We start from the raw sequence: 144,179 nt of genomic DNA on the forward strand, positions 1-144,179 counted from the left end.
GTGTACTATCCAGCAGAATTTATAACTGAATTTGAAGAGAGAAACCATTAAAGTTGTAACCAAAAAATATGTGAGCAAATCCAGGACAAATGTTCTCTGGTTTAATTACCAGAGAATTTCAAATACAGCAATTGGTTAAGTCATGATGAGAGTTACAAAAGAGATGGGAGTTTGATTTGAAATCTCTTAAGCTCTTATGAAAGATGAAGCAAACTTAGAAAAGAGAAAGGGTAAAGATTATACACAGCAGAAATGCTTTATTTTGTACCTCGTTTCTTAGCCTCAACATAAAAAAAAAATCATAAATCTCTCCATTTGAGTTTCCAGATCTAAACAGAAAGTGAACTACAAATGTTTAAATAGCTTATCAGCCTTATTTGGTATGGATTAGTGTAACTCTTGTCCAACTCTACCAATTAGCTCAGTAATCAAATGTGTTTTCATTTCATTTAGTGTCCTAATTAAATGATTCTGGGATCCTTGTCCATAAATTACAGAAAGCTTGTATTTTATATCTAGCAACACCTGCCTGCTCAGCCTACCACACCTCGAAAATCCCAGGTACTCCAAGGAATAACACAGATCAGTCAGGTCAGGTCTTAAGTGCCTTATTGCATTAAGCAAAAACCGGAAAGGCTGAATATTGAGCTAAGTAGCCTCATTAATGGTTATTACTTGCTTTATAGAGTTCACTTGACTACATCAATACCCTGAAAGGTCCTATTTCCCATTTCACTAAATGCTTCCACCACTCAGTGATGCTGTCATCAGGATTATGATATTCAACTGGATAAGGCAAAGACTTTCCCTTGTACCAAGCATTGTGACAGCTGAAGCTTACAGCCTGGCCATGTGGGCCCTGGTCTCTGCAAAGTACTGTAGCCAACGAAGTCTGCCCTTCTCCATCACGGGAAGCCTTCAACAGGATATAACTATTGTTACAGCTAATGTGGAAACTAATGATTGATTACACCTTCAGGTTTACCAGTAATTCTTTATGCTCTTTGTGTGAGAGGGGAGATGAGATAATCTACAAGTCAGTCTTTCCCAAATATCTCCAGAATTATGCCTATATAAGCACGCTGTCTCCCTTGTGTCCATATGTAAGCTAGACCTTCATGTATCAGCGATTTTTGAAGCAAGGTTTTAACATAATTTTGGTTAATGTTTTTCCAAAGCAGCAGGATACAGAACATTCTAGCATCAGAAATGCAGTTAGACACAAGCTCTATCCTGTAACATATACTACTGTTAAATACTATCAGCACATTTTCAGGTTCTGCCATATATTCTTGTCAAATTGTGGTCAGAGCATGATGAGTTTATCAAAGACAACCTTTAAATTTTGGAACAATGGAATGTGAGCCTTACTTCCTTCCCTCTTAGAAAATTTTCTATGTCTGTTCAAATTCATAACTTGCAATTTCAGTTGGCCCATAGGCATGGATATAGGAGGAAGACTACACGATGAGCCTACAGCCAAAGCAAATTGTACTCTTTTCCTACAACAGTGCTTTTCAACCTAGAACAATTCCTCTCTTCCTCCAGGACATATCCAGCAATATCTAGAACCATTTTTGGTTGTCACAACTGAGGAGTGCTATTGGTATTTACTGGGTAAAAGCCAGGGATTCTGCTAAACACAAGACTATATACAATACAGTCTGCTTCAGCAAAGTTTATCCATCCTTAGATACCAATACTGTCTGTGTTAAGAAACCCTGCTTTCTAAGTATGACCTTCTGTAAAATGCAGCTTGCTGTCCTCACTCCTGAACTCCATCCATCTTGCAGTTTCTAATGCTAAGATTTTGTTGCCTTGTTAATATATTATCAAATGCATAAGTGCAGTCACATAAAATTTCCTTGAATTAGAGTTTATAATCAATGTTGCATTATAAATAAAATAAAAAGCTAAGAAGATGATTTATTTAAAAAATGTTTCTTTTCAAATCAAAGTTAGGCTAAAATAAGAAGTTAGAAAAATACAGATGTATTAATGGAAAATATCAAGGTGTGCCAAATTTGGTTTAGAGCTTAGAGATGATTTAGGCATATAGTGCATGTGTGTGTGTGCACTGTTTTACTGACTGGATGAATACTCATTAAAATGTTATAATAGTTAATACTGAGTATTAGGAGTGTGAATAATTATAAATATTATATGCAAGTATATAATATGTACTGTATATATATGCTGTGTATATATATATATGTACAGTATACATACATAGTGTAAATATATATATATATATATATATATATATATATATATATATATATATATATATATATATATATATACTCTGTGTGGGAATATATATATATAGCTTTAATAATCAGGAAAATACTAAATCAATGTCATTTAAAACACATTTTGAACAGAATATAGATTCAAAAAACTGACCCACACATATGTAATAGAATAATTTATGATGATGGGTCTTGAGGCAGACTGCCCCAAAATATGACAAGGTGGCATACTGATTATTTTGAACTAAAGTTACCTGAGAAACAGCCAGTACAAGAAGACTATTCCGACCTTTCTTTGTTCCCCTGAGAGCAGGAAACAAAACCCACATGGGAAGGTTTCCTCATTATGCCTGGAGGATGGAGGGAATCCTTGCTACCACAGATAGGGAATTCCAGGCCAAGGAAGTTGTATAAACACACTTTGTTATTTCTTTTTAAATTTTGTACCCCAAGCAAAAACCCCTCTGTTTTGTCGAATCCTCACAAATAATGGATTTTTTTGTCTAAAAAGTTATAAAAACAGATTGTTTTGGTGATTTCTTCAGTCCTATAATTATGGGACCTCCATACATATGAAATTAAATGTTTGTCTCCTGTTAATCCGTTTTATGTCCATCTGATAATTAGATCAGCCAAAAGAACCTAGAAGTGTAGAGGAAATTTTTTCCTCCCCTACAATGACAAAGATAAGCTTGCAGTTTGGTGGAGAAATAACATTCTTTTCAATAGTAGTGCTGCATTAGTTAAACATTCAAATACAAAAGTAATAATCTTGACCCCTATTTCATATCATAACTAGGAGTAAATTCCAGGTAGAATACAGATATAACTGTGAACAGATAAACAACAAGGGATTTAGAAGAATACATAGAACATGTACATGACCTTACCGTAAGCAAAGATTTATTAAAAATAGGACTAAGAGCAAACCAGGAAGGAAAATAAAAATGTATAAATTAAACAATATAAAAATTAACAGATACTATTTATACCAGGCACTACTAAGAGAGTGGAAAGCCAATGAATAAATTGGGTGAAAATATTTTCAATGCATACATCCAAGATCACATGTAGAATATATAAAAAATTCTTATATGCCAATAAAAAAGCAATACAAATGGGCAACAATAATTTTAAGGGAAAAGAATTATAAAAGTGGATACATAAATAGCCAATAAAATTTTTAAAAGCTGCTCAACTTGATTAGTCATCATTTAAATACATATTTAAACCAATGCAACACTACATACACAATAGAATTGTTAAAATAGTAAATAAATAAATAGCAAGAATGAGGAACAAATGAAATATAAATGGTTATGACCTACAGCAAGGTTGAAAAATTGTTTTCTGCTATTTACTAAAGCTGAACATCATACTCTATGACCTGTCAATTCCTATCATAGATTTTTATCTAAGAGAAATGCTTACGTACATTTGTCAAAAGATGTGTACAAGAATTATCACAGTAGCTTATTTGGAATAACCAGAAATTTGAAATAGTGTAAGTATCTAATAACTGGAATAAACATACTATAAGTGTAGTAATCTTAAATGTAAAAAAATTACAAAAGAGAGTTACAAAACACAGTAAAATATTGATATATCACAGTCATTAGAATGAACAAATCACAACTATATCAACCACATGTATGAATCTCACACATTATTTTGAGTGATAGATGCTAGTAATGAAGGAGTAAATATAGAATGACTTTATTTATATAAAGTCCAAAAATGAACACAATTAATCGATAGTGTTATAATAAAGATAGTGAGCGATTAGCTTATGAGATGGTTTTGTCTGGGAAGAAAATGGGGAGAGTTTCTGAATTACTTGGTTAGGTCCTATATTTTATTGTGGATGCTGCTTAAAGATTGTGTTTGTTTTGTGAAATTCACTGACCTTACAATTTCACACTTTTTATGTATTTATTATTTAATAAAATTCACAAAAATATGCTACAGGAAATAAAACCATTTTTTGATTTTTCCTGAAAAAAATTATACTTTGATGCCCCACTGAATTTGAGTAATAATGCTTTTGTTTTGGTCAACAGAAAATGAACTTTGATTCTCATTCTATATTAGTTTGCAAAAGCTTTCTATTCAAACAGAGGTGGGGTATCTATTACCCTAAGAACTATAAGATAATCTTTCTCAAACTCCAATTCCTCATAAATAAAATAGACAGAATATTCACAATAGAATATTTTAGAATTAAAGTTGAAAATATATGCAAAATTTAGCACAAATCTTAATACAAAAATTCATGTTACTTAATTCTTTCTTATCTCCTATAGAAATTCCAAATGACATCGTTTAAGTAAATTAGGTATAATATTCAGACCAACAATAAATTAGGTTGAGAACTAAATAAAATGAACTGAATTTCATTTTTCATTTAGCTGTTGACCCTCTTGTAATCTTTTGTTTACCACGACACATAGCAAGCTCTCCTGTTGCCACTTCATCTGCTAGATGCTGCTGTTAGATGCTGCTGTTAGATGCTGCTGCTGGTGATCATCATTTATATTTGTCATGAGATACGAACTGTCCAACTCTAAGATGAATATATCTACTAAAGACTCAAAATGCCAAGTAGATATTTATTTTCATAACTGTAGTAGAGTATTAAAGTATATTGCTATTTTTTACTTCGTTTATAGTGAAAAATTGTACTACGCAGTTAAATAACTCAAGCAAACTTAGTTTTAACTTTCTTCTTGGAGTTTACACAATGGACTTAACCATGTACATCCCTCAAGACTGTCCAATACCCAGATAAAACTGATTGAAGGAGTAAGAGAATGAAAGAAAATAGCTATTTCTATTAAATTTTCATGTGTAGCCAAAACAAGACTGGATATGGACCTCCCACAAACTTAGTTGAAGTTTGAATAGACCATCACAGCTTTTAGTTTTGAGAGGTTAATATTGTGTTTATCACTATGTCACATGGGGTGATGACTGTCACCCCATGACAGGGAATGAAGGGCAAGATCACTGAAATATGTATTGAATTGACAATGACTCTACAAAGTGGTCAGATGTAGGTCTTGCAATTATATGGGTGATAATGTGGGATATCGACTCATATTTAAGAGTGTTTGCTAGCAAGCAAGAAACAGAGACAGTTGATAATAACTGGAAATTCAGTAACCTGGAAAAGCTTTACAAATGAAATATATTAATAGGCAAAGATCTAAATCTTAAATATGCAAACTAGGAAAGCAGTGGAAAATTCAAAGAGCCTTTCCAAGTTCTAATTTGAGTAATGTAAGACTAGAAGAAGGGGCCCAAGACAAAGCAATGTCAAGGACACAAAGAAAAATAATTATCAAGAAATGTAAACTGAATGTTAGGAAACAAATAGAATACAAAGAAAATAAGAACATAAGGCAAAATATCAAGAGTTGCTAGACCAGTACAAAACTTTAAATATGGGTATTCACTAAGTTTTGCCAGCAAGAAGGTAGTAAAGGCAATTACAGAAAACAGTACCACTCTCGTAGCAGAGCAAAATTTTCAAACACATGGAGGGCCTACTCTTGCCTGGTATTATACAATCCTACAAAATAATAATCCACCTACTGAAACTGTAAGTTCCTCCAGGAACCTTCTTTCTAATGAAGTTACCCAAATTATTGGAGGTGTTCACATGTTAGTAATAGGCTCCTCTTTTTTTTTTTTTTTTTTTTTTTTTTTTTTTTTTTTTTCCGGTATGCGGGCCTCTCACTGTTGTGGCCTCTCCCGTTGCGGAGCACAGGCTCCGGACGCGCAGGCCTAGCGGCCATGGCTCACGGGCTTAGTTGCTCCGCGGCATGTGGGATCTTCCCGGACCAGGGCACGAACCCGTGTCCCCTGCATCGGCAGGCGGATTCTCAACCACTGCGCCACCAGGGAAGCCCTAGGCTCCTCTTTTATACATGCAAAGGGGAAAGAAATTAAAATTCATTTCTCAACCAGAATTATTTTTATTAACATTTAGAAAAATTATAACATGTATTTGTATATATAGGTAAATGAAAATGAGATAAGCAAATATAGATTTATAGATGAGAGAGGGAGAGAGATAAAACTGTTGCTTGAGGTCAACTATTCTGAAGAAATAATGACCTTATAATAAATATGGCTTGTGGTCAGGTGTACTGGGCAAAATTCTAAAACTGCTTTCCCTCATTGTTTCCCACTCTAATATTGAGGACTGAGAATATTATGTGTTTTCATGCCCATGAATATGTTACTTTACATGGCAAAATGGACTTGCATATGTAATTAAGGTTACTAATCAGCTGTTCTTAAAACAGAAAGATTATCCTGGATTTTCAGGCAGGGAGAAGGTAATATAATTATGTGAGCCATTTAAAAGCAAAATTTTTCCAGCAAGCAGCAGAGCATAAAGTGAGATATTTGAATAAATAGTGCAAGGCACTGGACATGCTATTCCTGACTTCAAGATGGAGGCCACCATGTTACAAGGACATGAGGATGTGGGCAACCCCTATAGGCTAAGGCTGGCCCCAGCTGATGACCAGCAAGGAAAGGGAGACTTCAATATTCCAATTGCAAGAAAACAAATTCTTCTGATAACCAGTGAACTTGAAAGAACCCCAGATTGGGCCAAAGCCCTACCAATATCTTGACTTCAGCCCAGTAAGACACTGACCAGAGAATCTTGTGATGTGCAAGACTTCTGACCTACAGAACTATGTGCTAAAATATAGACATTGTTTTAAGCCACTGTGTCTGTAGTTAATTGCTAGGCAACAATGGAAATCTAATGGATTAAGGTTAATACTTGTATATTTATGCCCTATTTGGTTTATAAATAAATACTAAATAGTATTAATAGAGTGCACATATGGTATATAGGAACAATTGCTTGAAAGAGATAAAAATTTAAGGGAATAATTCATTTTAATAAACTTTTAAGTTTACAGAAGTTTTAGATTTAGAAAAAAGTTAAAATTCCAATCCTGGGTATATATCTGAAAAAAACAAAAACACGTATTTGAAAAGATACATGCATGCCAATGTTCATAGCAGCATTATTTACAATAGCCAGGATATGGAATCAACCTAAGTGTCCATCAACAGATGAATGGATAAAGAAGCTGTGGTATGTATATACAATGGAATACTACTCAGCCATAAAAAGAATGAAATTTTGCCATTTGCAGCAACATGGATGGACTTGGAGGGCATTATGCTAAGTGAAATAAGTCAGAGAAAGACAAATGCTGTACGGTATCACTTATGCGTGGAATCTAAAAAAATACAACAAACTAGTGAATGTAACAAAAAAGAAACATACTCATAGATATAGAGAACAAGCTAGTAGTTACCAGTGGGGGGGCAGGGGCAATATAGGGGTGGGGGAGCGGCAGGTACAAACTACTGGGTGTAAAAGAGGTTCAAGGATGTACTGTACAACATGGGGAATATAGCCAATATTTTGTAATAAATGTAAATGGAAAGTAACTTTTAAAAATTGTATAAAATTTAAAAAAATTTAAATAAATATATATTTTTTTAAAATTTAAATCTAATGAAAACTATTGACTTTGGTTGATAAGGATGAGTCAATATTAGTTCAATGTATTAAATATGTCACACCCATTCAGGATACTGATGGTTAGGGAGACTGTGCACAGGAGAGGGGATATGTAGGAACTCAAAACTATCTGCTCAATATTTCTGTAAATCGTACACTGTTCTAAAAAATAAAGTATGTAAATTAGAAAAATAATACTCCTTTGAATTACCCTGTGACTATATATTTTTGTTTGTTTGTTTTACTACTTTTTTTTTGGATGTAGTTTCCACGTGATCTTGGATTAAGAAGTCTGTCTTTTAAAAGTAGTTTTGAAAGACTTTTGAAAAGATAAGCCAACTTCTGGTTTTAGTTATGACAAGTAAAGAGATTGGAAGTTATCACTTATATTCTCATAAAAACAAAAAGCTGCACAAACTAAAAATCAACAATTATTCTTAGATCAATTAGAAAACTGATGTAACAAGGCAAACTCCCAACCCCAAAACCATAGAGATTGGTGGATACAGAGGATCACAGCTGTGATCAAGCACTGTTAAGAGAATAAATATGCAAGCCAAAGACTGGAAGAAAATATTTTCTAAACATATATCTTATAAAGAACTTTGTGATGGTTAATGTTATATGTCAATGTGACTGGGCTAAAGGATACCCAGATAGCTTCTAAAAGATTATTTCTGGGTGTTTCTGGAAGGGAATCAAAATTTTCTTAATTTTTAAAAAATATTTTTTGATGTGGGCCATTTTTAAAGTCTTTATTGAATTTGTTACAACATTGCTTCTGTTTTATGTTTGGTTTTTTTGGGCCAGGAGGCATGTGGGATCCAGGGATCGAACCTGCACCCCCATGCATTGGAAGGTGAAGTCTTAACCACTGGACTGCCAGGGAAGTCCCAAGAATAGAATTTAAATTGATATACTGGGTAAAGGAGATTGCTCCTCATCAATGAACTGGGTATCATCCAATCCCTTGAGGGCCTGAGTACAACTAAAAGGCAGAAGAAGGGTGAATTCTCTCTCTTTCTGAGTTGGGACCTCCATCTCCTCTTTGCCTTGGACATTGGCCATCCTGGTTCTCAGGTCTTCAGACTTCAAACAGGATTTTTACCATTAGCTCTCCTCATTTTCAGACCTTTGGATTTGAACTGAATTAAACCACTGGCTTTCATGGTTCTCCAGTTTGTAGATGACAGCTCATGGAACTTCTTGGCCTCCAAATTACATGAGACAATTTATATATCTCCTCATATATCCTATTGTCTGTTTTTCTGAAAAACTCGAATACAAACTTGTATGTAACATATACAACATTTCTTTAAACTCAACATTAAGAAAGCAAACAACACAATTAAATAATAGGAAAATAATGTGACTAGACATCTCATTGAGGGGACATAAAGGGGTCAAACAAGCATTTGAAAAAGTACATTAGGGAACTGCAAACTAAACATTAGGGAACTGCAAACTAAAACAACAATATGATATCACTATACATTTTTATAATGCTAAAATCTAAAACACTGACCACACCATATGCTACCTAGAATATGGAGTAGCAGAACTCTCATTCATTGCTGGTAGAATATAAAATGGTATAGTCCCTCGGAGGGCAGTTTAGCAACTTCTTACAAAGCTTCTTATAGTCTTAGCATACAGACCAATAATCACACCTTTAAGTATTTACCTAATTAAATTGAAAACTTATGTCCACACAAAATTCTGCACATAAATATATAAAAGCTTTATCATAATTGACCACAACTGGAGGCAACCAAGATGTCCTTCAATAAGCAAATGTATAAACAAACTGTGGTACATTAATACAATGGACTATTATTCAGCAATTAAAAAATCATGATCAATCAAAGTGCAAAAAGACATGGAGGAATCATGCATGCATTGTTATGTAAAAGAAGCCAGACTGAAAAGCCTCTATATTGTGCTATTCTGACAATACGGCATTCTGGAAAAGGCAAAGCTATTAGAGATAGTAAAAAGATCAGTGTTTTACGAATTTGAGGGAAGGGAAAGGATGGTCAGAATAGTCAATGCACTGGGGACTTTTAGGGCAGTAACTATTCTACATGATACTGTAGTGGTAGATAAAAGATATTATGCATTTGTCAAAACCCATAGAACACTACAACAAAAAGAGTGACACAACATAAACTATAAACTTTCATAAATAATATATCAATATTGGCTCATTAATTGTAACAGATGTTCCACACTAATGCAAAATGTTGATAACAGGGATACTATGGAAGGGGGTTACTGACGGTATATGGGAACTGTCTGTATAATCTGATAAATTTTTCTGCAAATCTAAAACTGTTCTTGAAAAATAAAGTCTATTAATCAAAAAAAAAAAAAAATAGTTAACCCTACTCTTAGAGAACTCCAAGATATTGATATTTCATTTTTCTTTCACAAAGATAAATCAGTAAGAATCTCTTCTCTTAGTTATAAAAAAAATTATAAAAAAATAAATTTGGTTGAGTAGCTTAAGAATCAAAAAAGTAGATTTATTCAATAGAGAATCGAGATTATACCTAATTTATTTCAGGTCCTTGTCCTAAAAATTATGCATAAACATTCATGAGTGTCATGACAAATAGAAATAGAAAAGGGTAAGAAAAATTAGGTAAGGAATAGAAGATGAAAATGGGAAAAGGAAATAAGATAATAAACGCAGATGTATTGTTATTAGGACATAAAAGAAAACATATAATTAAACAACTCTTAGATTTCTACTCTCCCCCAGGGAAAATTCAATATGCCTGACTGATAGGAAGTGTAGGGAATGCTTCAGGCTGCTACAATATCACCAGTCTTAGCCAGTTTAAGTAGAGGACAAATACAATGTTGTTTTGTAGTAATGCCAACAGGTAAAGCAAGTAAAAGAATTTAAACAGGCATAGTCATTTAATTAATACCTACGGTGTCTATTTCTGCTTTCCAAAAATCAGTGGGAGAAACCTCATAACATCACTATCATAAAATAGCCTTGCCAAGACCACTGAGACTGGCAAGTGCTCAATTCCATGTTAGGTGGTCTCTGATCAGTTTGGTCACATCGCACTTGTGTGCCTAGCTTTCTCCTTTCTTGATGGGTTACAAATAAAAGCCACTTGCAGTTCTTTTTTTCCTTATTTTCTATATTCTGTTCTCTGTGACTGGCATATTTCCCCTTAAATTTACAGATTTAATTAATTTTATTTATAGTAATTCATATACTTTTAAATTAGATAATAATTGTTACAGATAATACTTGTACATACTTTAAATATAAATAGTGACATACAGCTTAAAATGTCAAAGAGTATTCTATGGCTCCATCCTTCCTCATCTCTAGTTCTCTTTCTTCAGAAGAATCTTTTTTTCTGATTTCTCTAGTACCTACCCCCATATTTTTAAATACCATATTGTTATCTCCTGTTTCTTTTCTCTTTCAATTTCAGCCATTTTCAGTGGGTAGTTGATTACATAATGTGTTTTTCCTCATGGATAGTTAGATAGATCTAGCAGATCCAGCAGAAAAGAGGTGAAAAATAATGACACATATATAGATACACTAAGCAACCAGTAAAGGAATTATTAACTACTGATAAAACAAAAAGTAGTACATGAAAAAAATACATTGATAGTATGGTACATAGCTTGATTATACTATAATATTTATAATAAAAAATGCAAAAATTGAATATGGATTCAACCACAAGAACTGTGTTCAGTTGTACTAGGTAAGTGGTAATAGGTGGGGGTATACAAGAAACAAATTTTCAATTTAATTAGTAAGAATTAAGTTGAAAGTAGCTAAGCTATTTCCCCACCTTACTCATTTTAGTCTTAGCTATGTGACTTGCTTTCAACAGTGGAATGTGGGTGGTAGTTACAACGTGCTATTTATTTTTTATTTATTTTATTTATTTATTTTTGGCTGCGTTGGATCTTTGTTGCTGCTCACAGGTTTTCTCTATTTGCAGAGTTCAGGGGCTACTCTTTGTTGCGGTGCGCAGGTTTCTCATTGCAGTGGCTTCTCTTGTGGAGCACGGGCACTAGGTGCATGGGCTTCAGTAGTTGTCACTTGAGGGCTCTAGAGTGCAGGCTCAGTAGCTTCATGGCATGTGGGATCTTCCTGGACCAGGATTCGAACCTGTGTCCCCTGCATTGCCAGGCAGATTCTTAACTACTGCCGCACCATGGAAGTCCCCACAATGTGCTGTTTCTAAGCCTAGATCTTAAGAGGTATCAATAATGTGGGCTTCCCTGGTGATACACCACAATGAGAAGCCCATGCACCACAACGAAGAGTAGGCCCCACTCGTTACAACTAGAGAAAGCCCACACGCAGCAACGAAGACCCAACACAGCCAAAAATAAATTAAAGAAAAAAAAAAAAAAAAGAGGCATCATGTGTTTTGTCCCTCTTGTACTATTTCCATGATAAGAACAGGCTTTGGGTAGCCTGTTGAGCCAGAAGAATGGAAGATATTGGAGCAGACCTGTACTTAGCCCTCAATTTGGAGCAAAGCCCAGAAAAGTCCAGCTTAAATCATGTGAACTTCATCCAATCTGCAGATGGGTAAATGAGAAAGACATGCTTCATATTGCTTTCCCTTCAATATTGAGGTAATTTATTACAAAGCCTTATTGTAGCCATAGATAATTAATACAACCTCCCCTTTTTGTTTAGAAATTTCTAAAAATATCTATTGATCCTCAGCTTTTCCTTCCTATTTATGAGTTAGGTGAGGTGACAGATGTTGTTTAGAACTTGTATTTCTGTTTGGGGTAGAAAGGTTGAAGGACCTGACCTTGTGGATTTCACTGTCTGATCATAAAGCCATTAATGATTTTTTCTTTGTCATTCAAATTTCTCCAAATATGAGTACTTTGTCAGACCTTTTCTTTTTGCCAAGTCATTTTAACTAGGGAAATATTTCCCACTTTTCTGCCTAGGAGATATAAAAATATTGCCAGCATCCAGGAAGCCAATACTTGAAATGGTTAAGGACTTCACATTCAGTGTGCAGACTTTTACTCCTAGATTATATTTTCATTAAGTCCTCTCTCCCACACTCAGCTATATATAAAGTTTTCATCAGCCTTTCTAGTTTATGTTCCCTGGAAAGATTATATCCTTTGTATGCCATGTGGTGCAGTTGCCTTGCTGGGACAGGAGTAAAGAATGGAATCTAGCATTTAACTAAATGCTTTTTATGTAAACTTTATTGGTAATAATAATATCAACAAACACTTATATAGGAATAACCACCTGCCACTGTTTTGAGGGCTATGTACTTACTAACTTATTAATTCTCCCAATAACTCCTGTGTTAGGTATTATTATTACTCCTATTTTATAGATGAGGAGACTGAGGAGAAGATAGGTATCACTCTTTTTGGTCTCCTCATGCAGTAACTGATCATCCGTCTTCTTTGTAGCTTCCAAAAATGTGATGCTATCATGTTTATTATATTCTTTGTTTTTTTATGTTTATGTTCTTGCATGAGGGAACAGATACATCTCTTTTTAATTATGATATTGTTAGATAAATATATTTACTAACTAAACTGGATGCATCTCTTTAAGTCAATACAGTATAATATTGCCACTTTATATTCCCACTGAACTTAACAACAAAAATAGTCAATTTGGGTAGCATATAAGTTACGAAGAATGTTGAAAGGCATTCTTGAAATGTTATATACAAGATCCTGAAATGACTAAACAACGAAATGAGTAGTCATTTAAGCACGTGGACCATCATTAACAGTGTTATTCTCTGGATGTGTTTCCAAAATGCGTGGAGCATTCCATGGACTTGAGATTTGCCACATTGTAGATAAAGCACCTCTCCTCTGAATAGTGTTGTCTAGAAATGCAGCACTGATGTCATGATTTGCATTTTAATTTGGTTGTATGTCTATCTCAGTGATAAAGTCAGTTTTAATTGGTTGCATGATACAGCTTGCCCTTCATGGCTGTATGATTCAGGGATTTGTCTTGCTTTAGTGAAACCCGTCTGGCCTGGTGTTTCTAATACACACATCTGCAGGGCAGCAGGTAATTAATGTTATTGATGCTGCTGATTACATTGAATCTTTTTACCATCTTTCTACTTTTTCCTTGTTAAAGTAGAATGGGCCTTCATGTAAGAATTCTTTAGAAAAATCTTATAATCTTCCTTTTCACAACTCATTACTACTTCTTAGAACCTCTAGCAAATGTATTTCTCTCTCTTAAATATACTTTAAGGTCACAACAGACAGTACTTTTATTCATTCTAAGAAAAGGTGATGAATGTTTTCCAGGCAAGCTTTCATGTCCCTGATGGTAACATTTTTTTAATTGCTTGATTTATCAGGGAACATAGTAAAGGTGTTTCAAGAAGTAATCAGATTGATTTAGGATTAAAAAACTATATTGAATGGTATTTGGTTTCAATTAGTTATCGCTGAATAGTATATTTTGAAAGTTTTCAAGGAGATTGTTCTGATTCTAAATTGGAAAACACCTTAAGTAGTTGATAGAGCTTGGTTGAACTAAAACCTCAGTAAAATGCAAATGTAACAGGTGTGCTTATCTGAACCAACTCAACTCACAATCAAGTCTCATATACAAGACAAAATTACTTGCATGCTACATATTAGTAAAGTATTTCTCAAGTACAGATATTTTAATTGCTGAACACTTCTCTAGCACATTAAATTGAAGATCTTAATACCTTGTGCTTTCTTCAGTATTTTTCATTGTTTGTATTCACATCAAAACATAATTTTTCCAAAGAGAAGAAACTATATCAAAGTTTCATACTGCTCATTAAAATACAAGTTTATTTCAAAAAGAAATCTGTAGCACATGCCTCAATTCTGTAGGACAAAGTGACAGTCATTGCAAATTGGTAACTAGTAAGAAAAAATTATGATGTTGTACAATACTTTTAAGGTACAGTATTTCTGTTTTATTTCAAGTTGGCATTCTTACTGGCATTATTTTGTGTGTGCGTATCTAGAGATGTACTAATGAAAACCCCAGCTATTGTTTCCATGTAAGAGAAAAGGAGTAGAATTAAGATATACTGAATTATTCTAGGTGCTATATGTGGCATTTTATGAATTGTGATTAAATTATAATGAGATTATTTTTTAAATTACCAATTTTTCATAGGTTCATAATTGCTCTCGTTCATTTTAAGACTGAATGAACTATACCCATACATTTTATTTATAAAATATATGTTTATTTTACTTACATATATATTTCTTAATTTCTTAAGGCTGGTATGAAATTTATTTTTTTTCCATTTATTCTGACAAAAGGTGTTATCAGGCAAACATTTAGGTACTTAATATTGAGTACATAATCAGTAGGGGCATTTTAGGATTACATAGTAATGCCCACAGACAAGGCATGCCTTGCTCACTTATATGAGGGACAAAATAGGATAGGACATGGATAGGACATGGATATTGAAAGACCCTAAAGACTCTGGCTGAAGTAAAAGCAACCATGTAGTAACCACAATTGTATACTGGACAATGTAAACAGTGGGACAGACTGCATATGATGGAAGGTCCATTTTATATATATAGTAATGGGTGGTTATCCATAACAAAAACAAAAATGTAGGGGAAGGAAATGGAATGGAGAATGTTAGAATATTTGGAAGTGAGGTGTAAGAAATGGAATGGAGCAGGGTTTTCATTGTTGCCACTGTTTTAAAGACATAATTATTTTGTTTTCACTTTATGGTATATAACATATTTTTAAGTTATAGGTAAGAGATGTTACATTATCATTGTTATTCATGCTGATTTTTCATGTGCTGAAGTTTCTGTAAACCAACTCTGATTAGTTTTATACAAATATTATCTACTCTCTTCACCTTACCTGATAATCAAGTGAATTTTAACAGTGATATTTTCACAAAAATATTTACTAAAATGACCATTTACTGAAGGATGCTAAGTCATTGAATACAAATTGAGACATTTCTGGATGAGATAATAAATGCAACGCATGTTTTGGAGAAATATTTTTTTTTGATAACTTAGAGCAAATTGAAGAATCAAGAGTAGAAATTCCAAGCTCAACACCAACTGATGTTTGGGAGTTAACATGAGGATTATTTCTTATAAGAGTATGTTGAAGAGATAGATTGTAATTCTTGGTAAACGATAGTGGTAAGAATGTATATTGAGAGAATCCTCAGTGAAATGTCCACTTCATTTCTACTCTGGTATTTTGTTTGTTTGTTACTTTATTTTACTTTGTCTCAGTTTGGTGTTATTCTATAAACTTTGCAAAACAGGGTAGATTTCTCAATTCTATTTTTTCTTAGCATAATGGCTACCTTTGCTCCACAGGAATTCCTAAGTTTATGACTGGACTTAAAAGAAAGGTGGTTTCCTTTGACTTGTTATTATTTTTTAGAGTCTTTTCCTGTTTTATTGAGAAAGAATTGATATACATCACTGTATAAATTTAAGGCATACAGTATGATGGTTTGATTTACATACATTGTGAAATGATTATCACAATAGGTTCAACTATTACCCATCTTCTCATATAGCTACAATAAAAAGGAAAGAAAGAAGAAAATAATAAAGGAAAAATATTTTTCTCCTTCTAGTAAGAACACTTGGGATTCACTCTCTGAACTTCCCTAAATATCATACAGCAGTGTTAGCTACTGTCATCATGTTGTATTACGTTACATCCCTCATACTTATTTATCTTATAACTGGAATTTTTTACCTTCTGACCACCTTCTTCCAATTCCCCTCCTCCTACTCCCCACCTTTGGGAACCACAAGACAGATCTCTTTTTCTGTGTTTGTTTTTATTTTGACTGTTATTAGTAATAGTGTATATTAAATAATTTATTAATCATCTTTTCTAACATAATATATAGTTGATGTACAATGTTGGCTTTAGGCATACTTCAAGTATACTACACAGTGATTTGACATTGGAATAAATTGTGAAATGATCACAATGATAAGTCTAGTAACAACACATCCCATTACAAAGTCATTACAATATTACTGACCATATCCTTTTTGCTGTATATTACATCTCAATGGCTTATATATTTTATAAATGGAGGTTTGTACCTTGTAATCCCCTTCACCAATTTTCTCCCTCAACACCCTCCCCTCTGGCAAACACTCATTTATTCCCTGTATCTGTGAATCTGTTTTTATTGTGTTTTCTTCATTTTGTTTTTATGATTCAATAAGTGAGGTTAAACAGTATTTGTCTTTCTCTGCCTGACTTATTTCACTTAGCACATTATAAGGATCATACACCATGATCAAGTGGGTTTTATCCCAGGAATGCAAGGATTCTTCAATATATGCAAATCAATCAATGCGATACACCATATTAACAAATTGAAGGAGAAAAACCGTATGATCATCTCAATAGATTCAGAAACAGCTTTCTACAAAATTCAACACCCATTTATGATAAAACCCTCCAGAAAGTCAGCATAGAGAGAACATACCTCAACATAATAAAGGCCATGTATGACAAATCCACAGCCAACATTGTTCTCAAAGATGAAAAAATGAAACCATTTCCACTAAGATCAGGAACAAGACAAAGTTGTCCACTCTCACCACTATTATGCAACATAGTTTTAGAAGTTTTATCCACAGCAATCAGAGAAGAAAAAGAAATAAAAGGGATCCAAATATGAAAAGAGGAAGTAAAGCTGTCACTGTTTGCAGATGACATATTTGCAGATGACATGTTACTACACATAAAGAATTCTGAATATTCCACCAGAAAACTATTAGAGATAATCGATGAATTGTGTAAAGTAGGAGGATACAAAATTAATGCACAGAAATCTCTTGCATTCCTATACACCAATGATGAAAAATCTGAAAGAGAAGTTAAGGAAACACTCCCATTTACCACTGAAACAAAAAGAATAAAATACCTAGGAATAAACCTACCTAAGGAGACAAAAGACCTGTATGCAGAAAAGTATAAGACACTGATGAAAGAAATTAAAGATGATACCAACAGATGGAGAGATATACCATGTTCTCGGTTTGGAAGAATCAATATTGTAAAAATGACTATACTACCCAAAAGGAATCTATAGATTCAATGCAATCCCTATCAAACTAACAGTGGAATTTTTCACAAAACTAGAACAAAAAAATTCAAAATTTGTATGGAAACACAAAAGACCCTGAATAGCCAAAGCGATCTTGAGAAAGAAAAACAGAGCTGGACGAATCAGGCTCCCTGACTTCACACTATATTACAAAGGTACAGTAATCAAGACAATATGGTCCTGGTGCAAAAACAGAAATATAGATCAATGGAACAGGATGGAAAGCCCAGAGATAAACCCACGCACATATGGTCACCTTATTTTTGATAAAAAGAGGCAAGATTATACAATGGAGAGAGGGCAGCCTCTTCAATAAGTGGTGCTTGGAAAACTGGACATGTACATGTAAAAGAATGAAATTAGAACATTCCCTAACACCATACACAAAAATAAACTCAAAATGGATTAAAGACCTAAAAGTAAGGCCAGACACTATCAAACTCTTAGGGGAAAACATAGGCAGAACATTCTATGACGTAAATCACAGCAAGATCCTTTTTGGCCCACCTCCTAGAGAAATGGAAATGAAAACAAAAATAAACAAATGGGACTTAATGAAACTTAAAAGCTTTTGCACAGCAAAGGAAACCATAAACAAGACGAAAAGACAACCCTCAGAATGGGAGAAAATATTTGCAAATGAAACAACTGACAAAGGATTAATCTCCAAAATTTACAAGCAGCTCATGCAGCTCAATATCAAAAAAACCAACAACCCAATACGAAAATGGGCAGAAGACCTAAATAGACATTTCTCCAAAGAAGATATACAGATTGCCAACAAACACATAAAGGAATGCTCAACATCACTAATCACTAGAGAAATGCAAAACAAATCTACAATGAGGTATCACCTCACACCATGGTTAGAATGGCCATCATCAAAAATCTACAAACAATAAATGCTGGAGACGGTGTGGAGAAAAGTGAACCCTCTTGCACTGTTGGTGGGAATGTAAATTGATACAGCCACTGTGGAGAACATTATGGAGGTTCCTTAAAAAACTAAAAATAGAACTACCATATGACCCAGCAATCCCACTACTGGGCACATACCCAGAGAAAACCATAATTCAAAAAGAGTCATGTACCACAATGTTCATTGCAGCTCTATTTACAATAGCCAGGACATGGAAGCAACCTAAGGTCCATCAACAGATGAATGGATAAAAAAGACGTGGCACATATATACAATGGAATATTAGCCATAAAAAGAAACGAAATTGAGTTTTTTGTAGCGAGGTGGATGGACCTAGAGTCTGTCATACAGAATGAAGTAAGTCAGAAAGAGAAAAACAAATAACCGTATGCTAACACATATATATGGACTCTAAAAACAAACAAACAAAAATGTTCTGAAGAACGTAGTGGTAGGACAGGAATAAAGACACAGATGTAGACAATGGACTTGAGGACATGGGGATGGGGAAGGGTAAGCCAGGACGAAGTGAGAGTGTCATGGGGTTACATATACTACCAAATGTTAAATAGATAGCTAGTGGGAAGCAGCCGCATAGCACAAGGAGATCAGCTTGGTGTTTTGTGACCACCTAGGGGGGTCAGATAGGGAGGGTGGGAGGGATACGCAAGAGGGAGGCGATATGGGGATATATGTATATGTATAGCTGATTCGGTTTGTTATAAAGCAGAAACTAACACACCATTGTAAAGTAATTATACTCCAATAAAGATGTTAAAATATAAATAAATAAAAAATACAGTAAAATTATGGAGTTATTAATGAAATAACTTTAAATGGTGATCAGCATATGTCATCATGGTCATTAACAAAAATCAGGTTATCACGTAAATTAAAATCTTTGGTTATGGTTTTCCAGTTCCCACCAAGATGATACATTCCTTTTCCTTAAGTTTTACACTCTCACAGATAAAATTCCTTATACATAACAAAATAAACAAGCATTAGAAATCTCAGAAAGGTGGAAAGAAGATAGACTACCTAGGAACCTCAGGACTTGGGGAATGATATGATGATACTTTTGTGGATTTATTTATCGCTTCCCATATATACCAGACTGATCTTTACAGAGACTTCTAACCCGAAATGCCAACAAGCACAGACAAAAATTTCCAGCAAAGCCAGCTTCCCCAGTCAAAGAATCTGCAAGTGAGTGGCCTAACAGAACATAAATCTTCAGTGAAACATCAGTGGAAGCATTTCCCTCTCCTATGATGTCAAATGGGTCCGTGTTAGTTGCTCATCTTCCACCTCACTCTCAGACCCCATCCCACAGATTCTAGTGGTGCATCCTGATTCTCACACTGGGCAGTGTTGTCAGGACCCAGTGGCAAGATAATCTTCCATCCCCTTTTGATTTAACCAAGCAGTGCTCTGATTAGCCAGCCTGGGTAGTGTCAGAGTCAGCAGGAAACAGTAGCAGAAAGATTCAACAAGGCGATGCCAATTGGGGTTAGCATTCCAATGTACTCCACTACCTCTTGCATTAGCAGAGTGGAGAGCTAGACCTCCACAACCACTCGGCAGGAAAAAGACTGAACCAGGCAGTAGGAGGCAGGGTACTTGGTGCTTGACTCCTCCCCACAGTGTCAGCAGGGTTCGGTAGAGCATTGAGCCTTCACCCTCATTAAGAATCAACAAGATTGAGCAAGTGAGGTGGATATGAGTCTAACTGGTGACTGACTTGCCTTCTTCTGGTTTTGGTGATGCTCAGCAGGGACCTGAGCTTCCACATCTACCTGGAGTCCATAATGAGGAATCATGTGAGCTAGTTGGCAATCAGCTTCCCCTTCCATCTATACCGATGCCTGAGGAACCCAGTGGGCTTCCCCATCTGCTGTCAGCAGTACTCTGGTATTGGCTGACATGCCCCTCCCCGCAACTAAGCATCAGTCCTTCACTTTCTACAGCAAGCTACCAGCAAGGACCAGATAGGGAGACTGAACTTTCACACCACCAAAGGGAAATGTTTAAGAAAGTGAAAACATATAGCATCAATACATTTGTAAAGTAATCTTATCAATTTGAATGTATATTTGTAAAGATTCAACAATTATTGGCTATTATTTTAAGTCTGGCAAGTACAATTTAAAATTCAATCTTAAAAAAGCACAAGTACACTTAAGTTACCACTCTACTAAGCTGATATACAGGATTGGAAAATGAATTTATGTATTTATAAACTTAAATTATTTGCTATAACAAAATTTTTACATGATTGGAATTTCTATTAGTCCAATCACTGAAGTTCTTAAAAACTAAATCAATACTATTACAATGAAAAATGCAGTTCTAAATGCTTGAAGGTATTTATTTACCTAAGTTTGAAATTGGTGCTAATTATGAATCAAAGATCCTTAAAAGTGATTTTTCAAATTTGCCAGTACAGAATAAACAAAGAGCTTAAAAGAATAAGGAGGAATCAAATGTTCATTCTAAGTAAACTATTAACTTTTTAAACTGAATGAAAAGATGATTAGTCTTAATTTAAACCAAGGTCAACATATTCTGACACTGTAGGAAGTGTGTCCAGTGATTCTTCCTAAATTCACTCTCCCTGTTGGCAGACAGTATACATTCTGAGAGGCAGAATTTATTCCCAGATTGCATCTGAGTAGTTTGATATGCCCAGAAATCTTCTCCTTAAGTTCTAATGAATCAAGGAAAAGCACCACAAGTACATGTGCATGTTCTTCAATGTTATCCTTCAAATTCTGTCTAATGTTTGCCAGTCTCCTCCTCCAAAGTATAAAATCTAATCCTGTGTCTCATCTGTGCATAATAACATTTCTGTTGATAAGAAAATATTAGCAGCTACAATCTATTAAGCCAGACATATCCCTTTACATTTATTATATCTTTTTAAAATATTTAAAACAACAATGTATGATACATATTAAGAGACCATTTTATTGACAGAGAAGGAAGTAGGTGTATAGAGTAAATAAATTAAATTCACATTTCTGGTATTGGTGAAGCTAAGTTTCAAACCCAAGTTGCTTTCATTACTAAAAGCTCTGTCCTTATTTACCATATAGCAACTACCCATCCTTTTCAGTCTTGTGATGTACAGGTATGTGTTCTGCAGTTATTGATAATTCCCAGTTATACAGCAAATGTTCAACTTTTTTCATTAAATTCCATTTCAATGAAAGACCTAGCTAGTCTGTTGTAAAATTTCTGAAATCAAGACATATATCCTCCCTTAAACACCAGAAGGATGACAATCTAAGATCTTCTCTAACACAATTACTTTTATCCCAGGGTCAATCTCCACTGGGGCTGGCCTCTCTCCCTCATTTTCCCTTTCACCAGTAAACGATCCATTTAGACTTTGCTCTTAGAGAGTTAAAATGGAAATGAAGTCATTATATCCATATTAGAGCCATCTTCTCTGGGAATTTGGTCTAAGCATTTGTAGACAATGACTCATTTAGGGCATAAAGACTATGCCCAGAGACTTTTAACAGAATTAGACATTGTCTGTAAAGTAGACCATTAAAGGCAAACAATTCAAAAAGCCAGAATTCTGTCTGCTTTGGTATGTAAAGAAATATAGATACAATTAAGCACTTTGGATGATCTTGAATTTCTTTTGTATTAACATGGAAACTTTTAAAGAAACTAATAAAAAATAAGATGTAAAGATAAAGGATTGATGTAAGCCCTGGTTCATAGATGTTTTTTGAAGTAAAAAGGACAAAAAAAGTAACTAAATCTTGTAATTTAAAAAATTCAGTAATGAAGAAATCTAAAAAATTAGATCAGAATTATTACCACACCTCCTTTTCTAATTCTTATATAATTCTACCTTTAAATATTACCTAAAAACAAACAAGGGAACCCAACTCTGTGGTTAGAAACAAATGAGACTCTATAAAGAAAATTTATACTTTTTTATTCATAACCATGATGTTCTTATTCAACTTATATTGTTTTATGTGTCAAAAATCATACTTCCTGGGCTTCCCTGGTGGTGCAGTGGTTGAGAATCCGCCTGCCGATGCAGGAGACACGGGTTTGTGCCCTGGTCCGGGAAGATCCCACATGCCGCGGAGCAACTAAGCCCATGAGCCATGGCCGCTAGGCCTGCGTGTCCGGAGCCTGTGCTCCGCAACGGGAGAGGCCACAACAGTGAGAGGCCCGCATACCGTAAAAAAAAAAAAAAAAATCATACTTCCTCCTAATTCAAAATTTAAGTTATATTTCACTTCATAATCAGAAATAAATTATAAAATAAAATAATTTTACCATAAATTATATTAATAAATAAAAGCAATTTAATTTGTTCTTTATAAAGGAAGTATATATAGCCTACAAAATGAAAGGTCATTCTTACTGCTATTTTTGTACCAAATATGTTTTTTTAAACTTGGAAACCCTCTCCTTTCCAGGGTGTGATTTAAAAAAATCAATACATTTCTTGTCATAATCTTTCCTCAAATTCCACAGAATAAATCAATTGGCACTGCCATATGAACATACTACACCACATTATGCAGCCATAGATATCAGAAGAAATATCCACCTTCAAATTGTTAAAAGCCAGTGTATCTGAGAAGTGGTAATGAAATCCAGACAGGAGACTGCAGTAACTATTATTGCTATTTTTATTATTAATATTATTATTAAATTGCATATATATTTGATATATTTCAATCTATGTGAATATATTAATTTTATAAAGATATTTAAACATTTTAAAAGAAATAAAACAAGGTCCTAATATAAGATATGGCATTTCTAAAGAAATGTGGTATAAGAATAGTTTGGGACTGTTTTTGGAATGAATGATAATATGTGATTATTCTGCATATCCTTAAGCTGATTTCAGTACTCTTAATTAATATTGCTGTTGGCATTATAAATCCTTATTTAAAACTAAAGCAAAAAGAAAAATACATCTATGCATTCTGGGAGGTGAGGATATTATAATAACTATAAGCTCGTCCTTTTTCCCTTTCCAGAAAAATATATTTATTATAAGACTAATTAAACTCACAAGATGAAACAGAAGATATTAATGAGTGAGCAGCAATACTTGTAGATATACTGGCTGACATTTTTACATGACAAAAGACATAAATTCAAATTAATATAAAATAAGTTAACTTAAAAACATTACAGCAAAACTGCAGAAAAAGAAGGAATAGGAGGAGATTTTTAAAGTACTCAGATGTGGATGAAAAGACAGATTACCTTAAAAAGACTGGAAATTATGTGTACAGCTAAATTCTCAACAGTAACAATGACAGAAGAGTATAGAATGACATTAATTTCAAAAAGAAAAATGACCACTATATCCAGATAAAATATTTTCGAAAATAAAGACAAGTTCAGTCCAAATAGAAGAGAAATAAGAATGAGAGTGAGCACAAGAAACAAGAAGGAAAAAGAGGAGGACAGCAGAGGGAGAAGGAAGAAGAGAAAAGGAAAACAAAATTGAGAGAGTTGACCATGAATACACACTTACTAAAGTATTTAAAGTACTTCAGGCAGAATTAAAATTTTCTCAGATGTGTTTGGTCTCAGAAGCAAGATCTTTAAAAAGAAGTAGCAAATATAACTGATTATAAATTAAAATCAATTTATAAAAAATAATGTGCATACTTTAGGAAGAGGAACTAAACTGCACTGAGATGCTTATATTCATATGGAGAGCTAATGTTTTATTAATATTACATTTGGAGAATATAATCAATAATGTAATTCATTAATAGCCACAAAATAGTTAAAAATGGATGTAATTTCCAAAATAGTAATAGGAAAACAAGGACTGGAATAAGAAAATAAATGCAGAATAAGGCAAAAAACAGACAAAATTGAATGATAAATTGAATTCCTAAGATAAGTGTCATTATGTTAACATTATCTAATTACAAACAAGACTTGTCAAACTGAATTGGGGAAGAATGGAATTATAATCCATTATAAAAGATGCATTATAAGAACATTATAAGGATAGATAAATTTAAAAGTATACCTTTCAAATTCAAACTAAAAAAAAATCTGAGAAAGCTAAGTTAATATCAAATAAAATAGATTACTACAAATTGTTGCTTCATCATGAAGAGAGACAGAGACAGAAATAGATGGAGGGACAAAGAGACAGAGAGAGAGATCTTCGATATGTAAGGACAGAAAAGATTTTAAGAATATAATGAAAAAAACTGGCTCAATGGCCGTGTAAATAAAGCTAATCTCACTGGAAGAATAAAGATTCTTTATAAGCAGACAACATAATATTTACCTTATGAATATTTAACTTAAGTTTCTAAACTTTTGAAAGAACTGACCATAAAGAATTCTCTAATCCAGATGTAAATAAGTTAAATATAAATAACAAAATAATAACTAGAAATACCTCATACTTTTGGAAAATAAGAAATGATTTTAATAACATATGGATCAATAAATAGTAATAAAAACTAGGATATTTTAACTAATAATAGCATTGTATATTAAATACATGGTATTAGAGTAAACATATTATAATGTGTTGAACGCAGCTGAAGTACTTAAAAAAAGGAGTAATGATTATTTGAAGAAGATAAAAAAAATCATAAATAAATGGAAAATTGAAAAAATAAAGAATAATTAAAACAAAAATAACTAAAAGTGAACATATATACATTGTACAAGATTAAGAAAACTAGAATCAGATTTTTTAAAGCAAAAAAAATTGAAAGATTAATCCGAATAGAGTGAGAAACACAAATAACTAATACCAGAAATTAGAAAAAAATACTAAAGCTATTACAGACAATGAAAAAATGAGGTGATTAAAATAAAATCAAGCAAATAAATATTTTATGAATAGTTTTTTAATCCTAGAAAATAACATAATTTGTGAGACTGGTCTCAAGAAAAAGTAGAATAGTTAACAGTCTTTTATATAATAATTAAAGGTGGTTCATCAACAGTAAAAATGCCTCTGCAAAAAGAAATTTTCAGAATTTCCAGAGTGTTAGAAACCATTCATACCTCAACTGGGAGAAGGAAGTACATAATGAAATGACAGAAATAAGTCCAACTATTTATAAAGGACTAAAACTTGTAGTTTTAGGACAAAGAATGTCAGAATGGACTATAAATCTCCAGCTACAGGATGCTTATAAAAGACATTCCTGAAATATAAGGACACAGAAAGGCTGGAGGTCAAGGCATTTATTAAAGATACACTTCGTAAATACTAAGCAATATAATGCTGATGTAATTGCAATGATATCAGACAAAATATATCTAAACCTTTAATAGAGATAAGCAGAGTTACTAAGTAACTACAAAATATTCAATTTGACAGGAATACACACACAAAACCCATACTCTAAGCATTTTTAGTCCTAAACACCTAATAAAATTGAGCAGATATGTAATGGCAGGTATACCATTTCTAGTGTAAGAGAGATTAAAAATATTTACCACAAAAATTTAAAGAACTATAAAGAGAAATAGAAAACTCATAATCTTAGTTGAAAATCTTAATATATATTTCTCAGTAAATGATAGATCAGGAAGTGAGCAAATCAAGGATAATTAACACTTTAAGAGAATATTTAACAAACTTGATTTGTTAGACATGTGTAGAAAATTGTTCCCATAATTGGAGAAAACCTTTTTTTAAATTAATTATTTATTTATTTATTACTCTTCCAGTTTTATTGAGATATAATTGACATAGAGCACTGTATAAGTTCAAGGTGTACAGCATAATGATTCACCTTATATATATTATGGAGTAATTATTACCACAATGAATTTAGTAAATATCCATCATGTCATATAGATACAAAATAAAAGAAAAATTTTTTTCCTTGTGATGAAAACCCTTAGAATTTACTCTCTTAACAACTTTCATATGTAACATACAGCAGTGTTCATTATATTTATCATGTTGGACATTACATCCCTAATATTCATATATCTTGTAACTGGATGTTTGTACCTTTGACCACCTTCATCCAATTCTTACTTCCCCCACTCCCCACCTTTGGAAACCACAAATCTTATCTCTTTTTCTATGATATTGTTTGTTTGTTTGTCCTCTGATGTATAATTGACCAATGACACTATGTTAGATCCCGGTCACCAGAATAAGTCTAGTTGCCGTCTGTCATCAAACAAAGATATTACATTATTATCAACTATATTCTCCATGCTGTACATTATATCTCCATGACTTATTTATTTTGTAACTCGAATGTTGTGCTCTTAATTTCTCTCACCTATATTACTAATCCCCTTGACCCCCTCCCCTCTGACAAACCACCTGCTTGTTCTGTGTATCTATGACTCTGTTTCTGTTTTGTTACGTTTGTTTGTTTTAGATTGAACATATAGGTATAATCATATGGTATTTGTCTTTTTCTGTCTGACTTATTTCATTTACCATAATACTCTCTGGGTCCATCCATGTTGTCCTAAATGGCAAAACTTCATTCTATTTTACGGCTGAATGTATATATATGTGTGTGTGTATATATATATATATATATATATATATATATATATATATAGATATATATATATATATATATATATATAGAGAGAGAGAGAGAGAGAATGGAATAGACAACATAGAAATATTAATATTCCTCTAATCATCAATAGAAAATACTCCATATTTTTAAAACCTTAGTTGATATAATTTTGTTTTCTACTTCACTTCAATATTCAACAACCACCAGAATATCAATTTGAACTTTTAAGTGTAAGTAAATAGTGGTCTATGCAGCAAGTTTTAAAAAACATACAATTTGGAAAAAATATGTTCAAATACACATTTTTTCAACTGTATGAGAAAACAGATGTATTTGATGTATTTGATGTTTTAAAAAACACTTTATAATTAGTAACACAAAGCTTTTGCCATATACTTCTGCGTGCGTGTTTGTGTTTTAAGAGTTTATATTTTAAGAGTTTACATTGTTTGCATGGCTTTACATTTTTTCCATTATTTTAAAATGAATTTATAGAATATGTTCCTCTTAAGCATGTACATATAAAAGCTGAAAAGTGAAATAGACTGTTTCACCAAAATTATATATATAAAACCACTCCAAAATAGGTCTTATAAAAGAAACTTTCTGTGAAAGGCTCTGTTTACCTAATTTGTTTTTCCGTTCTTGAATCCATAATCATCAATTTAAATAATACATGCTTTAAGAACCCATGAAGAGATTTTTTTATGAAGGATTAAGACATTCTTTGTGTATGACTGAACTCAGACCATAGAATGAGAATTATGTAGAATTAAATTCGATTAAAACAGGCTGCAAAACTTTTACAAATGTATTTCATTTTATGCACATGGTTACTCCTTACTAAAGAAGTGATGAAAAACTTGATCACAACAATATTAGGCATTAGGTTGGAAATTCTTTCTCCTTGCATTGGCCAAGTTGTAACCATCTTCCACCCTATATACTATGAGGTTTTTAAACTTATGCTTGTGTCTCCCACAACCTCATATACTTGTGTTATGAAAATTACAGAGAAATTTCTCTGTATATTTCTATGACTGCTTATATTTCAGCTTTTAAATAAAAACATTACTATCTATATTTGATTAAAATAGTTTTGCTTTTTTTTCAGTATTCTTTGTAAAATTGCTTCATCTCAGGTATTAGGTTTTGCTCTGTAGATTCATGCAGAATAGATATTTTATACCTGGTTTGTCTTGATGTTCTAAAGTGGATTTAAAGATTTTCTGCTCTATATTGTTTCACCAGTGATAAGTACTATATTTCATATCCTCTCGTAAAAAGAGAAACTTTCTTACTGAGGTTTGAGCAGAAAATATATTAGACAATGGAAAGATATAAACAGTCTATATTTGTTAATAATCCTATTAATTATTCTTTCTAGCTGCATGATCTCAGTATTTGGATATTAGGATTTCTCCTGTTTATATATTGCATTCCCACTGAATTGAAAAACATGTTATTTTCCATAATATGCTTGACTTTTATTTTACCTTAGTTAAATACCAGGTATCTATATGGTGATAAAGGAGAGGGAGTATAGATGCGCAGGAGGTTGGAAAACTCACAAATTTCGGAACTTCATGAAAAATGTTGTCTTTGCTTGCAGTTTATTAATCAATCAATTATGGAAGAGTATAATGCTTAATACAGATGTTGAAGATACTTAATCAGATATATAATTAGAGAAATGACTTTTGATCCTCACAATCTGTGAAAGTATGTTTTACACAGAGACCTGAGCACTCTCTAGTATAATATAGTAAGCACTAAACAACAAACAAAAACACTGCTGTTTTATCTGTTAGTTTTTAAGTCAATGTTTATTTCACAGAAGACTTCCACAGTCCTACAGTGAATGTGTTTTCAAATTTATGTAGATTGTCTTTTCAGAATTTATTTTTGGCGGGGGTGGTTGTGTAAAGAGTGTGATAATCTGTTTGAATTGGTGCCCTCCAAAGAAGACAATGTTGTATTCATATTTGCTATGCTATTAATATTTGACTATGTAGACTCTAAGATATTTATAGCTAAAGGAAATACCAATAAAGCAGTTTCTCTTTTTTATTTCATCAATTTGTTATTCCTGGTATAAATGAAATGTTTTAAGCATCACACAAATCAAGAGATTAGTTTTCAAGCCTTTGTAAATTTTTGGTCAAAAAAGCTAACAGGTTTCTCACATTCAAGTCCTTGACGTTATTTGCTAATAGAATATATCACCTTGCCTCCTTTGCTCATCTAAACTGAGAAAATAAGAACCCCTGAGTAAAGAACATGGTCTTCTTGATAAATACATTCATTAGTTCTTATGAACACTCTTCTTTTTTAACAATGGGAGCAACCATTAAATGAAATATGGACCATCTCTACTATTTGAAAGACCTTAAGAAGCACAATTTGGTTGGTGGATTAGTGAATGGAGAAAGAAACTAAATGACATTCAGCTTATTAGTGTGATATATTGAGGCAGTCAAAAAATGTTTTCTTTTTCTTTTGCAATTTTCTGAAATTCTTCAAAGTTAAGAGAAGAAACTCTCATGTTCATATTCCCATGTGAATAACCTAGCTCACCTAGCCTAACCATGCAGCAAATGAGAAGTGTATTTAGGGATTTCTGGAGGGGTTATACCAAATGATTCTATGTAATGGTCATTGCCATAGCATTTTACAAAGTTTGATATGTGTGAATTACCTAGGGATCTTGTTATGATGTTGACAGTGGTGTTTTATAACTGGCTCTCTGGAAAAACTGTGTGTGTGTATACATATAGGTAAATGTATTAAAACTTGTACTAATAAAAATAAATAATAAAATGAAATAGAAATAATAAAATGTAAATATTGTAAATATTTAAATAATAAAATAATAAAATGTAAATATTGTAAATAGCTAATTGATTCTAACAAGAAGTCTCAGGTTTTTGCTAAGCTCTTGTATTCTTAGTCAACCTATGGTTGCAGTTTATCCATGACAAATGGGATTGCTATCCGATCCATAAATTCCTCCCCCAGTGAAGTTATTGCCATTAAAACTGGTATGTGATCTACTATAAATCTCTCAAGATTGTACAAATTATACTCATTAAGCTCAAACCTCTTTCAGCTTCAGCTCTAAGTATGCAGAAACTTCACTCATCTGTCAGTGATGTGTATGACTTCTTTCTTGAACTAAATAACCCATTCCGTATACTAGAAGATTACTTCCTCAATGGTCTGTGCTTTCCACAATGTAGGCTACCGATATAACACACAGTTAGGTTTCATCTACATTATTAACATATTCCCCATCACTTATCTAAGTCTACACAAAAACAACAAAATAAACCAAGCCTTGTTTTGTAGTTTTTGCCTATTTTTATGGGGCAAATACTGCCACTGTGACTGATCAAGCTATCAATATGATACTACTGAGTGTACAGTGAGTTAGAGAGGCAGAGTAGTTATAGTATTTCCACAACATAGACAATAGAAACAACTTCAAGAGCACAGATAATAGTAAGTGTGGTTAAGTACTCAGGTGTGATGGGATTTGAGTACTTATTTTTGTTATTAATATAATTTAATTTTGTTTCTTAAATTTAATTTTTAATAATGTCTTGCTTATAATAGGCTTGCAAAATTCCTGCAAAACATACATATAACACCATTAGTGTTAATAATATAGTATAAAATATGATAACTTTTGGAGTTAATTTTTGGAATTTTGTTACTAGGAATAGATTCTCTATAGCTTTGCTTTCTATACTTATCCCACATGTGACTGTGCATATAAATTCTTCTGGGCTATCAAGTGTATCATAGTTAAAATAGGACATAATCATTAAAAGTTATGCTCTTGAAGAGGACACAGTAATAATCTAGGGAAAATATCTTTACAGCGACTTGCACTGTATAGAGATACTGGAGTAAGGTCTACAATGTCCTTAGGGGAAAAGAATCAAGATTCAGGATTTCAAAGTCCTGTCAACCTTTTATTCAGATATAAAGGCACAAATAAATATATTACTATATGACAACATTTAGAGAATACTGTTATAATGATCCTCTACAGAAGAAACAGATAGTGAACAAAATTCTTTCACCCAAAGATACATGGAGAAAGTACAGTAAAAGAATGAGTAAGAAATATTGAAAAAAACAACTGAAATCAGAAGTTGCATTCCACGCTCACCTCCTCTTTTAAAAAAATATTACCCCAAAGCAGCAGGCAACAAGAAAAAAAAAATTTCATGTTTGGCAAAAAAATGGGAGAAAAACAGAGAAACTGACAGATAAATCTCAAAACTATAAAAAAGACAGAAAGAATTCCAAAAGCAATAAATACAAAGTAAATTCACGAAGAAGAAAAGAGAAAGACCCATGGCTACAGATGGCAAAATCTAAGGCAGATATCTCAAAATTAACTAGCATTCACAGGAGTACAAAGCAAAATCCTTTGTTTGTCTCTGAGGAAAATTAATATTTTAGCTCAAAAGACTATAGGATTCAGAGTTCAATAAAGAATATCTTAACCAAGTAATATTTTCAGAAAGTGATCTGAGTGTTAGTTGTTGATTAAGACAATAAGAGGTACTTTTTATTTAATGTTCCTTATCTCTCTGAATTCTTGGCTGAGGAGTTTAAAAGGTAAAATTGGACACACACTCAAACCTTCTCCTCCTTGGAAAATGTCCTACATGATTCTGAGTATCTTGTACAGCTACCAACTACTGCTATAGGCACCTAACATAAATATTTCATAAGTAACTCTCCTGGGGGAAAAAAGCAGCACAAAATTGATAAATAGATAATAACCCCAAAAAAGCAGAAATATATGCAAATATTTGGGAACAAAGAAAATCACTAGAAAAATAATTCCATGGAGCCTGAGAAAATCACAGCCAAGTAATTCTCCATAAATATAAAGATAAACATACCTACACATCTTGCCCGTCATATGCACACACACAGTTGCTTTTATGAGGCAAGAATACAAAGCAGAGTTACAACAGCTCATGTAACAAAAGCCTGGGCCAAAGCAAAGGAAATGAAATGTAAACTAGAAGAGCTCCAAGAAGAGGTAAACAATATAGTCGTTACACAAATGAAAGTAAAATTATAAATTGCACCAGACTAATAAATACTTCTCTAAACAGAAGCAGGGATACTGAAAAACAGAATGAGTAAATTAAACAAAACATAAATAAAACAATAAAATTTTAAAAATTAAACATTTTAATTACCCAAATTTAAATAAAATATACATTATTATGTTTTAAAATAGTACATTGTATTCTGTAATTTTTTTAAAAGTCCATGGATTTCACAAGTAAAAAAAAAAAAATTCTCAGGGAAATGAGTCAAAATAAACTTTCACTGAAATGTGGGGGAGAAAAATGAGACTATCATCAAACTTTTCCACTGAAAAAATCCACAGTAGAATACAATAGAAGAACATCTGCAGATATCCTTTAAAAAGTGTGACCAAATAATTTTATACCCAGACACATATTGGTTCAATAAAATTATCAAGGCAAAGACAGTTTTGACCACTTGATTCAGTCCCTCACTTCTTCCAATACCCTTTAATATCAACTTTCCAAAGATGGGTGGAACCATCTAATCAGCTACTCTGTTTTAAATTGCACACTGTAACTCCATCATCATTATTCTTTATCCTATCAACCATCTATATTTTTCCATAGTATTTATTACCTTTTAACTTATGTATTTTCTTTTTTATTTTATTCATTGTGTCTCACCTCCTCACTAGAATGGAAGATCTCTGAAAGGAGGAATTTTTTCTTTCACCTTTTTTATTCATGAAATTTTTCAACTCATAGAATAGTATTTGGACATAGAAAAACACAATAATATTCCTTGAACTAAGAGATGCCTAAAAACTTTAGGGTAAAAATACTAGTGAACATTAAATATATTACACAAAGAGATTACTGGGAAAACTATGCTGAAAGGACTATCATTGAGGATCAGTTTTGTTATGAATAACATGTTATGAATAACAGAATGTAAATGATATCGTCATTATAGACTGAATTCCCCCACCCAAATTCTTATGTTGAAACCCCAACCCCCAATGTGACTGCCTTTGGAGATGGGGCCTTTATCAAGGTAATTAAGGACAAATGAGGCCCTAAGACGCTAAGGAAGCGTCACCAGACATTTCTCCTCATGCACAGAGGAAAGGCTGTGTGAGGAGACAGAAGGAAGGCAGCTTCCTGCAAGACAGGAAGAGAAACCTCACTGAAAACTGAATTTGATGGCACCTTGGTTATGGACTTCTAGCCTCCAGAACTTTGAGAAAATAAATTTCTGTTGTTTAAGCCACCTAGTCTGTGTCATTTTGTTATGGAACCCCTAGCAGAGGAATACAATTGTCTATATAGTCTATGACATTACAAATCAAATGCTTGGAGGTAGGGAGGCAATATAAATGAGTACAAGGAAATATTGGGCTAATCAAAATAAGTACTGATGCACTGAGTGAGGGCCATAATGGACTAGAGACCAAAACTACAACTTAGGGAAAACATACACAATTCAGGTTAGACAAATTTTGAATTGTGTCAATGTCGGTTCAGATATTTTATAAAAAAAACAAACAAATCCAGGAATTTATGTGAAATCCCTTGTTTTTTAAATTTGAGGAACTGAGATTTTGTTTTTTTAAATACTGAAAACTAAAAACAACTTAACGTGGTAAAATTCAGTTCACAAATGTTTCTGATGTTTTTAAAATTATGTGCACCAAGTTCAATGCATTCAATGAAACTAAATATCTAGACCTTGAAAGTGACAATAATGAAAAAGACCAATAAAATAATACATTTTACAATCAAAGATAAAATGCTCAAGTTTAAGCTTCAGCCTCACTGTTTTATATGTTACATCATAAGACAATTTTTTAAAAGTAATTCTATTTTTTCTCTTTATACTCTGCTCCTTTATATCCTATTTTTCAGAGTTTAGATCAAGACCATAAAAGGAAAACCAATTAAAGCAAAGGAAAATATTAATGAATCTGCTTTTAATTAATAATTAGGAGCTAATGTTTTAAATAATGCACTTTACAAATAAATAAAGTTTTTCTTTAGTTTTATATTATTATTGATTACTCTAGGGGAGACTGAGTGAAAAAAAGTAAATTGAAAAAAATGAGAGAGCCATACATATATCATGCTGCAGAGATTTAAGGGAAAGACTTGATAAATGTATTAGTTCTTTTCCTGTTAGTTATTTCAAGCTTTTAAAAATGGGTACATATGTGAATGCTATGAAAATATTTTAAATTCTACCAAATTTTTATTTACCACATATTATATTGATGTGCAACACATATATGCTCATAGATATTAAATGTGCATACAGCATAAATAATTTTCACAAAGTCAACACAATGAAACTGCACCCAGATCAAGAAATAGATCATTCGCATAACTATAGAAAAACCTCTTGTTTCAGTCAAAACCCCAGAGACTTCTAAGACCACATGGCATTTAAGTGCAGTCACTCAACATCTGTTCTGTTGTGTCTGGTTCCTTGTGCTCAGTACCACCCAAGTTGTGCTGTGTAGGAGAGGCTGTGATTACATCCCACTTTTTTCAAATATCAGAGATGAAAATAATGCACCCATTTTGTGCTTTTAAGGATATCTCCAGTAGAGATATTAAAAAAGAGTGTTATGATTTTACAATTATAGTTTTCTTGGAAGTTACCTAACAGGTTGTACAAAAATGAAAGACAGATGTAACATTTGAGTTAGATTTAATTACTTTTGGAGATTCATGTGTCTTGATTTTCACACAGTTTATAGCACAATTTTCAGTTTATCTTATACTTCTTAATATTATTTATTCAATTTTTAATAAAATATTATTTATAGGATAATTTTGTTTCTGTTATTAGTAGTACAATTTCACTCTTTTATAACTATCTTCAAACATTGTAGTTTATATAATATATACTCTAAGCCTTCTAAAAAACAGTGCACATATTACATGTATGTTTAATGAAAGAGTGCTTGATTCTGGGGATACAATAGTAAGCATAAACCAGTCTCTTCCCTCAAGGAAATTGCAACCAATACGAAAAAAATGACCAGATTTTGTTTGCTTGTTTCTTTGTGGGTTTTTTTTTTTTTTACATTACTCATCTTTCTTAATGCATTTCTTTAATTTTCTAACTATAATGCCAAAAGAAGCAAAGCCTGGCAGATTTTGAACTTTATTATCAGAAGGTCAAGTTTTGGATGTCAATGCCTCAATCTCTTCATCAGTAAAGAAAATAACACCTATCGTATACATTTGCTGAGATGATAAAAGGAGAAGATATACAGACAATTTTTAAAATATTTTCAAAAACAATAAAAAATATGTCATGAACATTAGTTACAATGGGCACAAACTTTCACAAGTGAATGCTGAGAATAAACAAAAATATAAAAGTGTCTCAAATAAGTATTACTGAGAAATCTTACAACAGTGTCATGGAAATAGTAAATATGAAGAAGAGCATGGAAGTAGCTCTGATGAGATGGTATGTATTATTTGTGTAGAAATGAAAGCATTTTTGCAAGTCCCAGTCTTTCCAAAGCTACCAGTTTTGATGCCACAGAGAAAAAATTACCATTTCAGGTGGCAAAACAGTGATCACAGATGAATTCTGGAAAAATAAGGGTTCCTTTTTTATGCAGATATATTCTGCAATAAAGAATGAGGTAAACAACTTACATAAGTTATGTGAAAGCAGATTGGTTTCTAAATAGAATTTTCCAAATTCTTCCATAGATGTCAGCAGCTGCTATTTGAAGATGAGTGACTACTTTCACTATGCAACAGTGGAAATGAGTCTTTCAGATTAAAACTCAAATTACTTTTCTCATCATTAATGAAATATTTGGGCACTGAAATTAATGTTACCTAACACTGGACTAAAGAAGGAAAGGTAAGCCCAAGAGTTCAAATCTTACTCTGAAATCATTTATTCTATTCTGCGTTCTTCCCATAAGATGGGAATATTACTAACTGATTAACATTCAACAGCGAAATAGATTTAGCATTTGCAATCAATTCTGTTTTTCAAAAAGAGATGATGAACCACAATGGGCTAGAGAGTATACAAACTGAGCTTTATGCTTTAAGGTCATTGGGGATTCTTTCAGCCTCAATTTTCAGGAATACAACTTGTGTTTTATTCAAATTTTATCAAAGGTCCAACAACATTACTATTGGAGATGATCTATGTCACTTTCACTTTCTCAAAAAATGTTTACTCTTTTGATTTTGGCTTATATTTAACCCTGAAATTATCTTGTATTATCTATTGTAAAGTCTATGAAGATTTTGTTTTCAGAAAAAAACCAGAGCATATAAAAATTTAAAAAAAGTTGCATAAAATGTTTACATTCTCTATTCTATTCTCACTGTCATATTCAATAAAATGTTTAAGACCTTCTCTTTAAAATAATAATGAGAAGGTATCTATACTACGTTAGTTGTTCAAAGTTCAGACGCTATCCATTATAAATTTAAAGTAGCCAATAAAAACAGATACTCTGAAATCAAATGTCAAAAACCAAAAAATTTCAGGCCTTGAATTTTCATTTCCATCATCAATCTACTTGTTTTCTTGATATTTTTCAGTATTGTGGGCAATTATATAGCTCAGAAATATATCATGCATTAAAACTGCTTTTAATGCATTTTTAACATTAAATAATATATCTGCCTTTTTAACTATTTTATTTTTATTTTTTACATAAGTCTATATTTTATTACTGGCAATTACTAGATTTAAAGTGGTTAGTTCTATTATTTATACATTTACCAAATATATACTGCTCCAAATTTTATTCCAACTTTCTTGTGGGCTGAATTGCATTCTCAACGTTCATATGTTCAAGTCCTAAGTCCAGTATCTCACAATGTGACTATATTTAGAGCTAAGGCTTTTAAATAAGTAATTAAGGTAAAATGAAGTCATATGGGTTTGCCCCAGTCCAATATGACCAATGTCCTTATAATAAGAGAACATGACACAGACAACACAGACCTAGAAGGGGCCATACAAAGACACAGGGAGAAAGCCAGAATCTGCAAGCCAAGGAGAAAGGCCTCAGGAGAAACAAAACTTGACTGACATCAACGATATGGCATAGTAGGAAGGCCCAGACCCTGTTCCTCCACAAATAAACTGACTTCATAACAGTGTAAAAAAGCCTTTATGAGAACTCCAGGAACTAGTTAAGAAGCCTCAGTACCTCAGGCAAACACAAAGCCAACAGCACAAAGCCAAGAAGCCAAAACCATTATTGCATTGAAAAGGATTAAAAAAAAAAGCTCTTGCATCTTATCCAAAAGAGCCCTTACCTGAAGGTGGATCAGCTCATCTCAGTCGGAGAAAGTGTACGGCTTGTGGATTCTCCCTCAGGAGGGAAGGAGAAGAGTAGAATGTATATGCAGTGTTCCAGGTTTTCCAGAGGCTGACTCACCTGATTTAGAGTGCTGATGGGTAACCTTGTACTTTGGCTGCCAGCAGCTAATGAGATCTCAGCGACTGACTTCTTGTAGCAAAAGATACTGCAGTACCGCAGACAGACACAGGAAGAAGAGAATATGAGCTCCTGAAAAAATTTTTTAAAAAAAGGAAAATTTCTCAGACTGGGAAACTACAAGCACAAGCCTAGAGAAAACAAACCCCCAGATCAGAAAATGTTTGAGAACCCCCCAGAATCTCTACCCAGGCTTATTGGTAAAGATCTTATCCTGTAGGAAGACATTCTGTAAAGACTGTTGAGGGGTGGCTGTTTTTTTCAAGTGCCTAAATCCCAGCAAAAAATAACAATGTATGAGAAGAAACAAGGAAATAAAAGGAAAAATAAATCTCCAGAAACTTCCACTAAAGAAATGGAGATCTATGAATTGACTGACAAAGAGTTGAAAATAACCATGCTTAACTCAATGGTAAGCAAAATCAATAGCAAAAGGAAAACTGTAAAATTCACATATATGTGGAAAATAAATAATACACTGTTGAACAATCAATTGGTCAAAATAGAAATTGCAATGGAAATTAGAAAATATCTTGAGATAAATGAAAACAAAAATACAACATATCAAAACTTAGGATGCAGCAGAAGCAGTACTACGAAGAGAGAAGTTTATAGTGGTAAATGTGTACACTAAAAAAAAAGAAGATATTAAAATAACAATCTAACTTTACATTTAAAGAAATTAAAAAATGAAGAACAAACTATAGCCACAGTTAGCAGAAGGAAGAAAATAATAAAGATTAGAACTGAAATAAATGAAATTAAGAATAGAAAAAAAATCAACAGAACAGTTTTTTTAAAGGATCAACAAAGTTGATAAACCCTTAATTATACTAAGGCAAAAAGAGAGGAGATAAATAGCCAAAATCTGAAATGCAAGAAGAGATATTACAACTAATACTACAGAAATAAAAAGGATTATAAGACACAACTGTGAACAATTATATGCCAACAAGTTGAATAACTTAGAAGAAATAAATACATTCCTAGAAACATGCAAACCACCAAGACTAAATCAATAAATAGAAAAAAAAAAAAAAAAAAAAAAAAAAAAAACCCTGAACAGACATATACAAGTAAGAGGATTCAGTTAGTAATCAAAACCTCCCAACAAAGGAAATACCCAGAACCAGACTGCTTCACCAGAGAATTCTACCAAACAGTTAAAGAAAAATTAATATTGACTATTCTCAAACTTGCCCAAAAACTTCAATAGGAGGGAATACTTTTAAACTCATTAGGAGGCCAGCATTACCTTACTACCAAAGCCAGACAAAGATACTATAATAAAAGGAAATTACAGACTAATATCTCTGATGCATATTGATGTAAAACTCAACAAAATACTAGCAAAACAACTCAACAGTACATTAAGTAGATTATACACCATGACCGAGCAGGATTGGATGTTTCAATATATGAAAATCAATGTGACACACCACATTAACAGAATGAGGGACCAAAACTACATGGTCATCTCAATTGATACAAAAAAGGCATGACAAAATTCCAAACTCTTTCTGTAAAAGAACACTCAAACAAGAAACAGAAAGAAATTAATTCAACCTAACAAAAGCCATTTATGAAAAGCCTACAGCCAACATTATACTTAATAGTGAAAAAATGAAAGTGTTTCCTCTAAGTTTACAACAAGGCAAGGGTGCTCACCCTCATGATTTCTATTCGGTGTAGTGCTGTAAGTCCTAGACAGAGAAATTAAGTGGGGAAAAAAGAATAAAAGGCATTCAAATTGGAAAGGAAGAAATAAAATCACCTCTGTTCAAAAACGATGTAGAAAACTTTAAAAATTGCACAACACACACACACAAGCTATTAGAACTGATAAACAAATCCAGCAAAGTTGTAGGATAAGAAATCAACACACAAAAACAGGGTGCATTTCCATACAATAGCAGTGAAAACCCTGAAAAGGAAATTAAGAATATAATCCCATTTACAATAGCATCAAGAAGAATAAAATATTAGGAATAAACTTCACCAAGGCAAAAGACTAGGAAACTACAAAAACATTGCTAAAAATAATTAAAGAAGATGTAAATAAATGGAAAAGACATCCTATATTCAGCAACTAAAAGATTTAATATGGTTAAGATGTCCATACTACCCAGAGCGATATACAAATTCAGTGCAATCCCTATCAACATTCCTATGGCATTCTTTGAAGAAAAAAAAAAAAAATGCTAAAATTTATATGAAAACCCAAATAACCAAAACAATTTTGGAGAAGAACAAATTTCAAAGACTCATATTCCTGATTTCAAAGTTTACCACAAAACTTCAGTAATCAAGATACTCTGTACTGATATAGAGGCAGATATATAGACCAATGGAATAGAACACAAAGCCCAGCTATAAACCCTCACAGACATGGTTAAGTGATTTTAGAGAAGGGTGCACAGATCATTCAATGGAAAAAGGAGAGGCTTTTCAACAAATAATGCTGGAAAAACTGGATATCCACCTGCAAAAGAATGGAGATGGAACCTTATTTTACACTACATATAAAAATTAACTCAAATGAGTCAAAGACCTAAACATCAGAGCTAAAACCACTAAACTCTTAATAAGAAAAATAAGGGAAAATCTCCGTGACGTTGGATATGATGATTTCTTAGATAAAACATTAAAAGCACATGGAACAAAATTTTAAATACATAAATTGGACTACATCAAAATAAAAAGTTTTTGCATACTGAAGGGGAATATCAAGAAAGTGAAAAGATAACTCACAGAATGGGAGAAAATATTTGAAAATATGTATCTGATAAAGAATTAATAATGAGAAGCATCAATGAGGATTTAATAAATAGATGTTCTGTCCTCATGAGTTGGAAGACTGAATATGTTAAGATATCAATTCTTCCTAACTTGATCTACAGATTCAATGCAATATAAATATCTGAACATTCTCTTTTTCAGATATTGAAAAAATGATCCCAAATTTTTCTGGAAAGGCAAATGGGCTATAATAGCCAACACAATACTGAAGAAGGATTAGCTTAGAAGACTCACACTACAAGATGCTATTCTTAAAATAACACTACAAAAATCAAGGCAGTGTGGTATTGGCAAAATTATAGATATATAGATCAACAGAACAGAACAGAGAGCCTAAAAATAAACCCACACATACATAATTAGGTGATGTTTGAGAAAAGTATAAAGGCAATTCAGTGGAGAAAGCATTGTTTTCAACAAATTGCACTGGAATAACTGGATAATGAAAGAGAGAGAGAGAGAGAGAGAGAGAGAGAGAGAGAGAGGAGGGAGGGAGGGTGGAAGTAAGGAAGGAAAGAAAAAGAGAGGGGGGAGGAGGAAGGGAGGAAGGAAGGAAGGAGGGAGGGAAGGAGGAAAGGGAACGGAAGGAAAGGGAAATGAACTTAAACGCAAACCTTACACGTTTCATAAAAATTAACTCAACACTATCAGAGACCTAAATGTATAACAAACCAATAAAAATTCTAAAAGATAACATCAGAAAAATCTATGTGACCTTGGGTTGATGATGAGTTTTTAGATATGACATCAAAAGAACTATTCATGAAAGAAAAAATGTACGCTGGACTTTTTTAAACTAAAACCTTTTGTTCTATGAAAGATGGTATTAAGAGAATTAAAATATAAGACACAGACTGGGATAAAATATTTGCAAAACACTTATCTGATAAAATATTTGTATCCAAGTATACAGAGAACTCTTAAAATCCAACAAAGAGAAAAAAGAAATGACAAAAACTGAAGAAAAAATAATTGACAACACTAATGGCTGGCAAGTTTGGGGAGCAATAGAACACTCATTCATTGCTAGTTATGTTAGAACAAACCAGTAATATGATATAGTCATGTTAGACAGTTTGGACATTTGCTACAAATCTGAACATAGTCTTACAATTAGAACCATCAATTTCACTCTCATGTTTGACATTTTCTACTCCAAAGTATTTACCCCATTTATTTGAAAGCTTATGTCCCCACGAAAATCTGTACATGAATGTTTGTAGAAGCATTATTCACAATTGACAAAACTGGAAGGAAAAATGTCCTTCATTAGGTGAATGGATACACATGCTATAGTACATTTAAACAGTGGGATACTATCCAGCTATAAAAATGAATAATCTCTGAAGCAAAGCAAAAACATAGGGAAATATTAAATATATACTGCTAAGTAAACAAAGTCAGTCAGAAAAGGTTACATACTATATAATTCCAATTATATAACATCCTGGAAAATGCAAAATTCTAAAGGTAGTTATAGGATAAGTGATTTCCATGGGTTTGAAGTAGGTGCGGGCATTGAATAGGTGAAACACAGGAAGGTTTTGAGAGGAGTTTGGGGGCAGTAAACCTATTCTGTGTGATACTGAAATGGTGGATACATAACTCTATGCATTTGTCAAAATTCATGAACTTTACAGACCAAATGGTAAACTTTAATGTATACACATTAAGGATAGATAATCTGAGTTCAGATAATCCCAGGATGGAATGAAGAATATGAAGAAAACAATCAAACTGAGTAATGAATGTATTAAACAACCTCATAGGGAGAAAGTATGATGATCTAAATAACTCTGGAAATGAGTGGATTCATATGACTAAATGCAAAAATAAAGTACATAAGCACTGTGGCCTAATCAGTAAAGTTGTTTGCCATGGGAGTTATGTGTCTGCAATTCTGATACTACTATACATGTATACTAGAATTCAACAATTAATTAAATAGATGGCAGATGATGGGAACCAGGTTTCTCACTGTTGGAATGTGAGGTTATGGAAAATGTAACCAGAGAAAACTAGCTTAATACATGTATTAATGAATTAGAGCTGGAGATATCAGTATGAATTCATATTTATCTGAATATACAGATGGTCACACATAGAAATATTTATAGATCTGTATACATAATCAGGTTAGTATATAAATACATATATATATATATATATATATATCCTGACTTTGTCAGCTGAGAGGGTCCATAAGAAATGACACCTTAGCACCTACAAACTTGTGTAGCTACCTAAAATTGGTTTCTAGTACCATTCTCCAATCTCCTAAGATAAATGGCTGATTTTAGGACTGGGGCAGGTAGTGTACAAGATTAGGTATTCAAAAACAAGCAAAGAAGCTAAAATGAAGATTGATAAGGGAGTTAAAGAGATACAGAAGCCAACTGAAATGCTCAATGGCCAAAGATGTAATAACTTATTTAACAAAGTAAATAAAGTAGAAGAGGATTATAAACCAAGGTATGAAATTAATATCCAAGAGTCCATATTATAATAAATAAATGATTGAATAAGAAGCAAATGGGAAAAAAAGACAAATATCCCTTGACGGGTTCCGCATAATTTTTGTAGATACTTTGCCCTCAAGGAGGTGGGTATAACTCCCCATTCTTTCAAGTGTGAGTACTTATAGTGACTTTTTTTTCAGTGAATACAGTATGTAAAGGAAGAAAAACAGAATCTCTACAGTGGTTACACCTGAAAACCACTATCTCAACCAGGTTATCATGGTTAAGATCAACAGTGATTGACAGCATGTTGACAGCACCACTGATGTAATATAATTAAAATGTCATTTTACCTCTGGAGTCTACCTCCCCAAAACACGTAACTCTAATCTCAACCTGAGAAACATGATTTAAAACTTCAGACAAATTCCAGTTAAGGGACATTCTCCAAAATACTTGACCAGTACTCTCAAAACTGCCAAAGTCATCAAAAACAAGTAAAGTCTGAGAACTGTCACAACCAAGAGGAGCTTAATGAAGCATGACAAGTAAAAGTACTGTGGTATCCTGAATGGGATACAAGTATAGAAAAGATATTAGGTAAAAATAAGAAAATCTGCATTGTGTGGACTTACTTAATAATAATGTAATATTGGCTCATTAATTGTAACAAATATATCATGCTAATGTAAAATATTAATAATAGGGAAATTGGTAATGGTTATATGGGAACTATCTGCATTATATTTGCATTTTTCTATAAATGTAAAACTGTTATAAAACACAAAGTATATTTAAAAACATGAGTTAGTGGTTTTGAAATGGTTAGAATTTGTACAGTCAAAAATAAAGAAGAGGGCTTCCCTGGTGGCGCAGTGGTTGAGAGTCTGCCTGCCGATGCAGGGGACATGGATTCGTGCCCCAGTCTGGGAAGATCCCACATGCTGCGGAGAGGCTAGGCCCATGAGCCATGGCCGCTGAGCCTGCGCATCCAGAGCCTGCGCTCCGCAATGGGAGAGGCCACAACAGTGAGAGGCCACAACAGTGAGAGGCCCGCGTGCCACAAAAATAAATAAATAAATTTTTAAAAATAAAGGATAAAAATTTCAGATGAGGATTAAAACAAGAAAAAGGAGCTGATGTGGTTACACTGATTGCTTTTACAGATAGTACATTGTCAGCTGGGCTGTAAGTTGGCACTTGTGAAGATATATTTAATTTTTATTAACAAAAACTTTTATACAATTGATTTTGATGCTTTTTATAGTTTTTAATTTGTTTAGGAGTAGTAGGTACATTGAATTAATGAAAGTGACAGAAAAATACACATTCATAGTATAAATAAGGCCCTTCAGAATCAGGCACCTGCTCAATTTTCATCTCCTTAGGTATACTCTCTTCCTACACACCAGCAAAATATTTTCCTGAGTTTTCAATGTAGTTTCACAAGTTTATGTCTTTTCAGATGTTAACTTTCCTCTTTCTTTTTTAAAATCAGCTCAGTTATCACCTCCTCCAGGAAAACCTCCATCTCACCATCTAAGAAGCACTTCCTCTGTATTCTCATAGCATTAAGTTGTTTTCTTCTATCACAAATCTAAATACTATATTTACATTTTAATGTATCTCCTCCTCCCTTTTTTGCCATTAGTCTGTACTTTCTTTGAGGACAAAAGCAGTATTTTATTTTATCATCACCTTCACACAATTGTTAGCCTGTATAATAATAGAAAATGTTTTCAGAAGGAAGGAAGGGAACGAAGGATGGTAGAAGGGATGAAAAAAATCATCATATAAAAATTGTATTTTTGTTAATTTGGGCAAAACCTAATTCATTAAAAAAAAAAAAAAAAAAAAAAAAAAAACCTAGCCTGAATAATAAGGTATTTTGTAGAAAATCATTCTTTATTGTGTGCCCATTTCTTAAAGGCCATAAATTTGCCCTATCAATATATAATTTCATATGAAAATGTTAATATAAGAGTTAAGAACTACACTGAATTCTTAACATCACTTCGACTCAGAATTCACTAAATTTGGAGAAGGTGAAACTCATTTGTCAAATAGGCTAAGTGAAACCAAATTTCAAAGATCTATTCATAATTTTCAGTGTACTGGGTTGAACTGTGTCCGTCCACAAGATATGGTATAGTCCTAATCCTCAGTATCTGTGAATATGACCTTATTTGCAAATAGGGTCTTTGCAACTGTAATTAAGTTAAAATGATATTATACCCGATTATCAGGAATCTAAATCCAATGACTGCTATCTTTATAAGATGAGAGAAATTTGTACACAGACACACCCACAGAGGGAAGACAACCACATGAATACTGAGCCAGAAATTGGAGTGATGGAACAATTAGTCAGGGAATGCCAAGAATTGTCAGCAAGACCAGAAGCTAGAAAGAAGCAAAGAATGTCCTAGAGCCTACAGAGAGAGTATGGTACTGCTGACACCTTGATTTTAGACTTCTGCCCTCCAGAATTGTTAAGAGAATAAATGTCCATTGTATTAAGCCACCTATTTTATGAAACTTTGTTAGGGAGCCCTAAGAAACTAAATATTGGGTTAAACATTTTTCTATAGCATGTGACATCCATGTTTGATTCCTACTTTTATTATATCATTAATTTCACCCTTGAAAATTATGCAACTATAAAACTGTGTTGTATAAAAATGTGTGTGTGCCTGTGTTTCTAACATGTTTTATTTTAGATTTAGGCATCAGGAGCCAAAGAGCACTGTGATTTACTTCTCATTTCCTGTTCATTCATATGTAAGAACAATAAATGTTTATAAACTGAGTTGTTATCATTGACTCTATACGGAGCAGATGAAACAGACTTTGCACACTTGAACAACAAAAACAATGAGGAATATTATAGTGAAAATGTTACAGATTGTAAAATATATAATACAGTTCTGATATAACAATAATCAAAACTCTTGAAATTGTAATTACTTATAATTCTTTTACTCAGACTCTGAAACAACGTTCCATCAAAGTTGAAATCAACTCATATACAGTTTTAGTATCAGTGTGACCTTTCTTTTTTTTTTTTTCTTTAAGGGTTGCACGTGAAACCTTTGGGCCTTTCCAACTTTTCTGTCTTTAGATGTTTCCCTTTAAGCTATATCTCTAACCTCAAATAGCTTGTGTACTTTCTCATAAGCCATTTCTTACTCTGTAGGGAACTGATATAGCAGGTCTGACCTTAGTTTCAAAGAAAAATGAAAGAAGAAAAAGGGGTGGAAACTATGTAAAGCAATAGGAAGACTTGTACTATTCAAGGTCAGAGAAAATCAGAACACAAGTGATTCTAGATAGGAAACACGCCTAATTTGCAGTTTTCTTAAAATTATTTGAGAAACAATTAGATTAACTTCCTGTACTGGAAAATAATTATTGGTGCTTGTGTCTGGAAGATTCAAATATGAACTTATAAAAGTAAGAGTATCAAAATGCCACCAGCAATACTATAACTAATTTGCCTCAATTAATAAAATGGTTCAAAAAGTCATTTTATAACACCTAAAACAAGGGAAATATGATATGAACTTAGAGATATGGTTATATTTTGGTGTCTTATACTCACACAATAAATTATGCAACTCAAAAACCTACTATAATCCTGAAAAAACTCAATATTTTAGGCATAATGTTTATTTCATGTGGAATTCTGATAAAACTCTCCAACATAATACTTGAATGGAAATGTCACAGGACACTGACACACTGACAAGAGCAAGCAATAGTTCATCATGCAATGATATTTCTTTCTGAACCAAAAATATACTTAAAGATAAAAAAATATTTTAAATGCAACATTATATTGTGTACGTTAAGTTGCCAAAATTTCATCAAAATGTTCTATACATTATTTTGTAAGTAAAATCACTAAATTTATTTCCACATCATGGAATACAGATAATTAATCCCTAAAAACATTTACGTATGTCTTAATATTACCTTCCCTTTTCAGTCAAAAGTGCTCTAAGGATGGCCACAATAAGAAGATGTAGATGACACTTTTCAGTTTCTAATGTGCTTTCAGATATGTTAACCAATTTCATCTTTGTATTTTAATCAGTCTCCTACAACCTACAATTACAAAATCATCATTTCTTAAGCATTATAATGCCATATAATGTTAATGTTAATAGACACTCGGTACCATACATGAATAAGTTCTTGCCATCAGAAATAGTCAAATTCTGGGAGAATCAGAGAAATCAATTTTACACATGGAAAAGTACATATAAAATGTGGAATGATAGAAAGTTGTAAAAGGCACTTATTCCCACCTGAGGGTCATCTACCTGAAAGAAATGTTCCTAGTGTCATCTATTAAAGGTAGCAAAATGAATAGACAAGGAAGGTTTTTCTAAAAGAAAGGATAGCATGAATAAAGGTTCAAATGTATGCTATAGTGAAGTATGTATAGCAAGCCACAACCAGACCATGGACCTAAAAACTAAAGGACAGAGAGAAGATGGTGGAAGAGTAAGACACGGAGATCACCTTCCTCTCCACAGATACATCAAAAATACATCTACACGTGGAACTGCTCCTATAGAACACCCACTGAATGCTGGCAGAAGACCTCAGACCTTCCAAAAGGTGAGAAACTCTCCCACGTACCTGGGTAGGGCAAAAGAAAAAACAATAAACAGAGATAAAAGAATAGGGACAGGACCTGCATCAGTGGGAGGGAGCTGTGAGGGAGGAAAGGTTTCCACACACTAGAAGCCCCTTTGCGGGCGGAGACTCCTGGTGGCAGAGGGGGAAGCTTTGGAGCCACGGAGGAGAGCACAGTAACAGGGTACAGAGGGCAAAGAGGAGAGATTCCCACAGAGGATTGGTGCCGAACAGCACTCACCAGCCCGAGAGACTTGTCTGCTCACCCGCCGGGATGGGTAGGGGCTGGGAGCTGAGGCTTGGGCTTCGGTCGGAAGCCGGGAGAGGACTGGGGTTGGCTGCATGAACACAGCCTGAAAGGGTTAGCGTGCCACGGCTAGCCGGGAGGAAGTCCAGGTGAAGTCTGGAACTGCCGAAGAGGCAAGAGACTTTTTCTTCCCTCTTTGCTTCCTGGTGCGCGAGGAGAGGAGATTAAGCGCGCCACTCAAAGGAGCTCCAGAGATGGGTGCAGAGCTGCCAGAGAGACAAGATACTTTTTCTTGCCTCTTTGTTACCTGTTGCACGAGGAGAGGGGATTAACCACGCCACTTAAAGGAGCTCCAGAAACAGGCAAGAGCCGCGGCTATCAGCGCGGACACCAGAGACGGGCATGAGACGCTAAGGCTGCTGCTGCCGCCACCAAGAAGCATGTGTGCGAGCACAGGTCACTCTCCACACCTCCCCTCCCAGGAGCCTGTGCAGCCCGCCACTGCCAGAGTCCCGAGATCCAGGCTCAAATTCCCCAGGAGAATGCATGATGCGCCTCAGGCTAGTGCAACGTCACACCGCTCTCTGCCACCGCAGGCTCACTGCGCATCCGTACCCCTCCCTCCCACCGTCCTGAGTGAGCCAGAGCCCCAGAATCACCTGTTCCTTTAACCTCTTCCTGTCTAAGGGAAGAGCAGACGCCCTTGAGCGACCTCCACGCAGAGGCGGGGCCAAGTCCAAAGCTGAACCACAGGAGCTGTGTGAACAAAGAGGAGAGGGGGAGGTCTCTCCCAGCAGCCTCAGAAGCAGCGGATTAAAGCTCCACAATCAACATGAAGTGCCCTGCATCTGTGGAATACCTGAATAGACCGCAAATCATCCCAAGTTGAGAAGGTGGACTTTGGGAGCAAGATATATTATTTTTTTCCCCTTTTTCTCTTTTTGTGAGTGTGTATGTGTGTGCTGCTGTGTAAGATTTTGTCTGTATAGCTTTGCTTTCACCATTTGTCCTAGGGTTCTGACTGTCCCTTTTTTTTTTCTTTTTAAAATATTTCTCCTTAATAATTATTTTGTATTTTAATACAAAATACGTAATACGTAAAAACGTTAGGTCAAGGTGTAACTCATGGGGTGGGGAGAAATGGGCTACATTTTCTATATCAAGAACACCCTCTATATTTACACGAAAGTTTTTATGAAATCTAAAAACTAAAGGAGGATTTAGTAGTAAATTAAGAATAGAGTGCTTAATTGAATAAGGCCATGAAGCACTCACACACCGCCCGTCACCCTCCTCAAGTACCACAGCAAAGCCTCAATTAGTCAACTCACGCTAAGCAATCCCACAAGAGGAGATAAGTCGTAACAAGGTAAGCTTACTGGAAGGTGTGCTTGGATAAAACAAGATATAGCTTAAATAAAGCATCTAGTTTACACCTAGAAGATTCCACAATTCGTGTATATCTTGAACTAGATCTAGCTCACGCCTCTCAACCTTTACCATCACAAGCCAACCAAGTAAAACATTCACCACACATTCAAAGTATAGGAGATAGAAATCTAAATATCAGTGATGCTATAGAGAAAGTACAGTAAGGGAAAGATGAAAGATACACTAAAAGTAAAAAAAAAAGCAAAGCTTACCCCTTGTACCTTTTGCATAATGACTTAACTAGCAACAACTTAACAAAGAGACCTTAAGCTAAGCCACCTGAAACCAGACGAGCTACTTACAAGCAGTACCTAGATCTATGTGGCAAAATAGTGAGAAGACTTATAAGTAGAGGTAAAAAGCCTAACGAGCCTGGTGATAGCTGGTTGTGCAAGAAAAGAATTTCAGTTCAACATTAAACAATACCAAAAACCACACTAAGTTCCAATGTATGTTTAATCGTTAGTCTTAAAAGGTACAGCTTTTTAGAAATGGATATAACCTTAACTAGAGAGTAAAACAAGCACACACATACCATAATTGGCCTAAAAGCAGCCATCAATTAAGAAAGCGTTCAAGCTCAACAAAAAGACCGTGCTATAATCCCAACAATAAATAAACCAATTCCTAGCCTGACTATTGGACCAATCTATACAACCATAGAAGCAATACTGTTAATATGAGTAACAAGAAATTTTTCTCCTCGCATGAGCTTACATCAGTAACTGATATTACACTGATAATTAACAGCCAATAAATAGAACCCACCACTAAATTATTTATTAAACACACTGTTAACCCAACACAGGTGTGCATTAAGGAAAGATTTTTAAAAAGTAAAAGGAACTCGGCAAACACAAACCTCACCTGTTTACCAAAAACATCACCTCTAGCATAACCAGTATTAGAGGCACTGCCTGCCCAGTGACTAACCATTAAACGGCCGCGGTATCCTGACCGTGCAAAGGTAGCATAATCACTTGTTCTCTAAATAAGGACTTGTATGAATGGCCACACGAGGGTTTTACTGTCTCTTACTTTTAATCAGTGAAATTGATCTTCCTGTGAAGAGGCGGGAATAACGAAACAAGACGAGAAGACCCTATGGAGCTTCAATTAATCAACCCAAAAATCACAATTTCAAACCATCAAGGGATAAAAAAGATTTGTATGGGTTGACAATTTCGGTTGGGGTGACCTCGGCATATAAAAACCCCTCCGAGTGATTAAAGCCTAGGCCTACTAGCCAAAGCGTAACATCACTTATTGATCCAAAATATTGATCAACGGAACAAGTAACCCTAGGGATAACAGCGCAATTCTATTCTAGAGTCCATATCGACAATAGGGTTTACGACCTCGATGTTGGATCAGGACAACCTAATGGTGCAGCTGCTATTAAGAGTTCGTTTGTTCAACGATTAAAGTCCTACGTGATCTGAGTTCAGACCAGAGTAATCCAGGTCGGTTTCTATCTATTACGCATTTCTCCTAGTACAAAAGGACAAGAGAAATAAGGCCAACTTAAAATAAGCGCCTTCAAATAATTAATGATCTAATCTTAATTTAATAAATAGCGCAAATCACATCTGCCCAAGACCAGGGCTTTGTTGAGGTGGCAGAGTCAGGCAATTGCATAAAACTTAAGCTTTTATACCCAGAGGTTCAAATCCCCTCCCCAACAAAATGTTTATAATTAACATCCTAATACTCATCCTCCCTGTCCTTCTGGACGTAGCATTCCTGACATTAGTAGAACGCAAGGTCCTGGGTTACATACAACTTCGAAAAGGGCCAAATATTGTAGGCCCATACGGACTACTCCAACCCTTTGCCAATGCAATTAAACTATTCACTAAAGAACCCCTACGACCAGACACATCTTCCACCACTATGTTCATTATTGCACCTGCACTAGCCCTAACCCTAGCTCTCACAATATGAAGCACCCTACCTACACCATACCCCCTTATCAACATAAACCTAGGAGTACTATTCATACTAGCAATATCTAGCCTAGCTGTTTACTCTATCCTATGATCCGGCTGAGCCTCCAACTCAAAATACGCGCTAATCGGAGCCCTCCGAGCAGTAGCACAGACAATCTCATACGAGGTAACACTAGCCATCATCCTCCTATCAATCCTACTAATAAACGGCTCCTTCACCCTATCAACACTAATCACAACCCAAGAACAACTTTGATTACTTTTCCCCTCATGACCACTAGCCATAATATGATTCATCTCCACCCTAGCAGAAACCAATCGAGCCCCCTTTGACCTAACAGAAGGAGAATCAGAACTCGTCTCTGGCTTCAACGTAGAGTACGCAGCCGGCCCCTTTGCCCTCTTCTTTCTAGCAGAATATGCCAATATTATCATAATAAACATACTTACAACTATTCAATTTCTAGGACCATCCCACAATCCCCACATACCAGAAATATACACAACTAACCTCATCCTCAAAACACTACTACTTACAATGTCCTTCCTGTGAATCCGAGCCTCCTACCCTCGATTCCGATATGACCAGTTAATACACTTACTCTGAAAAAACTTCCTCCCTCTAACATTAGCCTTTGCATGTGACATATCTCACTACCCATCATAACAGCAGGCATTCCCCCTCAAACATAAGAAATATGTCTGATAAAAGAGTTACTTTGATAGAGTAAATAATAGAGGTTTAAACCCCCTTATTTCTAGAATAGTAGGAATCGAACCTACCCTTAAGAATTCAAAGTTCTTCGTGCTACCACATTACTACACCACAATCTACAGTAAGGTCAGCTAAACAAGCTATCGGGCCCATACCCCGAAAATGTTCGTTTATATCCTTCCCATACTAATAAATCCATTCGTCTTTATTATCACACTAGCAACACTCATCCTAGGCACAATAATCGTAATCACCAGCTCCCACTATCTGCCTGAATTGGATTTGAGATAAATACAATAGCTATTATCCCCATCATAATAAAAATCTTCAACCCCCAGGCCATAGAAGCCTCCACTAAATACTTCCTAACCCAAGCTACTGCATCCATACTACTCATAATAGCAATTATAATTAACCTATTATATGCCGGCCAATGGACCATCACTAAACTATTCAATCCAATGGCATCCGTACTGATAACAATAGCCCTAGCTATCAAACTAGGACTATCACCATTCCACTTCTGAGTACCCAAAGTCACACAGGGCATTCCCCTAACTACGGGCCTAATCCTCCTCACATGACAAAAACTAGCTCCCCTATCCATCCTCTACCAAATCTCACCATCAATCAACATAAACCTAATACTAACCATATCCCTACTCTCCATTCTGGTCGGAGGCTGAGGAGGCCTAAATCAGACACAACTCCGAAAGATTATGGCCTACTCATCAATCGCTCACATAGGATGAATAACAACCATTCTACTCTATAGCCCCACCATAACTTTACTAAACCTACTAATCTACATCACAATGACCTTCACAATTTTTATACTACTTATTCAAAACTCAACTACCACTACACTATCCCTATCTCAAACATGAAACAAGATACCAGTCACCACAACCTTTACTATACTCACTCTACTTTCCATAGGGGGACTCCCACCACTATCAGGATTCATGCCCAAATGAATAATCATCCAAGAACTAACAAAAAATGAAATACTTATCATGCCAACCTTTATAGCTATTACGACCCTACTCAACCTATACTTTTACATATGCCTCACCTACTCAACAGCATTAACCCTATTCCCCTCCACAAACAACATAAAAATAAAATGACAATTTCACCCTACAAAGCAAATAACCCTCCTACCAACAGCAATTGTGATATCCACAATACTCCTGCCCCTCACTCCAATACTCTCCATCCTACTATAGGAGTTTAGGTTAAATCCAGACCAAGGGCCTTCAAAGCCCTAAGCAAGTACAATTCACTTAACTCCTGCTCAATAAGGACTGCAAGACTATATCTTACATCAACTGAGTGCAAATCAGACACTTTAATTAAGCTAAATCCTCACTAGATTGGAGGGATACACTTCCCTCGAATTTTTAGTTAACAGCTAAATACCCTAATCAACTGGCTTCAATCTACTTCTCCCGCCGTGAGAAAAAAAAGGCGGGAGAAGTCCTGGCAGGATTGAAGCTGCTTCTTTGAATTTGCAATTCAATATGATCATTCACTACAGGACTTGGCAAAAAGAGGGCTCAACCTCTGTCTTTAGATTTACAGTCTAATGCCTACTCGGCCATTTTACCTATGTTCATAAATCGCTGACTATTTTCAACTAACCACAAAGACATCGGCACGCTATACTTACTATTCGATGCCTGGGCAGGGATGGTAGGCACTGGTCTAAGCCTACTAATTCACGCTGAACTAGGCCAGCCAGGCACACTAATTGGAGATGACCGAGTCTACAATGTGTTAGTAACAGCCCACGCCTTCGTGATAATCTTTTTCATAGTCATGTCTATCATAATTGGCGGCTTCGGAAACTGACTAGTTCCCTTGATAACTGGAGCACCTGACATAGCATTCCCTCATATAAACAAAATAAGTTTCTGATTACTCCCCCCTTCATTTCTGCTACTAATAGTGTCTTCAATAGTCGAGGCTGGTGCAGGCACAGGTTGGACAGTTTACCCTCCCCTAGCCAGAAACCTGGCACACGCAGGGGCTTCAGTCGACCTTACTATCTTTTCCCTGCACTTAGCTGGTGTCTCCTCAATCCTTGGGACTATAAACTTTATTACAACAATTATCAACATAAAACCTCCTGCTATAACCCAATACCAAATACCTCTCTTCGTATGGTCCGTTCTAGTCACAGCAGTCTTGCTCCTCCTATCCCTACCCGTCTTAGCAGCCAGGATCACCATATTACTAACCGACCAAAATCTAAACACAACCTTCTTTGATCCAGCGGGAGGAGGAGACCCTATTTTGTATCAACACCTATTCTGATTCTTCGGTCATCCTGAAGTATATATTCTAATTCTGCCTGGTTTTGGAATAATCTCACATATTGTCACCTACTATTCCGGAAAAAAAGAACCTTTCGGGTATATAGGAATAGTTTGAGCTATGATCTCCATTGGGTTCCTAGGCTTTATCGTATGGGCTCACCATATATTCACAGTAGGTATGGACGTAGATACACGAGCATACTTTACATCCTCAACCATAATCATTGTTATTCCCACAGGAGTAAAAGTTTTCAGCTGACTAGCTACACTTCATGGAGGTAACATCAAATGGTCCCCTGCTCTAATATGAGCCCTAGGCTTCATTTTTCTCTTCACAGTGGGTGGCTTGACTGGTATTGTCCTAGCCAACTCATCCCTAGACATTGTCCTCCATGATACATACTATGTAGTAGCCCATTTTCACTACGTACTTTCAATAGGAGCTGTCTTTGCCATCATAGGAGGGTTTGTCCACTGATGCCCGTTATTCTCAGGATATACACTTAACTCAACGTGAGCAAAAATCCACTTCCTCATCATATTCATAGGTGTAAACTTAACATTCTTTCCACAATATTTCCTAGGCCTATCCGGTATACCCCAACGATACTCCGACTACCCGGACGCCTACACAACATGAAATAGCATCTCATCAATAGGCTCATTCATCTCACTAACAGCAGTCATGTTGACAGTCTTCATCATTTGAGAGGCATTCGCATCTAAGCGAGAAGTATCTACAGTAGATCTCACCTCCACAAATCTTGAATGACTAAACGGGTGTCCTCCGCCATACCATACATTTGAGGAACCGACATACGTCAACCCAAAATGATCAAGAAAGGAAGGAATCGAACCTTCTCTGGTTGGTTTCAAGCCAACACCATAACCACTATGACTTTCTTTATAAGCGAGATATTAGTAAAACCTTACATAACTTTGTCAAAGTTAAATTACAAGTGAAAACCCTGTATATATCCATGGCATATCCTCTCCAATTAGGCTTCCAAGATGCAACATCACCTATCATAGAAGAACTCCTGCACTTCCATGATCACACACTGATAATTGTCTTTCTAATCAGCTCTCTGGTTCTCTACATCATTACCTTAATACTCACGACCAAACTAACTCACACGAGTACAATAGACACCCAAGAGGTAGAAACCATTTGAACCATCCTTCCCGCCATTATTCTAATCCTAATTGCCCTACCATCCCTACTAATTCTTTACATAATAGACGAAATCAACAACCCCTCCCTTACCGTAAAGACAATAGGCCACCAGGGATACTGAAGCTATGAATATACCGACTACAAAGATTTGGGCTTCGACTCCTACGTGATCCCAACATCAGACCTAAAACCAGGGGAACTACGACTACTAGAAGTAGATAACCAAATAGTCTTACCCATAGAAATGACAATCCGTATGTTAGTTTCCTCCAAAGACGTACTACACTCATGAGCCGTACCCTCCTTAGGCCTGAAGATGGACGCAATCCCTGGGCGCCTAAACCAAACAACCTTAATATCAACACGACCGGGCTTATTCCATGGACAATGTTCAGAAATCTGTGGCTCAAATCACAGTTTTATACCAATCATCCTCGAGCTAGTACCCCTGGAGAGCTTTGAAAAATGATCTGCCTCCATGCTGTAATTTCATTAAGAAGCTAAACTAGCATTAACCTTTTAAGTTAAAGATTGAGAACCAAAATTCCCCTTAATGATATGCCACAACTAGATACATCAACATGATTTCTTACTATCTTATCAATATTCATAGCTCTTTTTACCCTACTCCAACTGAAAATCTCAAATCACCTTTACTCCCCCAACCCCAAACTAATGCCCACTAAAACACAAGAGCAACAGACCCCTTGAAACACCACATGAACCAAAATCTATTTGCCTCTTTCACAACCCCGGTAGTACTGGGTATTCCCATCATCACCCTAGTCATTATGTTCCCAGTTATTCTATTCCCAACACCAACCCGACTAATTAACAACCGTACAATCTCTATTCAACAGTGACTGACCAAACTTACATCAAAACAACTAATAGGTACACATAACTCCAAAGGACAAGCATGATCTTTAATAATTATCTCACTTATCCTATTTATCGCCTCCACTAACCTCCTTAGAATACTACCTCACTCATTTACACACACTACACAACTCTCAACAAACATGGGAATAGCTATCCCCCTATGAGCCAGCAGTCATCACAGGCTTTCGTAATAAGACAAAAGCATCCCTAGCCCATTTCTTACCACAAGGCACACCTACCTTTCTTATCCCTATGCTAGTAATTATCGAAACTATCAGCCTACTTATTCAACCAGTGGCTCTGGCTGTACGGCTAACTGCCAACATTACAGCAGGCCATTTACTAATACATCTAATCGGCATAGCAACCCTTGCATTAATAAGCACAAGCCTACTCACAGCTCTTGTCACATTTGTAATTCTTACCCTCCTAACTATTCTTGAATTTGCTGTCGCCCTAATCCAAGCCTATGTGTTCACCCTTTTAGTAAGTCTATACCTACATGACAACACATAATGACCCACCAGACACACTCATACCACATAGTAAACCCAAGTCCTTGACCCCTCACAGGGGCTCTCTCAGCACTTCTTATAACATCAGGCCTAATCATGTTATTTCACTTTAACTCAACCATCCTACTAGCCCTAAGCTTCTTAACAAATGCTCTGACAATATATCAATGATGATGAGACATCATCCGAGAAAGTACCTTCCAAGGCCATCACACACCAACCGTTCAAAAGGGGCTTCGGTATGGAATGGTCCTATTCATTCTATCAGAAGTCCTATTTTTCACGGCTTTTTCTGAGCCTTTTACCATTCAAGCCTCGCTCCCACTCCTGAGCTAGGAGGATGTTGACCACCAACAGGTATTCACCCTCTAAACCCCTTTGAAGTCCCACTTCTCAATACCTCCGTATTACTAGCCTCTGGCGTATCCATCACTTGAGCCCACCACAGCCTTATGCAAGGAAACCGCAAGCACATGCTTCAGGCCCTCTTCATCACAATCATACTCGGCCTTTATTTTATCTTGCTACAATCATCAGAATACTATGAAGCTCCATTTACAATCTCAGACAGAATCTACGGATCTACCTTCTTGGTAGCCACAGGCTTCCACGGACTACATGTTATCATTGGATCTACTTTCCTTATCATCTGCTTCCTACGCCAAGTAAAATTCCACTTCACATCAAGCCACCACTTCGGCTTTGAAGCAGCACCCTGATATTGACACTTTGTGGACGTCGGATGACTATTTCTTTACATATCAATCTATTAATGAGGCTCATAGTCCTTTTACTATTAATAAGTATGACTGACTTCCAATCAGTTAGCTTCGGTAAATTCCGAAAAAGAACAATAAACCTCCTATTGACACTACTAACAAACACAGCACTAGCCCTGCTACTAGTACTTATTGCCTTCTGACTTCCTCAACTAAACACGTATGCAGAAAAAACAAGCCCTTATGAATGCGGCTTCGACCCCTTAGGATCGGCCCGCCTACCTTTCTCCATAAAATTCTTCCTAGTAGCTATTACCTTCTTTCTCTTCGACCTAGAAATTGCCCTCTTACTTCCTCTTCCCTGAGCAATCCAGACAGACACCTAAAAACAATACTTACCACAGCCCTACTCTTGATCTCCCTACTAGCAACTAGCCTAGCCTACGGCTTAGAATGAGCTGAATATGGTACTTAGTTTAAAATAAAATAAGTGATTTCGACTCACTAGACTGTGATCAAACTCACAAATACCAAGTGTCCCTAATCCACATAAACATCATAATAGCCTTCACCATATCCCTCGTAGGCCTACTGATATACCGATCCCATCTAATAGCCACAATACTCTGCCTAGAGGGCATAATACTATCACTATTCATCTTAACAGCCCTTATGGCCCTAAACTCACACTTTACCCTAGCCAGCATAATCCCAATCATCCTCCTAGTATTCGCAGCCTGCGAAGCAGCCATCGGACTAGCTCTACTAGTTATAATCTCCAACACATATGGCACTGATTATGTACAAAACCTTAACCTCCTCCGATGCTAAAATTTATTATTCCTACTATCATACTAGTACCCCTGACCTGATTATCAAAAAGCAACTTGATCTGAATCAACTCCACAACCCATAGCTTACTGATTAGTTTTACAAGCCTACTCCTCCTCAATCAATTCAACGACAATAGCCTTAACTACTCCCTAACATTCTTCTCCGTCCCCCTTTCCATGCCACTTCTAATACTAACAATATGGCTCCTTCCATTAATACTAATACCAAGCCAATCGCACCTTCTTAAAGAACCACTCACCCAGAAAAAACTCTACATTACAATGTTAATTATACTACAAACATTCCTCATCATAACATTTACCGCTACAGAACTAATCTTATTCTATATTATATTTGAGGTTACACTAGTCCTAACCCTCATCATCATCACCTGCTGAGGTAATCAAACAGCTCAATGCAAGGCTCTACTTCCTATTCTACACACTGATAGGATCCCTCCCGCTACTAGTAGCATTGACATATCTACAAAACACAACAGGGACTCTAAACTTCCTCCTGTTACAATACTGAGCCGAACCCCTATCCACCTCCTGATCCAACACCTTCATGTGATTAGCCTGCATGATAGCCTTCATAGTAAAAATACCCCTTTACGGACTACATCTTTGACTACCCAAAGCACATGTAGAAGCCCCTATCTTAGGCTCCATAGTCCTTGCAGCCGTACTATTAAAACTTGGCGGCTATGGTATGCTATGAATCACACTCCTGCTCAACCCACTGACAGAACACATAGCCTACCCCTTCCTCATACTTTCCCTATGAGGAATAATTATAACCAGCTCCATCTGCTTACGCCAAACAGACCTAAAATCACTCATCGCATACTCCTCAGCCACATAGCACTCGTCATCACAGCCATCCTCATCCAAACCCCTCGAAGCTACATAGGAGCCACTGCCTTGATAATCGCCCATGGCCTCACATCTTCTATACTATTCTGTCTAGCAAACTCAAACTATGAACGAATCCACAGCCGAACTATAATCCTGGCCCGAGGCTTACAAATCTTTCTCCCACTAATAGCAACCTGATGACTACTAGCAAGCCTAACAAACCTCGCCCTACCCCCCACCATCAACCTGATTGGAGAGCTATTTGTGGTTATATCAACATTCTCGTGATCAAACCTCACCATTATCCTAATGGGAACAAATATTCTGATCAGTGCCTTATACTCTCTATACATACTAATTACCACACAACGCGGCAAACACACTCACAACGTCAATAACCTCACCCCATCCTTCACACGAGAACACGCCTTAATAACCCTACACATCATCCCCCTTCTACTCCTATCAGTTAACCCTAAAATCATTCTGGGCCCCCTCTATTGTAAGCATAGTTTAAAAAAAACCACTAGCTTGTGAAGCCAGTAGTAGAAGATAAAAACTTCTTACTTACTGAGAAAGTACCGCAAGAGCTGCTAACTCATGCTCCCATGCCTAATAGTATGGCTTTTTCAAGCTTTTAAAGGATAGTAGTTATCCATTGGCCTTAGGAGCCAAAAAATTGGTGCAACTCCAAATAAAAGTAATAAACCTATTCACCTCCTTTGCCCTACTCACACTACTAATCCTAACCGCTCCAATCATAATGTCCAACACAGACTTCTACAAAAGCAACAAGTACCAACTTTATGTAAAAAAAATCATCCTCTGTGCCTTCACCATCAGCTTAATCCCAATAACAATATACCTCCATACAAGCCAAGAAGCACTCATTTCAAACTGACACTGAGTCACTATCCAAACCTTCAAACTAACACTCAGCTTTAAAATGGACTACTTCTCACTCATGTTCATGCCTGTAGCACTGTTCATAACATGATCTATCATAGAATTCTCAATATGATACATGCACTCCGATCCCAACACCAACCAATTCTTCAAATACTTACTCCTTTTCCTCATCACCATATTAATCCTTGTCACAGCTAACAATCTCTTCCAACTCTTCATCGGATGAGAAGGAGTGGGAATCATGTCCTTTCTACTCATTGGATGATGGTTCGGACGAACAGATGCAAACACAGCCGCCCTCCAAGCAATCTTATACAACCACATTGGAGATATCGGCTTCCTCGCATCAATAGCATGATTCCTCTCCAACATAAATACATGAGACTTGCAACAGATCTTCGCACTCAGTCAAGACACCCCAAACTTCCCCCTCATAGGACTAGTACTGGCTGCAGCTGGAAAATCAGCTCAATTCGGACTTCACCCTTGACTCCCTTCAGCAATAGAGGGCCCCACTCCAGTTTCAGCCCTTCTCCACTCAAGCACAATAGTCGTAGCAGGTATTTTCCTACCTGTCCGCTTCTACCCTCTAATAGAAAACAACAAACCCACTCAAACGTTAGCCCTTTCCCTGGGCGCTCTTACCACCCTATTTATAGCCATGTGCGCCCTCACCCAAAACGATATTAAAAAAATTATCGCCTTCTCCACCTCCAGCCAACTCGGCTTAATAATAATAACAATTGGCCTTAATCAACCCTATTCAGCATTCCTGCACATTTGCACACATGCCTTTTTCAAGGCTATGTTATTTCTGTGCTCTGGCTCCATCATCCACAACCTAAATAACGAACAAGACATGCAAAAAATAGGAGGACTGTTCAAAGCTCTCCCCTTCACCACAACTGCCCTCATTATTGGCTGTCTCGTGCTAATAGGAACACCATTCCTCACCGGATTTTACTCCAAAGACCCCATCATTGAAGCTGCCACTTCGTCTTATACCAACGCCTGAGCCCTACTACTAACACTAATTGCCACCTCCCTCACAGCCGTCTACAGCACCGGCATTATCTCCTTCACACTACTAGGACAACCTGCTTCCTCCCTTGCATTACCATCAATGAAAACAACCCCCTGCTAATTAACCCTATCAAACGCTTACTACTTGGAAGCCTTTTCGCTGGCTTCCTCCTATCTAACAACATCCCCCCTATAACCACCCCTCTGACAACTATACCCCTACATCTAAAATTGACCGCCCTTGCAGTAACAATCCTAAGCTTTATTCTCGCATTTGAAATCAACCTCAACGCACAAAACTTAAAACACACCTATCCCTCAAATTACACCAAATTCTCCACTCTACTAGGATATTTCCCCACAACCTTACCTCGCCTGCTCCCCACCCTAAACCTAACAATAGCCCCAAAACTAGCAACCTCCTCATTAGACATGACTTGACTAGAGACCATCCTACCAAAAACCACAGCCCTTATCCAACTAAAACCCTCCACACTAACCTCGAATCAACAAGGTCTTATCAAAACATACTTTCTATCCTTCCTTTCCACCATTACCCTCTCCATATTCTTACTTAATTACCCTGAGTAACTTCCATAACAACCACACCAATAAACAATGACCAACCCGTAATAACCACTAACCAAACTCCATAACTATACAACGCAGCAACCCCCATGGTCTCCCCACTAAAAACCCCAGAATCCCCCATATCATAACCCACCCAATCCCCCAACACATCAAACCCGAACACGACCTCCACCTCTTCACCCTCCAATACATAAAATATTACCAAAAATTCTACCACTAGCCCTAAAAGAAACGCCCCTAGCACAACCTTACTAGAAACCCAAACTTCAGGGTACTGATCAGCAGCCATAGCTGTAGTACAGCTAAATACAACTAACATTCCTCCCAAATAAATCAAGAATACTATCAAACCTAAAAACGAACCACCAAAACTTAAAACAATCCCACCCCCCACAATTAACCCTAAATCCCCATAAGTAGGCGAAGGCTTTGAAGAAATCCCTACAAAGCTAATTACAAATATAATGCTTAAAACAAAAACAATGTACGCTATCATCATTCTCACATGGACTTAAACCACGACCAATGACATGAAAAATCATCGCTGTTATTCAACTACAAGAACACTAATGACCAACATTCGAAAAACGCACCCATTAATAAAAATCATCAACAACGCATTTGTCGACCTCCCCACTCCATCAAACATCTCCTCATGATGAAACTTTGGCTCTCTGCTCGGCCTATGCCTAATCACACAAATCCTAACAGGCCTATTCCTAGCAATACACTACATGCCAGACACAGCAACTGCTTTCTCATCAATCACACACATCTGGCTAGATGTTAACTACGGCTGAGTGATCCGATATCTACATGCAAATGGAGCCTCCATGTTCTTCATCTGCCTTTATGCCCACGTAGGACGTGGCCTGTACTATGGCTCTTATGCCTTCCAAGAGACATGAAACATCGGAGTAATCCTACTATTTACAGTAATAGCCACCACATTCGTAGGCTACGTTCTGCCCTGAGGCCAAATATCATTCTGAGGGGCAACCGTCATCACCAACCTTATATCCGCAATCCCCTACATCGGCACCACCCTAGTAGAATGAGTTTAAGGTGGCTTTTCTGTAGACAAAGCAACACTAACATGCTTTTTTGCTTTACACTTTATTCTCCCCTTCATCATCCTGGCACTAGCAATAGTCCACCTTCTATTTCTTCACAAAACAGGATCCAACAACCACACAGGAATCCCCTCTGACATAGACAAGATCCCATTCCACCCCTACTATACAATCAAAGACATCCTGGGCGCTCTATTGCTAATCTTAGTCTTATTCACACTGACCCTATTCGCACCAGACCTACTAGGAGACCCTGAAAACTATACTCCGGCAAATCCACTAAGTACCCCAACGCACATCAAGCCAGAGTGATACTTCCTGTTCGCATACGCTATCCTACGATCCATTCCCAACAAACTAGGAGGTGTCCTAGCCTTACTCCTCTCCATCCTAGTCCTAATACTTATCCCGAAACTTCACACATCTAAACAATGAAGCATGATATTTTGACCATTCAGCCAATTCCTGTTCTGGATACTAGTCGCAGATCTACTAAGTCTAACATGAATTGGAGGACAACCCATAGAACATCCATACGTAACCTGCACGTGATGGCAAAAATCTCCCAGAGATCTCCATCTCAACACCAAGACCCAGCTTCACTCAACGAACATCAAACTACAGTGCTGGACACCCTATGCACAACAACTATCAAGACAGGACCACAGCCCCATCCATTAGCAGAGAGGCTGACTAAAATAATAATAAGGCTACAGACACCCCAAAACACAACACCAGACGTGGACCTGCCCACCAGAAAGACAATATCCAGCCTCATCCACCAGAACACAGGCACTATTCCCCTCAACCAGGAAACCTACTCAACCCACTGAACCAACATTAGCCACTGGGGACACACACCAAAAACAACGGGAACTACGAACCTGCAGCCTGCAAAAAGGAGAGCCCAAACACAGTAAGATAAGCAAAATGAAAAGACAGAAAAACACACAGCAGATGAAGGAGCAAAGTAAAAACCCACCAGACCTAACAAATGAAGAGGAAATAGGCAGTCTACCTGAAAAAGAATTCAGAATAATGATAGTAAAGATGATACAAAATCTTGGAAATATAATAGAAAAATGCAAGAAACATTTAACAAGGACCTAGAAAAAGTAAAGAGGAAGCAAGCAACGATGAACAACACAATAAATGAAATGAAAAATACTCTAGATGGGATCAATATTAGAATAGCTGAGGCAGAAGAACAGATAAGTGACCTGGGAGATAAAATAGTGGAAATAACTACTGCAGAGCAGAATAAAGAAAAAAGAATGAAAAGAACTGAGGACAGTCTCAGAGACCTCTGGGACAACATTAAACACACCAACATTCGAATTATAGGGGTCCCAGAAGGAGAAGAGAAAAAGAAAGGGACTGAGAAAATATTTGAAGAGATTATAGTTGAAAACTTCCCTAATATAGGAAAGGAAATAATCAATCAAGTCCAGGAAGCACAGACAGTCCCATACAGGATAAATCCAAGGAGAAACATGCCAAGATACATATTAATCAAACTAACAAAAATAAAATACAAAGAAAACATATTAAAAGCAGCAAGGGAAAAACAACAAATAACACACAAGGGAATCCCCATAAGGTTAACAGCTGATCTTTCAGCAGAAACTCTGCAAGCCAGAAGGGAGTGGCAGGACATATTTAAAGTGATGAAGGAAAAAAACTTACAACCAAGATTACTCTACCCAGCAAGGATCTCGGTCAGATTTGATGGAGAAATTAAAAACTTTACAGACAAGCAAAAGCTAAGATAATTCAGCACCACCAAGCCAGCTTTACAACAAATGCTAAAGGAACTTCTCTAGGCAAGAAACACAAGAGAAGGTAAAGACCTACAAGAACAAACCTGAAACAATTAAGTAAATGGTAAAAGGAACATACATTATTGACAATTACCTTAAATGTAAATGGATTAAATGCTCTCACCAAAGACACAGACTGGCTGAATGCCTATAAAAACAAGATCCATATATATGCTGTCTACAGGAGACCTACTTCAGACCTAGGGACACATACAGACTGAAAGTGAAGGGATGGAAAAAGATATTCCATGCAAATGGAAATCAGAAGAAAGCTGGAGTAGCAATTCTCATATCAGGCAAAATAGACTTTAAAATAAAAACTATTACAAGAGACAAAGAAGGACACTACATAATGATCAAGGGATTGATCCATGAAGAAGATACAACAATTGTAAATATTTATGTACCCAACATAGGAGCACCTCAATACATAAGGCAAATACTAACAGCCATAAAAGGGGAAATCCACAGTAACACAATCATAGTAGAGGACTTTAACATTCCACTTTCACCAATGGACAGAGCATCCAAAATGAAATTAAATAAGGAAACACAAGTTTTAAATGATACATTAAATAAGATGGAGTTAATTGATATTTATAGGACATTCCATCCAAAACCAGCAGAATACACATTTTTCTCAAGTGCTCATGGAACATTCTCCAGGATAGATCATATCTTTGGTCACAAATCAAGCCTTGGTAATTAAAGAAAATTGAAATTGTATCAAGTTATCTTTTCCAACCACAATGATATGAGAATAGATGTCAATTACAGGAAAAGATCTGTGAAACATACAAACACATGGAGGCTAAATAATACACTACTTAAGAACCAAGAGATCACTGAAGAAATCAAAGAGGAAATCAAAAAATACCTACAGACAAATGACAATGGAGACACAACGACCTAAAGCCTATGGGATGCAGCAAAAGCAGCTGTAAGAGGGAAGTTTATAGGAATACAATCCTACCATAAGAAACAGGAAACATCTCAAATAAACAACCTAACTTTGCACCTAAAGCAATAAGAGAAAGAAGAACCAAAAAACCCCAAATATAGCAGAAGGAAAGAAATCATAAAGATCAGATCAGAAATAAATGAAAAAGAAATGAAGGAAACAATAGCACTGATCAATAAAGCTAAAACCTGGTTCTTTGAGAAGATAAACAAAATTGATAAACCATTAGACACAGTCATCAAGGAAAAAGGGGAGAAGACTCAAATCACTAGAATTAGAAATGAAAAAGGAGAAGTTACAACTGATACTAAAGAAATACAAAAGATTATGAGAGATTACTACAAGCAACTCTATGCCAGTAAAATGGACAACCTGAAAGAAATGGACAAATTCTTAGAAATGCACAACCTGCCGACACTGAACCAGAAAGAAATAGAAAATATGAACAGACCAATAACAAGCACTGATATTGAAACTGTGATTTAAAATCTTCCAACAAACAAAAGCCCAGGACCAGATGGCTTCACAGGCGAATTCTATCGAACATTTAGAGAAGAGCTAACACCTATCCTTCTCAGACTGTTCCAAAAGATAGCAGAGGGAGGAACACTCCCAAACTCATTCAATGAGGCCACCATCACCCTGATACCAAAACCACACAAAGACGTCACAAAGAAAGAAAACTACAGGCCAATATCACTGAGGAACATAGATGCAAAAATCCTCAACAAAATACTAGCAAACAGAATCCAACAGCACATTGAAAGGATCATACATCATGATCAAGTGGGGTTTATTCCAGGAATGCAAGGATTCTTCAGTATAGGCAAATCAATCAATGTGATACACCATATCAACAAACTGAAGGAGAAAAACCATATGATCATCTCAATAGATGCAAAGAAAGCTTTTGACAAAATTCAACACCCATTTATGATAAAATCCCTGCAGAAAGTAGGCATAGAGGGAACTTTCCTCAACATAATAAAGGCCATATATGACAAACCCACAGCCAACATCGTCCTCAATGGTGAAAAACTGAAACCATTTCCACTAAGATGAGGAACGAAACAAGGTTGCCCACCTCATTCTCATTCTCACTCTTATTCAACACAGTTTTGGAAGTTCTAGCCACAGCAATCAGAGAATAAAAAGAAATAAAAGGAATCCAAATCGGAAAAAAAAGAAGTAAATCTGTCACTGTTTGCAGATGATATGACACTATACAGAGAATCCTAAAGATGCTACCAGAAAACTACTACAGCTAATCAATGAATTGGGTAAAGTAGCAGGATACGAAATTAATGCACAGAAATCTCTGGCATTTTTATCCACTAAAAGGGGTGCAAACTATGATGAAAAATCTGAGAGTGAAATTAAGAAAACACTCCCATTTACCACTGCAACAAAAAGAATAAAATAGCTAGGATTAAGCCTACCTAAGGAGACAAAAGACCTGTATGCAGAAAATTATAAGACACTGATGAAAGAAATTCAAGATGATACAAATAGATGGAGAGATATACCATGTTCTTGGATTGGAAGAATCAACATTGTGAAAATGACTCTACTACCCAAAGCAATCTACATATTCAATGCAATCCGTATCAAATTACCACTGGCATTTTTTACAGGACTAGAACAAAAAAATTCACAATTTGTATAGAAACACAAAAGACCCCGAATAGCCAAAGCAATCTTGAGAACGAAAAATGGAGCTGGAGGAATCAGGCTCCCTGACTTCAGATTATACTACAAATCTACAGTAATTAAGACAGTATGGTACTGGCACAACAACAGAAATATAGATCAATAGAACAGGGTAGAAAACCCAGAGATAAACCCATGCACATATGGTCACCTTATCTTTGATAAAGGAGGCAAGAATGTACAGTGGAGAAAAGACAGCCTCTTAAATAAGTGGTGCTGGGAAAGCTGGACAGGTACATTTAAAAGTATGAAATTAGAACACTCTCTAACACCACACACAAAAATAAACTCAAAATGGGTTAAAGACCTAAATGTAAGACCAGACACTATCAAACTCTTATAGGAAAACATGGGCAGAACACTCTATGACATAAATTAAAGGAAGATCCTTTTTGACTCACCTCCTAGAGAAATGGAAATAAAAACAAAAATAAACAAATGGGACCTAATGAAACTTAAAAGCTTTTGCACAGCAAAGGATACCATAAATAAGACCAAAAGACAACCCTCAGAATGGGAGAAAATAATTACAAATGAAGCAGCTGACAAAGGATTAATCTCCAAGATTTACAAGCAGCTCATGCAGCTCAATGACAAAAAAACAAACAACCCAATCCAAAAATGGGCAGAAGACCTAAATAGACAGTTCTCCAAAGAGGATATACAGATTGCCAACAAACATATGAAAGAATGCTCAACATCATTAATCATTAGAGAAATGCTCACACCTGTCAGAATGGCCATCATCAAAATATCTACAAACAATAAATGCTGGAGAGGGTGTGGAGAAAAGGGAACACTCTGCACTGTTGTTGGGAATGTAAATTGATATAGTCACTGTGGAGAACAGTATGGAGTTTCCTTAAAAAACTACAAATAGAACTACCATACGTCCCAGCAATCCCACTCCTGGGCATATACCCTGAGAAAACCATAATTCAAAAAGTGTCATGTACCAAAATGTTCATTGCAGCTCTATTTACAATAGCCAGGCTATGGAAGCAACCTAAGTGTCCATCAAGAGATGAATGGATAAAAAAGATGTGTCAAATATATACAATGGAATATGACTCAGCCATAAAAATAAACGAAACTGAGTTATTTGTAGTGAGGTGGATGGACCTGGAGTTTCTCATACAGAGTGAAGTAAGTCAGAAGGAGAAAAAGAAATACCGTATGCTAACACATATATATGGAATCGAAGAAAAAAAAATGTCATGAAGAGACTAGGGGTAGGATGGGAATAAAACACAGACCTACTAGAGCATGGACTTGAGGATATGGGGAGGGGGAAGGGTAAGCTGTGACAAAATGAGAGAGTGGCATGGACATATATACACTACCAAACGTAGGGTAGATAGCTAGTGGGAAGCAGCCGCATGTCACAGGGAGATCAGCTAGGTGGTTTGTGCCCACCTAGAAGGGTGGGATCGGGATGGTGGGAGGGAGTGAGACACAACAGGGAAGAGATATGGCAACATATGTATATGTATAACTGATTCATTTTGTTGGAAAGCAGAAACTAAGACACCACTGTAAAGCTATTATACTCTAATAAATATGTTTAAAAAAAAAAAAAAACAAAAAACTAAAGGACAGAGCATGGGGTCACGGGAAATAATGTTGAGACTTAGTAGGCCTTTTATACTCTCCTCATCCTGCAGAGAAGAGAGCAAGCTACTGAAGAGATTTCAGAAGAGAGGAGACATTATCAAATCTGCGTTTTCAAGTAATTTAGCCTGTATATATTGTAGGAGATAGATATGAGATATAAAAACCTGATGCAGAAAGATGACATAGAATGTTATTTTAACAGTCTTAGTGAAAGAAAGTGAGAGTTTACCTAGGTAGTGCCATAAGGATACAGAGGGATAAAATGAATACGGGGCAGGTTTGAGAGAGAACGTTTTGAGTTATATTTGTATTTCTTGAGTTTGACATATATGAAGATCAAATCAGATATTTTCAAAACTCAAGGAAGCATGAGAGAATTTCATTTAGAATTTTGTCTCTTTACCATGTATTCAGTCCTGGATTCCACCCCAAAGCTATTTTTCCTTTATTTTTGTGGATATTTTTCAGAGTTCCTAGTTGTAAGTAATAGAAAATGACTCATCATTATGTTGAAAAAATGAAATTATTTTGCATAGGTAATGGAATCAGGGGAGGTGCTGAAGATTAGCTTCAAGGCTAAGCATCCAAAACCATGTCATAAGGTAATGCTTGCACCATCCTTGAGCACTCCCTACAGTTTGCAGGACACTAAATTATCTGCCAACTATTTGGTCTAATTGCAACTGCATCTTAGCTTTCAAGTCTGTGTCCTGCATAATCCTTTTTATTAATTCTCTGACTGTTTCTCTCTTGAACCATTTTAGTAAACAGCTAACTAGTTTCCTGACTTCCAATCTTTGACACCTACAAATCATCGTATACAATTCTTACAGAAATATATTTTTAAATTATTTTCAAAGTTACAAAAATTTTTAGAAGCTAACTTTATCAAGTAATGTGGAAGATCCGTTTATATGAAATGAGTTTTATTACAGTCTCAAGGGACATAAAAATGCTTGAACATTTAGAAAAGAATATCATGTTTGTAGATTTAAAGATTAAGCTTCATAAAAATACCATTCATTTTAACTTCATCTGTATATTTAATAAAACTCCAAAACAAATATAAACAAAACTTGGGAAAGAGTTTTGGCCATCTGAAGGAAAAACTCAAATGGAAAAAATTTAAAAACAGGAAAAGATTGGTAAATCTGACAGGTTACAATGAAAAACTTATGTAGTAATACTAATATAAACAAAGAGAAAGTGAAATATTGGGAAAATTCACAACTTTAACCCAAAGAGAGGTTTTCTCTGAAAAAGGAGGACTCTTGGAATTTCATAAGAAAGTGGTGAACAACTCAGTAGAATAAGCTGTACACAGGCTTTGTGCCAGACATCTTGGCATTCCTCCCACCACTGTTTTCTCCACTGTGATTCTTCTCAATTTGTCCATATCTCTCACCTCAGAATTACAATATTTTATTACAATTATGTAAATAGCTGCAATATATTAAGGGTCTTTAGAGACTCAATGTTTATGCAATATCATGTAGAAGGAAACAACCCTGATAATAATTGAAATGTAAAACCACAATCATTAGACCGAGGAATTGAGAAAGTGAAGAGAATAACTGCAAAGAAAAATATTTTAGGGACTTCCCAGGTGGCGCAGTGGTTGAGAGTCCACCTGCCGATGCAGGGGACACGGGTTCGTGCCTCGGTCCGGGAAGATCCCACATGCCGTGGAGCGGCTGGGCCTGCGCGTCCGGAGCCTGTGCTCCGCAATGGGAGAGGCCACAACAGTGAGAGGCCCGCGTATCACACACACACACACACACACACACACACACACACACACACAAAAAAAAAAAAAAAAAAAAAAAAAAAAAAAGAAAGAAAGAAATTTTAAAATAAATACTAACTTACACTTATTACAAACACACTTTTGTAATCAGTGGTCTCATAGTCTGTGCTTTGCTTAAGCAACTTTGCTTAAGTAAGTTTTCAATGACAAATTAAGTGGGTTAGTTAAGTAAGTTAAGTAAGTTTTCAATTACAAATTAAGTGGATTAGCCTGTGGCAGTTGAAGAAATCAGGAGTCACAAAAGTAGGGTACTTCAGGAAGTAGAACATGAATAAGAAACAGTTTCCTTGGGGAAAATAAAAAAAATAATAACATTTTCTCCTGTTTTCTGTATAGAATATATTCACCCTGATTTGCTTTGCTTTCTAATGGTGTTTTTTAATTGAGTTTTCAAAATATAGTGTGTTAGTTTTTGAAAAAATTTGTAGCTCTATTAGAAATATAAAATATATTGCAAAGCACATTAGTTTCCTCATTGTAAAGCTATGATTATGATAATTTACAGTTCTAAGATGTATTTATTTTTTATTTAAATAACTCTCTGATGCTATTATGTAAATAACACAGTTCAAAGATAAATATTAAGAAAGAACACTTTAAACTCTCTTTTTATCACTTTTGCCCTTGATGTCTAACACTTCTTGCCATTTAGATGAGGGATTTGTGCATCTTAGTAAAATTATGAAACCTTTAATTTAATCTCTCAGGGATAATGCCTTATTAAACACAACTCCCAAATATGAAATCTTTGGATTGACATTTTCTTTCCAGAAAGATATTGTCTAAGACAATTTCTCAGGGTATGCAAGTCACAGCACTAATTTTTTAGTTAAATAAAACAGCAAAGATATGGTAAAAGAAAAGTACAAATGTAATGTTATGTTTTCTGCTGCTGAGTTAGAACATTTTACACCATTGGACAGTGTACATAATTATGTTAAATGTGAAAATTTAATTAACTTTTATTTTTAGAAAGGCAGTTGAATGTGAAGGGTCTTTAATGCTAGACCCAGGTTATTTTAGACAACAAACTATATTCATCCCAATGACTATTTAATTGACAATTATTATTGAGGAAAATGAAAATTGGGGAAAAAAAAGGAAGATTATCTGCTAATAGATGACATCACATGCTATGGAGAAGCTTATTTAATCTCAGAGACAATTTCTCTGAGCATGGAGGTCAAGTCATTTCTACTACAAGATAGGTGCTATAGAGTGATTGACAGCTTGGCAGACAATTAACAAGACAGTTTCTCAGCTACAGTGTTTTGAATAGTGAGAAACTAAGACCTTTGGGGACTCTGCTTTTGGAGATCGTATGTTCATCTAGGAAGGTTCTTAAAATTGCTGGCCCAAGAAATTTCTCTACATCTATCTGAATCTTTGTGTTTGGGCCGTAATGGCATTTCCAGTGATGTATTAAATCTCTTTCAATATTAATGACCATGGATATTTCATGTTACTACTGTTTGTTTACTTATACTTATTCAAATGGCAATGCCTACAATCCTGTATTGTTAACGTATAGTTATATTTTTAAGGAGTATGGTTAGCATGAAAAGTTTATTAATGTCCTTTTTCAGCCAGGACATTTTTTCTTTCTTAAGCACCTAATCACTTGTCTCACTTGTCTCATATACATATATGGAGAGAGAGAGAGAGAGGAGCTGTGTATACAGCAAGGCAGCCAAAAGAGCAACAGTTTTCATGGCTTTATATTTAAAAACCAAATGTCATTATGCATTAGTCAACTAACAGAATTCAAGTGCAACTGTATATCAAATATTACAAACTATTAATTAAATCATATAGGATTCAAATTTTAGAAGTTTAGAAAATCCTGGGAAAATAGCCCAGACAATGTATACTTTATTTTTTTTTACATATTGGATTCATTTATAAGGGAACTGTCTCTCTGTTTACCATTGTAGTTTAATCTTAAAGGCAATGAGACAGCCATGGTAACTTTTAATAGGAAAAAAACTTTAAGTAATTTCATTAACTTCATCCTGGAAACATCTATTATGTTTTGCCTACATTGTTGCATTACTTTTCAATTCCCTGTTAATTTTGAACACATAAACTTAATGACAGGTTAAAGTCTGCAATTTTTTTTTAAAAAAGAAGTTTTTTTTTTTAAATTTGAAATCAAATGATTGACAGTAGATAGCAAATTTTGTAGAACAATATTGAGTTCATGTATTTGTTCTTCTCTCAATAAAAAATATAGTAAATATGGAGCACAAGAAAATATAATTTGTTTCTTTGAATATATTTTAACAAGTCCCATTTTTCCAAAGAAAACATTTAAAATTAAAAAGGCAGGCAATGACTTTTTAGATACAACACCAAAGGCACAATCCATAAAAGAAAGAATGAATAATTTAGACTTCATTAAAATTAAAAAACTTATGCCCTGCGAAAGAGAATGTCAAGAATATGAAAACACAAGCCACAAACTGGGGGAAAATATTTTCAAAAGATATATCTGGTAAAAGGAGTATTATTCAAAATATACAAAAAAACACTTAAAACTCAGTAATAAGAAAATAAATAACAATTAAAAATTGAGCCAAAGATCTGGACACCTCACCAAAGAATATACAGACGGCAAATAAGCTTATGAAAACATGCTCCACATCATATGTCATTAGGAAAATGCAAATTAAAACAAGATAACACTACATGCCTACTAGAGTGGACAAAATCCACAGTAAGGACAACACCAAATGCTGGTGAGGATGTGAAGCAACAAGAACTCTCATTCATTACTGGTGGGAATACAAAATAGTACAGCCACATTGGAAGACAGTTTGGCAATTTCTTACAAAACTAAATATACACTTGTTGTATAATCCAACTACTGTGTTCCTTGTTACCTACCCAAAGGAGTTGAAAACTTATGTCCATACGAAAACCTGCACATGGATGGTTATAGCATCTTTATTCACAATTGCCAAAACTTGAATGCAACCAAGATGTCCTTCAATAGGTAAATTGATAAACTGTGGTGCATCCAGACTGCGGAATATTATTCAACACTAAAACGAAATGAACTATCAAACTGTGAAAAGACACACTGAAAACTTAAATACACATTACTAAGTAAAAGAAGCCAATCTGAAAAGGCTACGTACTGTATGATTCTAACAATATGACATTCTGGAAATTCAATGGAGACAGCAAATAGATCCATGGTTTTTAGGATTTGGGGTGGTAAGGAGAGATAATTAGGTGGAGCATGTAGGAGTTTTAGGGCAGTGAAATTTATGATACCATAATGATGCGTACGTATATGTGATTATACATTTGTCCAAACCTAAACCTATAGAATGTACAACATCAAGAATGAGATGTAATGTAAACTATGGATTTTGGCTTATAATAATGTGGCAATGTAGGTTCATCAATTTTAATAAATGTACCACTCTAGAGGGGATGTTGATAATGGGGGAGGCTATGCAAGTTTGGAGGCAGGGGGCTGTGGGAAATCTCTGTACCTTCTGCTTAATATTGCTGTGGACTTAAAACTTCCCTAAAAAAAGAGTCTAAAAGTATACATATATTGCCAATAGCTCAAGTATTTCTAAAATGTAAGGAGTAAAACTTAAAAGTCTGTCTAACTCCTGTCATCACCTGGTAAGGTTAATACTATCAATATTTTAGAGTGGATTATATCACTATTGTTAGTGACTGTGTTATATTGTTATTTTGATGTAACAATTTAAACGTATCTAAAGTACATTTTGATATTATGGTTGTTTCCTTTCCTTTTTACTGTGAATAATTATTCTATAATTACATATATATTATATAATTATATATATTATTCTATAATTATTCTATAATTATTCTATATTGTGTTTTTTAAAACACAAATGGTGCCTAAATGTTACATATATATTTTTCGATCTCTGATAACCATTTCCTAATTTCCATGTAGAAACAATATATCAATTAATGTTCAAGTAAATCCTGACTTTCACCAACATCAGCAATATAAATATTTTTAAACAGCATATCAAACTGATGATAAAATATAGAGGAAACAAAACCAGAAACATTTATTTAATTCCAATTTATCTCAGAGTAAATATATTATCTTATATCTTCTATAGATATATAGAATTTATTTTATAGAACATGGTATCTCAAACTTGATGACCACACTATTATGTAATGATAAGTCCTGTTTCATAAAAATTTTTATTAATAATATTTATTTTTGATAAAAATATCTTCATTTTATTTGCCTTTTTAAGTGGAGTAAAATAAACTGAATAAACTAAAGTTAACCTGAAGAAATTCAGATATGGTGATTTTCAGGTAAATTTTTTTTCCAACAAGAGGTATTCATTTCCAAAACAACTTTCTAGTATATATTTGAAGGAATTTATGCACATATATACATACACGTGCATTCATGCATTCAGTCACTTAAAATTTTATAATACTGTCTAGGATATCAGAAAACATTGTATAGGAGATGTTTAATGATACACTTGGTTTCAGATCACATTGTTTTGTGACTGCCTTATAGGTAATGAATAAGACACAATTACCCTATGTTCACTTGAAGATAAAAATCAACATAATATGCATAAAAACAAATAAAGGCAATATATATTAGGTTACAAGTTTAATAAAATGAATAATTATGTGAGAAATACATTTCTATTATTTATAAGCCATCCAGTCTCTGATATTTTGTTATAACAGCCAGAATGAACTATACTATATTTTATTCATCCATGCATTTGTGATGGAAATTTGGCTAGTTTCCAATTTTAAGCTATTATAAAGTTGTACTCAATTTCTCTACTGAAATCTTTTTGAGATAAACTTTGAGGTATTATTAGTTTTAGTAGGTTTTAGTAGTTTGTAGTTATTGGGGAGATTTTCTACATGAGTAATCATATAATCTGCAAATGGGAACAGTATTTTATACTTTCCTTTCTTTATACATTTTCATTTTTTTTTCTGTCCTATTGAAACAGAGAGGGCCCTCAGGATAATATTGTATAAAAATAATAAAAGCAATCTTCCTTGATACATTCCAGATTTGGGGGACAAAGCACAGTCCTTCACTATTAATATGTCTTAGCTCATTCTGGCTGTTATAACAAAATATCAGAGACTGGATGGCTTATAAATAATAGAAATATATTTCTCACATTTCTGTAGGCTGGGAAGTCCAAGATCAAGGCACCAGAAGATTTGTGTCTGGTGAAAACTGGATTTTTGGTTCATAGATTGAGCCTTCTAACTGTAACCTTACATGGCAGAAGGAAGGGGCTAGAGTCTAGGGAGCTCTGTGGGGTCTCTTTCATAAGAGCACTAATCAAATTTATGAGAGCTCCACCCTCATGACCTAATCACCCACCAAAATCCCCCACATCTGGATATATCACATTGGGCATTAGGTTTCAACGTATCAATTTGGGGGGGGACACAAACATTCAAACCATAGCAATATATATGTTAGTTTTATCAACGTTATTGTTTTTATTTTTTGGCAGAATGACATTTACCAGACTGAAGTTTCCTACTAGTCCTCTAGTTTGATAAGAATTTTTATCACGAACAGAAGTTGCTTTCTGTTATATGCTTTTTTCTTCAAGTTGAGATGATCATTTTTTTTTCTGTTAAGATGAATTCCACTAGTTAATTTATAAATGATAAACCACTCACATTCCTGATATGAAGCCTACTTCTTCATGATATATATATTTTTCACATATACAGTTGTGTTCAATCTACTTATATCTTATTAAGCATTTTTATCTATGTTCAAGAGAGATACTTTCCCATAATTTTTTTTCTGATATAATTGTAAGATTTAAATATTAAGGTTTAGTTGGCTCCATAAATAAATTGTGCAGTAGTCTCTTCTCTGTTTTCTGAAAAGTTGTATGGAAAATTGTTAATTTTTCTCTCTTGAAAATCTGATAAAATTCACCAGTAAATCTATCTGGGCCTGGAGTTTTATGTGAATTTTGTTTGTTTGTTTCTTTGTTATGAATTCCATTTCCTTGGTAGAACTATTAAGATATTCTGTTTATTTTTTTGTCAATTTTGGTCAATTGTATTTTTAAAAGAATTTTCAATCTAAATTGTCAATTCATTTGTGAAATAAGTTACTCATATATTTCCATAGTTATCATTTTTAATTCTGTAGGATTTGTAGTGAAAAAGTCTCTTTTGTTCCTGATGTCAATAATTTGTGTTCTCATTTTTCTTAATCATCCTATCTAAAAGATTAATTTAATTGACATTTTCAAACACACCAATTATTATTTGTTAATTTTGACAATGTTTATAAAAACCTGTAGAGTTACTACTTCCCTCTAAAGATATTTCACCCTTTCTTCTACAAGCAGATCGAGTGATGGCTAATTACCTGATTTCAGTCTGAATAGGGGCAGTGTAGCATCCTAGAAGAATAAATGTACCTTTCCTCTCTTAAGGGTTTTCACCTGGGAACTTGGTATAATCTTTGATTCTTCACTCTGGCACGACTCAAACTCTAATCTTTGTTCTCCTAAAGCAGAGATCTGCTCTGCTTCTCAGAGTTTGCTGATTAAGTTTATTGCTTCCTGCCTGCCCAGTTCAATCCTAGTATTCAACTAAATTTGAATAGGAGCTGTAATGCTTATAAACTCTGCACCCTGCCTGTAGCTTTTCTTCTAAATTGCCATCATAGGAAAAGCTGCTACAGAGAAACTGCTCCTCTCTCAAAACTCTTACTTTCTTATTTGCCTTAGCTCCTTTAGTTATCATTGCCTCATTAATCTTCTCCAGCTTCCTGCAAATAATGTCTATAACTTTCTGTTTTCTTCCTGTTAGTCTCTGTTTCACACCAGTTGATATCTAGCTACTGCAACAAACCAGGGGGATTAAAAATGTCTACATTTTTAACAAACTTGAATATTTTTTTTCAGTTTTGCATTGGATAAAACAGGAAAATAAACATTTATATTTACATATATATGTAAAATTTTTAGCTAATTTGATCTGTAAATATTTCAGTGTTTGAAATCCTTATATCTGGGCATAAAATAACCACTTTTAAAAGTGATTTTCTGTACTATGTTACTTGAATTGTTTTTACCTTTAATATTATATGAGATGGTAAGTAAATTTAATTTTGACTTAAGTCCTTACTATTTTCTAAATAATTTTTCAATCTATGCTCATAGTTGTCTGATGACTATGTGTCTCATTTCTTCTGATACTTTTTATTTTAGACAAGAAGAGAAATTAGCTTTTGTCCTGTCCTTTTTTACATCATTTAATTTTTCTTTGGAAGTCCAGTATTTTAAAATAACAATAGCAATTTAATCTGTTGCCTGACTCAGACACAACTTTGAGTTCTACCAGAGTTACTCTGATTAACACATAGGAAATCTCAGAGTTCTGGTTTTAATTAATGGTACATTTAAATTAGACAGCACAGCCATAATTGGACATACACTATTATGGATCAATAGACACATTCTTGTTTATCTATTCACACATATATTTTTCTTAACCAAACAAAGTGTTAAGTTAATTTTGAGTAAATATTAGGCCAAAAAAAAGGGAAACTGGTAATTTTATTGTCAGGTATTATTAATTATATAAAAATTATTTTTGCATATAGAGAAATTCTAAATCTAAATATCACTGAGTAAACAGTCTCTATTTAAAAGTATATTAACCAATAGAGGGGAGGAGTTTCAAGATGGCAGAAGAGTAAGACATGATCAGCTTCCTTTTCACAAATACATCAGAAATACATCTACATGTGGAACAGCTCCTACAGAATACCTACTGAACACTGGCAGAAGACCTCAGACCTCCCAAAAGTCAAGAAACTCCCCACGTACCTGGATAGGGCAAGTAAAAACAGAGATAAAAGAATAGGGACTGGACCTGCACCAGTGGGAGAGAGCTGTGAAGGAGGAAAGGTTTCCACCTACTGGAAGACCCTTCGCGGGCAGAGACTGCAGGTGGTAGAGAGGGGTAAGCTTCGGAGCCATGGAGGAGAGTGCAGCCACAGGGGTGAGGAGGGGAAAGTGGAGAGATTCCTGCACAGAGGATCAGAGCCGACCAGCACTCACCAGCCCGAGACACTGTATGTTCATCCGCCGGGACGGGTGGGGGCTGGGAGCTAAGGCTTGGACTTCTGTCGGATCCTAGGGAGAAGACTGGGGTTGGCTGCATGAACACAGCCTGAAGGGGGCTAGTGCACCACTGCTAGCTGGAAGGCAGTCTGGAAAAAGGTCTGGAGCTGCCAAAGAAGCAAGAGACTTTCTCTTGCCTCTTTGTTTCCTGGTGTGTGAGGAGAGGAAATTAACAGTGCCGCATAAAGGAGCTCCTGAGACAGGTGTGAGCCGCGGCTATCAGCACGGACCCCAGCGACAGGCATGCGACGCTAAGGCTGTTGCTGCCACCACCAAGGAGCCTGTATGCAAGCACAGGTCACTGTCCACACCTCCTCTCCCAGGACCCTGTGTGGCCCGTCACTGCCAGGGTCCTGAGATCCAGGGACAACTTCCCTGGGAGAACACATAGCGCACCTCAGGCTGTTGCAACGTCACGCCAGCCTCTGTCGCTGCAGGCTTGCCCCGCATCTGTACTGCTCCCTCCCCCTGGACTGAGTGAGCCAGAGCCCCAGAATCAGCTGCTCCTTTAAGCCTGTCATGTCTGAGCGAAGAACAGACACCCTCAGGCGACCTACACACAGAGGCAGGTCCAAATCCAAAGCTGAACCCCAGGAGCTGTGTGAACAAAGAAGAGAAAGAAATTTCTCCCAGCAGCCTCAGGAGCACCGGATTAAATACCCACAATCAACTTGATGTACCCTGCATCTGTGCAATACCTGAATAGACAACGAATCATCCCAAATTGAGAAGGTGGACTTTGGGAGCAAAGTTATATATCCCTTTTTCTCTTTGTGTGAGTATGTGTGTGTATGCTTCTGTGTGTGATTTTGTCTGTATAGCTTTGCTTTTACCATTTGTCCTAGGGGTCTGTCTGTCTGTTTTTTATGTTTGTTTTTTGGTTTTGTATATTACTTAAAATTTTTTTTCTTCATAATTGTTTTTTTATTTTAATAACTTTATTTTATTTTACTTTGTTTTGTTTTATCTCCTTCCTTTCCCTCTCTCTCTCTCTCCCTCCCTCCCTCCCTTCCTCCCTCTCTCTCTTTCTTTCTTTCTTTCTTTTCTCCCTTTTACTCTGAGCCGTGTGGATGAAAGGCACTTGATGCTCCAGCCAGGCATCAGGGCTGTCCCTCTGAGGTGGGAAAGCCAAGATCAGGACACTGGTCCGCAAGAGACCACACAACTCCACGTAATGTCAAATGGCAAAAATCTCCCACAGATCTCCATCTCAAGGCCAAGACCCAACGACCAGTAAGCTACAGCACTGGACACCCTATGCCAAATAACAAGCAAGACAGGAACACAACCCCATCCATTAGCAGACAGGCTGCCTAAAATCATAATAAGGCACAGATACCCCAAAACACACCACCGGATACTGTCGTGCCCACCAGAGAGACAAGATTCAGCCTCATCCAGCAGAACACAGGCACTACCCCCTCCACCAGGAAGCCTACACAACCCAATGAACCAACCTTAGCCACTGGGGGCAGACACCAAAACCAACGGGAACTACGAACCTGCAGCCTGCAAAAAGGAGTCCCCAGACACAGTAAGTTAAGCAAAATGAGAAGACAGAAAAACACACAGCAGATTAAGCAGCAAGGCAAAAACCCACCAGACCTCACAAATGAAGAGGAAATAGGCACACTACCTGAAAAAAGAATTCAGAATAATGATAGTAAAGATGATACAAAATCTTGGAAATAGAATAGAGAAAATATAAGAAACATATAACAAGGAACTAGAAGAACAAAAGAGAAAACAAACAGTGATGAACAACACAATAAATGAAATTAAAAATTCTCTACAAGGGATCAATAGCACAATAACTGAGGCGGAAGAACGGATAAGTGACATGGAAGATAAAACAGTGGAAATAACTACTGAAGGGCAGAATAAAGAAAAAAGAATGAAAATAATTGGAACAGTCTCAGAGACCGAAGGGACAACATTAAACACACCAACATTCGAATTATAAGGATCCAGAAGAAGAAGAAATAAAGAAAGGGACTGAGAAACTATTTGAAGAGATTATAGTTGAAAACTTCCCTAATATGGGAAAATAGTTAATCAAGTCCAGGAAGCACAGACAGTCCCATACAAGATATATCCAAGGAGAAACATGTTAAAACACATATTAATCAAACTATCAAAAATTAAATACAAAGAAAACATATTAAAAGCAGCAAGGGAAAAACAACAAATAACACAGAAGGGAATCCACATAAGGTTAACAGATAATCTTTCAGCAGAAAATCTGCAAACCAGAAGGGACTGGCAGGACATATTTAAAGTGATAAAGGAGAAAAAGCTACAACCAAGATTACTCTACCCAGCAAGGATCTCATTCAGATTTGATGGAGAAATTAAAATCTTTACAGACAAGCAAAACCTAAGAGAATTCAGCACCACCAAACCAGCTCTACAACAAATGCTAAAGGAACTTCTCTAGGCAGAAAACACAAGAAAAGGAAAAGACCTAAAATAACAAAATGAAAACAATTAAAGAAAATGGGAATAGGAATATACATATCGATAATTATCTTAAATGTAAATGGATTAAATTCTCCAACCAAAAGACACAGACTGGTAGAATGGATACAAAAACAAGACTAGTATGTATGCTGTCTACAAGAGACCCATTTCAGACCCTGGAACACATACAGACTGAAAGTGAGGGGATGGAAAAAGCTATTCCATGCAAATGGAAATCAGAAGAAAGGTAGAGTAGCAATTCTTATATGACACAAAACAGACTTTAAAATAAAGACTATTACAAGATACAAAGAAAGACACTACATAATGAACAAGGAATTGATCAAAGAAAAAGATATAACAATTATAAATATTTATGCACCCAACACAGGAGCACCTCAATACGTAAGGCAAATACTAACAGCCACAAAAGGGGAAATTGACAATAACACAATCATAGCAGGGGACTTTAACATCACACTTTCACCAATGGACAGATCATCCTAAATGAAAATAAAATAGGAAACATAAGCTTTAAATGATACATTAAGCAAGATGGACTTTAATGATATTTATAGGACATTCCATCCAAAAACAACAGAATACACATTCTTCTCAAGTGCTCATAGAACATTCTCCAGGATAGATCATATCTTTTGTCACAAATCAAGCCTTGGTAAATTTAAGAAACTTGAAATTGTATCAACTAACTTTTCTGACCACAAGGCTATCACACTAAATATCAATTACAGGAAAAAAATCTGTAAAAAATACAAACACATGGAGGCTAAACAATACACTACTTAAGAACCAAGAGATCACTGAAGAAATCAAAGAAGAAATGAAAAAATACCTACAAACAAATGACAAAGAAAACAAGATGACCCCAAACCTATGGGATGCAGCAAAAGCAGTTCTAAGAGGGAGGTTTATAGCAATACAATCCTACCTTAGGAAATAAGAAACATCTTAAGTAAACAACCTAAACTTACACCTAAAGCAATTAGAGAAAGATGAACAAAAAATCCCCAAAGTTAGCAGAAGGAAAGAAATCATAAAGATCAGATCAGAAATAAATGAAAAAGAAATGAGGGAAATGATAGCAAAGATCAATAAAACTAAAAGCTAGTTCTTTGAGAAGATAAACAAAATTGATAAACCATTAGCCATAGTAATCAAGGAAAAAGGGGAGAAGACTCAAATCACTAGAATTAGAAATGAAAAAGGAGAAGTTACAACTGATACTAAAGAAATACAAAAGATTATGAGAGATTACTACAAGCAACTCTATGCCAGTAAAATGGACAACCTGAAAGAAATGGACAAATTCTTAGAAATGCACAACCTGCTGACACTGAACCAGGAAGAAATAGAAAATATGAACAGACCAATAACAAGCACTGATATTGAAACTGTGATTTAAAATCTTCCAACAAACAAAAGCCCAGGACCAGATGGCTCCACAGGCGAATTCTAGCAAACATTTAGAGAAGAGCTAACACCTATCCTTCTCAGACTGTTCCAAAAGATAGCAGAGGGAGGAACACTCCCAAACTCATTCAATGAGGCCATCATCACCCTGATACCAAAACCAGATAAAGATGTCACAAAGAAAGAAAACTACAGGACAATGACTCTGATAAACATAGATGCAAAAATCATCAACAAAATACTAGCAAACAGAATCCAACAGCACATTAAAAGCATCATACACCATGATCAAGTGGGGTTTATCCCAGGAATGCAAAGATTCTGAAATATATTCAAATCAATCAATGTGATACACCATATTAACAAATGGAAGGAGAAAAACCATATGATCATCTCAATAGATGCAGAGAAAGCTTCTGACAAAATTCAACACCCATTTATGATAAAAAAACCTCCAGAAAGGAGGCATGGAGGGAACTTTCCTCAACATAATAAAGGCCATATATGACAAACCCACAGCCAACATCGACCTCAATGGTGAAGAACTGAAACAATTTCCACTAAGATGAGGAACAAGACAAGGTTGCCCACTCTCACCACTCTTATTCAACATAGTTTTGGAAGTTTTAGCCACAGCAATCAGAGTAGAAAAAGAAAAAAAAGGAATCCAAATCGGAAAGAAGAAGTAAAGCTGTCACTGCAGATGACATGACACTATACATGGAGAATCCTAAAGATGCTACCAGAAAACTACTAGAGCTAATCAATGAATTTGGTAAAGTAGCAGGATACAAAATTAATGCACAGGAATCTCTAACATTCCTATACACTAATGATGAAAAATCTGAAAGTGAAATGAAGAAAAGACTCCCATTTACCACTGCAACAAAAAGAAAAAAATACCTAAGAATAAACCTACCTAAGGAGACAAAAGACCTGTATGCAGAAAATTATAAGACACTGATGAAAGAAATTCAAGATGATACAAATAGAGAGATATACCATGTTCTTGGATTAGAAGAATCAACTTTATGAAAATGACTCTACTACCCAAAGCAATCTACAGATTCAATGCAATCCGTATCAAATTACCACTGGCATTTTTCACAGAACTAGAACAAAAAATTTCACAGTTTGGATGGAAACACAAAACACTCCAAATAGCCAAAGCAATCTTGAGAAAGAAAAATGGAGCTGGAGGAATCAGGCTCCCTGACTTCAGATTATACTACAAAGGTACAGTAATGAAGACAGTATGGTCCTGGCACAAAAACAGAAATATAGATCAATGGAACAGGATAGAAAGCCCAGAGATAAACTCACACACATATGGTCACCTTATCTTTGATAAAGGAGGCAAGAATATACAGTGGAGAAAAGACAGCCTCTTCACTGAGTGGTGCTGGGAAAACTGGACAGGTACATGTAAAAGAATGAAATTAGAACACTCTCTAACACCATACACAAAAATAAAGTCAAAATGGATTAAACACCTAAATGTAAGGCCAGATATTATCAAACTCTTAGAGGAAAAAATTGGCAGAACACACTATGACATACATCACAGCAAGATCCTTTTGATCCACCTCCTAGAGAAATGGAAATAAAAATAAACAATTGGGATCCAATGAAACTTATAAACGTTTGCACAGCAAACAGTAAACGAGACGAAAAGACAACCCTCAGAATGGGAGAAAATATTTGCAAATGAAGCAGCTGACAAAGGATTAATCTCCAAAATTTACAAGCAGCTCATGCAGTTCAATATCAAGAAAACAAACAACCCAATCCAAAAATGGGCAGAAGACCTAAATAGACATTTCTCCAAAGAAGATATACAGATTGCCAACAAACACATGAAATGATGCCCAGCTTCACTAATCATTAGAGAAATGCAAATCAAAACTACAGTGAGGGGCTTCCCTGGTGGAGCAGCGGTTGCAAGTCCGTCCGCCAATTCAGTGGACACGGGTTCGTGCCGCGGTCCGGGAAGATCCCACATGCCTCGGAGCAGCTAGGCCCGTGAGCCATGTCCGCTGAGCCTGTGCTTCCGGAGCCCGTGCTCCGCAACGGGAGAGGCCACAACAGTGAGAGGCCGGCATACCACAAAAACAAAACAAAACAAAACAAAAAAACTACAGTGAGATATCATCTCACACAGGTGAGAATGGCCCTCATCACAAAATCTAGAACAATAAATGCTAGAGAGGGTGTGGAGAAAATGGAACCCTCTTGCATTGTTGGTGGGAATGTAAATTGACACAGCCACTATGGAGAACAGTATGGAGCTTCCTTTAAAGACTAAAAGTAGAATTACCATACAACCCAGCACTCCCACTACTGGGCATATACCCTGAGAAAACCATAATTCAAAAAGAGTCATGTACCAAAATGTTCATTGCAGCTCTATTTATTATAGCTAGGACATGGAAGCAACCTAAGTGTCCATCAACACATGAATGGATAAAGAAGATATGACACATATATACAATGGAAGATTACTCAGCCATAAAAAGAAACAAAATTGAGTTATTTGGAGTGAGGTGGATGGACCTAGAGTCTGTCACACAGAGTGAAGTCAGAAAGAGAAAAACAAATACCATATGCTAACACATATATATGGAATCTAGAAAGAAAAAAAAAATGGTCATGACGAACCTAGGGGCAAGACGGGAATAAAGACACAGACCTACTAGAGAATGGACTCAAGGATATTGGGAGGGGGGAAGGGTAAGCTGTGAAAAAGTGAGAGAGTGGCATGGACATATATACAGTACTAAACGTAAAACAGATACCTAGTGGGAAGCAGCCGCATAGCACACGGAGATCAGCTCAGGGCTTTGTGACAATATAGAGGGGTGGGAAAGGGATGGTGAGAGGGAGGGAGATGCAAAAGGGAGGAGATATGGGAACATATGTATAACTGATTCACTTTGTTATAAAGCAGAAACTAACACACCATTGTAAAGCAATTATACTCCAATAAAGATGTTGAAAAATAAATAAATAAATAAAAATAGACACCAAAAAAAAGAAGTATATTGTTTGAAGCTGCTTATATTATATCACAAGTATGTACTTGAAAAACATTCCTAATTTAAATAGTTATCTCAGGAAAAATAAAAGTGTGAACAGCTTAAATGTATGGCTAATGTATTCAACCTACCACAATTACATATTTAAAAATTAAGGAAAATAAGACAGTAGAGAAATATCTTCGCAAGTCAATGATTTTATTTTCCTATCTTCCAAAGTAGCTGCATTCTATAATTGGTAACTTGAACTGGTATTTTGTCACACTCAAAGTTATAAAAAAAAAAAAGAATAATGCAAACAAGTGTACAATTTTCCTGGATCAAAATTTCATAACATTTATTTTCAGGTTGCAAATCTAGTACTAAAATAATTTGCAATTACTTCCTTCTTATAATGCATATTTTGTAGCCAATTAACATTGAGTACATAATAAAACACAGCATTTTATTTCAACTTGTGATGTGATATCTGATACCCTCATATCAAAACTCAAAATTGTATCATGGAGTCAATAAAAGTAACAAAAGGAAAATACTTTATCAAGTAACACCTATATGAAGTTGTATAAATTTCAAATATTCTCAGAATATTCAAATATTCTCACCTTCAGGTGAGAGATACCCTCCCTTTTCCTAGAGGAAAGGAGCAAACTCCAAAGAAAGACAGAGAGAGTAATCTGAAATAGGCCATGCTGTTTCCCCAGACTGTTACACTTAGTTCACACTCTCTTAGCTCTACACATTTTTTTTATTTTCCATGACTTTCCATTATTCATTAAACCTAGCATAAAAATTTTCTGGTGCAATTGCTTCTTTAGGTCTTAATTTCCTCATGAAGCCTCCTGTGTCACCAAAAAATATGAAATAAATTTGCATGCATTTCTCTTGTTAATCTGTCCCAGCCAAAAACTACCCAAAACAGTTAAAGGATATTTTTTCTCTTGTGAGTTGAAATAATAAAATGATTCTGAAAACCAAGTGCAATTACTAATACTTTGTTATTTTTAATAGTGATCCTAAAATTTTTCTCATACTCAGCAGAGTGCATATTTATAAGTCTTGCATCTATAATACCTGCGGCACAGATGGCATTTAATCATGGCTCTTCTGACATTCAGCACTGCTGTAATCTGAGGATTAAATTTAGAACTCAATTAAGAAAAAGTATAGAAGCTATTTTCTGCATTGGGTTAGTCTCTCTAAGAATCACTTTTACTGAATTTCTTTGGCTTGATGCCATGAGTCTACTTTACCAGAAAGAGACCTATTAAATGCATTGTTGAACTTACTGTAACAATTCAGTTCAAATTGTTTACTATATTACACAGTGTTCACTTCAAGAGTTCTCAGGAGAAATTTCCCTCTTGTCTTAGGACCAGGCATATTATTCTTCTATGGAACATCTTATTTGCTTTTATCTTAATGGTACTATTAATAAACAGAGTGATAATGTTCTGTTTGCATTGGCTGCTGAAAAGCTTAGTTCTAAATTTGTTACACTGTTCAAGAAAGTGTATTGGATTTAATAGCATATACTTAATGTTCCAATCTCCCTCCTAGTTTCACCTTGCTTTCTTTTTTCTTTTTCTTTTTTTTCTTGACTTCACCTAAAAATATTTATTCATTGTAAAAATACAATTTTTGCAAATAGTCTTAAACATTGTACTGTGAATTCCACTGTATTATGTGAGCAGTCTTATAGCTAAAGATTTGAAAATCAGAGAAAAAAGAAAGGCAGATTTTAGTCTAATTTTCATAATCTTTTGTTCATAATCATCTAAGTTTTAAAAGACAGTGAATGTTAAATTTTCTCAAGAAAAAGAGTTTAATTGAATAGTTGGCTTCAAATGGCTGTTTTTATATTACAACTTGGGCATTTAAAAAATCTGCCAGCAGCAGAGCAAGAGCAGCTTGGCATCGTATTTTTTGTTTGTTTATTTTAATTTAGTATAATATTCCTCATAAAGCCTTGACCACATGTGTATCTAGCATATGGACTAGAGGATTTATCTGTGCTTCAGGCCAAAAGAAAAAGATGAAGAAGACTGCTGTGAAGTTTAGTACAAACCAAAATAATGAAAGTCAGATGTGAACCAAGTTTAAAATGCAAGATAGAGATTATAGCAACAGATAATTTTTATGGTCTTCAAAGGCCCTCAGGTTTTGAGAAATGTTTCTTCAGCTCTCAAATATGTCCTGGGTTTTCTCATATGTAGAATATAAACATATAAAACATCTAGCACAATGCTAACACACAGAATTTAATAAATGTCATTCTCATCCCTCCTCTCTTTTTGTTCTTACTATTGATTCACAAGACAGACTCTCTAAATGTGTTCTCTAGATATTTTTAACTTACCAATGTCTGTCCCTATTTGCAGGCCAGTTGAAAATCTCTCTTGGTAGAGTCTAAGGATCTGCAATTTTAAAGCTTTTCATGTGATTCTATTTCTATCCAGTCATTACTTTCTCAAATGGCCTCATGAAACATCCAGAAAAGTGTTTAGCATTTGATATAACTTTTGAGGCTGAATATCCATTGAATAAACCTGTGAATCTGAGAATACCAGAATATTTAGCTCAGGATAGAATTCAGAAAGAGCGACTATCATCATTTCAGCAGCAGGATACTTCAATGATTCAGTGGCTATTTTGAGCTGATATAAGGATGGGTCCTTTTAGGGAGAGTTTAAGCCCCTTCTCATCATTTCTTCTCCTTTCAGGCTTCCATACCTATAGTTTTCCTAAACCAATGCATATGAATATTACGGATGATTTCTTTGTTGTCAAATTAAAAGCTTTTCCTCATTTTTTTGATCTTAGAATCACATGGCACAACCAATTATCCTTTCCTTTGTAAGGATTTTTCCACTTTTGTTCTAGCAAAACCACACTTGAGCATTTGCTGTTTCTTGATTTTTTAAAAAAAAAATTTTGAAATACCTTATTAACTGTGATTTTATTTACATTATTTCCTTCATGCTGATTTTTGCTTCAGGTTATCTTGCTAAGATAGGCCACCTGATCAAATAAAATGGCCTCCCGTCTCATTTCTGTTTTCACTGGATCCATTGAATCCGTCTCCACACAGCATGCCGGATGATCATTTTGTTGAATTTTACTTCCAGGAGCTCAACTAGGTTCTCATAGTAAATATCTGAGACAAATGCCCTTGTGCTTCTCTTAGTTTTTCTCCTATTTCACTGGCTATTTCCTGATTCACCTTTGTTGGAATGTTCCTGACCACCCAAACACTGGATGCACCAGGGCTCAATACTCTCTGACCGCTTCTCTTCCTTATAACACACTCTGCACAGGATTTCATCCAGCTACATGACCTTAAATACAATGTCTATATGATGACTCTCAAATATCCTTAGCCATGACATTTTACCCTATATCCTGACTCACATTTCAATGTCACACTTTCTATCTCTTCCTGAATGTCTCATAGGCATCTCACATCTAACATTACCCAAAACCAAATTCCCGATCTCCTCCTCCAAACTTGCTTCTTCTAGTGTTTATTAAATTAATGATTATCATGAACAATTTTCTCATATCAAAAAACTTGGAGCCACCCTGGAATCCTTTCTCCCACGCTCCATATACAAAATTTCATCAAACCCTGTCAGAGATATTTCCAAATTAATTCCAGAATTAGACTACTTTTAATTACCTCCACCTTAGACCAATACACCATCACACTTTATTTGAACTAACGCTACAGCCTCCTAATAAATCTTTTCTTGTCCATTTTTAGGCTGTATCCAGTGGTGATCTCTATGAATGTAAATTCTCCCCTTACACACACTTAGGCCTCTAATGGCTTCTCAATAATTTAAAATAACATTTCCAATGCTTCCCATAGCATAGAAGGTCCTATGTTATCCGCTATGCGTAACTTTATCTCGGATTTCTTCTTCTACACAATCCTTATGATCATGGAACTCTAGGTACTCTGCCCTCTGCCATTCCATAATCTTTCTCAGATGTTTATCCCACCTTGGCATCTACTACTGTTATTGCCTAGAACACTTCTCACATATGTCTACATGACCGCACATTCACTGTGTCTTTGCTCAGAAGTCACTTTCTTAGAGAGGCCTTCCTTGATTCCCATATCATGCTCTATCTTCCTATCCTGCTTAAAGTATCTTTATAGCACCTATCTAGATGGAATTTTGTTATGTAAGAATGCCTTTTTTAATTTGAATTTTATTTTATTTTATTTTTTTATACAGCAGGTTCTTATTAGTTGTCTATTTTATGTGTATTAGTCTATATAGGTCAATTCCAATCTCCCAGTTCATCCCACCACCCCCCTCCCCAGCTTTCCCCCCTTGGTGTCCATACATTTCTTCTCTACATCTGTGTCTCTATTTCTCCCTTGCAAACCAGTTAATCTGTACCATTTTTCTAGATTCCACATATATGCATTAATATACGATATATTTTTCTCTTTCTGACCTACTTTACTCTGTGTGACAGTCTCTAGGTCCATCCAAGTGTCTACAAATGACCAATTTTTGTTTCTTTTTATGGCTGAGTAATATTCCATTGTATATATGTACCACAACTTCTTTATCCATTTGTCTGTTGATGGGCATTTAGGTTACTTCTGTGTCCTGGCTATTGCAAACAGTGCTGCAATAAACATTAGGGTGCATGTGTCTTTCGGAATTATGGTTTTCTCTGAGTATATGCCCAATAGTGGGATTGCTGGGCCATATGTTAATTCTATTTTTAGATTTTTAAGGAACCTCCATAGTGGCTGTATCAATTTACATTTCCAGCAACAGTGCAAGAGGGTTCCCTTTTCTCCACACCCCTTTCAGCATTTGTTTTTTGTAGATTTTCTGATGATGCCCATTCTAACTGGTGTGAGGTGATACCTCATTGTAGTTTTGATTTGCATTTCTCTAATAATTAGTGATGCTCAGCAGCTTTTCATGTGCCTCTTGGCCATCTGTATGTCTTCTTTGGAAGAATGCTTTTCCATTTATTTATTGTTCTTTTGCATTTTACCTACCCACTAGAATGTAGGATCCACGAAAACCAGAGAACATGTCTGGTTTTTCCTTGTTTTATGCCCAACATTGAGAATAGTTCTTAGCATATGGTAGACACTTACTAACCATTTTATTTGTTGAAAGACTATATGTCAGATTGACATCTATTTTCTGATTCTTCCATGGTTGAAATAAACCATTCATTAGGGTTTCATTCTGTCTGCTCTGATCCTCTGCTTGAGAGTTATCACACTGTTATCTCACAGAACACTCTCCAGTTCTGTTTGAAGCAAGCAGCTTTGACAATATATGTTGCCATTTCTCAAGTTTATTTAAACATCCAGTTAAATTTTTGCCCACTTCTTCGCTTCCTTTATATTTGATTTCCTTCCTATTTTTAAAATTATTTAATTTATATTCTATTTTATGGATTTCAGAAATGTATTTATCTAATGGAAAAAATATCATTTATATTAATGTATGTGTTTAACTGATGCCACAGATGGCCATGCCCCAGTGTTTGAGATGGCATGAGGAATGTAGCATTTCATTTTGTAGGAAATTGTTTACAAGAATATAATATAGCTCAATTTATCTATTAGAGAGACCACATCTATTTCTCTAAAGCTGTTAAAATAAATTCAGGGTACATGTAACTTTGCAACAAAACCAAGGCTTTATGAGACATTTTTCTGTTCTTGTTGAATGTGTATGAACTGTCAAACATTGTTGTAATTTAAAGTGATTTTTATTTTTGGTAATTTAAATAAAAGCTCATGCTGAGAATATTCAAATATCTTCCTCTGAACATAATTAACATGATGAGTTAGATTTTAAAAAAACAATAATAAAACAGAAGTTGTAAAACCAAGTAATCAGAAAACTCTCCAGTACTGTGTGAATTAGCATTTTTCAATGGTCAAGTCTCTTGCAATACAAACAATTTTATTTTAGCTGTTAATATTTTAAGATTATTATAAAAAGGAGGATTAGTATAATCATGTTTTACTCCTCTGTCTAATAATACACAGACACTTCCTTAGCTGCAGTGAAAGAATTTTCCTTGTGGAATATTGCATTAGCAGAGCTATGACAAAAATCAAGCCAACAAATCAGTTTCACATCAATTCTGTTTTTCTTTCATGAGATTAGAGAAATGAAATATGAGTGGTAAATTTTCTTTCCAACTCTTCTCTCAGAAATCCATTCCCTGGAATACCACATGTCACAGTTGATATTCAGATGCCATCATTCCCTCAGCAGAAAGCAAACTTGGCATTCTAAGTTTATGGATCTCATCCCACTTCATCTATAGCCATGTCCTAACTCCATCCTGCCTGCTAGTGTCCAACAAATACTTTAGTTCAAATAATTGTTGTAACATGAAACTCATTTAAAGTATAATAAATAATAGCAGCCCGTTGAGATTAATAATTAATATATCTTAAAACACTGGCATAGGTTTAACAAACATAGTAAAAATAGAAAGAGAAAAAGATATCATCTTTTGGACACCATTCTTATTTTTGATTTAGAAGTCTGGTGTCTAAACTCTAATTATAGTGACCCAGCAAATTGATATCTAAAGTCTATCCTTGATTATCACCTTTGTTTCTCTATGTGTCTGGAAATTCATAGAATGGTTAGAGATGCAAGTGACCTTCAAATCTGATCACTTTCTTAAAATCATTTGCGTTACAGATGCAGGAACGGTGGCATTATCATTAATCATTCATGCATGAACATGGTATTAGAGTTTAAGCTAGAATTCTGGCTGAGCCATTCTTCTAGAAAAGGGAACTTGTTATACTCCAGGACTTATTCCAGCAATGAGCAGCCCTATTCATCAAAAAGATCTACGGTAAACTCAAGTATGCCTTCAGTTTCAACTTATTTGTCCTAGTTTTATCCAGAGGGAAAAGAATATTTTCTATTACCACATTTGCAAAATGATCCTTCAAACATACATAGACCTGTCTCATGTCTCTTCTCATTCTTCTCTTCTCCAAAGTACATGCATGCAGGCTTTCAACTGCTTTTCATAAAACAATCTTATCATCATTTTGGTCCCAACATTTTTTCGTATCTTCCTCAAATCAAAGTGCCAGAAACTGAATACAACTGACATGCAATTAATAAACATTGATCTTAATCTGAGTCAAGGCATTTGGTATCTACCTAGTGCTTCTTGAATACATGATGCTTACTCTTTCCTAGTTTGAACATTAATGTAATCTGCTGTGATTTTCATCCTTTTTTCCTTTTCATTCCTCCTTCTCTTCTTCTCCCTTCTCTCTCTCTTCTACCTTCCCCTGCCCCCTTTTATCCCCACTCTCTTTCTGACTGCAGGTTCTGGAATTCTGACTACTGTAAAGAAATGTGAAGGGTATAAGATTTTACCCTACTTACAGCTAACATATTAGCCTACCACAATCAGGAACAAAAGACTGGATGACTCAAAGCAAACACACTAGCCAGAGTACCAGGATTTGCATGAGTTTCCAGAGTCCCAATTCCCACAGAATGTTTCAAAGAGGATGAGAAGATGCTTGTATATCCAGGTTCCATTACAGAAGATAAACCCTCAGGTTAGGGAATCTGAATCATCTATAATGGACAATAAACCTGCCTGACCTTTATATTACAAGAGGACATTGTTTTTATTGTAGTAGGCAAAAAAATAAAAAACAAACCAAAAAAACCCTGCCCTTTGACCTGGAGAAAGATACATCTGCCTGTTTTCCAAGGCTGTTCACTATACGAGCATCTTTGACAAAATAGTCTGGAACAAAGTCAGTCAGCACTTCTACTCATAATACACACAGGATTGCAGAAGACCCAATAACTACCTTATAATATCTTGGTATTATTATTTCTGTGGGTTGATTTTTTTAAATTAAATTTTGAAAATTTTCAGCCACTATTTCTCTAAATACATTTTTTCCTTAAATACATTCTTTCCTATTTTCACTTTCTTCTCTTTTTGAGACTGGAATTAGATGTGTGTTGGACTATCCCACTGATTATTAAATCCCTTGGACTTATTTATTTTTTCCTCTCTGAGCTTAAGCTTAGATGATTTCAGTTAATTTGACTTCATATTTACTAATTCTTTCTTGTGGGATGTCCAATGTGCTGTTAATCCCATCTAGTAATTTTTTTTATTTCAGATAGTTTATTTTTCAGTTATAAAATTTCGATTTGATCCCCTTTTACACTTTATTAATTTTACATGAAATTTCCCATTTCTTCATCCATTATTTCCTACATTACTATAGAATCTTAAGCTTATTTTATAGTTATTTCAACACCTGTTCTAATTGTATTTCTGTTTTCATATACTGACCTTTTCTTCTGATTCTGGATTACATTTTCTCTTTTTTCTCATCTCTAGTACATTTTAATTACATACTGGATGATATGTCATGATATGATATTTTGATTTTGTAACTTTCCTCTGAAAATTGAATTTTGTGGTAATGGACAGTGAAATAACCAGATTACCTTAAATTTGTAGATATTTGATTTGATACTTTGTAGTGTGAGTGTATTTAAATTTTGTGTTTTGGTAACTCTATTATTTTTTTTAGCAATCCCACTCCTAGGCATATATCCAGAGAAAACCTTAATTTGAAAAGATACATGCACCCTAATGTTCATAGCAGCACTATTTACAATAGCCATGTAAAGCCATGGAAGCCATCTAAATGTGCATCAACAGAGGAATGGATAAAGAAATGTGGTACATAAATACAATGGACTATTACCAGCCATAAAAAAGAATGAAATAATGCCATCTGCAGCAACATGGATGGACCTAGAGATTATCATACTAAGTGAAGTAAGTCAAACAGACAAAGACAAATATCATATGATATCACTTATATGTGGAATCTAAAAAACAAAAATGATAAAAATGAACTTATTTACAAAACAGAAAAAGACACACAAACTTCAAAAACAAACTTATGGTTACCAAAGGGGAAATGTGGTGGGGCAGAGAGATAAATTAAGAGTTTGGGATTAACATATACCCACTACTAGATATAAAAGAGATAATCAACAAGGACCTACTGTATAGCACAGGGAACGCTACTCAATATTCTGTAATAACCTAAATGAGAAAATAATCTGAAAAAGGATATATGTATATGTATAACTGAATCACTTTGTTGTACACCTGAAACTAACAAAACATTTTAAATCAACTATACTCCAATATAAAATACAATTTTTAAAACTGTGCCTAATCCTAAGGATAATATGTTAGTCATAACATGCAGCCCTCCTGGAGTATTAATGGAAAGTCCAAGGTATCTGGCACATTTCTCTATGTTGTCAAGACTCAACTCCAAACAGCACAGAGAAGCAGCTGAAATCTCTGCTCCGGTCTTTAAGCTTTCCTGCTGTGATTTTCTACCTCTGCTCTTTGGAATCTTGTCGGCAGTTCTGAGGTCAATTAAAAAACCTAAGGAAATTTATATACATATTTTTGGCTTATCCATTTATGGCTCTCTCATATCCCAACGTCCCTTTCACTTTCCAGTCTCTCTTAATGTCATATATTTCTCAGGCCAGTAAGAATGTAACTTTCTGCTGTGTTCTGCTCAATAGGGACTAAGAAGTGCCCTCAGGGGAAAAGCTGTATAAATGAAGATCTCACCCAAATTAAGTCCTTTCTGGTTCAGGGGTTAAATTCCTTCCTATATCTGTGAGCCTTTGGTCACACTTCAGTGCCTTTAAATATGATGTTTTTTATATCTGCCCAACAGTTGGTAATGTTTTCTGCAGGGGGCTTAATTTGATATAAGCTACTCTGCCATTACTGGAACTAGCTCTGTAATTTCTAGCTGTGTGATTGTATGAAAGTAGGAAAGTTTATTTTTTTTAAATGTGCTTCTTTCTCACCATTAAATTAGTGATGTTAAGAACATATACTCTGTAAGGATGTTGTGACATTCAATTGTGAACATTAATGTAAAACACTGAAAAGAAAGCTTGGTACATCATAAGCACCCAAAAATTTTACTATTATGTTTAATATAGAAACATCTTACACAAAAAAATCTCAGGACTAATATGCTTAGGTTATCAATAAAATAAACCTATTTTTATTGATTTTTGGGGTCACTTTCTTGATTGCAAACTTTCTAAAATCTACTCTATTTTCATATGATAATGAGAAATATTTAATTCCTGCCACCAAAATGTTATTTTTAAATAGATGAATAATTACCACACAATAGGTTTATCTTATGCTATTTTTCCCTGAAGAGTAGTAAAAGTTATGCACACTAAATATGCATCTATTTAAGTAGATATTAATAGGTCAATCTACTATAATTTTTTATCCTCCCTTGAGATGAAAAGCAAAAAGTACTTCACGTAATATTCCATGTACATCTTTTGGTTTTATTTTGGTCACATTTTCATTAAAAAATAACTAAGTGAACAATACCCAAATAAAAATTGTTAATTTAGTACTTGACACCAGTCTTACATATGAGCATATACACAGAAACACTTAGACACACAAACACACAATAGCCTTGTGGTGGTGGTATTTCTAAGCCTTTAATATTAGAGTTGTAGGAAACACTAACTGGGTATGAATAAATTGTTGAGTTTGGTCTTATTATACAGAGGTTTTCCTCTTCTTTTTAAGACCATTTTCTCATTGTCCTGAGTTTCTTCTCAAGCATGTAGAGCAAGACTAAAATGTTTCAGGGACAATACAACAAAAACAGAAATATTTATTTCATTGCACAATTGTTACTGTCAATTCTTTTTAAGTAAAGAACCATCAACTTTTCTTTTAAACTTTAGCTAGATTGATTTATTAGTTGTATGGAGGATCTTAGGGAAAATTACCAAATATGGTTTAAAACCTCTAGAACTGCCATATAATTATTTTGTTTCTCATAGAAAAGACGAGATCAACACATTATCACTATTGTACTCACTATAGGTAGGCCAATTTCACTGAACTCTTTCCTGGAAGGAAAAAAAAAAAAAAAAAAGGGCTTCATGTGGTCACTATAGGTAGATAATTTCCTGCTTAAAGTTATTTTACTTAGTGATTTTTCTCTTTACACTTTTTGGTGTAAATAAACAGATTAGGGAAAACTTAATAACCTGCAGTGTCCTGAGAATTTCCTCCATGGAACTAAAAGATAAATAAATAAAATTAAATTTTAAAAAATAATGATAGATAAAGATAGTAACATCAAGGCTAAGACGGAATGATGTCTGCAGGTTTGGCAGACCCTAAAACATTCATTACTTGACCTGTTCTCTGATTTATACTCCGACTGTTTAGAGGCTCATTGGAATAGCTGGATCTCTTTTGCTTGGATTTTATATAATATCCACACTTTGGTAGATATTCAATTTCCTTTAGACTGTGCATAAATTGAAAACATTTTAAATTACATAAATATATACACAAATGTGTTGTTAATTCATTTGATTTAGCTTTATCAAATATTATCTTCATGTTTAAAATCCTGGTTCTTTTGTTTGTTTACTCATACCTAGTTTAACACTTTTTTGTCCTGCTTCATATGAGTTGAAGTAGCAGTTACATTATGAACACATTTGTGAGATGCTTTTGTATTTTTTTAAATAAATGTTTTAACTTTTTACCTTTTCTATACACTATATCTGTAAGAGTTATGGAACTTTGGGGGCAAAAACATTTAATCTTTGTTGAATTTACACTGTAACCTTTAATGCAAATGAGAAACATTAATGCAATAAACTTTACTTAAGGAATATTTAAGTATTTTATGTAACCATTGTTAGGCTTGAGAATTGTCATTTCTCATTCCCATGCTTCCAAAATGGAAAAAATATGCACTGAAATAATATGTATTTGTTTATTATTATTGGAATCCAATTCCAGTTGCTAAGTAATATTTTGCTGAATGTGAGTAGTTCTTTACCTGTCAGGTTCTTTGCTTTATAATCAGTTTATCTTTACAATGTTTCACACAATGTGGCTACTCTTAACCTTCAAAATATTTCCCAAACATACATATCTTAACAACCCCTTGAGTATCTACCTAGTTATAATATCACTTGAGTCAAGCATGGAGCCACAAATAACAGTGAAAATGACTAGGAATCAGAGATTCCTAACTTTCAGATGCTGATATTATCATTATACTTCAAAGACTGCACAATTTATAACTTTTTCAAATCATTTAAACTAGTATCACCTATAATATAAGGTATTTCTAAAAGTTGTAAAAGTCAGAGCTTTTCATAAAAATTGCATTATTTTTCTGTTTGGAAAAAATTATGAAATATTATTTACCAAGTTATGAATTTATATCTTTTTTTTCTTTTTTTTGCGGTATGCGGGCCTCTCACTGTTGTGGTCTCTCCCTTTGCGGAGCACAGGCTCCGGACACGCAGACTCAGCAGCCACAGCCATGGCCCACGAGCCCAGCAGCTCCACGGCATGTGGGATCTTCCCGGACCGGGGCACGAACCCATGTCCCCTGCATTGGCAGGCGGACTCTCAACCACTGCGCCACCAGGGAAGCCCTATATCTCTTTTTAAAATAATTATTTATAGGAATGAACTAGTACATTTTAAAAACATGTGCTAGTCAATTAAATTTAAGTGCAGTGGCTGAAATTCAATTAAATCTTATGAGTTTGTTTCATAAACAATATGCCAATTGTATCTTTATTGATTTATTTAATTTTGTTTCCTTTCTAATTTTACATCAAATACTATTCAAAAATGGTAACAAAGTATTATAAAATAATTATGTCTTGGAAAACTAGGATATTTAAAAACTGAAATGTTTTATAAAAAATCTGAAAGTTTAAACTATAAAACATTTTGCAAAACAAGTTTTTGCAGGTAACATTATCATGTTTGTATTTGGAGGTATTCTTCCTAAAGCAGTTGCAAGGATGATTTTTTAATTCATTTATCTGCAGATCTTCAGCTTCTTCCAGTTGGGAATTTGTCAATTTAGCACTGATACTTATGTATTAGCTTACACTGCACATTCTGACTACTAAATACTGATAATGATGCTTAGAGTAAACATTTATGTGATATTTATAATGTGAACAGTTCTGCCCTAACAGTTCATGTATCAATTCATTGAATCCCCAAACAATTATATCAGGTAGGTATTTTTTTATTATTCCCATAAACCACAGAGATTAAGAAACTTATGCAGATATGGAATTAAAAACTCAGGAAATCTGGCTTCAGAAAATGTGCTCTTTTGCTATCCTACCTCTCTATAAAAATAAACCATCAAAAACACATCAAAAGTAAATATAAGTTGATTTAAACTTAAAAACCAAAAAACAAAAAAATGTTACAGCTATTATCCTGAGAAGATTATAATACAACAGTTCTCATTGACCTTCTTGATGTATAAAAATCATTCATTTTCTAAAAATGTCTTCTCCAGGAATGCTTTTCTATCACTATGCTTTCTTTCAGACCATTCCTTCTGATATTTTCTCAACCATTAGTTTCTACAATTCTAAAACTTATCTCAACCTATGGTTTTCTAATTTTGCTGATAAGAAATCTAAGATCTTTTCAGATTTTCAAGAGAAGAGATACTGTAATTCTAAGTATTATAACACTGTCATTTATGACTGAAGTTATATTGTTACCGAACCAAACCTGGGTCCATTTGCCTGACACACAGCAAAGGTGAGCTACTGACACTGGGTTGTAGTGATTGAAAGTACAGTGTTTACTGCAGGGTCAAGCAAGGCAAAAGTTCAAGCTCATGCTCAGAAGACCAGAACTCCCTGACAGCTTTGAGAGAAGGATTTTTAAAGACAGTGTGAGAAAGAGAGAGTCACAGAGTGTGTACAATTCTCTGATTGGTTGATGGTGAGGTAACATAGTGATGTTTTAGGAATCTCGATCATCAACCTTATGGTTCCAACTGGACTGGGACCTACCTGCTGGTGGTCAGTATGCAGTTAAATTATTCCACCTGGTGAGGGATTTAATATCTGCAAAACAACTCAAGGATATGGCTCAGGATATTATCTATAGCCCTCGAGGAGGAACTAATTGTCCTTGATTGTGTTTTATGACTAAATTATTATTATTTTGTCTTGCTTGACTGTTTTCCTTTGTTTCTGTTTTTTGTTTTTCTTTTCATTTTTCTGATTAAATTTGTTCTTTGGAAATCAGGGAAGGTCTAGGAGGCTAAAGCCTTTTTACAAACAAGAGGTGGCAGGGGAGGGTCTGTCCCTGGGAAGCCCCCACATGGACCTGCTCGGTTTCAGTATACTATGAAAAATGAAGAATTTTTTCTTCACCAAATTGGTATCTGTCTTTCTTGAGACAGTTATGTAATTATTGTCTCTTCTTTTATCCATGAACTGCTTAGGTGCAATCATTGGTTTCCGTGTCTGAGTTTACTCAGCCCTATATCTCTATCCTCCTATATCTACCAACCCAAACAACTATAGTTCATTATTTGTTTATTTGGATGCACTGTGTGACTTGTGGGATTTTAGTTCCCCGATGAGGGATTGAACCTGGGCTCTTAGCAGTGAAATTGCTGAGTTCTAACGCCTGGACCTCCAGGGAAATCCCTATAGTTTCTTTAAATGAATGTTTTATTCAAGGGCAAACTGCTTCAAATACAGTGTATCAAACTCTCACAAAGAATATGCCAGTATTACACAATCAGCTGGGCAACATTTCAGTGCCAACTGAAATGAGAAAGACAAATACCATATAATACCATTTATATGAGGAAGCTAAAACATGACACAAATGAACCTATCTATGAAACAGAAACAGACTCACAGACATAGAGAACAGACTTTTGGTGGCCAAGGAGGATGGGGCTGGGAGAAGGATGGAGTGGAAGGTTGAGGCTAGCAGATGTAAGCTATTATATACAGAATGAATAAATAGCAAGTTCCTACTTGTATAGCATAGAGAACTATATTCAGCATCCTATGATAAACCATAACAGAAAAGAATATTTAAAAAGGAAGGTATACATTATATACATATACACACACACATATATATAAATGAATCACTTTGCTGTACAGCAGAAATTAACATATTGTAAATCAACTATACTTCAATTTTTAAAAAAAGGTTGTGTGTGCTCACTTTGGAAATAAACATAGAAAGAATCTTCACAAATCCATAAAAAAAATAAAGTAGAACAATAATAGAGGGCTTAGCAAAAGTGACAAGCTGACAATTTGACTTTTAAGTTTTCTTATTACGCAGAAAACTCAATTAAATCTCTCTTTTGCACCTTTTACAAAATGATTTTCATTTACTTTAAATCAATGAAAACTACACGTAACCCCAGCTTAGAGCTGGTCTTCCAATGCTGAAGCTTCCCCCCACAGAGCACCACATTTATACACTCCTTCTTCCTCCTAATGAAGTTGCACAGAGGATCAACAGCAGTTGTTAGCTGCTGTGGCCCAGAAATTTTATATCTGCCTGTCCTGTAGATCTCTAATAAAACTTTAAGGCTATAGAAGTAGAAAGATTATATGGGTGATGATTAGCAATCTCAGAATATGAAATTGCTACAAAATGTCTTATTTGCAGCTTTTTTTGGCACTGAATTTGCAACTTAGCACTATGAGAATGTTTCCATTTGGTCATCAGCTGAGCTAAGGCACAGATAATTTGTTCAGACTCCAAAAGTGATAATTAAGGTTATTACAGTAATAACCCCAAGCATATTTGTAGACTTCCTAGGCAAGAATGATAACCAGCTCATCATATTTTAACTAAATGGTAGTCATTTTGTTTTCTAAAAATAAAATTGGATCCCATTTCATTTTCAGTTCAATGGTATATTTACTATATTAAACATTTTAGTTTTCATTTGACATTAAAACACTTTTTGTCTTACCTGACCCATATTATCAAACTAAATATAAAGTAATATTATGCCTATAGTAATCATTAAAACATAGTAATACATTTTTAAGGAGGCAGCTGACTTTTTTAATACAATTATGACTATTGCAATTTTATATGTTCTTCATAAACAGAAAAAGTACAGATAATACTCTTGCAAATTTTAAGTAAGTAAATGGATCTATAAAAAACGTAATTGAATCAAGGCAATGCTCTAAGTGGATAATTTTGTGTTTATAATTATAGCTTTTCTTTCTCATTATTATCATTATAAATTGCAAATTAGATTTCTAAATATTTAGGAGCTGCCTACAGAATAACAGATGCTTAAGTAACTTCATAGGCAAGGAAAAGATTGATGGACAAGGATTACTAAACCCAGGATTTGCCTAGGGTGTATAAAATAGAGAAGATTATGGGTATTCTTTGAACTACAAACTATAGTTTGCTTTGAATAAATTGAGATTTTTCTGTTAAATATTTTGCTTCCTTGACAAAATTTCCTGATGATTAGAACAGTTTCATATTGTTTTTTCATTAAATTTTTTCATTCTCTTTCAAACCAAATGTGTGACTGCAATCACTCATCATTTTCTCTTTAACAATCAAAGTGGTAAAAGTTTAAAATACTTTATTTCAGAAAACTAACCACCATTAAATTTACTCTTCTTATTACTATTTTCATTTAAAACCACAGTATTCCTTTTAGTTTCATTTTTACAGTCAAAATATTGGATAGAAAATAGTAGACTGCATGAAAAAGAAACAGCAACTTAAGGCAAACAATATTTTTTTAATATTTAATATCTTATTATTCTTAAAGTCATTTAAATGGGGAATTGGTGAAACTCAGTTTTGTTCCCATCATGTGACTTGGAATTGTTACATTAATCTTCTGTTTGTTTCTTTGACTAGAAAATAAAGGACTTGAGGTAAATGATGTTATAATGCAATAGTTTATATTTGCACTTTGGAATGTAATGATATTTTTGATACTTTACATTGTAGCTAATTATTAACGCAAACAAAAAGTATCAGGTTCTATGCCTGAGACCAGAGGAATCTGAATGAAAGTAATGTGGTTTCTCTCTCTCTTCCTTCCATATGGGCCGAAGTGATAGGTCCTGAGATGGCAAAGCTAAAGGATAGAAGGAGCCCTGCTGTATATGTATATATGTGTGTGTGTGTGTGAGCACATGTGTGTGTTTATGTGTATATGCACATGTATATACACATACGTATATGTCTATACACACATGCACACATACAAATACATACAACATATAGTATACATATTGTAACAGCTACTAATACACTGAGTACAATTATAGTGGTCCACATATGTGCTAAGATAAGAATTGAGCCCTGTGAATATCTGCTAGATTATAATTTTGGGAACATGTCTGAATGAGGAAGTATCTTGGCATTTATGAGTAAAAAAAAAAAAAAAAACAGAAGTCAAAGGGCCTGGAACAAAGTGAGCAAGGATGGGGACAGGGAAGAGAGGGTAGAGGGGTTGGAAAGGGCTAGATGATATAGTGCTAAGTAAATCATGTCGCAAAGGGGGTAAGTTTGCTTCCACTGAAACAAACAAAAAATTAAACAAAAACAAAACCTTTTTTTCCCTAGAGCTTTAAGTAGGGAAATGGTGAAACAAAAATTGTCTTACAGAAAGTTCACTATGGCTTCTGGAGAGTAGGAGAGCCAAAGTGAAAGCTGATTGATAATCATGAAGCTATTGGTAGAAGTCAAGGGTGAGACCATGGTGTCTTTGGTGGATGCTGACCGTTAAGTTTGAGAAATGTAGGTAGTGATTAAGGTTCACTGAATGCAGGGGATGGAAACCTGCAGAACGTGAAACACCAGTAATTACATTTTTAATAGCAAGTGTTTTATTTCTAGCTTAGATTTTTAGAATTTTTTTCTATATCAGATTATACTCACAGAAATCGGACTGAAAGAGAATCACGATCCTACTCTATTAAAGTTTTGTCCCATGAATGAACTCTACAACTTGCAGTGTATCAAATACTTTAAAAAATACTGTATATCTTGTAATCTTCTTTCAATAGACAGACATACTCAAACTTTCAGTTCTCAAGGCCTTTTTAATAGTACTCTTAAAAATAATTACAACCCCAGAGAGATTTTTTCTTTTTTATGTGTTATATCTATTTATATTTATTTGCCCACTTAGAAATTAAAATGGGGAATTTAAAAATATTACTTTATATAAAATAAAATAAATTCATGTTATCACAAAAACATTTAAAAGAACATTAAATATTCTAAAACCAAACTAATTAGGGAAGAGACATTGTTTTACATTTTTTCAAGTATAGCCTTGCCTACTACAAGATAACTGGATTTTCACATTTATTTCTACATTCAGTCAGTTTTGATATGTTGTTTGGTTGAAGGACGTGAAGAACATTCAGCCTCACACAGAAATATGTGGATATACATGTTTGAAACCACATTAAATTTGGTCACCGGCAAAGCCTAGTTAACAATTCCCAGGAAATAAAAGACTTTGAGTAACAAAATAAAGTGTACCTTTTTTTTTCTTCTCTTTTGTGCTTAGTCCAGTTTCACTTGCTCATAGGGTGCCACGTTCAGAGGTCTTGTCCTTGACTTCACAACAAAGATCCTCGAGCAAAAAGCTACGCCGGATACCTCAGCTCACAGAAGTGCTGTGGAGACGCCGCAATTCAAGATGGCGGGGCCGGGTGCTGAGAGGCTGCGCCCTGTCCTGCAATCCCGAGCTGTATGCAGCACAGCTGCACCCAACGCGCAGAACTCCGCCCCCTTCCCGCTGAAGAGAACCCTATAAAGCAGCCCCGCCCTCACGGCCTGCGGGGGATAGTGTGCGCTGTAGAGCTTTAGCTCGCGTCTTTCCATCTCTTGATCAAAGAATAAATTTCCTTTGCTTCTGAAAGGAACTGGGAATTGGCTCAAACAATGCTGGGCAGGAGGACTCTTGTTGCGGCCCGACAGGAAAGGGTAGGTAACGGTTTCTTTAAAATTAGATGCGTATGGAATGTGAAACCAAATCAATTAACTTTTTGTATTTCATTATATTACAATCCATTGATCTACGTTGCCCTTTCACTGCATCCCTATCCACTTGTGATGTTACATTACAGTCATTAAGGAAATGGTTGTTCACTGAGTTATCCAGATATGCCAAATACTGACATATGTTGGGTTTTTTTTTTTTTTTTTCCGGTACGCGGGCCTCTCACTGTTGTGGCCTCTCCCGCCGCGGAGCACAGGCTCCGGACGCGCAGGCCCAGCGGCCGTGGCTCCCGGGCCCAGCCGCTCCGCGGCACGCGGGATCCTCCCGGACCAGGGCACGCGGACCCACGTTCGCTGCATCGGCAGGTGGACTCTCAACCACTGCGCCACCAGGGAAGCCCCTGAGATATGTTTTTAAATAACATCAACTAATACCTGTGCTAATATTACCACCAGGTTTATCAACAAAAACTTTACTGGCAAGCTGTGAAGGTTTCTGCACTCGATTCGGTGTTTTAAAATTCTAATATTTGGTTGAAAGCTCAAATGTTACCATTCACAACAAAAGTATCATTTGTTTTCCTTGAAGAAATAAGTCCGTTTCTTTACTTTTTAAGACAATATCTGTAAAATATTTAAGTCGTAATAAGCACCGTTTATCAGCCAGAATTTCTCTCTAGTGAAAATGGTTTACATTAAAAACAACTGGACTTACTAGCTGATGCCCTAACCCCCCACAACCCTGTAAGCGCTCTGGGGCTGCCCTGGGAGCACCTCCTGTGGGAGCCGAAGGCCGTGGGCGGAGGGGCTTGGAGGAGCTTGGCCGGCTGGCGGTAAACAAGAGGCCAGGCTGGAGCCACAGATGCAGCAGCAAAGCTGCCGGTCCTTCGTGGTGAAGGATTGGGGGACGCTTCTCTCCTCTGTGTCGTTGGTAGTTTGAGTGGGGAAGAGATGGCTAACAGTGTCACAACCTTTCTGCAGGACCTTGCCAGGGGAATTAAAAACTCCATTTCTGGAAGTTGTACCATCTCAAAGCTAGATGCTCACATTCAGGAAAAGAGAGAGGAACAGCGTCTAAGAGGGCTAGTAGTGTCCTGGCTCAGAGCATAGAGAGGAAGCAAGATTGAGCCACCTATTGTCAGTGAACATTTCCAGTGCTGCGCATGAAATGGCAGAGTACTCTGGTTCAGTCTCCTCCTGCTCTTATCAAGTGTTTATTCCTTTGCTTCAGTAAGTAATGGCCCAAATTATCAGTGATCCATCTCTACATAGAGGTGTTTGGTTCTGGCTGGAATTTTCCTCCCATCAATTTTCAGTGCTCCCCCTGTTGGTGCTCAGCAAAGTTGTGAATGCGATTTGGTTTCAGGATATAGCTGATCTGGAATTTGAGGTATCTGGGATGAAACCCATTCCCTGGTGTCAGCAAAATAATTGCTGACATGCTCTTCAACCTTTTGCTGCAGGCTCTTTTTATCCAAGGGATGCTTGTGAGTCTCTTTCCCATGCATTTTGTTGGTCAACTGGTTAGTCTCCTGCATATGTCTCTTTTCTATTCACTATACTGGACTTCCCAGCAGATGCCACGCCTCCTACATTATTGGTGGCTGCCTTTTCTCGGTCCTCTTCCTCTCGTTTATTATCAGCACTAATGAAGCCAAGACCCCTGGCAAAGCCTACCTTTTCCAGCTGCACTTCCTTTTCCTTGGTGGTTTTCTTAAGCAACAGAATCTTCCACAAAATGGTGTACCTGCAGTCTGCCCTGAGTAGCTCAACCTCTGCAGAGAAGTTCCCCCAAGGTGTTAGTCTATTGTAGAGCTGAAGGCTGCTGCAGGTCACGGTGTCGGCCATCCAGAGGGGATGGATGGGGTTGGGAGGACCCTTTGGGAGCTGTTTTCCTTGTTCAACTCCCCCACTACGGAAGGCAGGACCCACCGTGCCAAGGGTCCTTTGCATATTCCCTTCTTTCTGAGGAATTGGGATTTGTGTCTGGTGTACCTAAGGCAGAACCTTTCTGACACCAGTAGGTTGATTTTTAACACTGGTGAATCTGAAAGGATCACAGGTTTTTCTGCAGCTCTTTTCTAGCATTGGCCAGCCCCCCTGCCTGAAATGATTTGAATACTTTTCTCCCTGTGCCATTTACCCTCCCACCACCTCTTCCTACCTTCCACCATCCTTGGATGAATGGATTTTTGTAATTCTAGCTGTTGTATCTTGTGGACGTGTTATTTTTGTTGTTTTTCTGTGAAGCACATATATTGGATGTTGGAGGTAAAGAAGAATCTGAATTCCTCTTGGTCATTCCACTTACAGCCATCACCATCTTGTTTCTTTCAATTTTGTTCTCTCTTGCTCTACTGCAAAAAACAAGCCTGAAGAGATAGGACAGGAGAAAAGACCTCACAATCAGATCTGCTGGGTTTTGAAGAGTGATCTTCTTTTCTTCCCCTTGAAGGGGAAAAAGCTGTTTTTCACTGGTACATTTAAAGTTTCCCAGCTATAAGGAGGTACCAATTTTGGACAAGTGCCACTGCAACGCAGAATGCTTAGAGAACCTGAATGTTTAAACTCTGGAGGTCAGAAATTTACTGTTGTCCACTACCAGGTTTGTCTGGTATTTCAAAGGATTATTGGGTGCTGCAAATAGAAGCTGAAGGGATAAACTTATTAAACCCATTAAACCTGTGGAGGGAAAAAAAAAAACAACTAATTTAGCTTGCGACTGAAACAATAATCACCTGCCCCCTTCACGTAGGTGATTTTCCTAACAGCAGCTATCATACTGATATAAGTAGCAGAAGTGCTTCAGGAATAGGGACTTCCCTGGTGGTCCAGTGGATAAGACTCCGTTGTCTTAATGCAGGGGTATGGGTTCGTTCCCTGGTTGGGGAACTGGATCCCGCAGGCATGCAGCAACTAAAAGATCCCCTGTGCTGCAACTAAGACCTGGCACAGCCTAAATAAATACTTTTTTTTTTTTTTTTTTTTTTTTTTTTTTTTTTTTGCGGTACGCAGGCCTCTCACTGTTGTGGCCTCTCCCGTTGCGGAGCTGCTCCGGACGCACGCGCAGGCCCAGGAGCCATGGCTCAATGGCTCACGGGCCTAGCCGCTCCACGGCATGTGGGATCCTCCCAGACCGGGGCACAAACCCGTGTCCCCTGCATCGGCAGGCGGACTCTCAACCACTGCGCCACCAGGGAAGCCCGATAAATACTTTTTAAAAAAAGAAGTGCTTTATGAATAATTTCCATTTCCTCACACAGAATATTGAGAAATATGTACTCTGGGCTCAAAATTTAATCAAATCAATAATTTGTACTGCTTCATCAAGGACATTGTTTAGTGAAACCTGTATGTCTTTACTGTAAGTTCAGAATAGCAAAAATACATTGAATACGAGTATAGTTTAGTGCCACTGCTTTAATTCTTGTCAAAGTGCCATAACTTTTATCCAGAAATTGCTTTTGCAACATCAGTGCAAATTTCAGCTCACCAACAAGCACTCTGGTATTGTTACAAAAAATATTTTTAATTTTGTTGACCTCCTAAAATGGTCTTAGGGACACCCAGAAGTTCATAGAAGGCACTTTAAAGACCACTGTGATAGCTTAATTAAATTACATTATGCATTTTTATGTCAATTATTTTGTGACTGTGTTTGGAATTTATTAATTTTTCTGTATTATACTGAGGAATTGACAAGGCCCACATTGCTTTAAACCCATGAAAAGCCTTCGTCAGATGTACAGAAAACAAAGCACATTCAGGTACATACCACCAAGGTTTGATTGAATTAAATGTGAAAACATTTAAGTCTAGTCAACTTTTCAGCCTTTAGATATTTCTTTAAGACCACAAATCATTCTGTCAGCCCTCCAACCATGTCTTTAACACCCTAATAGGAGGGGAAATATCAAAATACATAGATGACAAATAAGAATCTTTTTGAAAGCTATGGAAGTGATTTCTCACTTCCCTGTGGTTTTCTGACTCCAAAATCACAACCTATTATACATTTCCATGATTGAGATGACAAATTTAGGAATGTATGTGAGGGACTAAGTTGTGTTCTCCTCCCAACACAAATTTATATTTTGGTGTCCTAATCTCTAGTACCTCAGAATGTGACTATTTATAGATAGGGTCTTAAAAAGGGAAATTAAATTAATATGAGGTCTTCAGAGTGTGTTTCTAATCCAGTATGACTGGTATTCTTATAAGAAGAAATTAGAACACAGATACCCACAGAGGGAAGAATCATATGAGGACCCCAGAAGAAGATGGACATCTTCAAGCCAAGGAGAGAGGCCTAAGAAGAAACCAGCCTCAATGACAGCTTGATCCTGGACTTCTAGCCTCCAGGACTATGAAAAATAAAAATTCTGTTCCTTTAAGCCACTCAGTCTGAGGTACTTTGTTATAGCGGCCCTTGCAAACTAATAAAATGCATTTGAAAAGTAACTGCTCCTAAAGCCAACTTAGGAAAGATATTTAATTGATAAAATTATATACTCGAATATTTAATTTTCATTGGTTTCAGGTATAAATATATCCAGTCTATGTATACACTCTCAAAATTCTAACATAAATCCCTTCTAGGTATTACATTTTGTAAAGGAGAAATACAAACACAGGTACCAACTTTTGGTTGCATTATTTTAGAACATTCAAAGTGTAACCAATAGCTTTTAGGCTTTTTTCAATGCCCTATAACCTCATTTATGTGAAATGCTAATGGCTTCAAGCAATTCTCTTGCTTGCTAAATATCTGAAATAAAATCATTTCAATAAATAGTATCCCCTCTAGAATCTAGTGACTGTAAACATTGAGAATGTGATAAAGATAAATAAGATTAGTCCTCTGCTATGAACTGTTTGAACTAGAAGGGTAACATACATGTATTTATCAATATAATACAATGACAAATTAGTCAATGTTAATTTATTTAGAGTGTCACTCTATAAGGGTTCATAGGATGGAGTAATCAAAACTAGGTTCCTTTCAGAAGGGCTTCTGGAGTAAGTAGCGTTTAGAACTGGTCTTCAATGATGGCAATTCAATACCAGGCTTCTACACTACATTCATTTTTATTGTTCATTATGTGAGGACATTAAAGTCTTAAGAAAATTTAGAATGTTTTGGCTACTCCTAGAGATCATGCTAAATAAAGATTATGATCTATTTGTTTTCACTATAGGACAGGAAGAGTGACTGCTCAATATAAAGAGAATACCCAATTTGAAAATGGAATAGTTCAATGGAAATACCTTGGAAATTGTTATTTTCAAATACTAACTGTTCTATCCTTATAAAACATTTTATTACATCATTTTTTAAAACTGTAATTAATCCCTAATATAAGTACAATTTTTTTTTTTTTTTTTGCGGTATGCGGGCCTCTCACTGTTGTGGCCTCTCCCATTGCGGAGCACAGGCTCCGGACGCACAGGCCCAGCGGCCATGGCTCACGGGCTCAGTCGCTCCGCGGCATGTGGGATCTTCCCGGACCAGGGCACGAACCCGTGTCTCCTGCATCGGCAGGCGGATTCTCAACCACTGCGCCACCGGGGAAGCCCTATAAGTACAATTTTATTGCAAGGGTAATTCTTGAGGAATATTTCTTTTTTTTTTTTTTTTTTTTTTTTTTTTTTTTTTTTTTTTTTTTTTTTTTTTTTTTTTTTTTGTGGTACGCCGGCCTCTCACTGCTGTGGCCTCTCCCGTTGCGGAGCACAGGCTCCGGACGCGCAGGCTCAGCGGCCATGGCTCACGGGCCCAGCCGCTGAGGAATATTTCTAAACTTCCTATTGAATTATCCTAGAGCTATGATTGACCATCTGTTTTAAAGTGCTTGTATGCTTCTTTGCTCCAATTATTTTGCTTATTGGGGATACCTCATCCTTTTAAGCCAGTTTTTGTAAAATAAAATTTTAGTAAAGACTTTCAACACTAAACATAAAACTTATAATTAAGAGTAATTATAATAAAATTTAAAAAACCGAATTCAAAGATAAAAGTTGCATCTATACGATAAACTAATAACTCAATAACGCTTGTAAATATATATCTAAGTAAGACTATCACAGAGACGTAAAATGATCAAATATGTGTTCTTCAGAGATTACTCAGGTCATGGTATATGTGGTGGGTTGCCAAGATATAGGATAGATAAAGAGAAAACAAGGAGTGGCCTATGACCATAGTTCAGGCAGTCCACATGGAACCGAGTGGTAACCTTGACTGGGATGGATGACATTGGTGTAGAAGACAAGAGAGATTTAGAAGGCAAAATTGACAGTCTGATGATTGATCAGTAAGAGAGAGAGTGAGTCTCAATTTATGACTAATGTATTTGGATGGCTAGTGGTAACATTATCTATAAAATCAACATTAGCAGAAGATTAATTAGGAATGTGAAGGCAGGGATTATGAATTTGGTGTTGGACACATTGAGCTAGAGTTACTTTTTAGAAATCCAAGAAAAAGTGACAAGTAGCCAGTTGAATATGGGTTTAGACTGGAGGTACACATTTAAATCATCTGTTTGAGGTGCATAGACACATATTCATGGAAGAGGTCTTCCAGAGAGAGTATATACAGCAAGATGGTAAGAATATAGTCATTTTAATCCCAGAATTAACTTCACAGTTAATTGTTTCTAACGTCCCTATTTTCTCCAGGTTAATTCTCTTTTCTTTGGCAGGGGCTGATCACCTTAATCAGAAGTGAGCAGGTAGAAGTGGGATGTTCTCCTGGGCTCCCTCTCCAGGCAGACCCTAAAATCAATTCTTCTCCTCCGAAGTCCATGAGACTGCCAAAAGTTGCAGTCTGCTTTTCAAAGACATTCTGCTTTGCTCCTTCCTCTACTGCAGGGTACAGTTTCAGCATTTGACAAATGTCTTGAGAGGAACAGTAGCACAAGTTCAGGTTTAGTTCTCTCCCCATCCTTTTCACTGGAAACTGGCAAGTTTCTAATTTTTGTCTCTCTAGACCCATGAGACTGCCAAAGCTCTGCTGATTTCATTTCTTTTTAGTTAGTAAGAGTCCCTGCCTCAGTTTGTGGTCCATATCCATAGTCTCTGTGTCCTGGAGCAAAAGGCCCTGCTTGAAAAAGTGTGTATAAAATATTATTTCACTTCTCTCTATGGTTTTCCTTTCTTTGAGATTCTTTTTATCACTTTGATCTGGTTACCTTAACAGCTCTTATATCTTATCAGTTTTTGAACACTTCCTGACTTTTTGATAAAACATGATGTTTCAGGTTCATTTTGTATTTTCCCTGTCCCAGTATAAGAGTTAATATTTACAAGGCCTTCTGTTTTCTTATAGGTACCAGTGTCTCGTTGCTTTGAGGCCATTTCAGTGGGTAGTTATACACACACACACATATAAATATATATGTGTAAATATTTATAAATATATATTGACATATATATTCATAATTTCATGTTGATATCTACAATTCCAATCCATTGCCACAGAGCTCTCCCTTTCCTCCTACATTTCATGTTTGTTTTTCCCTCCTCTCAATAAAAAAAACCTACTTCCTAACATTTTATAGAGTTTAAGGTACAGCAAATAGTATTTCCTGGGAATGCATTGGTATTTTTACTCTAAGGGCTAGAGGCTTTATGAGCAATATAAGCCATTTGCAGTTCATTTCTCAATACTTCTAAAATGTATTCATTTAAAAACTCTAATGCCCACAGAGCTCAGCATCAAATCCAGATAAAGGCAATATGGAACAGAGTTTGCGTTTAGAGACTCTATAGGAAACTCTCTTTTAAAAGGATGTAAATATCTCTTCAGGGGAGTACCATAAATGTGAATTTGTGAAGATGATTTTAAAATATCATCTGGTAATCCTTCCTGAAAGTACACATAAAAAATATAATAATATTTACTCAGAACTTTATTCTTAGAGTCACAGGGCTATACTGGAACCCTGAGACTCTGTCAAGTCCATTTTCTAACCTTCAGGCAAGACCACATTTAAACTTCTGTTTATGAAAATCTCTTTACTTGTAAAAGACATCCTTCCTTGGGTAGCTCATTTTTATGTTTAACATTCTTAACTGTGAAGAAACCCTTAATTATATTTAGTTTATACCCTCCATGCTGCAGTTTAATCCCTTTTCTTTTCTTCCATTTTAGATAATGAAATAAAAATAGTTTGTCACTATCTATTGAATGATATTCCTATATCGACTAGGAATCTTATTATATGACTCAGCCTCATTTCTTTATATATATATATATATATATATATATATATATATATATTTGATTTTGAATCTTTGCTATAATCTCTTCAAATTATGCCCAGTCTCAAACAGAGCATTGTAGTCACAATGTGGCTGACTCTGATTATAGTGTAAGGAAAACTTATACCTCTTATCTGTTATGTTTTCTGTTTTTTTATTAAAAAGTGAAAGATTTATGTAATCTGAAGAGAAATCAGAGTATATTGTGTTATATGTTTATAAAGTGACTCTACATTTCTGACTCACTATTTTTCTCCGTTAGATACCAGAGAATTTTTTCCTGTTCCATGATATTTAGATATGTAAGCTAATTCTCATAGAAAGCCAATTATTTAATGCAAAAGCACTAAGAATTCTAGAATGGTGCTGATATTGTACCTCAACCTTCCAGTCCCTGAACAAGTGAGTAATAATAACATTATAACGATAACCACTATTTACTGAGTACTTAACACGTGCTACTACAAATTTCAAGTTATATAACTGAAATAACATGGGAACTTTTATTAATTCAAGATGTTATAGAATGAGACTGGAGACAGGATAGAATTGACTGATGACAGAGCAACTTTGTTGGAAGATTAAAGATGAGTCAAGAGGGTCTATTTCATTTTGACTGAGGGATGTAGGATTTCTTGAGTTTCTCAGTCAATGGAAAAATAGTTTTAGGAGGAAAGTGATTTCAAAATGAAGTTATAAATCTAAGGTGTGATATAATCCTGCCCCCAAATAGGATAGTTGCCACTGCAGGCCTGACCTAGTACCCAGGTGCACAATGCAGCAGATCATAGATATGAAAATTTTTTCATCTGGTTGAGGATCTAGCATCAGTGTAGGTCAAGTAAGAGGTAGAACTGAGAGAGGTTACAGTGATAATAGTTGGTAAGCTTGATCCAAGTAGTGCTGCAAGCATAGGGTAGAGGAGAATCAGAACAAATACATTATCTACTACCAGTTACCTACCATCATAGTTTTGTAAGTAACTGATTATAATTAAACATAGAGGTCTGGGGATAGTGACTTTTCAGTGAGAATCTGTGGAGTTTGGTTCCATGGATATAGGAACAGGAAGATCTAATTACACTATATTTCCATTATTCTTCTTTGCAAACAGGATCGCTCATGTAGAAATAATTATAAATAGATCATAGAATATCAGAACAGAACAGATTCTTAAAATAATCTAGTGAAGAACTCAGAGAAAGGAATGAAAACAAACATTTTCAGGTTTAAGGGCAACTACTTAACTTTGGCATCTATGGCAAAAGCAAATGCGATGCGTAAACAAATGTGTGTGACTGTATTCCAATAAAAGTTAATTACAAAAACAGGTGCAAAGCCGTATTTGGCCATAGGTAGTAGTTTTCTGATCCCTGATCTAGTCTAACCCGTTATTTTTTGATTAGGAAAAGAATCCCAAGTGTGATGACATCAAATAAATGCCAAATAGCTGGAATCTGCACAGCTATAAATAAAATCCAAACCTTCAGAATCCTAGATAGATAACAGACCTCATCACTCATCATAAATAAATCCTATAACAGGTAATATCAATGTTTTGTGAGAATAATTATAAATATTTTTGGTTGAAATAATAATCCTAATAAATAATTATTGAGTATTTTCTGTATAACAGGAATTTTAGTAAGTGTTTTGTTAAAATTACTTCAGTGAATCCCCACTAATCATCGTTATGAAGATGGCATATAATTATCCTTATTATGTAGATGAGAAATGAGAGAGTGAGACAGGAACAGGCTCAGTAAATTATCCAAGGTCATACCTCAAGTAAGTGGTGGAGATAGATTTGACCCCAGACAAATGTATTAAGAATTTGGAGATTAAATTTTAATATGTATAGTCTCTTCAGCATTGATACTCTAGATTAGAGGTAAAATTGAAAAAACTCAATTATAAAATGTTAAGAAGAAATATATAAGGCATGCATAAACAGTGTTGGTAAATAAAATGGGTTATGAATATATATGGATTAGATATTTTCATAACAAATTTTATAAGAAAATATATAATTAATTTTAAAGTAATGAAGATGAATTTTTCTACAAAAATATAAATTACTTAGACTACCATAAGGGTTCTCACACACACATGTATATAATATATACATAAACATATATACACTTCAAATATTTTATGTTATCTAAAGAAGGGGAATAGAGCTGAAACAAGTTTGAAATTTTAAAAACAGTTAAAATCTACTAAAAAATAAATAATATGCAAACACCAATTCAGATACCTTAAAAAAATTTTTATAGCACATTCAAAGAAGATGATATAATCTATAACTTTTACAAACTCTTCTCAAGAACAGAAAAAGATGGGAATATTTCACTCATTTTATTAGGCTGGTATATTTTTGATACTAAAATCAAGATACAGATAGTAGAAGAATATTTTAAATAAATCTCACTTATAAACATAGATGTAATAATCCTAAATAAGATATTATCAAACTAAATCCATACATTAAAAAAATACCTTGTGAATATCTAAGTATTATCTCAGGAATGAAAAACTGATTCAATCTCAAGAAGTCAATTAAAGTAATTATTGTATTAACAGAGTATAATGCACTTACTATTGATTAAAAATCAGACATGGTGCTTCCCTGGTGGCGCAGTGGTTGAGAGTTTGCCTGCCGATGCAGGAGACACGGGTTCGTGCCCCGGTCCTGGAAGATCCCACATGCCGTGGAGCAGCTAGGCACGTGAGCCATGGCTGCTGAGCCTGCGCGTCCAGAGCCTGTGCTCTGCAATGGGAGAGGCCACAGCAGTGAGAGGCCCGCGTACTGGGGAAAAAAAAAAAAAAAAAAAAAATCAGACATGAATCCTCAAGAATGATACAGAAAAGATTCTTAATACAATTCAACACCTACTTATAGCAATAACTTAGCAGTTTTATTTTTTGATATTTTATTATACTAATTTAGCTTAATTCTGTTAGCAAAATATATAGTTTATCTTTAAAGGTAATAAAGTTGATAAAACGAAAGCACATTTTTTTTTTCTAAAATGAGAACCACAGATCATTGTACTTTTACTACACTGGGGTCACAGATTTATTCTTACCTAGTTCAATAATTTTATTTGAAATCAGAGTCATGGTTTTAATAAGGATAGTAGTAGTAATACTGGTTTTAATACATTTACCATAGTTCATGAATTTGTTTTATAGTGCAATCAATGGTTAACAAAAAAGTTGTACTTTCATTTTGTGTCCTTGTTTTGGTCCTCTTCAAGCTTTTGTCTCTCTGCATATCTCCCTGTTGGTGCATTACTTCAATTGAAAAAGGAGTATATTAACAAACAAACACCTCCTGCTCACCCCCAGGTCCTGAAAAGAAAATATATATATATAGCGACAAATAATCATTGAGAGGCTACAGTGTGCCAAGTATTGTGCTAATGACACAAAAGTTTTAACTTTGTCTCCCTTGCACATTTTAAATTATTTTTATAGATGATGAAGTACACTGATAGTAAAAGGAAACCAGGATCCAAACCCAGAACTGTTAGCAGCCAGCAGTTAAGGGGTTGGTGAAATAGTGTGAACAATAAATGTGGTAAACGTTGTATCAGACCTGGTGGGAAAGTGCTACCAAGGATAGGCGTTGGTATTTGTACAAACATCTTTATTTGACATAAATACACCATATGTCTCATTGATGACGTGTAAGTTAAATATTTCCCTTCATCTAGTGATATTCAATATCTTTTTCTCTGACTCAATGTTCTTAAAAGAAAGAACAGGTTACAAGGTTTGGGGCATTTAATAATTTAAAAACTCCTTAAGAAGGAGCACCTACACTGGTACAAAATATATTTAGCTTTAATACCTGTTCACAGCAAAGATAAATAATTCACTGATAATAAAAATGCCTTTTTAAATTTGTGGAAATATGGTGAATATTCAGTCATTTTCACTTGCACATCTCAAGGAGATGTGAGGAAACTTTTATTAGTACCAAACAATATTTCTGCTGGCTACTCCTTCATAACCAAGAAATCATTGCTTCTACTGCCCAGAGTGAGATTGAATCTTCTGAGCAGTTTTCCTATGTACGGTGACATTCAGCACAGTATGTGTTTTCAGTTTTTGTAGAAATGGCATAGTTGTCTAATAGATTACATTGAGAGTATTTAACATTCCACTCCTTTTATTGACCATCTCTCATTACCAATGATCATTTCTTTTGGAAAGAAACAAAATTCATTGTCAGAACAATAAAGAAAACTCAAAGCACGAATAAAAATGAAAGTGACTAAATTTTAAAACAAACGTGCTAATTAAGTACTTAAAGAGAGTAACGGCTCATTAAAGGATACCTGTAAAATCGGTCCAGAAGTTTTAGCAATTCTTCTTTTGATATCAGTTTTAAAGAGAATTTAAATATCTTTATGATGTAAAAACAATCTTTAAAAGTATTTTGTTTTTTCAAAAGCATCTAATTATTGTTTGTTTTTAAAACTAACTTCGTTCTAAATGTGTAATCTATCTTGTGGTTCAAAAGGTAAATTTGAAAAACTATTTTGAATATAATTACAATGCTGTAATTGGTGAAATAAGTTTATATCCTCCGAAGATAACTGCCTTTTGAAATCATTGTTGTAGTCTGATTTTTTTACATTTATTTACCATATAGTGATAATTCATGAATTTCATCTGATCAAATATAAAATAGACTCCTCAGTGAAAAAAAAAAGTGAGGCTAAAAGAGCTAATAAGTTCATGCTCAAGTTTTATGCTTTTAAAAACATTGCACAATAAATTCTTTCTATAAAAAATACTCAAAAATAGTTTGAAATCAGTTTCAGCTTCTCTAAAATGTGTGCTAAATATTTATTTTGTGTTAAATGAATTCATTTTAATCTCACCAGTAAAATGAAACACTTTCCAAAGAAGAAAGTTTCATTCATATATCTTCTAAAATGAAACACATTAAAATTCCACACATTCTGTGTCATCTTTAGAATGAAATTATTTTTACACCTTCGCATCATGTACTTTTTTTAAAAAAATTATTCATTTATTTTTGGCTGTGTTGGGTCTTCATTGCTGTGCACAGCCTTTCTCTAGTTGGCGGTGAACAGGGGCTACTCTTTGTTGCCTTGCCACGGGCTTCTCATTATGGCGGCTTCTCATTGTGGAGCACAGGCTCTAGGCGCACAGGCTTCAGTAGTTGTGACTTGCGGGCTCTAGAGCACAGGCTTAGTAGTTGTGGTGCATGGGCTAAGTTGCTCCGCGGCATGTGGGATCTTCCCGGACCAGGGCTTGAACCTGTGTCCCGTACATTGGCAGGTGGACTCTTAACCCTTGTGCCACCAGGGAAGCACTACAATCATGTAGTTTCTTCAAACAGCTTACAAAATTAATATGTCAGGCTTCTCTCCAATTACTTCCAAGTCCTCTTGGGACTTAAAAAAAAAAACAAACAACCATGTTTTCAACAGCTACTTCCCAATTGGACTTTAATTTTTTGATGATGAAAAAGTAAAGCATACTGCACTGAAAATAACTGAATTTCATTATATAAAATGAAATGAATATATTAAGATGGAAACAATGGCATATATAAACCTGTTGACAAATTAATATTTTTAAAATGCGTGCTTTCATACTGTTGTAGTTGAGATTTTCAATTGAAATATTGAAGTAGTAAGTGCAAATTATGTGTTATAGAATAGATTGTCTCTAAACTTAAACAGAAATAAGAAGGAAAATTTCAATAAAATAAAATAGTCAATGAATCTAAAATCTCTCTTATTTCAACGTTAGCCATACATTAGTTCTAAAGGAGAAATACATTGCAATGACACCAACAGACTTATTGATGGCATAAATGAATATTCCTCTATGACAAAAATATAAAATGAAAAATATTCCACCGGGTGTTTTGACCATTTTACTTGCCAATGCAATCAAATAGAATAACTGGTTTTCACTAATCTTTACTAGTAAATGTCATAGCCAATATACTCGGAATCATGTGTGTGCTTGCCACTCCAGAAATTGTATAAAAACCATGGTACTTCAGATTAATATATTTCTACCCTCCACTGGTTGAAAACTGGGATTCATCAATTTGAAGTTTCCTAAATGTGTGACATTTGGACAATTATGTAGAGGCTAGACAGTCCATTTTAAATAATTGAAGTGGATATTCAATGTCCTCTCTTCCTCTTGCAAAGGAGAACCACTTCTATTCCTTTACCTACAAAGGACTGGCCAGATTCCAATGGTTATAGTTCAGGAATGGCAACCACATGGTCTGCACCAGTTTTATTGCTCACTTCCTGCACCCATAGAAGATATATTTATCAAAGACAGCACTCTGTCCAAATAGACCTAATGTCCTTTTACTGCACCAGGGTCTCATTCAAGATACAGTGTTACATTTGGTTGTCATGTCTCTATAGTCTCTATTTAGCTGTGTTGGTTCTCACTCTTATATGCAGTTTTTGGTGGTTTTTTGTTTGTTTTTTGTTTGTTTGTTTGGGTTTATTTGTTTTTTGCTTTTAGTCTAACAGACTCTACTCATTTCCAGAGTTACTTAAGCCAACTCTTGTCTCCCACTCCTTAAATTAGGTAGTTTTATTCATTTGTAAAACAATTAGATTTTTTTTTCAAATACTGCATTTTATCTTGGGCCCCTTGACCACCTAAATTTTTTTTAAATTTGCATACTTTAAGGTTCACTGTGTGTTGTAAAGTTCTATAGTTTTGGACAAATGCATAATTCTATGTATCCACCATTATAGTATCATAGAAAATAATTTCACTAACTTGAAAATCCCCTGTGCTTAACTATTTTTCCTGCTCCCTCTCCTCTGAACTCCTAGCAACCACTAATCATTTTCCTGCTTCTATAAATTTGCCTTTTCCAGATGTCATATAATTGAAATTACATAGTATGTAGACTTTCAGCCTGGCTATTTTCATTAGCAATATGCATTTAAGTTTCCTCTATATCTTTCTATGGTTTAATAGCTCATTTTTTAAAAAAATCACTACATAATATTCCATTGTGTGGATGCACCATAATTTGTTCAACTGTTCACCTATTTAAGGATATTTTGTGCTTCCAGTTTTGGACAATTATGAATAAAGTTGCTATAGACATTCTTGTGCAGGTTTTTGTGTGAATGTAAATTTGGTAGAATTCACCAGTGAAAATGTCTGGGCCTGGTGCTTTCTTTGTTGGAAGGTTCTTAATTATTGATTCAATTTTAATATAGATTATATGCTTATTCAGTGAATCCATTTTCCTTGTGCGAGTTTTTGTAGTTCATGTTTTCTAAAAAAAAAATTGGTTCATTTCATCTAAGTTATTTAATTTGAGGTATTTCTCTCTTATCCTTTCAATGTCCATAGCTCGGTAATGATAAACTCTCTTTCACTTTTGCTATTAACACTTAGTTAATATTTTTTCTTGGTTTGCTTGCGTGGAGCTTATTAATTTTATCTCCAATAACCACCTTTTGGTTTCATTGATTTTCTCTATCATTTTCCATTTTCAATTTATTTGATTTCTAACTTTATTACTTTTCTTCTGCTTGCCTTAGACTTAAATTGATCTTGTTTCTTTAGTTTGTAAAGATGTAAGCTTATATTATTCATTTTATATCTTGCTTACTTTTTAATATGGGCATTTTATGTTCTAAATTTCCAACTAAGCCCTACTTTTGCTGTATCACCTAAGGTTTAATCAGTTATATTTTCATTTTTATATCAAAATATTTTAAAATTTCTTTTGAGATTTATTCACTGACCCATATATTATTTAGAAGTGTGTTGTTTAATCTCAAAATATGTGGGGATTTTCCAATGACCTTTCTGTTATTGATTTCTACCTTAATTCCATTTTTGTCTGAATTCTATAGCTTTAGATAGTCAAAGTATATATTATGACCAAGAATGTGGTGTATCGCGGTAAATGTACCATTCCCATGTCAGCTTGAAAAGCATATGTATTCTACTGTTGTAGGATGGAGTAGTCTATAAATGTCAATAAGATCAAATTGATTGAAAGTTCTGTTCAGGTCAACTATATTCGTTTTGATTTTCTTCCTGAAGGAAAAGTGTTCAACTCTCCTACTATAATAGATTTATCTATGCTTTTACAAGTTTATCAGTTTTTCCTCAAATATTTTTACAATGTTGTTAGGTCCATACATATTTAAAATTTTTATGTCTTGTAGAATTGACCTTTTTTCATTAGACAATATTTCCTTTTTAGTTTCCCTATTCTGGAGTGTTCTTTCTTTGAAATTAATATAGCTAGTAAAGCTCTCTTTTGATTAGTGTGAGCAAAGTATGTCTTGCTCTGTTACTTTCCTTTTAATCTATCTAACTCTTTTTATTTAAAGTTGTTTTCATATATACAACATATAGTTGGATCCTGCTTGCTTCTCTTCTTCCCACAGAATGAGAGGATAGTAAACTTGAAATAGCAAGTACAGAGATGTATTTGGAGACATTTTATTGCAAAGAAGAACAAAGAAATGTGGGAGCATATAACATGAAATGGAGTAAAATAATTTATTAGAACTTTTTTCACAGGGTATATGACAGAATATCAGCCAGGATTGTCTAAATATGCTATGATTAAAAAATAATTTTACTGTCTCTGTGACTAAACCCAGCTAACATTTATTTCATGCTCATGCAAAGTATGCTTTGATTTTTCATTTTTCCAGAATGATTGAGGTTCAGCATATCAAAAATCATCAGTCTTGCCATAGCTCCATATCAACAAAATGGTTTAGGTATCCCTACAGTAGCTAATGGGGATGATTCAAAGTCACTTCATTAAAGAGATTGTATTTTTTTTTTTTTTTTTTTTTTTTTTTTTTTGCGGTACGCGGGCCTCTCACTGCCGTGGCCTCTCCCGTTGAGGAGCACAGGCTCCGGACGCGCAGGCCCAGCGGCCATGGCTCACGGGCCCAGCCGCTCCGCGGCATGTGGGATCCTCCCGGATCGGGGCACGAACCCATATCCCCTGCGTCGGCAGGCGGACTCTCAACCACTGCGCCACCAGGGAAGCCCCAAAGAGATTGTATGGAAGGCAAATAAGCACATGAATAGATGTTCACATCATTAGCCATTAGGAAAATCAAATTAAAATTATGATGAGATCTCACTGTATACAACTGTATTAGTCAGGTGCACTGCCATAACAAAATGCCGCCTGGCTTAAACAACATAACGTTATTTTCTCACAATTTTGAAGGTTAGTAGTACTAGATCAAGGCGTTGGACAATTTGGTTTCTGGTGAGAGCTCTCTTCCTGCCTTACAGATGGCCATATTCTCATTGCATTCTCACATGGCTTTTCCTCTGGCACTCATGGAGAAAGAAAGAAATTTCTGGTAAATCTTCTTTTTCTTATAAGACCACCAGTGCTATCTGGATAAGAGCCCTGCATTTATGACCTCATTTAACCTCAGTATTCCCTTAAATGTCCTATCTCCAAAACAGTCATATTAGGAGTTAGGGCTTCAATATATACATTTTAAGGGGATACAATTCAGTCTAAAACCATTAATTAGTAAAATGCCTAAAATGAAAATACTGATAATATCTGGATGTTACTAAAAGTGCAAAGAATCTATAATTCTCAAATATTTCACATGGGAATGCAAAATGTTGCAATCACTCTGGAAAACATTTGATACTATCAAATAAATTAAACATTTTACTATATGATGCAGATGTACAATTCCTAAATTTTCACCCTAGAAAAACATACTCATTTATTAAATTCTATAGGAAAATGTTTATAGGAGCTCTATTATCATGAAACAACCAAAATATTGTTCACTGGATGAATAGATGAACAAATTGTCATATATCATTCAAAAGAATACTACTGTGGTGGTTAACTTTATGTGTCAACCTGACTGTGTCATGGGGTACCCAGATATTTAGCTAAACATTATTTTTTGGAGCATCTGTGAGAATGTTTACATATGAGAGATTAACATTTGAATTGGTGGACTCAGTAAAACATATTGCCTTACCCTTGAGGAATTATATGATTTGATATGATTATATATGTGTGTGGAGTGTGTATGTGTATATATCCTATTGATTCTATTTCTCTGGAGAACCCTGACTAATATAACTACTCAGTATCTCAGTAATAATATAAAAAATACTGATAAAAGCATTAACAGAGGATGAATCAAATCCATTACGTTCAGTGAAATGAACCAGTTCCAGAGGTTACCTATTATGTGATTCCATTTACATAGTGTTCTCAAAAACAAAACTGAAGTGTTAGAAAACAAATCAGTGGTTTCCAAGTATTTGGGTGAGTGTCAGTGTGACTGTTAATAGAAAGCATGAGGGAGCTTTTTGAGTAATGAATTGTTCTGTATCTTGCTTGCAGGTACATAAATCTATACGTATTTTAAAACTCATAAAACTGTACACTGAAAAAAATAAATTCACTCTGTATTAGTTTATAAAATAAAATTTTAAGACATAAAATGAGTAAATTTTAATGAACCTTTTGTATTGATATAAAGAATAGGCAAAAATCGTTTCAAAATAATAGAAATACTGTGCCCATAAGTGGATTCCAACTGATAGTTGTGTATGGTACAGATGACATTTCAATTCAGTGAATAAATATATGATACATTTAGTAAATAGTGATAACACAAATAGCCATGTCAAAAAAATTCACACTGCATATAAAAGTATTTTTATTGAATTAAACATAAATGTAAAGAATGCTCAAAATTAAAAATAATAACTTAGAAGAATATTTTGGAGATTTTCACTGTTATCAATTCTCTCTTATTGATAGAACCTCTAAGTTTTAGCTAGGCATTTTTATGGTCACCTTAATAAAGACAACTTTCCCCAGGCCCTCTTGCAGCTAAGTCTGTCAAATGATTAAACTCACTCCAACAGGATTTAAGTGGAAATATTACATGTCTCTTCTAGGAAGCAATCATTAATGAGTGGATAGACCCTTCTTTCCATGCTATTTCCTCATATCTGTAATGTGTACATGATTACTGCAGTATAAACACCATGGGTAAGAAAGTGATATCCAGTTTTTGAAGATGTAGAACAAGATAGACTCTTAATCCTTAAGAATTTTGGAGCTTCCTTGCCAGCCTTGAATTGGTAACCTCCAGAATACATTTACATGAGAGAGATGTAGCTTTCTATCTCTTTTGAATCATTGCCATTTTAGAGTTTCTATTACTTGAAGCTTCTAACTTGAATCCTAACCAAAAGGGACACCTGGGTATACTAAAATAGAAAAGACCTTTTTAATCAAAATCAAAATAACCAGAAACTGTACAAGAAAATACATGTACATACATAAAAATGAAAAAACTGTACAAAATATTTTTATATGAAAACTCTTAAAACTGGATTTTTTTTAAAAAGTAAGGGGAGAAGGGGCAAAAACAGATTATCAGAATTAAGTTTTGATCTCCTTTCTTTGAATCAATGTATTCACAGGAACTCCAAGCAAAGAATGAATTGTTTCCTTCTGGAAGGGATTCCAGGAAGGGGGTGCGGTGTTATTTTAGAAGTACATTATTCCTATTTTTCAGCTACATACCATCAGGTCATAAATTGACTTTCACATGGTAGTCCTTAGTAGGTCAGGAACTTATATGATAACCCAGCAACTCTCAAGAATAGTCCTATGCATTTGCTTTTTAGTTGGGTCTAAAGTAGGCTTTACTTCCAAGATAACCCATAAAATACACAAATGTATTTTTTTTAAATGTAACATAATGGGGGAAAGTAACTTCACAAAGAAAAATAAGGTATTCCTTCTAGAAGAAGCAGAAATGAATGATGGGTAGACAAAATGTTGCCAAAAATCTTGGCTCTCTGTGCACCAATGCCGAACAAAAATAGAGACAGATTTTTGAGCAAAACAGAGATGGCTTTATTCCTTTCCCAGGCAAAAGTGAAGACACAGCAGGCTAGATCCTCAAGAACTGTGCCCCACTCTGTGGGTAACAGAGAGGTTATATAGCCGGGGCTCATGGTCTATGGTAGGTGATAAGGCTCAAAGTAATGAAGGTCTTGTATTATTCGTCTTCCTGCATTATTTCAAAACAGTCACAGCTGGCGTCAGATAGCCTGGTAATTGTGTCCGTTTGTCTCTGGGTTATTGGCCTGCGATTTTCTTCCTGAAATACAGATGCTACAAGGGGTGATTTGCTACAAGGGAGTGCACGATATAATTCACATAGTGTTAAGGAGTGATAGGTTAGCTTTGTGAAGTACAAATCTAGTTACAGACACTACAGATTAGTAACAGAACTAGGAGTGATTAACTCTTTAAGGCCAGTTTATGTTTCTTCTTTAGCCCATTCCCTGTTCCCTTGTTTTCTTTGTTTATCAGAAAAGTCTCATTTCTATTTTTGCTGCAACAAATTCCCCACTGCTAGTTCATTCCCTCCATTTCAGTGGAGAAAGGGTAGTGGGCATCATTCTTGTCTGGCTGAAGACAAAGTTTTAGTTTTATTTCATTTGACAAACACCAACTGTCTGGCCTGGGGGCCCATCTATCTCCTACTTCAAAAGTGGTAACTGTCTACTGCAAAATCGACTCTGAATTGTAATTGTTTGACTTTTCCATTTTTAGGTAGTTTGTTTAAAATGAGATGTTGGTAAATATGTTCGAATTATCACATGAGATAGACAATTTATTCTCATATTAATCATGGACAACAATGCCTTTAGCTATACAATTGCCATTAAGGAGAATAAAATAAGAAAATACCATCACTGCTTACATATATTACAAATTTTGTTTTATGTTTTCCCATAGACTCTATATTTATAAATTCTGCTAGCACACTTTAGGAAACTTACCTATGTCTGTTTTCAGGGTTTAGGGTCAGACCACTCAAGGCTGCTATTTCTCTCTGTATATCCCCTGCTCAACCAGTGTCTGCTTCACCATCCTACTCACATGATTGACCTTCCTATGTAATTCTTCCCCCAGGCCCCAGCTGGTGATTGTTCTTTTGGAAGGGGCGATGATGGGGCGTGCCTCTCCGCTAGTTTCCCTGGTAACCAATGAGCCAACTCGATGTCAATTCCCCTTATAGCTGGTAATTTCCCCTTCCCCTAGGAACCAAGACTGCTGCCACATCCTGCCCACAGCACACGGTGGGGTGTCGGTGGGGTGTTGCTTTAAGACTGCTTCAGATGTGTAAGATCCCCATATCCATTAAACCATTAATGTCTCTGTTGGTGACTCTGTGCTCTTTCTTTGGTCTTAAAACTGGGCAAGTGCAGGCCTTGTAGGCCTGCAGGGTGCAGCCCAACAGGGGTATTCTAAACTTTATTTCCCTTAATATTGCATTTTTCTATAGCTAATATTTTCCATTCTCCAGCTAAACACATCTTTAATTTCTTGTTACTGCAGATCTATTTCATTAGACGCATTTATCTCCAGTGAAAAGTTAGACCACTTAGCCTTCCTGCGCATGGTTTTACAGTGTTTAATTTACTTTATATAGTTTATACATAAACATAACATAAACTTATAAAACGTGTATCTTTTAAATTTTTTTCTGCTTTTATTTCACATTCTTAGGAAGTTTGGGAATGAATCACGGATAAAAAACTTCAAGATAAGTTGTTAAAATATTATTTTTTGTTGTTTGGCTCTTCTCCTATGTCTCCCCCTCACCCCTAAACATGAACTACATAAAACAAGCCAGCAGGGATTATCACCTTAGGGGGAAGGGACAGCCCCAGGGCATACTGCCCCTGACAAAGAAAGGTTCCAAGTACCAGCACTCACGGAAGTTTGGTTTCTGGTTTGACAAATAGTAATTACATTAAATCACATACCTATTATATGTGTTTATGTATGTTTATGTGTGGGAATACTCATTATTGGTAAATTTGATTTATCTGTATTTTTTCTTCTTATAACATCACTTCATTTTTAACTTTAATAATAGTCTTTGGTAAACAACTAAGTTTGAGAATTCAGCTAAAAGCATGGATATGTTTTTAAGCCTTAATTTGTGTGTTGCATGTGATTTCCTTTTATATGCTGGAAATTTGTCAGCTAGCACAATTGTGACATTTGCTCAATTAGTCTAGACCAAGTTTATTTAATGAATATATTTTTTAGAGAAAACTATAAATGATTTACTCTAAAGTTTTGCTATAAAATCTTTATATATAATAAAAATTTAACATGTGCACATGCTTCCTGTTTTCTCAGCAAAATTAAACAAGTGCATTAAGTGTAATAAAAGAGCAGAGGGTTCTTAATCAGTTGCAAAATTTCCCCTTACTAGTGAGTCACTTGCATTCCTGACATTGGTATCCCTGCTAACATAATACTATACTTATGATTATTTTAAATATATGTTATGAAATTGCATTCATGTAATGAACACAATCAACATATTTTACTAATAATGGATTTACATATTATAATGTTTTATAGAGCAATGCACTACATTATTTATTAAAACTATTTGATTATACCTTGATTATAAAGAATATGAACAACCACTACTTCCTAAATAGAAAGCAAGAAATGTGTCTTTTTATAGATAAGAAATATTCTACCACATACTCATGACTCCAGAACACAGCTTTGCAACACATTTAAAGCATATATTTATATCTAGATCTATATACAACATACAAAAGTAAGATATTTTTAACAAATAGCTCTTTTTCATTAGAGATTTTGATTTCCCTGATTTCTTTTTAAGTGCCTCTCATTTTTTCAAAGATATTTTCCTAGGTAGCAATTACATCTATTCAAGATTTTTTCAAATCATAACATACTTATTTAAATATTACTTTGTTAGAAGTATATGTGTGTGTATACATATATGTGTGTATATATATGCACACACACATACTTTGTTTTAATATTATGAAAATAAGACTGACATAATGAATTTTAATCTTTAGACCTTAAACTTCACACACTTTTTTTTTCCTCTCAAAATCATTATATTATCTTTCTCAGTTTGCATTCTATTACTCAAACCAAAACAGTGTTTCTTTGAGTTAGGTGTTGAACAGACTCGTAAAGAATATGTTTTTATCATGATTGGAAATGTCACCAACTTGTCTACTTTTTCAATTTTCAATTACTCCTACATCTATAGATTTAATTACACACAATCACAATTTGTCCTCTCTTTATGCAGATGCCGCTACAAAGACATTAGAATTTTATATCATTTAAAGGTACAATATTTTACTGTTTCAGAAATATCATTGAGATACCTGTCATTTTATATCATACTTAAAATCTTAAAGTAAACAAAATTAAGTTTATGTCTCTAAAGATAGGTTTTATTATATCTTTAGTAAATTATATAGTGTCCATAAAAAATAAAAAGTGATAAAAGGGAATTATGCTTGTTTGCAGAATGTTGTTCTCAATTATTTTTACTTTCTTTAAAGAATAACATAACGTTTTTTCTTTCACTTAAATTGCATCATTCTGTATATTATATATAATATACATTTATATATATATACATATATATATCCCTAAATAAAGAGTGAGAGAGAGAGAGAGAGAGAGAGAAATATAGTTTGAGAAGAAAAAAATATTTGTATAAATACAGACACACACACTTTTTTTCCCTCTCAAAATCCCTCGCAGGGAGTGAGCTTTGAGAGGTTCTGGGGTCAGATGCTTGTGTACTCATTGACAGAGACGATAATGATGCTCCTGACAGCACTGAGATACTGCATGCTGTATGACAACTGGCTTGAAAAGGCATCAGTGAAGGTGATAATAATGAGGACCAGCAGGAGGACATATTTCAGACTAGAAGCTGGGAGAGTATTATCAGTCTGATGGAACAGGCTGAGCTCTGGAGCCATGTGCATGTCATTCTTTTATTGAGAATCCTGCTGAAATAGATACCCTGTTCTCTAAGATAGGCTTTTTGCAGCAGCTAAAGAGGCTGAAAAATATTCTTCATGCAAGAGCAAGTCTGGAGAATGATAAAGTCCCCAAGTAAGGAGAATTTTTTTAAAAAGCAAGAGACTTGAGAAATCATTGTAAGTTTGTAAGTTTTTAAAGTTATTATAAAACTATGCAAGTTATACTACATTTTACTATTTATTTATTAACACAAAAATATCGGTTTTTCTATCTACAATCAGTTCTTCTAAAACATAGGATATAAGGTCATTGTTACATTTTAATTATCAGGTTTACCAGTTCTACTAATAATGTTATGCCCAGCATGCAATTTGCAGTGGAGTCCTGGATTCCACAAAGGTATTTTCAAAAAAGGCTTGGGACTAGCTTTATATCCTACAATTCCCTCAATTTAGGTGCTAGCTAACACAGATGAAGTGTTATGTAATAACATATCCCTGAAGGGCTAGTTTGGAAATACAAGGACTCATACTAATCTTGTAACTGAATTTTTAGGAATCACAAGTATAGAAGAAGCAGGCAGGAAAATGTCCCCGGTTTTGGTATGTAGGAATGCATTCTGGGTATATTTCTAAGTGATTTTGATTAAGTACTTAAGGCACACTCTTCCTTGAAATGGTTGTGTAGTTGATCCTAAATGCCTTGGCAGGGACATAATTTTGTATGGCTTCTAGTGGAAAGTTGATCAGGCTTTCGTTGGGCTCTCCATTTTGTACCAGCATTGTGTCAGACCCTGAGTAGGTGGTGATTTGGGGAGCATCATTTCCTAATTAATCACTATGGTGATCAATATAAAAGAAGAGATTATGAATTCTGTTCACATAAACATTTCCATTAAGTTCAAATTCCTTGCAAATGCAATCAATTAAATATAAAATTTATGATGGAGCCTTTAGTATACATTTTAGTACCTGTAATTTCTGTGCATGTTATTCTTGAAAACCTATCTTTCATGGGGTAAATAATATATAAAGGAAACAACAGGACAGACACAAGCATTGAAAAAATCCCGCAAGGGAAGTGACATGGAGAATTCTGCAGTCCCAGAAGAAGATGGCCGACGGAAGCAAAAAATCCATCCCTATTCGTAAGAGATCAAAGTTGATCTGTTTTAGGACACTGAGGATTCTGCCCCCATGTACGTCAAACCTCATTAAAAGAATTGATTATATTTTCTGTGTCGGCTTCTTTACTAACCAGTCATTTTCAACCCTTCATGGTCAGCTTCTGCTCCAACCATAGCTTTGAAAACCAAGTCTCCAATCACTCTTTTTAATTCCAAAGGATACAATTAATTTTTATTTTATCAGCTTTCTTAGCAATATTTGGTGGGTTTTTTTCATTCCTTACTTTAAAATTCTTCCCTGGGCTTCCCTGGTGGCGCAGTGGTTGAGAATCCGCCTGCCGATGCAGGAGACACGGGTTCGTGCCCTGGTCCGGGAAGATCCCACATGCCGCGGAACAACTAAGCCCGTGAGCCATGGCCGCTGAGCCTGTGCGTCCGGAGCCTGTGCTCCGCAACGGGAGAGGCCACAACAGTGAGAGGCCCGCATACCGCAAAAAAAAAAAAAATTCTTCCCTTATCTCCACAAGATTCTACACACTCCCATTTTAGCTTATTTTTTTCCAACTGTTCCTTCTCAATATCTTTTAGCATTTCTCTTCCTTGTCTTGAAGTTCCTGAAGGATTTCACTGGACCCACTCCTTTTTTCACTCCAAACAATCTCCTTGCAATTTCATTCAAAGTATTCTACGTTCTGATGGAAAGTCCTTCCCTCAATAGGCTTCTGTCTTCTGGACACCTCATTCTTCCATTCTCCTAGTTCCATCCCAAGCATTCTTTTTCAATTCCTCTTTCCTCTTTTATGTTTCATCTTTTTTTTTTTTTTTTTTTTTTTTTCCTAATTCTAAGACTCCCCAGGTTTCTGTTTTGGATACTAGCAGTGTGTCTCTCATCCTAATTAACGTTACTTATGCTGATGCTTCACAAGATTAAATTTCTACTTTGTCCTACTCGTCTGAGCTCTTGCATTCTTTTTTTTTACTGCCTTAAATATTTCCACTGGATTGTTTTGAAAGTTTTTTTGTTTTTTTGTTTTTTTGTTTTTTTTTTTTTCCGGTACGGGGGCCTCACACTGCTGTGGCTTCTCTCCCGTTGCGGAGCACAGGCTCCGGACGCGCAGGCTCAGCGGCCATGGCTCATGGGCCCAGCCGCTCTGCGGCATGTGGGATCTTCCCAGACCGGGGCACAAACCCGCGTCCCCTGCATTGGCAGGTGGACTCTCAACCACTACGCCACCAGAGAAGCCCGAAAGTATTTTAAAATAACATTTCAACTGAAACTTTTGGTCTTCTCAAATCTTATTGTCTCTTTGTCTTTCAAGTTAGAAAATTTATGAAATCCAGTTTTTCCCAACAAAATATTTTAATTTGTTTACTTATTTTAATACCATATCAACCTTCCTTTGTTTTCCTCTTCATTGTTCCATGTTCAAAATGTTCATGTCACCTTCCCAGAGAGGGTACATCTGGCAATGCTATCTGGATTTGCTCCTGACCTCTCTCTATCCCATAATACTATGGTACTATCTCATGGCATATATTTATTGGTAGATTAGGTAAATGTCTCTTCAAACTTAATATTTATGTGGGCGGAGACTCTGTTCTGTTAAACGCTGTATCCAAGCTCTTAAAACAATACTGGCAGGGGAGCTTCCCTGGTGGCACAATGGTTGAGAATCCGCCTGCCAATGCAGGGGACACAGGTTTGATCCCTGGTCTGGGAAGATCCCACATGCTGCAGAGCACCTAAGCCTGTGTGCCACAACTACTGAGCCTGTGATCTAGAGCCCACGAGCCACAACTCCTGAGCCCATGTGCTGCAACTACTGAAGCCCGTGTGCCTAGAGCCCATGCTCCACAAGAGAAGCCACTGCAATCAGAAGCCCATGCACCGCAATGAAGAGTAGCCCCCGCTCACCACAGCTAGAGAAAGCCCATGCACAGCAATGAAGACCCAACACAGCCAAAGATAAATAAATAAATTAAATAAATTTATATTAAAAAAAATGTTGGCAGACAGTACTCAGTAAATTGTGGATGAATGAATAAATGAAAGAACATACTCTTAAGGACAGATGTACTATGAAAATATGACTGGAATAGCTGTGTATAAATCAAGTATGCACAAAGTATCACCTTGTTCATTTTTGAGGCCTCTAAGCAAGTTACTCAGTTATCTTCAATTTATGTTTCTCTTCTATTTTTGTGAAGATAAAAAGTTCTCCCCTCATAAAGGGTTTTCTAATATTAAATATATGACATTTAAAAACCTTCCTATGTTTTATTAAGGCATGACTGTTGTTTTGAATTAATGGCTGATTTACATTGATACACTTATAATCTCTTACTGCATTACTACTTGGTTCAGTAGTAAACATTTTCTAAAAATGTTCAGTTATAAATTCACAAAATGTTAAGCCCTACAGTTATTATAAAACTACATCATTGAAAATGTCCAGAAAAATTCTAAATTCAAGTTAACCATGTAAAAATATCCCACTTCTGGTTCTGTTTGTTTTGGGGTTTGGGGCTTTTTTTTTTCTGTGCAAGAAAAACTAATTCCTGAATATTCTGTCATATCAGAATGTTATTTTCTTAAGATGGCATTTATTAAGGCTATTTTTAAATTCCATGTATCAATTAAGTGTAGCTTCCTCTACCCCCTGTTGCTTTCATCTACAAAGGAATTTGTAAGCAAATCTCCTTTAAGACCTCTTACATATATCACAGCATCCTTGACTATTCATATGGCTAGATAGGGACTTTTGGTCAACAGGGACTGTTGGAAGGGCTTTGGGACCAAAACTCATACTCTGACCAATACTGCCCTTCTGCTTGTACGATACCCTCAACTAGATACCAATAAATGGATATTTGATTTTACATTTGTCATTGTGCCTCTCATGTTTAGCTCCCTAGAGAAACACATTAGAGGTACAGCTAAATAAGGAATTCCATAATGCTTATTGTGTTGGCTAAAATAATATTTTATAATATCAATAAATCACCCTAAATCCTAATGTATAGTATTCCTCTTTTGTGACAAAATTACTAATTTCATGTTAGTATTAACTCAGGAAGCCCTTAAGCGTCCTTGCATTCTTGAAATACTCTTAAAATTCTAGTCCAAACAATGTTTCAAATGTGCCCTGAAATGAATAATGTTCATATTTTTAAGTAAATATATTTTCAAATATGAAAAATATATATTTACTGATAGAAATATTGAAGAAAAAGAAAACATGAAGAAGGTGATGAAAATAGTTGATTTTAAAGTGACCCAAAGCAATCAACTATGCAAAGTTTGAAGCATATTCTCTTTTTTAAAATTTGTTTCTTTATTCTCCTAGAAAAATAATACATATATATCATTTTTATACTTGTTAATTTAATACATAATGAAAAATTTCTCATGCCATTAAAAATTTTTCAAAAATATGTGTACTAGCTCTATAATATTATAACAAATGGTAGTCATGATTCACCTAATAATTCTATTATGGACATTTAGCTATTTTATCTAAATTTAACATTAGAAATGACTATCTTTAGAGATAATTTCTGTCCACATTTCTAGCTATTTTCTCTCTGATTCTCCAAAATTAATTTATTGGATCAACTATTTTAAGGCTCATGAAATATTGGCCAGTATCCCAATAAGCTGCCAGCAGCTATGTATTAAAGTATTCATTTTATCCAAAATTCACTCAGCATGCATTCTTATTGCAAAAATAGTACTTAAATTATGTTAAATATAATTTGCATTGTTAACATTTTCTTAATCCTATTGTTATTTTTAAATTTATTGTCGTTAATTTATTTTTATAGAATATTTATAAATATTTATAGAATAACATTCTTACTGTCAACATAAATATTTCATTGCCATACATACTGGATACTTATGGAGTAACTCAAATACACAATCATTATTCAAATCAATTTAACCGGTGCAATTAATATGAATTTTGTCACCCACCACAGGTAGGAATAATATGACATTGATTTCACTTCTCTAAGTGAAATATAGTCTGTCCTGAGATCCCATCTAAACATGCTGGTAGGAAATTCAATGGCAGTCACTGTTGGGGTTCTTCTTCCCATCTAGAATTCTGGTTAAGTAGAGGGATCTTGGCTAGTTCAAAAGTAAGAAGCAGAAAGATGATGGTTACTGTTTACATAGTTTGGCCGCTCCTTCTAATAGCAGGAAGTAATTTGAATTTTTTTCCCCCACTTCCTGAAGTCTTGCTGTCTGGGGCATAAGGAGAAACACGTCTGACAGAGCTTAACCCCTTAAGAGTGAGCCTATCTCCATTTCATAAATGTAATGTATCTCCCTGACACCACCACCAACTACCACATTTAACCCTTTCTTAAAAGTGTGTTCTCTTGATGAATGTGGGTTATGGTTTTCTTTAAAGCAAGGAGAAAATGAGGTGTGCAAAGTTCCCTAAACTTGAAACTGCTAACTTTGACATGCTTACATTGTTATGGGTCAGAGCTGCTTATCAAAATTAGTTTCTTTGCCTCAAACTTTAAAAGCCTTAACTACTTGTTAAGGTACCAGGGATCCATTCATCTAAGCAATTGGCTTCTGAAAGATTATAAATACCTTCAAAGTTCTAACTTTTTTGACTAGTCTTCATGTGCACTGTTGCTTTTTGGTACCTCTAAAGTTGCCATGGCTTTCCTTACTCAGAGAGTTGCTTTCTTTTCCTTCACCACCTTCAGCAAATGGAAAACCAGAAGACAACATTTCAATAAGGTGAAGCTTGAATTGATTATTGTGTTCAATACTATCCAAAGACACACATGTTCTATGTGCAATTAATATTCCTGTGTCCTCCCTAAGTTTTGAACCTCAATAATAAACATAATCACACTTTCTCCTGCTTCTGGTAAAACTTTAGGAAATTACCCTGAGTTTCTTCCAAATTTACGGTGTATCAAAAAAGTTTATTTTAACGTATTTAATATTCAGACGCTGTCTCTGAATGTGTTTTGAGTACTTGTAGCTAAGTTACAAATTTAAAGCTACTCTTCTAAATACATCCCATGAGAGTGTCATCTCTCCCCACCCCCACACACTCCTTCCCTGACACAACAGGAAACACACTACTTTCTTGATATTTTCCAATGTTCCAGAGTGGTAACAGAACACGTTAATCAATATTCAAATATATATCATCTAAGAAAGGTATTTTATCCCTGTAAAACATCACCAGTTCTGGGAGTGTTATTTCCTCTACCAGCCTGGTGATCTTTCCAACCTGTCCCAACATGTAAACTCCTGTCTTTGGTGGTATTTCCCTTGGAGGGGAAAAAAGAGAGGTATTTTTTCCAGAACATTGGCAATATTAGACATTAGATGTTCTTCTCTTTCCCATAAGAGTTGGGTGGTTTTATTTTTCATTTTTTTTATTTTTAAATTTTATTTATTTATTTTTATTGAAGTATAGTTGATGTACAATGCTGTGTTAGTTTCAGGTGTACAGCAAAGTGTTTCATATATATATGTATATATATATATATATATATATATATATACTTTTTCAGATTCTTCTTCATTATAGGTTATTACAAGATATTAAATATAGTTCCCTGTGCTATACAATAGGTCCTTGTTATCTCTTATGTATAGTAATGTGTATCTGTTAAATTGAGTCTGTTAGGGAAAACTTAAAAATACATCTTCCTTGTCCTCCTTTTCTTGACAATCTACTTAGAATCACAAATTCCTCCAGTCACTAAAAATTATGAAGGATGACATTGATTTCTACATATAAATTCTCCAGCAGCGTCATGGCCATTGTTTCAAAATTAATGTCTCCAATTACTAGAGATATAATTTAGTTTCTTGTGAAAATACTATACAAGAATTGTAATTCATCATTTGATGATGAAGCCTCCATAATTAGAAAGGATAAATTTTACTCCGTCATTCAGAAGTGAAAATACCAATTTCTTTCAATTTTTGAATAAAATTTAAATTAGTCTACCAAGCGGTGAGAAATGCAGTATCAGTCCTTAGGGGACCTTCTTCCCCAGTATCAGGGGAAGGTGATATTTTCAGGAGTCTCATGCTATCGAGTACACATAGGGAGAGCCCTGTATCATCTGTTAACATGGCTAACATAGTTAACATTGGTTAAGATGCCTCTGGTAGACCCATTTTCCAAGTGCTCAGCCCTCCTTAATATCAGGCCACTCCTCTGCTCTGTGTTTGGATCACACTTGAGTATTTGGGTCAAACAAGGATTTTTCCAGGTATCTATGTTTTGGAGCCTTCAGTATACAAAACTTGATTCTACGGGTCCTTGGGGCACTGCAGAAAGGTGGATTATAGACCTTTCTCACATAGCTTTCCAGTCTTGAGAAAAATCTCTAAAAACCAACCTCACCTAAAGCCACTTTTAAAGTTCTCATTCCTCTTATTTCCTTCTTCAGAGAATATATTATTTTTTATTTACACATACTAAAAGCTCATTAAAATTAGAGGAAGTTCTGTATTGTTGCACTAACATGATTTTTTTTCTTTGCTCAATTTGATTTTGTTTATGTACATATATAATAGCTCAGTGATTAGTTTTGACTCTTTCTTTGATCAGGCAGATCTTGAATTGAAATTTTGGTTCCAACATTGACTTTCAAATTAGTTAACTCTCAAAGTTTCACTTTTATCTCAGCTGTAAAATTAGAATTATCATAGCATGATTATGAACATTGCACAGATAATATGTATAAACTATATAGCCCAGGGTATGACACACAGTAAAAACAACACCTATTAAGAATTACTGTAATCATTATCACTAACATTTTGATACTAAATAAAAGAGGTGTGCATTATATGTGAAAACTTTCTCTTACTTTTTCATAGTAATTTAAACCTGAATTTTTATTTTTCATTTATCTGGCAACTTATTTGTCTGGTGTTCTTTTCACTGCTATATCCCCAGTCCCTAAAATCAGGTTGAGAACTTAGTAAACACGTAATATTTGTTGGTTTAATGAATAGTCATAGGCTTTCAACAAGAGAACCCTAGATGGGGGTTGAGGGTTGGGGGGAATTTTCTTCTTTTGTTTTTCAAGTGTGAACTACAATAGGCCCTGAGGCAAGAGCACAGATGTGTATCTCCACCCTTTTTGAATGGGTAAGGAAAAATACCTAGTGCTGATCAACAGAACACAACTTATTTTGCTAAATAATCCTGTCACGATTATGAACATTTTTTAAAACCGAAAAGCATGGCATCAAATAAATCAAAGTCATTTGTCAATCATGGCAAAATTGACTCTGACATTGTTTACCTGGATTCCAGACACTTGACTTTTACTATTCTGGCTTCATCTACATCCAAATATTAGAAAATGAGTTGTGTAATTCTTAGAGCTCTGTCATCCTATGATCACAGTACTTTTCCCATGATCAAGCTATATCTACTCCAAATCCCAAGACATTTTGATCATGAGGATTATAGTTTAAATGGAAAACTAGTGAATTTGGTAATAATGAAGTAAAGCAGATTTTCATGTTTCAGAATCAACTGTTGGCATCATGTAGCAATGAACCTAGACAGAGCTAAATCTACAAGAGAGGTAGGATATGGTATCCAGATAAAACCCTTCCACCTCTTCTGAAAGGAAACTATTTTGACAATGAACCATTGATCAATGGTAAAAGGGGCAGAAAGAACAGCAGCAGTCTTGTGCTTGAATACCAAAGATGACAAAAAGTCTTTTCCTTCAGAATGTGACAAACTATCCTTTGTCTTGGTAAATTGAAAAGATGCTTTGCAAATACTGCATGGTATACCATACCATGCTTTTATTGTTCTGACTTACACTTCTTACAAAACATCAATTATCACATATTTTAGAAAACTGCATTTTAAATTTTTCATAACTGTGAATGACAGTGAGTTTGGCAATCTTTTAATAAAATAAAGTAACATTTTTAATGAGTCAAAGGACAGTCAAGTGATATTAAGGATACCTTCTTGAAAAACATAGAAGTAATTGATAAAATTTTCCTAGAACAATTGTTTAATACATACATGTATACAGATACTTTGCAACAATTATAAAATGTGTTATAAATACAATATAGTGCTTTTAGTACTTGTACACATGTATGAAAATAAGTTAAATAAGAATTAAAACCTTGGAAATTATAACTACCATTTAAACAGACAATTTATTTGCTACCATTTATACGATGACTTATAAAACTAAGAAAACATTTTCTTCTACCTGGGCTATTCACTGTCTTTTAAAGCCATTATTATCATTCAAATAACCATACACTTATACCTTCATATAATGCAGGAATTTCAGTGATTTAAGATTATACTATTAGCATATATTTCCTCATGTTTAATTTATGACTCCGAAAGTTTAACTTTTTTCCTTTCTTCCTTGGATTGTAGGCATAGTGTTCAATTTCAGCTAATCCTTTCATCTTTTTTCAATCTAGATTTTGAAGGTTGAACTGAATATAATATTCCTTATAAAATCAGAACCAAGGTCAGCCTTTGAATTTTATGATCAAAATTTCCCACAGGAGAGAATACTAAGACCTGGGAATCAATCTAGCATCTGAAACCACCATGAGCTAATTACTGAACACTCCTCTGAAGGTCCTGGCTTAAAAAATAGAATATATTCTGTGATAAAAATTTTACAGCTGCAAGTACAAGTTAAAAATATTAACAACCAAATGGTTTCTTTAAGATACAATAATATAAGTACTTTTATATAAAAATGACCACATTGTGTTCTGGCAATTATTTGGTTCCTTTACTATGGACTCAGTGCATTTGCAAGCCCTTGCATAGCATTTTGACATGACAACATGTCCTATAAAAATACATCTGTGTAATTTTTTCTATGCAAATTCAGAATAGCTTCTCTTCTTAATGAATTATTAATTAATGGATACAGTAAATGAAAGCCTTCTCATGTTTGAAAATGTCCTTGTAAATGAGAATTAGGAAAAAGACAAACACCTTTACTTATTATCACTTCTAGCACTATCCAGAAGTAAGTAATGTTAACAGTTTTTTGTACTCCTTCAAAGTGCTTAAAAATATATACACACATTCTCATATTAGAGCCTCCTATTACAATGTTTCAGTAAGTATTTGACTAAAAGTATTAAATTTATCTAAATAAGACAACACATTGCACAATATGGGCAATTTGTTCAGTTTTCCTTAATTTACCTGTAGAGCTACCACATTGTTTTTTAATACCTGTGGATTATTTGAATATATAAAATATATATATATATATATATATATATATATATATTGCTGCTTGCTTTCCTCAATGATGAGTGTTTTAGTTGTTTCAAATAGCTCTTTCTTACAAAATAGCAATAACATCTTTGGACATACATCTTTGCACATACACAAATGTAAAATACTTTAGTTTTTGAATCCCAAATCCATGAGCATTATTTTTAAATCACAAAATATTGAAAGTAAACCAAAAAGTGTAGAGAAAAATGTAACAGCAGACATGTCCTTAACATCCATATTTAACAACTGTTAGCATTTAACCATATTTTTAGATCTATTAAAATGTGTTAGATTTTCACTTGAAATGAATTCCCTTCTTTCCACCAAGGAAAACTTGATCCTGAAGTTTGGGTTTACATGCTTTGTCAGTGTTTTATGTTTCACTACAATATGTGATATATATCCAAAAATGTTATGATTTGTCATCTTTAACATTTACATGAACTGCAAAATTATCTGTGTCCTTTTAAAAGTTGTTTTTTTTTTTGTTTTTTTTTTTTTCCACACAGCAATCATGCAAGTAGACATCTGGGGATCAAGTTCATTCATAATTTATAACTGCTGTATTACAGACAAATTTCAAAATATTACACATTTTATTTTTTCATTACCCTATTAATGGTCATTTAGTTTATTTAAATTTTTACTCTTGAAAAGAATTATTCACTAATTTATCTTGAATAGGTGTCCTTATGCATATACTCAAGTGATTTCAGTGTATCTTCTTAAAAGTAGTATTACTTTATAATAGAAGAGTTCAGATTCAGTTTTATTAAAATGTACTCTTATGCCATCCAGAGTGATAAAGCCAATTTACGGTTCTAATATTGGATATGAGAGTTAATGCTCGCTATATTTTTATCAACAGTTTTTAACACTTCATTTTATGAAAGTTTTATAAAATTTTAATTTATGACAATTTTATAGTTATTTATTGAAACTTAATTGTTTTAGTTTGTCTTTCTCAGATTACTAGAGAAGTTGAACAAATCTTCATAGATTGGTGATCAACTAGAAGGTTTCTTTTACAAAATTTATTTTGTTAATATTTCTTTTGCTGATTTGTATAAGTTACTTATATATACCTCCTAGTAATTTTTTGTTGTTGTTTTATTTGTTATAAATACCTTTTCACAGGCCAGGTTCATCTTTCAAATTATTATTTTTTTCATTTTATAAAAGATGATTTAATGTAAGCAAATGTCAATATTTATTTTCATGGATTGTATTCAGTACTGAGAATTAAAATCACTAGCATCCACATCTTGATTATCAGGATTAAGAACCTAGATCATCTATGTCAACATGACAACTATTTCTTTCAGGAAGTTCTTGCCCAGAAAATTAAGGTTGAAAAACAATAAATAACTTTATTGTCAGCAAACCAATTTGTATAACTGGACAACCTCTCTTCCATTAAAAGAATAGAAAGCTAAGCTAAGCAAACAGCTCACTTATGAAATAATAAATTACCTATCAAGATTAACTTCATGACCTTCACTTCCCAGTGTCCATCAATCCTACACTATTATGTTGTTGACTTGACCTGGTTGTCAGATTCTCACCTTGAAACCTCTTAAACCAATTGAGAGCAGAGTCAAAGATGTGTAAATATCTTCTGTGACCAATCAGTTTCTTTTCAGAATTATTAAGATCGTGAAAATGGTGTTCTCTCTTACTAAAATAAGTTTGATGAACCTAATTTGCTTGAGTAATCAGTTTTGCTTTGTGGTTTTCTGAAAGAACCACACAGTTGACGACTCTGAAAGTCACATTGAGATCCAGTCAAGACATCTTCACTGCTATACTTCAGAATCTCCAATTGAAAACATTGCACTCCTGGGAGGACCCTTAAGTCTCCTTTCAGAACCTCCCCCCTTCCTGGAGTCATAGTGAGATAGCTGTTGCATTGTGTCTGATTCTGATTTTTTTTTTTTTTTCCGGCCTTTCAGGCTACCAAATATTTCCGTAGGAATGAGCAGCACTTTTAGGAATCCTTGATTATCTGATCAGATATATAAACTCTTATCCTGGGTAGAAATCAGCCTCTTTAATAATAACATGGCTATCTGTTTTTGCCACATTTTGCTGTGAGTCATTAAGAGGAAGATCATAAAAATGAGGATGGATGTAGGACTGATATGGTCATCTCTTGAGCTGGATGTAAAGACTGATGAATTTAGGTTTAACAGAGTATTGTTCTTTACAGACAAATTTTCCTTGGTTCAACTATCAAAACCTTGTGAGAAATCTACCCAATCTCATCTTGCTTTGTCCCTAAGAATCTGGTCTGGAAGCAATCTCCTCTCTAAAAATGTTGTCTGCCAGGAATTGAAAATTTGTCAGGTCTGAAACAGAGGGAGCCAGCCATTAAGTTAGAGGCCTGAGAAATAAGATACACAAGCATTAGTCAATGAACAATTTTCAAATCCTCATATGTCTGGCTCATTGTAAGTTGTGTTCACTCCACATCAGATTACACCTTATATATATTCAATCTATGGATCTAAATCATGTGCTTATCTTTAAAAATGACACAGTTTCACCAAGGATAATTGACTTTTCAGTAGCCCTTTGGGAAACTTTCAATATGGACAAAATATTCATTTGAGAAGTACCTATAGGTAAAAATGGAAAGGTGTAAAATTACAAACATTCAATCATCTATATTTTGCATTAGTATGTAAAAGTTCCTAAAGAAATTTGAATTCCAGAATTGTTTTGATAAAAAAATTCCTTGACCAAGAAAAATTGTAAACCTACAAAGTGTTCTATTTCCCTACATCACCCAATTCACAACTTAAACACAGTGTTCTTTATTTTAGTGGCCATCTTCCCCTGTACTATGCACTTTCATTAACATGTCTCTACAACCTTCTTTATGACCCACTTTCCTTCATTTTCTCAAGCCAGAAACACCCACAGCTTAATTGCTTCTTAAAATTAATCTCCCTTTGAAACAGGCATGATCCTTATGGTTGATTTTAGGTCCTGGTATCATTATCTGCTGAGAACTATTATCTAAGAATTTTCAAAATTCTGAGACTATATAATTCAGCACTTCGGGATCTGTAACAATTGGTTTATATCCTCAAAGCAATCTCAGATGAAAAAAAAAAGTGTATAAAGACAGAGTGGGAAGTCTCTGATTTATAAGACTACAAATTGCATAGAACACAAAGCAGATTTGGAAAAACCCAGATGTTGCACAATATCTTTTGGAGGATTTACCCAGAGTCTTTCCTTTAAAAATAGATTGGACTCTAATTCAATCCTGTAGATAAGAAAGGATGACTCCATTGGAAACTCCCAGAATAAGTTAACAACACTGGACAGCATTCATAAGTGGATCCTGAAACAGATGTAACATTGTCTTTCTTTTTAATTTTTTATGACCATCCTTAAGCCATAATTAAATGGATTTAATTTGTGAGCCAAAACTGGTTTGGTAAATGACCCTACTGCCAGGTTCCTAACTCTTCACTGAACATTTGAAAAGAGACTTAGAACAAAAACAGACCCTAGTCATTAAGCATCTGAGGAGGGAACATCTTGATACAGACACCTGAGAATATTGTACACAGTAGTTCTCTCCCATTGAGGGAGAAAAAACAGCAAAGGCTGAGTGGAGAGTCTGAAGTTCACCTTCACTGGCAGTAATGAGGCACCTCCCTCTTCCCCACTGGGATGATGTCAGTGGAGGCTAAGAGAACCTGAACTTTTAGTAATGCCCAGTGATGATTGCTTTTTGTTTGTTTGTTTTGGATAATTGACCAGTTATTTGTATTTTACAATGCTTACCTGATATTTTCCCAGTGTCTCCTGTTTCATTCCCAATACTGTTTACTTATACTTTTTCTTTTTATTCTCAAAACATTTTGCCAGAGATTTGTTTTATATTGTCATTTTCTAGAATCAGCTTTAATTATTTCAATCTTCTCTATATAATTACTTTGTTCTCCATATTCACTCATATTACTTAATACTTTTTAGGTTCATAATCATTTTACTCTGATATATTGAGTTGATTAAGTATTAGTTAGAAATATATTTAGAGATAACAGTAAAGTTCATTGTAATTGTATATTAAACTAAATAGGACTTTATTTTTTTCTCTTATTCTCAGAAAAACGAGGTGGATAAATTGATGTAATCAAGATGACAACATAGATAGTTTCCCACTTCAGCCCCTCTCACAAGCCAACTAGCAACTATCTGTAAAAAAGACACAATTTTGAAAATCCCAGAACCCCAGGGTGAGGCTGAAGCACCCACCACCACCACCACCACCAAGTCTGAGAAGCACAGCATTATAAAGGTAAGAGGGGGTGAACTGCTACATTTGGACCATTATACCCCTCCCCCAGCCCAGCACAGCACTACACCAAGAGGACTCCCATAGGGCTATAGTCTCTCCAGTGGGAAAAGAAAGCCCAAGGTGGACATCCAGGTCCCTCAACATTGTAGAATGCGTCCTAGGAAGCCCACCGGGCTCTTGCCTCCTCACAGAAATCACTGATGGAAGCTGTGGAGCTAAACCACTGGAGATCA

General features: G+C 34.9%; 1 pseudogene; it reads left to right on the plus strand.

Annotated features, from left to right (window-relative positions):
• The first annotated feature begins 106,000 nt into the window (after nucleotides 1-106,000).
• On the plus strand, nucleotides 106,001-106,862 carry LOC131756805 (etoposide-induced protein 2.4 homolog pseudogene; annotated as a pseudogene).
• The last annotated feature ends 37,317 nt before the right edge of the window (nucleotides 106,863-144,179 follow it).

This window comes from Kogia breviceps, chromosome 5, assembly GCF_026419965.1.
Source record: "Kogia breviceps isolate mKogBre1 chromosome 5, mKogBre1 haplotype 1, whole genome shotgun sequence".
Lineage (NCBI taxonomy): Eukaryota > Metazoa > Chordata > Mammalia > Artiodactyla > Physeteridae > Kogia > Kogia breviceps.